At 33.7% G+C, this 144,179-nt stretch overlaps 3 protein-coding genes and 1 pseudogene across 10 annotated transcripts in view; 3 read left to right on the forward strand and 1 right to left on the reverse strand.

The window, feature by feature from the left end:
* Positions 1-26,659: 26,659 nt before the first annotated feature.
* LOC113779852 (CSC1-like protein At1g32090) lies at positions 26,660-38,580 on the forward strand. The gene is made up of 11 exons (XM_027325598.1): positions 26,660-27,237; positions 30,682-30,834; positions 31,803-31,938; positions 32,675-32,776; positions 32,981-33,100; positions 33,200-33,280; positions 33,445-33,785; positions 34,784-35,029; positions 36,096-36,420; positions 37,153-37,386; positions 38,052-38,580. Exons 1-11 carry the CDS (start codon positions 26,921-26,923, stop codon positions 38,391-38,393), a joined length of 2,397 nt encoding a protein of 798 aa, XP_027181399.1. The 5' UTR covers positions 26,660-26,920; the 3' UTR covers positions 38,394-38,580.
* Positions 38,581-49,703: 11,123 nt separating this feature from the next.
* Positions 49,704-58,399, forward strand: LOC113781663 (annotated as a pseudogene).
* Positions 58,400-71,684: 13,285 nt separating this feature from the next.
* On the reverse strand, positions 71,685-77,736 carry LOC113781647. 3 transcript variants are annotated; one of them, XM_027327604.1, is made up of 10 exons: positions 77,390-77,736; positions 77,061-77,239; positions 76,130-76,294; positions 75,944-76,002; positions 75,215-75,251; positions 75,049-75,120; positions 73,599-73,719; positions 73,469-73,521; positions 72,210-72,327; positions 71,685-72,109 (listed from the first exon to the last, which is right to left on the reverse strand). In XM_027327604.1, exons 1-7 carry the CDS (start codon positions 77,588-77,590, stop codon positions 73,668-73,670), a joined length of 765 nt encoding a protein of 254 aa, XP_027183405.1. In that variant the 5' UTR covers positions 77,591-77,736; the 3' UTR covers positions 71,685-72,109; positions 72,210-72,327; positions 73,469-73,521; positions 73,599-73,667. The 3 variants fall into 3 exon arrangements, with proteins under 3 accessions (XP_027183405.1, XP_027183406.1, XP_027183407.1); XM_027327605.1 differs by lacking the exon at positions 73,469-73,521; XM_027327606.1 differs by lacking the exons at positions 71,685-72,109; positions 72,210-72,327 and adding an exon at positions 72,334-72,489.
* A 61,130-nt stretch (positions 77,737-138,866) lies between these two features.
* The window catches only part of LOC113779252 (pentatricopeptide repeat-containing protein At4g18975, chloroplastic-like), a 6,404-nt gene continuing 1,091 nt past the window's right edge, over positions 138,867-144,179 (forward strand). The window contains exons 1-7 of one of the 6 annotated variants that reach the window (XM_027324788.1): positions 138,867-138,942; positions 141,378-141,451; positions 142,313-142,563; positions 142,640-142,741; positions 142,861-142,928; positions 143,097-143,202; positions 143,393-143,536. In XM_027324788.1, coding sequence (XP_027180589.1) covers positions 142,498-142,563; positions 142,640-142,741; positions 142,861-142,928; positions 143,097-143,202; positions 143,393-143,536 — 486 coding nt within the window. In that variant the 5' untranslated portion in view covers positions 138,867-138,942; positions 141,378-141,451; positions 142,313-142,497. Of the gene's footprint in view, positions 138,943-141,299; positions 141,452-142,312; positions 142,564-142,639; positions 142,742-142,860; positions 142,929-143,030; positions 143,203-143,392; positions 143,537-144,179 lie in introns of those variants that run through there. The other 5 variants (XM_027324789.1, XM_027324790.1, XM_027324791.1 and 2 more) reach the window with 5 other exon arrangements.

Here is a 144,179-nt window from a genome sequence, read left to right on the forward strand (position 1 = left end):
AAAAGATAAAGAGTTGGAGAAGAGATAACCCATGTCACTTGAGCTTCAACTCCTCCATCTTCATCCTAATCTAGTCAAGATACAAGAATGGATGATCTATACTACTCTACACTAAGCTAAACTAACACTTAGAAGATGAAGGAGCTATATTTCTGCACTCTCCAAGTTCTCCCGTATGTCTCTCCCTCTCATCTTCAATCTTGCAAGCTTTTGCTATATAATGATGAAAGTTGGTCAAGAAGTGAGGTTTACACCTCCCTTTTATAGCTGGAAATGTTTCTCACATGTCTAGCATCACATTTGAGTTGGTGGAGGTGAAATTGAGTTTTTCGCGTAAAGAGCAGCCTTCTCTGACCACAATCCGGCCAGTAATCCGGCCAAAAATCCGGCCAAGTTCCGGCCGGATTGCTACAATGACCTTTTGGTCACTTTCTGCTCAATTTCCAGCTCTGCTCTAATTTTGCATCAACTTCAACTGAACTTTTCTTGATGATAAAAGCTGATTTAGCTCTTGACAAAAACATGAAACTTGTATCCCTTTGAGTTAACTTTCCAATGCATCAAGAATCACCTCATTTGGATCTGTGTAGGCTGATAAATGACCAAAATACCCTTGCCTGCTCATTGCCATGTTTCAGCTTCGACCAAATGAAATTGGCTACTGTACTTTGGCTTTTTGACTTGGAAAACCTTCAAACTGGATTTAGATGCTTTCACCAAAATTGTAGATCTATCTCTTATCTTCAAATGGGTTTAAGAATCATCCCAATCCGATCATTGTAGATCAAGTTATAGCCAAAATACGAAAATGTGTCAAAACTGTCAAAATGCATAAAATCCAAGTAAAAAGTGATAAAAACCTCATTTAATCAGTTAAAAGCATTTTTCACCAATTATAACCAAAATGATTCATTTTCTTCCAATAATATAACCAAAGTGACTAAAAATAATATAAAATATCATACAATTATTACGTAAATTAGTCACTTATCAATATATATATATATGTATATATGAGTTTAAAAAACAAAAAACTATTCGTACACATGATCAATGAGGATGAAAAATTCATTTTGTGACATGTGTACGAATAGTTTTTTCTTAAATTATGAAAATCCATGTATATATCTATTTAATTTCACCTAAACAGTACAAATAGCAAGTAATATATCTCTATTTGATTTCAACTGAACAAGCTGATTGGGTGATACGGGGAAGGGAGTGTAAGTGAGAGATCTCATATTCGAATCCTCCCGTTTATACAAAAAAATAGAGATATATTACATATTATTCATACTGTTCAAGTGAAATCAAATAGATATATACACACACACACACACATGGGTTAAAAAAAAAAGTTAATCGTACACATGATTAATGAGGGATGAAAAAATTTATTTTATGAAATTTGATGGATAGAAAATTTTATTTTGTGAAATGTGACGGATGATAAAATTCATTTTGTAAAATATGAGGATTATGGATCGGATTATGTGAAATTTGATTTGATAATTTAGCCCCTAAAAAATGATCACGTGCAAGGCACGTGGTGGATTCTGATAAAAAACTAGTAGGAAACCTAGATATGTTCCAAATTTAACCAATATAAATTTGTAAGGGACGTAAAAATACATTTTTAAAAGTGAGGGATGAAAAAAATTATTTTACAAAATGTAAGGAACGTTTTAAACGATTTTTTTGAATTAAATGATAGGCACAAAGTAAATGACGGCTCAAATCTTTAATTTTATGAATTGTTATATTTGTATTTATTACTTAAACATATTAGTGATTTTCAGTTGTTTTGTGAACTCATAGTCATTCTTCTTTCATTCCTTATCGTCAATGCTCTTTTCATTTTTGGGTCTACTTAGAAAGCCGGTTTAGATTGCAAACTTTTGAAGTTTTTTATAGAAAATATATTGTAGTAATATGATGTAGACGAAATAAAAAAGATTATATCAAGGAAATATTCTACAAATTTATTCCAAAAAACTACGATTTGATTTTCTTTTCATTTTAACATTCGTATATGCTTATATTCATCATTCTTTTTTTGTGTGTGCGTGTGTATATTGGAGCTTTTCTTGTGCGTTTTGGCATCAAATCTCGGTAAATATTTTTGACCTCTTTTAAACGTTGTCTTTTTCCATGTTTTTTTTGGAAGAAAGTCTATTCAGTTTGTAAGAATTGGACTCAATATTGCGGAAACGTAGGACTCAAAATTGTGAAAGTGGTTACTTTAATTTTTTTTTTGGTTCAAGTTCGATAGTGTTGTGTAAATTGACTGGAAAATTATTGCAAGCAAATGAGCAATCTGTTTAAAACAAAAAAAAATTGCGGAATGAAATACATCAGTCTCTTTTTAGTAAACATGGTTTGGCTGAAAATTACATCTCCATTTTTGTGTGATCAGTCTGGTAGTATAGGCACACTTTCTTCTTTCCCTCCTATTGCCTTGTGCAAAAATAATAAATGGAAATGTTTTGCTCTAAGCTATGGTCAAACTACAGTTTCCAAGAAACTGGAATTTTGTTTCTACACTTAGTGATCTCTCTCTCTCTCTCTCTCTAAAGTGCACATAATAAGAGGCAGAAATTGGTGAAATTTGTCAAAATGAAAGCCTAAAGGCTTCCATGATGCTTTTACATGCTATATTTATCTAACTTATCACTTTGGATTGCCATTATCTGAAGTTTATATAGAAAAATATACTGTAACGATTTGATATATGTGGGGTAAAAAAATATTAAAAACACTGAAAATGTCAAAATTTTGTTGGGAGAGAAATAGCAATACAAACGAGTTTTTTCTAGTGAACATTTTTTAAAAAAATTTTCTGGTGAACTTGCCTGATGTCACCTGTTTTACGCATAGAATCACAGAAGAGACAATTTTCTGGCAGATTGTGTTGACAACAAAAAGTAAACTTGGAGCCTGTTCTTACGTTTGAGAATGAGGTATTGGTCAGTGGTCACCACTTGAATGAGTGAAAGCATTGGGTAATCAACATTTTGGCCAAGTGAAACAATGGAAAAAGAAAAACGTTAAACTTTCCTTGAATTTATTTGTATGTCTTTTTCCATGGTCAACTGTGTAACTTTTCCAAGGACAGAATTTAGTGCTTCTATTACAATTTTGATCAAATCACCACTTTATAATACTAATAGTTTACATTATTTGATAAAAAAATGTATTTTACCAAAAAATTTTGAGAGTTGCGCAACAAAACATTAGTTAATTGCATATGCTCTTGTGCCATCTTTAACCTTAAGGCAGCCCATGAGATATCTTGACATTCATAAGATCAGATCTTCTTTCATCAAAAAAGTCTTTCGCTGCAACAGAAGTGACTTCTACCATATGAAAGATAATTACACATTTACACTACTATTCAGTCATCAAATTCTTTACTTTTTTTTATTTTTGTCCATCTTTACTAATAACTTGTGCAGCTGATTGCTGAAATTTGGATAACACTGTGATTCATGACCAAATCTTCAATTAAACTCTATATTTGTACATGTGAGGTTTCTGTTTGTGGTTTATTGGTAAGGGTGGCAAATGGCAATGGGGCAGGGTCCCTTACCCCCGCCCCATTGTCAAATAACTCCCCCGCCCCCTACGCCGCCGCCGCCTCATTTTTTCCACGGTCCCCGAGAGAAAAGAAATCAACCTACAATATTTAACAATCTACTCATCCACAAGATAATTTTATTATTCATTCTATTTCAAAATATTCAATTAAGAAATGCTCAAGTACTCAACCTTAAACCATTCAACGAGTTGCAAATACTAATAACTAAAGAACATTAGCAACCTGTCAATACCATGAAAATGACATTAAAATATCCGACTGAGACGTAATAGGATCAATTAGGGTTGTATATTCTATTTTTCTGTTTATGTTTAGTCTGAATAGATAATATAGTACCATTAATTTAGTTACCTTATTAAATAATAGATTATTACTTATTAGTCATTAGAGATACAAAATTATGTTATTAATTATATTATTAAATATAAAGAATTGAATTATAACTAAATTATTATATTGTATATATATTGTGTGTGTATTATATATACATCTATAAATTTAAATAAATATATATGTATAATTTTTTTATATGCGGGGGACGGGCAGAGGATGGGACGTGTGTATGTTGCCCCACCTTTCATCCCGTTTTAAGGCGAGGGGAACTTTTCTCCCCCCGCCCCTCCCTATTTTCCACCCCATTTCCATTGCCAACCTTATTTATAGGCTTGAGCTTGAACTAAACTTGCCTTTTTATCCTAATAGACATGTTTTGATCCTTGAAATTTTTATCAAAATAAGCCAACTAGTTAATTTTTAGGATAAATTTTTTATACACTAACAGTATATACATTAGTAAATTTAGATACACGCTATATATGCAAAGTTTAATTTGTTTTTTACTATAAAGTTTAATATTCATAACAAAGATTTAGATACACGCATATATGCAAAATTTAATAGTCAAATTCAAATTAAAATAATGTTTCATATATCGTGTATACACTGACACTTAGGAAAGTTTAATTAATTTTAAAGGACGGGCTCTTTTGTGAGACATTCAGGGGCATAAAAGTAAATTGACAACAACGGCCAGCAACTCTACATGTTCCTTCGTTGGTGACCCTTCCGTTATAACATCCTTCTAAGTTGTAACTTCGTTGGTGACCCTTCGGTTATAACACCCTTGTAACTGAACAAATCTACAAAATTTAAGAATTCTATCAGTCCTTCGTTCTCTTCTGTTCATCTTCTTGGTTAGTCTCCCTAGGTCTTCTCTCTACTTTTGTATCTTTTGTTTTTTCCCTGCTACTTTGTGGTCTGGTTAAATCCATCACCCTGAAATGTTCTTTAAGTTATGGTAGTATACACTATCAAGCAAATCCAGAGCTGTTAAAATGGTCTTCATTGAAGTTGCCTTCTGAAACTTCATGATGAAGAACTGTTTGATGATGCTGCTTAGACAAAATTTATGTGAGTTGCATGTGTAGGTTTCTGTTTGTGCTTTATTGATGACCACCATCTGTTCTGTTTGTGATAGTGTATTACAAAAGGTTTACATTCAAACTTCAATGTTTGATAGAAACCAGCCAATGTTTAATCAAACTTCAATGTTTAATCAGATTCATGTTGATAGAAACCAGCCAATAGCGATCATGTTTTGAAAAGTGTCAAACTTGCCGATGGCAAAAGGCTTTCTTCGAGCAAAGTTGCGGATTAGGGCTAAACTCTAGGAATAGTGCATTTTCTCAATCAAAAGCTGTTGCAGTGGTTAGTAGTCATTGACTAATGTTCTATGGTAGAATGACAAAACTTATCATGAGATGTGCAATTAAAAATTTTGCATACATATGCACGAAAAATACTCCAAAATTTTGAATCAAAGCTTGAACTTAAATTTTCTGAAGAAATTTAAGGTTCTTTTTTTTTTTTTCTGACTCTTTCAGGGGCATGAAGTAAATTGCAACCTAGAGTCATCTATTCCGGTGGACCAAGTTTTATCGTTACACCATTCAGACTTTAATCTTTGCCGTTTTTCCTTCGCTAGTGACCCTTGGAGCTGGTGTACGACACTTGCTGGTGATGGTGATTCAACGATTCTATTGGTCCTGTGTTTTCTTCACTTCTTCCTGGTTGGTCTCTATCGCTGTTCACTCCACTTTTGCATATTCTTGCTTTTTTGGTTTTTTTTTTTCTGGTTATGGTTAGCTTTAATGTATTGTCAGTTTCCCAATCCATCACTCTAACAAATGGTTTAAGTTATAGCAGTAGATTTTAACACGAAACTCCAAAGTTGTTGAATAGTTCTTTTAGAAATCCGCTCCTGAAACTCATTAATGAGCAACAAGTATTTGATGATACTTCTCATGAATATATTTTGTCGCATTATCAAAACGCAGGCTTGGGTTGAATTTGTTCTTAACTAAGCCTTACTTGGACCAAATATAAGTATGTTTATTCCTGGTTTTTAAAGTGCAAAAGTTTGCAAACTTGTATTACTGGATCCATAGTGTGTTCGAAGAAGGGCTTCAACAGCCATCCGCATTTCCAGTTCAAAGTGGTAGAAGGAAATCAAACTTCAATATTTTCAGTTTTGAAATACGTCTATCATATAATTTTTAAATATATCATTAATTTGGTCCATCATTCTCCAAAATTAATGTGATAAACATATCTCATGGGCATCCTAGGTCGTGGCTTTTTAGTTGCACAACTAAAGGATGCACATTGGTCTAAGTTTCTTTGACCCAGAACTTCTAAGAGAAAGATTGATGTCATTTCCTAAATTAAAACTTTAGGCTTTTGTGTTTTTATTTTTTGGAATTTGATTTCAAAAATGTTTTTATCATTGTTGATTGTAGTGGCTTATTTTGCAGTGGTACTAAAAGGCTCTAAATGTATTAGCAGCAAAACATTTTATTAATTGAACTCTGGAAGTAGCCAGGCAGAGACATATTTTGTATTGTAATACTAGTGCTATCATTGCAAAATTTGCAAAGAATTATAGATGGTTATGCGTCTAATTATTTCTTTGTAGTGTTGCTGCATCCTAATATGCTAAGAATGACTTCTGCATTACAGGTACGCAGGCAATTATATTTCTGCATTTGCTTCCTGAGTTCAAGGAATTTTTATAAACTTGAAGGTATGTCCAAATTTTCATAAAATTTAAGTTGGCCAAGGAATTTTCATTAATATGGTTTTGACTGACAGAACTTGCTGATAATTAATCAAGGTATTTGCAATTAGTAAAGGATTTATTAATTTAGAATTCGAGTATAAACAGTGCCTAAGTAGATTGTGATTGCGCTACAAAACCTTGTGGTAAATTTTAGTCTCTGGTTTGCCCTATGTTACTTTTCTCGGATACAAAGTACCAAGAAAAAAATAAAAGAATAGTGATTTTATGGCAGGCAATAATAGTGACATTCTTGTGTTTAGGCCTTTTTTTTTCTTTTTTATTGTAAGTGGGAGGTTTCGAACCCGGAACACCTCACTTATACTTCTTTTTCTTGTACTACCCAACCTATTCTTCCCCCGTGTTGAGGCTGTTACATGTTTGCGAATGTATCTTGAACAATATAGTGTCAATTTCCAGTGGTATAAATGTGAGAAAGAAATCTTGTTCCATCACTAATGATCATTAAGGAAGAGTACGTAGCATGGTTTTAGGCCTAAAGAACTAACAAGCATTGCTTTGATTATGACGCCACAAAAGAATGAGAGGATGAACTGTTCCATGATTTCTCAATCTTGAAGGATTTCCTGATTCAACAATTCATTATTAAGTGCTCTAGGAATTGAAAACATTGAATTCATTTGCTGCAGTTCAAGGGTGAATGAGGTAATGATCACAAACACCATGAGGAATATTGAAGTTGGAATTCCAACATTACTGGAGACTAGAATTAACTTACTCGTCTATGCTTCGTCTACCGCTGTCTTTCTCAGGCCATGGCATATACGATTAAAACAGGAAGAATACTCGTTCTAACCCTTCAAAGTTTAGACCAAATCTTCATCTATACTACATTTAACCCTTCAAAGTTTAGACCAAATCTTGTTCTATCACTTCATCATCTATACTTCGTCTAAAAGAGAAAGAATACTTGTTCTAACCTTACAAAATTAACCTTTCAAAAGAATACTTGTTCTAACCCTTTTCTAATGATTCCAACTTCTCCTTTACCACCACTAAAAGAAGAAGAATCATCGGAAAAGGTGCAACGATGAGAAGAAGAATCATCATTGGAACAAAAGGAACAACCTAGCAAGAAGGGTTAGAACAAGAGTTTGAAGTTTAAGAAGACAAGAAAGAAACATAAACTCTCATACTGAACCACAATTTAATCAGGTTAAGAAAATGACCCGTTTTCAAAAGAAAAACATTTCTCTACCTCAATTTGAGAAGGATGGAGGAGGAAAGGAGGAACAATCAAAAGGTTTTCCACATTCTTTCCATATCTGATTTTAGAATCAAGTTTATCACGCTTATCAGAGTTACTTCAAAAGACTCGAAATTTATCTCAAAATGTCCATGAAAATAGAAGAAGATGATGAAAAGGATTTAGGAAGTAAGAGAAAGGCAAAAGTTAGTTTTTAATGAACCAAGGAAAGGAAAGGTAAACCTTCTTGGTGGAGTGATAAAAGATGTAATTAATTCATCTTCTACAATACATGATTAATTTTAAGCATAATAAAGGGATTGATGCTTGTCTAGTATGACTGTTTTTCATGAGTTTCATAGTTTCGAGATAAATATTTTAAAACTCAGATATACAAGAAGGTCTCGAAGTTGAGGAGGATAAAAATTCATGGATAAAAATATTTTTCAAGTATTTTTATCCTCAACCTCTAGACCTTCTCATATATATGAGTTTTAGAATATTTATCTCAAAACTTCCCTTCAACAAACTCACGAAAAGTAGGCATACTAGAGAAGCATCAATCCCTTTCTCATACTTAAAATGATCATGCATTGAAAAAGATGAATTACATTTTTTTATCACTTCACAGAGAAGGCTTGTCTTTCTTTGGTTCATCAGCATTAACTTTAGCATTCTTGTTACTTTCCAAATCTTTTTCATCATCTTCATCTATTTTGTGGACACTTTGAGGTAAATTTTGACTCATTTGAAGTAGGCTTGGTAAGAGTGATAAACTCAATTTTGAAATCCGATGTAGGAGAATGTGGAGAAACTTCTAATTGTTCATCTTTTCCTTCTCCATCATCCTCCTTTTTTTCAAATTGAGGTAGAGGGATGGTTTTCTTTTGAAAATAGGTCATTTTTTTTAACCTAATCAGATTTAACATTCACCAATGGATGAGAATGCTAAGATATAATATAGCTTGTCCTGCATCTTTATGCTTTGCATCTTCTCGAACGTCATCCAACAAATCTTCTTTGGCAATAGTCTCCTTTGCCTATTTATTTTCTTTCAGAAAAATAGCATAATTGAAGGGGTCTGCCAATTTCATTATTGCAATCTCATAGGCAATAAACTTCCTAACAACATGAACATAAAATTGTATTTACAAATATTAGGAGTTGGATGCAATAAATTAAACTTGCTAAGAAGACAGGCATTTATCGGATCAGTAATGGTGGGTCAATATTCCATTGTCTAACATTGCATAATTTTCAATGTAAAAACTCCACAACTTGTTGCATCTTCCCATCTTAAATTGTGCTTTACAAGAAAAAATGCCCAACGACAATTTTTACAAGAATTTATTCAAAATCTATCTCTACACCGAAATAGAGAAAGACACTGCAATGGAAATCTTACATTCTATCATATTAAAATAAGCTACAATTTCGCTTGTACGTATCATAGATAGCATTATACCCACAGAATGTGTTTTTTCATTATTCACAGTTCAACTATATAGACTTCTTTTTTATTTTTTTTACATGATCAATCATCGAAAACCAATGATTACGATAAATTATAGGGAAAAAAATCTCCAACATCCAATTGAACAAGTACGCAATTGCTAACAGTTATACAATAAATACACAAATATAATTTAAAATAATGGCTTCACTTCTAATATTATAAATGACAAAGTAATGAGAGTGATAAATTAAGTACATCTTTCCTGCATTATTCATGAGTTCCTATTGGATTGCTTAATGAAAAATATTAATTTTATAGTGTTAGGTTTTATAGATGGATAATTTGACACGTGATATACCTGCAATAAAGTGAATAACAAGCAAGAGTTAGATATAAATTTTGTGAGCCACAAGAAAATAAGGAAATATATTAGAACTTGCTAAGAGCATAGAATTGATGAAAGAAAATTGCTCATACTCTTTTTGGAGTAAATCAAGATACTATACCACAGTCTTAATGTAATGAAACAAATTAACAGATTCAGCAAAATGCTATTTAAAAAAATGAAGGAACTATTACTATTTAAAAGAATAAAAAACTTAACTGTGTTATCGAAATAGTTAAAATGAAGGAACTATTACTATTTATAAGAATGTAAGATGACCAGTGTAGTATGTTTATGTTTTTGGCATAGATATGAATTTTGGATGAAATTTTGAATAAGGATTGTCACTGGACGTTTTTCTTATAAATCACAAATTAAGACAGGAAGATTTGACAATTTTTGGAGCTTTCACATTGAAAATTATGCAATGTTAGGCAACCGGATGTCGATCCAACATTACTGAGCTTGTAAGTCACATATGCATGTTGTCTTTCTAGCAGGTTTAGTTTATTGCATCCAACTTCTAATATCTATATGTATAGTTTCATGTTCATGTTGTTAGGAAGTTTATTGCCTATGAGATTGCAATAGGGAAATTGGCAAACTCCTTCAATTATGCTGTTTTTTTGAAAGAAAATAAACTGTCCAAGGAGATTTGTAGGATGATGTTCAAAAAGATGTGAAACATATGGAGGCATGACAAGGTACATTATGGGTCTGTTTGGTTGGAAGTAAAATGTTTTCCTTGGGAAAATATTTTCCATGGAAGTAATTTTCCATGAAAATCATTTCCCTTTCATCATTTTCAGGTGTTTGGTTAGCTTATTGAAAATATTTTCTTACTTCATTTTTCTGGTGTTTGTTTAACTTTTGAAATATTTTCACTTTTATCTCTATCTTTACTTTCTACACATTATAACTACATACTTCTTCCCATGCAAAATAAGAAAATTTATCTCATTGTTTAACTTTAAAAATTCTTGGAGAAATGTATATATGAATAAAAAATATCTCCTTAAGCAATAAACAAATTGCTGGCCATTTAGTGTCAAATATCAATCACATGCAATGCTTATTGTGACATATATCTTGCACTCTCACTGCTGAAAGTTTTTCTAGAAAAGAATGTCCCTATTATACATAATTAATTACTAGCATAGGATGAGCAGGATGAGGTTTTTTTTTATTTTGAATATACTAGGGGAGGGTTGGTGTGGTACGGGGGAGGGAGTGTAAGGAAGAGTCTTGGGTTCGAATCCTCCTGTTTACACTAAAAAAAAAAAGAACATACTACAAGATGTTTTCAGTAAGTTTGGAACATACTACAAGCGGGATGCATGCATTTCGGAAAACAACTTCAGTAAGTTTGGAAAGGGAAGTTGTTTTCCATAAGATGAGTGAAAATATTTTTACATAGAATGTTTCAGTAACTTTTGTGAACACACGGGAAATTAGGAAATATTTTCCTGGAAAACATTTTCACCCAAACAAACGGACCCTATATCTCAACATTCTCACCCACTAGTGAATGTTAAATCTGATCAGGTTAAGAAAATGATCTATTTTCAAAAGGAAATCATCCTTCAACTCAATTTGAAGAAATGGAGGATGATGGAGGAGAAAAAAAGGACCAATAAGAAGGTTCTCCATATTCTCCTTCTACAGCTGATTTTGAAATCAAGTTTATCACATTTACCAAGCCTACTTCAAAAGCCTCAAAATTTACCTCAAATTGTCCACAAAAATAGAAGAAAATGTTGAAAAAGATTTAATAAGTAAGAGAAATGCTAGAGTTAGTGCTGATGAATCAAGGTAAACCTTCTCTGTAGAGTGATAGAAGATGAAATTCATTTTCTAGTATGGCTGCTTTTTATATGTTTGTTGATTGGAAGTTTCAAGATAAATATTCTAAAACTCAAATATTTGAGAAGGTCTAGAGGTTAAGGATAAAAATATTTCAATAATTTGGATGAATTTGAGTAGATAAGGGAGAATCCTAGTTTTTTCAAGACTTACAAGTTTGAAGCATTTAATATTTTAGAAAAAGTTTGGGGTGATCAAACTAGTGATGACTTGAATATTGGCGGTATTCATAAGAAGGTACTTCGTAAAACAAATAATGATTCAAATGTGAAAAATAGTAAAGTTATTAGTTTGTGGTGAAAGAAGATAAGAAAGCTAACAAGAAGAAATAAGGATACCATAAAAGAGTTGTTTTATGAAGTTCAAGGTATTTGAGTCCAAGTATTCATTTTTGAGTCAATCCTTTGATGTTGATATGAGAGGCACAATGACATTTCTAGGTGAAAGGTGAACACTAGTCATGTTCACCCTCAAACTTACCTTAAACATTATTGTACCTCTCAAATCATTTTTTGAATATCTTTTGTAGCATTGGTGAAAAACGGAATATACAATCCTTAGCCCTTTATTTTACTAGTATATGAGTTATCAAGTATTCTGGAGTATAAGATTTGCTATTCGATTAATGAAGTAAATGCAATTGAGTAACGTATTGATTCTACCATCTAGCTGATTGCATTACATCTCACCTGATGACTAACTAGTAATATTTTTCTGCCGTCTTACATTAGAGAAAATGATGGTATTCATTAGTCTGTCAAGGCTTCTAAATCTAATTAGTCATCTATGTTTACTATCAACAAAAATGAATCCATAAACAAAAATTGAGGCTTTATTTATTGGTTGACTTCATTTTGGTTTTATTAATTTTTATTGAAAGATCCTTCTCAAAATCTTGAATGTGTCAAGCTGCAACAGGAAACAAGAAAGACCAATTGATTAAGAATTTTCATCTAATAACGTCATGGGATTAAACGTGGTCTATAATCAATATATGCACACAAAAATTAATACCTTAAATTTCCTTTCAGTAAAATTAATACCTTTCATGGCAGGCTCTTTTTGGATGCTCAGTATTTCTTCCCGGTTATTTTATTGATTTTCAGAATCATCCCTAGAATGTACCCTCATTTCAGTTGACTTTTATCATGAGTGTCATTGTAGACCTCATTTTGCTCTTGTGGGAAGATCTGTTGTCTTTTGTAAGTCAAACAAAATTACTATTAGGACATTTGTCACTTGGCCACATGTGCATGAAGGGCGGCATGTTACGAACTGTGTTTTAAAACTCAGATCGACCGACCGATCGGATCGGGAACTAGCCAGGCATCCGGTTCGAGTTGTTCTAAAAAATCAGACAATTAAAATCTCGATTCAGTCAAAGTTTTTTTAAAAAAAAGGTCAAATGTTTTCAATATTATCTTTGACCCCTAAGTTGTTAAAAATCATTAATATATCTCAAATATTTCATACTTTATAAAATGTTGTCCTAAAATTTGAAATTATTTTTCAATTACGTCCATAATTTTAATTCTAAACTTGTTAATGTTCATTAAATAATATAAATTGCTACTTAATTGTTCTAATTTCTTTGTATTTTCTTGTTAAATATATTTAAAACATCAAATATATATGAATATACCTTTATTAATAATTATCATGCTCTTAGGTATTTTATCTACAATATTTTACTTTTTAAATAATTTTTATTTATGACATCATCCGGTTCAACCCCAATCGAACTCGGTCGAACCTATTGATCCCTGACCCCTGAGCTCCACCGAGTCAATGTCCAGTCCGACTTTAAAAACATAGGTTACGAACTCCTTATTTTATTAATTTAGCAAGTATCTTTGCTTGAAGCAATATCTAGTTTATCCACGATCTAATATTAAATTAAGGTATCGTATCTGATGGGTTCAATGAAATAATTATTTTGAACATCCAAGTAGTGTGTCACAAAATGATGATTAAATAATTTGACGAAGGAAAGGACACTTTTTTTTTTAAATTTGGTTACGTAGAAAGATGCATTTGAATGTGTCAATTTCCAACAAGTGAATCAAAATTTATGTTAACAATTGAGATGAATTGTTTTGGACAGTCAGAGAGTAAATGTGTTGCCTAAGTTTTGGTAATATCTTCTTCTAATGCCTCCCATGAGTGTGGCATCTTCTTCCTAAGATAGCGCTTGTATTCATGCCACAGCTAGCATTTTAATGTTAACAAATTTCTTTTAAAAGACAAATTTACCATTTTTTACTTTTTGTTTGAACTCAATTTTTTACTAGTAATGGGTACACATATATCTTAAAGAAAGTTGTTGTGCCAATACAATGTCATTTGCCCTAGATTAGTCTTAGTTTTTTATGTTTCTCAAATAACAACTACTTCTTGTACTGCATGGCGAACCGGATGAATACAAATAAAAATGATAAGAACAACCTTAATTTTTGTGGGAGTGTTTGTGTTTTCTTATGACAAGAACATAAGAAAGGATTGGAGACATGATTTTTAGATTAATAATCAAGCAGTTATGTTGAGATCACTCAAGTTCTATTTAACTGAAAGATAATTTTCATTTCTTTCTTCCCCAGCTATAGTGCATAGAAAAGCATGCATCAAAATAAAGTTCTTTCAAAAAGTTGACCTAAAATACTAAGAACAAGTTTTGTCCTTTTCTTTACATTTACTTCTTCAAAATCTAGCTTAGCAAAAACGAAGCCTTTCGTGTTGCCGATCCTTTTGGATAAAGGAAAGTGACATTTGGAATATGGGAAGAAACAGAGGCGGCTTCATACGTGGGAGTTTGCACTTCTAAGTTAATTTATAACCATTGATCTAATTATTGTAGTTCAAAATCTTAGGGGCTTGCTCCTGGTGTTCTTGCAACTGGAAAGACAGCGAGTGACCTAAGTTGAGTAAGAATTCGGAATAACAATAAAAATAAGTAAGATTGGTGTAGAAGCTCAAGAAAAACATGGAGGCATAGTATTGAGAACATGTTGAGGACTGGGATTTGATGAAATACTAACTTAAATGCTTTTGAAAGGGGTACAGTTTTACATTTCCATGGTCACTGTACTAATGAAAGGATAAGAAGTTCAGTGACATATGGCGCCTGGTTTAGTAACAAGGCAAGGGTTTGAAGTTCGTAAAAATTCTTCTGAAGTCGTCTCTTAATTGTTGGTAGGCAATTTGTAAAATTCATTCTATGATCTCGATCAGACCTGTTACCCGTCATGACTTTTGAATAGGGTAATCCGCTATCCTCCTAAACTTTTATTAACTGAAAAAAAAAATTAAATGAGATAACAAAGAACTTAAGTTGCTGTTCAAATGTAAAATTCAAGAATAATCTGTGCTCCTATAGTCTTGCTTATTCTTTAACTGAAAAAGTGCAGAGAATGAAATGGCTGAAGCTAAAAGAATCACAAATATTTGAATGACTTCAATTCAATGACGTTTGCCCTGCAAATTGGCACGCAAATAAAGTAATGACAGCCTATGCCTCTTATTAACAATCTCTTAATTGATTAAGACAATGACACATTTATCGATTATACGTAATTCGTGGGTCAATCGAAATGGGGTGTTCATATTTTGTCTTATTCTCATTCACTTTGCTTTAAATTTCCTCATTTATTTTTCTAGAGTATTCACTATTCTGTATTAGCAATTAACAGGTTTTAGTACCTCTAAACAAATACGAGTATCTCGGTAAACCGACGCAAATCAAGGATATTAAAAATGCTTTTATTCTAAAATAGTTAGAAAAGTTTATTAGTTTTCAATTAAATTTTTTATTTTTTTTTAAGCAGAGAAGGGTGAAATTTAAGATGTGGAATGAGGGGATGGGGATTAGAATTCAGAACCTCTAAATCTTGAAATTTCAAGTTTAACTATTAGATCAATTTCTCTTCGGCTAGTTTTCAACTAATTTAAATAACATAGATGCCAAATAATGATAGTACAAAGAATCAACTGAAGTCTTAGAATTAATAGCTTAGGGGACAACTTGCAAATCGATAGTAGTTCATATACTATTGCTTTATTATATGCACACAAGACTAATGTACAACTAGTATACCTATCTAAATTAATAGTCGATATATATATATATGTATATATGTCTGTATGTATGTATATATGTATGTATGCATCTTTTTTTTAGGTTCACCATGATATCAAGTTCATCTTGAAATAATTCACAACACCTCTGAATCGGGGCTTGAACCTGTACATAATCGGGGCTGTGTTGATGGCTCTTGAACCTGTACATAATCTGTCAACTTCACCTTCTATCATTTGAAAACAATTTCTTTGAGATTTTTGGCGTTCACCTGACTCCACAGAGCACCCAAGTAATTTATTTTGCTGCACTTGTCAGTTTTCTTTTTCTCTGCTGTTTTCTTCTTTGCTTTTCTTACCGTAGCATATGGGTTAGATTCCTGCCATTTCAGTCCTATGTTGAAACTTGCATTCTGGGTGACAAGATTTAGTTTTGATGCATGATCTCATGAGTTCGGACCTGGATCCTTGGTGACCATTTTCGTTAGTTGTCCCTAGGTTGGATGAAACATTCATAAGCTAACGAAGAAGATGCATGCAAGTTTCTGAAAATTTCACTTTGACCCCTAAATTTTTAGATAATTCTGTTGTGACCCAAAAACTTCTGCAAATAAATCATTTTTAACCCCTTTTAAGCTTTAATCTTCTTTTCTATGTTTTAAGTGTGTTATTAATTAATTAGTTCTGGATTTTGGGATGAAATTAAACTTTAACCTTTTTTTAGTTCACCTATTAGTTTGTTGGGTTTTGGTAAAATAAAGGGGAATTGGATTTGGTTATTTGTTTGGGTTATTTGGAATTGAGTTAGGTATTTTTTATTGGGTTTGTCTTGGGCTTGGAGGCCAAAACCCATACATTTTAGTTGGATTTTTACTTGGTCAAAAGCTAGGCTGACACGTCTCTTTTAACCTTGGGTTTTCGATGGGCTAGATGGCCTTTATTCAAGAAATCTGGTTACGAAATTTCAAATCACTCCCTGTACTTTTCATTGACTATACTAAAGCCCAAAATTTTAGTTTTCTTCAATTAAGTCTCTATTTTAATTTCAATTTGGTCCCTAAATTTCATTTTCTTTAATTTTGATCTCAAAATTTTGTAATAATTTATTTTAACCCCTAATCTTTTATAATTTTTTGCAATTAAGTCCCTACTTGTTGTAATTTCTTGAATATAGATTGTTTATCTTCTTTAATTATTAATTATGCTTCATTTAAATGCTCGAATTGATAGATTTCATGATTATTTCTATCTCTTCACATGTTATTCTTTTATTTGTTAATTAAATTGGTACCTTGATTATTTTGTTGATTTTGGAGCATAAATAGGGTAAATTCAACCCCAATTAGCTACTACTTCAAGGGAGGTATCTTCTTTTATTATTTAAAAATCTTTTATGTGCTCCTATGTGTTTTATGTGTAATTGCATATCTTAAGTGTTTTATTTATTTATTTATTTACTCGTTTTATTTTAAGTTTTATATATTTAATTTTGGTGATTGTGTTAGAGGCATTTAAATGTCAAATTATAATAGATAGGTGTTTAAGACATGTATTTAGCTAGACTATGTAATAGATAGATTTTAATTTTGCCAAAAACATAATCAATTAGATAAATGTAATAGTTATATTATTATTTTTAATTCCCCCTTTTAGATTGTAGTTTGGACCTCAAATGTAATAGTTAGATCCTTATGTGTGTTTATTTGCTTACGTGCTTGCATGTTTATGTGCTTATGTGTTTACTCGCTTTCTTAGAATCTTTGCATCTAGATATTATGCTTACGTGCAATGTGCTCTATGTGCTTACATGTTTACTTGCTTTAATTATATTTATATGATTTCTTATATTATAATAAATGCATGACGTCACCACATTAGTCTAATGCTAGTTGTGGCCCCCTTTTTTTCAATTTCTCGCTAGTCTAATGTTAGTGAGAACTTATAGATATGAGCTAATCCAATAGTAGACCCTTGGGAACGTCCACACGCTAGATTATGTTTGTGTGACAATATTTCACGCATATATTTTTTTACTTTTTAGGATCCTTACCATTTTGCATGATATTACTTCTATATGTATATCCCTTATCCCTATGTGCGAAACATAACATTTAGACTTGCATTCCATGTAAGAAAATTAGAAATATGTTAGATCATTTTCTTGATTAGATTAGGAGAGTGCCCCTCAAATATAGAAAATGGACGAGCGTGTCTTTTTAGTCTTAACACGCTCGTATCCTCTCTATAAGAAGGAAAATCGAGTCACGAATCTTAGTCCCCCGCACCCGTTATGTTGCATTCCTCTATTTTAGGTCACATATATTTATATATATATAATTTTTCTTTCCTTTGGGTCTCATTCTTACATATTTGTGACCTCTTCAAAGAGTCATCTTGGGCCGTCGCAATTAATGCGATTGACCCCAATTAAATTTCGAAAAGATATTCCGACCCCTTTGATATCCTCCTAGATAGGTTTTACAATAGGGATGGCAACGTGGCGGGGTTGGGGCGGGGGACCCCTCCCCCGTCCCCCGCCCCGTTGCCTATTAGTCCCCCCGTCCCCCGCCCCGTCCCCCGCCTCCTGCTCCCCCCGCCCCCGCCTCGCCTTGCCCCGCTTCCCCCGCGGGTGCCCCGCGGGGTTAATAAAATTTTATTATATAATTTTATTATAATTAAATTTTAATAAATAATCAAGTACTAAAATATCAACACATCACCAAATTATTATTCATTGTAATTTTACAATTGAAACTCATAAAAACAATCAAACATAAGTTATTTGAATACAATCCAATATGATGAAATAAATATAACTAAAATAGTCAAGTTTTCACTTTTAGTACAAATGCAATCACTAATTCATTATTGTGTTTGTGCTTTTTTTTGAGAAAAAAGTGTTATTCTATTAAGTGTAATTAGAAATTTAGTATAAATATATTAGTAAATTTAGTATAACTAATTAATAAATTCTATTAGTAGACATGTAGAATTATTCATATAATTGATAATATCAATTATATTACATAAACTAATATACATTATATAATACATCTAACTAATAATATCATTATCATAAGTTTATAACTAATTAACTTACATGTTATATATAATTATATATATACTTTTTTTTGTTTTGCGGGGGGCGGGGCGGGGGATGGGGCGGGGGTATACTCCCCCGCCCCCCGCCCCGTTTCTAAGCGGGGGGAAAAAATTCCCCCCCGCCCCCGCCCCAACCCCCGCCCCGAGAGCCCCCCGCGGCACCCGCCCCCATTGCCATCCCTAGTTTTACATCCATGTAAAAGCATCCCAATATGATAAGTCATAGGTTATATTAGGAAAATTTTTGACTAAATCTCGCAATTAGCCTTGGCTAGATTGAAAGAGTACCTTAAATTTTATCCTTGTCTTTCCTTTCTTTAACCGTGACTCCATAACCCTTTTCTCTTGTTTTTTTAAAAAGACCTAGAGTCGCCCAAAAAGGGTTTATTTATTTTATTTAAAAAATATTTTGGGTGAATTGGTACATCTAAACTCGATACCAAATGGCGACTCCTATTTTTTCTAAAAAAATCATTTTTAGACTATTATTTAGGGTCAAAATTGTTGCACTTTTTAAGTCCCATTTAGATCCATTTTCTTTATTCATTTTCTAAAATCAAAAACACATTTTACTCATCTATTAATAAAAACTCATTTTTTAAATAAAATAATAAGAAAATTAAAAAGTCATTTTTTAGTTAATTAAAATTCATTTTTCCACACTTGGATTATTTTTCTCTAAAAAATGGGCGCGACACTTTTTTTTTTTTGGGTGAGAAACTTAAGGAGAAATGAAAGGTTACCTCATTCTAAGAGCAGGGCAGGCTACCAAAGTATTGCTTACGGATTACCTACGAACAAGAGACGGATGGAAGTTGAAATCCGAGCTCTGGTTAGCAATAGTAATAGAATGCTTTTAGTTAATGACATTTTCCAGCAAGAATCAAGCCTGCATTAAGGAGCAGCCCACTTCAGAAAGCTACCAGATCATTTGATTCAAGCTAGGCAAAAGTTTCATGTATAAATCGTAGATACTTTGATGCTTCAATGCCAAAAATCCAGTCTTAAAAACTTTATGTAATTATAGTTCTTCATGCACCTTTCGTAGAAAGTGCACAATATTGATGATCATTAAGTGATGACACGATTTGAACTAATTCTCAATGGAAAACAATTGAAAGCCCAATCTAATAAGCAAAGGGACCTGTTAACAGGAAAAGTTTCTATTGAGTCCAAACTATTTAGCCTAGTAACAACTACAAGATAATGGTTACAGCCCAAGCTTCAATAGCTAGTGAGTCGCATGGGTCGATAGGCTGAAGCTCATGACCAAGACATATTGATTCAATTGTAACCAATTTTTTTGATGAAAGATCGTGCGTGCGAATCTATATTGATAATTTGTATGTATCCTGTTAAAGACATGCGATCTTGGGATTTGCTAGACTCGTGACATTGATCTGAGTTAAAATAACTCAAATTTTATCTGATTGAAAAGAAATAGTTAATTTGTTATTGACTTTATGAAAAAGAAAGACTTAAAATCTTTACTTCATTTAGCTCCAATCGAGCTTTAGACCTTAAGAGTGGCTTCATGGCTGTAAGCTGTTAAAAGGTTCAATCAGGCCGAAAGTGACTGCAATTTGATTCAGCCTTGGTCAAGATGGATTAAGGATTTTATTTCATGCTGTTAAGAATTGGCCCACAAACAAAAGACAGGGGGAATTGCTTCCAAAGTATCTAAATTTTTAAACATAAATTACTAATCCTTCAAGTTTTGTAAAATTATGGATCATTAGTTATTTAACAATTTGAACCAAAATTTCCAATAAAAATGGAGATAACTCTGTAAAAAAAAACCATAAAGAGATTGTCAAAAAGATACTAGTCGATATCTCGAAGAAAATTTTCGTCTTCAATGACATTTTGTAGAATAATAGCTCCCAGTAATTTTTGCTGCTCTAATTTGACAAAGCTAACAACCTATGCCTTACTTCTTATCATAAATTGCTAATTCATTTTATTTGTCTAGGATTAAAGTGTTGAAGATGTTGGAGTCCTCGCGGATAAATTGTGTAGGCTTAAATTGGAGCCTTTAAAACTTTGGGACCCGTAACCGCAGTTTGCCAATATACAAAGTAGCCAAACATGGAGAAAGAAGAAGAGAAGAAAAATGAAAGAGAGAATAAAGCGACAAGCATCATTATACTCTTATAATCCCCAAAAAGAGAGACATATAAACAAAACAAAAAAAAAAAACAGCAAAGCCCTAATGATTGAATCACGTTGTCACCAGTCACGGGAGAGAATCCAGTTATGAAATCACGAGGAAACTTTACAAATTGACATAAATTTTGTGCATGAACAATCTAATATACAATTGTGAAACATACAAACTTGTCAACATCTAACAACGTCTTCAACTTCTGAAGTTGTTTAGGGCATCAAAGTAAAGATTAGCAACGAGGCAAGGGATAATGTGATGGACGTGTATGTGGGCATAATTGAGAAAGACAGATGGATAGCTACTTGAAAATGATCGGGCAATGGATGGAATTGCCAAGGAATGGACCACTAATAGTCATAGATTGGTTCCTATCCTATTGTGATTTGTCTCCTTAAACATGTCTTCATTTCAAGAAAGTGTTATAGATATATATATATAGGGTTTGAATTTTATCCTACCAACTTTCGGCACATAGGAACACAAGGCTCTTATCATGAGCCAATTATGTTATTACAGTATCATAAGTCCGATTAATATAAAATTATCATAATTCCTGGTCATGTGTCTAGATTAACTGCAAAGAAGTAGATTTCAAATTTGTACATATTTTATTCCAAAATGAAATGAATTGACATATTTTTATTTCGATATTGTATATAAATTACACGTGGCATTGCTGCATTAAATCCTTACTTACATATAAATACGTAACTACTACATTGTATCCTACATTGTACATTTACGTACTTCATATGTGTGTGAGATCTATTTCTTCCACCGAAATACATCATGTGTCAGTACTAGGTTCAATTGCTTTTAGAAGAGTGCGAATCTTCTGCATTATCCCCTGACAGGTTGGTGGGATAAAAACCAAATCTAATAATATGTGTGTGTGTGTGACGGTTAGAAGGATAAAATCCAAACCTAACAATATGTATGTGTTGTGTGTGTCGGTGAACTTCCAAGTCCTCCAGTTTTAGCTTTCTACGCTAGGATAGAATTAGCTTCATAAGGAGCTAAAAGGAAGGATTGGATGATAGGATCAAGATTATAAGGGCACATTCACGACAAGAAAATTATCATTTCTCGGCAGTTTTGTATATCAATTTATGTGGGTTTTAGGGGCATTTAACCGTTGAATGGCATATCTAATGCCACTATAATCTAGTGACACTTGAAATCTGTTTAGTAAAAATACTATCAGAGTAAATTGTACTAACCATCCCTCTAGTTTCTGCTCAAGTTAGGGATCTTCTTCTTCTTTTTTGTTTTTTTCCATTTCAAAACAACATAGATGTCCCTTATTAATGTTTTCCATCCACCAACATTTATAATAATTTTTGGTTTATATTTTTGCCCTTTGCCTTTGTTATTCATGCCATTTATATTAGACAGGTAAAATCAAAACAAAAAATTTTAATTTTCTTGAGAAAGGTAGAAAAAGTTGAACTAATAAGAGAGTTTTACCCATGAAAATTGGAAACCTCCTATATTTGTCATTTTATTTTAAAGTTTTTATTCTCACTTATCAAAATAAATATATAATGCACGTGTATTTACTTATAAAATAAATTGTATTAAAATTCATGTGCATAATAGAACTAAGACATCAACTCATTCAGTAGTAAAGTTAGGGGGAAAATACTGTGGATTTGTTTATGAAAATGCACATGGTTGATTTAAAATAAAAGATAAAATTGCTGGATGGTCGGTCCACATTTTTTTTTTTTACTTTTTGAATAATAATTGCTTATATCATTACAAGAATAGTTTGAGATCTTGAAATAAGTTTATAATAAAAGTAATTAATTTCTCTCTCTTAATTAAGAGAAGGGATATTGTTATTGTTATCTAAGAAAAAGAAAAGGATCCATGTCCATGTTATTCCAAAATCAAGAGGAAAGGTCTATGACATTTACGACAATTAGAAGGGAAATTAATGTCATTTTCCCCAATTTTTGTAGTAAGCCTTTTGATTTTTGAAGATACTACAACATGATTTTTATTTGCCACACACAAGTGTCAGTTTGAGTTTCTATACCACTTCAAATGTCACTAAAAAAAATTAATAAATGTAAAAACAATAATTCAGACCCCTAATTGAAAAAAAAAATAAACTAACATTTTCACTTTATTGATAGAAAGTAAAGTAGTGTTGCTAATTTAAATATAGGGATGTGGAAGAAATTTCGGTTAGTTGAAACATTACAACACTTTTGCCTAAAATCATTGGCAACAAAATAACCCTTTTGAAATACCCATTAAAGTGACACTTGTCCATCTCATTATAGCAAGTATTTTCCTAAAAATTAAAAAAGTTAGGGCAATGATTTTTTTTTTTTGCTCAATTACATTCAAATAATTTGCAAGAATATGAGTGCGACGATCATAGTGATTGCGAACTTTATTTATGTCCTGGGTACAACTTCAAAACGTGAAAGATGATTACCAATTTTGGTTACTATGAATTTTAGAGAAAAAAAAAGGAAAAAGAGAGAGAAGTATATGTGTAAATGTTTTTACGATTCTAGTCACTCTTTGAATTAATTTTTTCTACACTTTCAATGTAAACTTTTTTTTTTTTTTTTTTAACTAGAAAGTGCGAATACATGATAAGAAATCTTCTTTAGAATTTTAAATTCTCACATAACATATGTGGCATGCCTCAAAATTCACTTTTTTTTTTTTTTAAAGAACCTAGAGTAATAGTGTAAAAAAAATTAATCCATACAATATTTCCTATTGAAAGAAATAATTCCCTACCTTTTCATTTTTCATAAGTAACAGAAAAAAGAGAGTAATTTCATTGTTTTTTTTAAATATCATACCCTAAGGTTAAATTCACAATTCGATAGTGACACAAATATTTTTCATTCTTAGATTGTAACAATTTGAATCATTTAGGATATAAACCATTACCATCATTAAGGGATACAATAATGGGAGGACCATGAAATTTTCCTCAAAACTCAAAAGAAAGCATAATACTACCATGTGTTATTCTATAGTTTAACTTAATGAAAAGTGGCCGCCTAAAAAGGAGAGAGTGGAATACAGAAGAATCAAGTCTGGCAACACACTACTATTATAAGTATATTTGATCCAAAGGATAACTTCAAAGAAAATGATTAGTTTTTTATACACTGATAATGTATACAATATTATTATTAGATACATGACAATTTATTTGAATTTAAATTTAAAATTTAAATAGTACTCATGTGTCATGGGGTTTGACCGAGTTTTTGTTTGACAGTTTTTTAGGACAACTCAGACTAAATGTTTACACGATTCCCATTTCAACCGGTTGAATCGATCAATCCGATCCGAGTTTCAAAACACAGTGGTTAGGAAAGGCCTTGGAGTTTCATCTCCTCTATTATCAGGTCTAGGATTCAAATCCTATACCTGACAATTGAGGATTGAAGAAGTGTGGGGAGGGATGGGTGAGTTAAAAAAAAAAAAAAAAAGAGCTGAATTAGGATAGACCAATCCAAAAAGCTTCTTTTTTTCCTGTTCAAGAATAGAATACTGGAAATGCATCGTTTAGCAAAAAGGGCGTGTAGGCACCCTGTCACAACTTTGGATTCTTGATTGATCATAAAATGCTTAAAGATCATGAAGCTCTTTTCGAAAACCAAACTGGGGAATAACAATGAAGTTTTGTAGCTTTAAACTAACAAAAGATAAAAAAGAGTCACTTTAAGCTAACAAAAGATAAAAACAGAGCCACATAAACCGAAACAGGTGTTGAAACTTCTCATTTCCCAGACCAGACAGTACGAAACTTTCATATAACAAAATGAGCACAATCTCCTTTCCTTTATTGATGGTTGTAAATTAATGTCCTCTCTTACATCATATGCAAGTGTTAAAAGGATCTCATATCCTTTAGTACTTCAAGCAAATATTTTTAATTGCTCTTACGAGTGAATTGCTTAAACAAAAAATAAAAGGTAATTTTACAATGTCAAATCTTACATTATATTATAAGAATGGGGTGTTTCAGTAATTTTGAAGAGTAAATTAATCATTTTATCTATGCATCCAAAGTGCATTTAGGAACCAATGATTGTCAGGTCAAAAAGTAAGGAGCTTGATATCCCTTAAGCTGAATCTTGAGTTTGAGCAGCGTAAACAAAGAAAACGACGTATAATGATCCATTCCCAAAAGGAGTTCGCGGTGCAACAGTGCCCATTTCGAATTAATCGGAGCCTAATAGGTTAAGATGGTTACTGTTACAAAATTTACATTATTCTTACTTGTTAGTGTATTATTTTCAGTTCTAAACTTCTTCATATTTCTATTTTGCATTAGTGCCTTATAGTTATAGTTATGTCTAGTCAATTTAATTTCTTAATATTAAAAAAAAATAAAAGTTCACCTATGAAAGAAAATTTGCAGATTACCACACCAGCTAAGATTACAAACTAAAAAGTTATCCAAATTATGGTTTATAAACACTTCACTCCTGTATTTCAAGGCGGATGTGCCTAATTTTGTAGTATGTTGAAATTAGAATCATGGTACTCTTTTTTTCTTTTTCCGATACAATATACTTACAATTTTTATTCTATACTATGGGGAAGGGGAGGGACCTGAAGAGGCCCAAGGAAAAACTAATAGGGACTGAATCGTGCATCCGTTTGAAACCACTTTTTTAAAGTGGCTGGCAATATATAGCGGTAGATGATGGCCTTGACCTCCCACTTCATCAAGCTTTACAAGCTTTGGTGGTGGCTACTGAGTCAAACTTAGTGGTTAAAATCATGGTACTCATTTTATTAGTTATTCCGCTTGTTTTATTTCACTATGAAATATTATTACCACAATCTTTCCTTTTACAATAAGAGTAATTTGACAAAAAATTCATAAAAATTAACGAAAAGAATTAGTATTTCTCCTCATAGGAGTAGTTTCTTCCAATAAGAAATTTAAGAATGAAGTATTTTCTTGGTATAGGAGAGTTATGGATCACCATTTTCTTAGGAAAAGTTCTTGTGCTGACTCATTTTACACACAAAATTAGATTTGGAAATTAGTACTCTCCAAAAAAAAAAAGAAAAAAAAAGAAACCTCATGACTATTAAGTATTTCTGCTACAAACAAAAAGGTTTGTGCTTTGTAATTTGTATTAAGAGTTCTTGAATAGAAAATGTAGAAAGAAATATTAATCAAGTAAATAACCCCATTATGCTGCCAATAAACCCAAAAAAGTTAAAGTTGCTACTTTTTTTTTCCAGCTTCTTTACTATATTATTATTTTTGGCAACAATTGTCATGGCGATCTTTTTGGCATGATTGAAGTACCAATAATAGACTATTGTCCGCCGAAAACTGAAATGTGCAAGGAAGAAAGGGAATAAAAAGACAAGCGAAGCCACTCCAACAAAAAAGTTAAAAACAAGAAGCCAACAAGAAAGCCAAAGCCAAAGCCAAAGCCAAGCAAGAATAACTGCAGAACAAAACATTCGCCAAAAAGCTCCCACAAATTTCATCTAGTTCTTTCTCAGTTAATTACCAGAACTGAAAGCAACCCCCTGAATATTAAACAAAACCCACCACCACCACCACAAAACGTTGGTAAAAATGTGGCAGTGAAGTGGCTTCTAGTCGAGTGAGCACGCATTCATCTGGATCAGTAGCTCACTGTAGGTCTATGTATCGACAAAAAAAAAATAATTAAACAATTACAAAAGGAAACCCAACTTTCCACATGAAAAAGTGAAGAAAACGGTGCCCATTACAGCAGCAACACAGCCCCATTAGGCCACTTTCCATAAAAACATTTAAATCCCGCTTGCAAGAAAATATACTTTCCTTCATCACTATTCAATTGGAAGATTTCCTTCAAATTCCACCTTTTATTCTTCACCTGTCTCTCTCTTGTGTGTGTGTGTTTTCACCCTTAGTGTGTTTTTTGTGTGTTGAGTTTTGTGAGAATTGTGATGAGCAATGGCAACTTTAGGGGATATAGCAGTGTCTGCAGCATTTAACATCGTTGGTGCTTTTGCATTCTTGTTGGCTTTTGCTTTGTTGAGACTTCAGCCAATCAATGACAGAATTTACTTTCCCAAATGGTACATTTCTGGGAAGAGGAGCAGTCCAATGCATGCTGGTGGGAGTTTTGTTGGGAAATTTGTGAATCTCAATTTCAAGACTTACTTCACTTTCCTTAACTGGATGCCTCAAGCTCTGAAGATGAGTGAGGCTGAGATTATTGACCATGCTGGTCTTGATTCTGCTGTTTTCTTGAGGATTTATCTTCTGGGGTACTCTCAAAAACTCTCCTTTTTCTGTAGTTTAAGATAATTTGACGGTTTTGCCTTCTGGGTGCCTCTTATTGTTCACAAATTTCAGTCTTTCTCTTGGATGCTGCAATAGTTTAACTGGTTAGTGCATGGAAAAGTTGAATATTGAACTCTTAAATTTGATTGTCTTGTTTTTGGTTTTTTGTCTAGTCATTGCGTTGTTTGTACCTTTTTTATGAGATCTTAACGCTAGGGGGCTACAAATTTATTGATTTGGCCACGTTTTAAGTTACTGACTAAAATTGCTGTTTTCTTGGCTTCTGGTTTAAGTTTTTTTATTTGGCTTTGGTGGCGAATAAATTTGGGCTTGTCAAGTTTAAAATACAAGAAAAGAAGAAAATTTTGATACTTGTTACTGTCTTGTGAAAGGTATTTATCAGGGGCAGTTAACACTGAGATGGTAGTATTTGAGAAACATTTTGACTTTTCAATCCTGACTAGTTCTCAGAAAAATAAAAAGTGTTCGGGGTTGGTAAATTCTGTCTTTGTCCAGATTCTTAGATTTTGGCGAGAAAGAATCGATTTTGTCCTATACTTTGTTTTGTTTTTCTTGGATTTTTTTTTAGTATTGTTTTGTTTTTCTTGGATTTTTTTTTTAGTATCATCTGATGGCTCTCTCTCTCTCTCTCTCTCTCTCGCGCTTTGGGCGTTTGCAATTTTTCTTTTTAGCAGTCTAGCTGTCGTTGCTCACTTCACCTTGGTTTCTCGAAGTAAATTACAGTTTTCCAAGGAGTGATTCCCATTTGTGGGCAGTTCTGCAAATGGCCTGGGTTATCAAAGTAGGTTAATGTTCTTGAATGGTCTCTAAGACTCCAGAAGTGGGCATTAGATGTAGAGTGCAGATAGAGCAATATTACATGGATCGGTAGAGGTATTGAAGATAATTTGCTTTCTGTTTTCAAATCAGCATACCATGCAACCACAGGGAATACAAGATGCCAGGGAACTCAGTAGTTTAGGCATATGACTACTTGTCTCATCAAAAGTACATTTAATAAGCAAATAATGGAAAGGCTGTTGAGAAATGCCTGGACTATGGACTAGATATATAGTTTAAATCCATAGACTACAATTTGCTGTAATGAAGATTATGCAGTTTTCCTTGAAAATCTCACACCCTTTGTTAGACATTAGAAGAATGAGTTATGCATGCCCCTTCACTTAGATTTCTGAGGATCTCACAATTAAGATTGAGGAAAGTGAAAGGACGACGTCGGATTTTCCATTTGTTTCTTTCAAAGAAAGCATACAACTGGATATTTTGGAGTTGGTAATCAAGTAAAACCAATTTCGGTTTTTATCAATCATTAGCAGATAAGTTGTGATTAATTGTTTCCTTAGCACAAAGTATTTTAATTCTTTGCCTATGATAATCTGGTTGATAAACTTTGATCAATTGGGGGAGGGCAGATATTTGGACAAGTCCAGGATGTCATATCTGCCTACAGCAATGTTAATTTCGCTGAAACACAGTTTCATTTCTCCAGGCAAAAATTTTTGTCAAAATATTCATTAATCACTCTGGAGAATTGTACCTTGCAATGCCGGCTCCATTCTGCCCAAGTTGGATTTTGATGAACTGGACAAATTCTTTCCAAGTGTTTGATCATATAACCGTCACCTAGAGTGCAGCCATTCTCCTCTGCCTATGGTAGCTAGCTTTAAAGACCTGAAAACATTAACCATCATTGTCTTGAAGAAGTTCTTGTCCTGTCTTGGTGAGCCTCTACTGTTTTTGCTTCTGAGACCATGATTTTGATTCTTTTCATGAAATGAGCTAAAATTATGGGTTTAATTTTAGGATTAATTTGATGCAAGAATTGTCTTTGTAGTTGTGAATTTTGTTGCCTATAGAAATACAAAGAAGGCAGTCTGAATTAAGGAACCACAAATAGCAGTTTTAGCATGCTAACTGGGTTAATGAAATAGATCTACAAAGTCAGTATGTGGTCTTATATGATCTTGCCTTAGCAGGATTCTTCTATCATATGGGTTTGATCACTGATCCTGCAGTGCTCCTTTCTCTGTTGTTATATAGGGATAATCCTTTAGTAGATAATGAGCACATGTGGAAATAGGTTATCTCCCTGCCTTATGCATCTAGTACAATTCCATAAGAGCTGTTTCCGTGTTGAGTAATATAAGAGGTACAAGTGACACAAGCCATGAGATTAGAGTTAGAATAATTGGGAAAAGGAAATGGCTGAAGGCCATGTTTTGAGAAATCTCAATTTACTTAATGCTTTATAGCTTCGGATTGACTTTACCATATTGAATATCTTTCTAATTGATAGTTATGGAAATCTTTTGAATCATAAAGTGAAAAAGAATCTGTCTTCAAAACGAGATTGAAGCTAAGTTTTTCACCATCTTCTGTCATTCTGGGTCTATTCTTAAGCTGGTAGTGTTACTGACTTTCAAACTTTTGGTTCATTACCTTTAGTATTACCATATTCTGTTATGGAGTGCAACTTTCATATTAGTGTGACCCACCATAATCATCTCGAATGATTCTATCTTTTCCAAACAAATTTTGCCTGGGATTTAGCTAAACTACCACATGTCAACTGTTCAATTGCCTTCCTTCCACAAGTCTGTTTTTGATTTATTGTTGTCTTTTTTAAGAGATTGCTGACTCTATTTAAAGCTTTGGCCTTGTGGTGCTCAGATTCTCTCAGCACAAAAAGCTGGATGGAAGAATACTACTTCATCACATTTCTGATCCCAAATAAAGGACAGTCTTACTTGATTGCCAAGGCTTCAGCTTGTGTAATTGACGAATTCCCAATCTCCCTTGACAATGTTATTCATCTCTAGGCAAACTGCTTGTGCCTATTCATACCATATTGCTTCCAAGGCTCCCATTGGTATCTGATTTGACCCATCCTACCGTAGGCAGTCTTTGATTAACTGGCTGCTCAGATATACTCTTATGCAATTTACTTCCTGGAATGCTGATTCATATCCTTTCACATATTACAAAAATTCGCTTAGGGTTTTCATTGGGCTTGGTAGAGAGATTTAAGATACTTTCATATCTCCTTTTCCTATGTGCCAACCAAAAGCAAAGTCGAGTTCAATCCACCTCTTAGCCCTCCTCCTCTTTGCCCCATAAGTCTTTTACCATTTTGTTTCTGCTATTTTTTCTTGTCCTCCTCTCTCAATATATCATGACTGGTACAAAGAAAATTGGTAACATCAGTTTGTGTTAGGCATGATGTGACTCTGTCCTTTTACTTTGAAGACAATGAAATTTGCGTGCTAAATTAAGCACCTTCTTAAGGAGTTTATTCCCCTTCCTTTTTCTTTCGTGTTAAAACTCTTATTATGAGTTAACAGATGTCTCTTTTGCATAATTTGACATTTGTTGAAGTTTAAGATAATAACCTTTGTTGTCTTTAACAGGTTAAAGATTTTTGTTCCAATGGCTGCTGTAGCACTCGTGGTTCTCATTCCAGTGAATGTATCGGATGGGACATTATATTCCCTCAACAAAGATTTGGTCATTAGCAACATTGATAAGCTTTCAATATCAAATGTTCGTTCCAAATCGATTAAGTAAGTATTTTCCTTTTTTTTCAGCTTTGCCACATCTGATATCCTCTTGTTAGACAATTAAGAAAATTATGGGCAGAAGACTTCAATAATTCATTGTTAGGCATCCCTTAGTTGCAGCTCAGTTTTATTAATCTGAATAACCTACCATCCAATTCAGATAGAATGTATCAAGGATTATTTTTCAGTTATTTTTAAGGCATGCTTCTTTTTTAAAATAATAAATCATACAAAGACATAGTAAGAAGTTTAGACATGTATTTAACTAGATAGTCCACACTGCATGGGAATTTTCAACCTTTTTTTGAAAAAATCCTGTTTTCTTTTCCGAAATAATTGCCAAAACTTCCATTTTCTGACAAACCACCCATTTATACTCTTAATTATAAAAAACACCAACTTTCCTTATAGCAAGAACTAAGAAGATCCTATCCAGCCTAATAAAAAAAATCTACGGGATAAACCCCAATTAACTGCTAATAGACAATTATTGTGGTGCCTCCGGACACCACTCCATCTCCTAGCAGCATGTTGTACATCCATTGCCACGGATTTCTACTTCTGAAGGAATCTGATAAAAGAAACTGTATTCACATTTTAAATTGTCAAAATTGGATGGATGTATAATTACTAAAGGAACGTAATTGTTGTTAGATTAATTTAACAAATCATACTGAGTAATAAGCTTCTTTCCTTGTATCATATAATGCTATAGAGGTTTCCCACCTGTGCAGAATTTAAGGAACTTAGGTGAAATGTTCGATTCTATTTTTTTTTCTTCTTTTGTTGACAGATTTTTATAGGAAAAGAGTGGCAAGAGCAAAGCTTCCTTACCCCATGTTTAAGTGATACCTCTATATATGTTTTTTGACTTTGGTTTAGGTTGGTGAATAGTAGCTGTGTGTGCATGGATATAAGAATTTATGTGGTATAATGTTAGTTATAACTCTTTTTCTGTGATCAAATCCCAGGTTTTTTTTCCACATATCGATGCAATACCTGTTCACATTTTGGACATGTTGCTTGCTGTACAAGGAATATAGCCGAGTAGCATCAATGAGGTTAAGATTTTTGGCTTCACAAGGTAGAAGGGCTGAGCAATTCACAGTGAGTTAAACTTCATTTCTTTGCCATTTCATGATCTTGACTTTGTATTTCTTTTCTTTTTCCAAGTCTTATCTACTTTCCTTTAGATGTGTGAAGCTGTTTACAAGAAAGTTAATGCACAATTAGAAATGAACAAGTACTTCAATCAGTGGACTGTAGCATATGACCAAAGGCTCCTTTAACCATGCAAATATTTTGGACTATTGGTTTGCAACATCTATTGGCACATTACTGTCACATGCTGTTAGAGATGTAATGTGCTTGTTACAATTCAATTGTAGGTGCATTATCACCCTTCTGGAGACTGGATGGGGTTTTCTTTGATACCCACTGTATTGACCCAAAATTGTACACTATTTTTAGCAACTTGTTGGGCCCTCAATTGCATGTGACAAAAGCATCATTCTTAGTTCAAACTGTTCCGATATCATGTGGTACAACCATTGAAAAATAACATACATACTGTTACTGAATCCTGTAGTAATGGACATACCTGTTTTAATAGCCCAAGAAAATATGTCACGTAGCCCTCCATTGTCTATTTTGGTTAACTAGGTGACTGGTTTTAGGAAGAGGAAGCATTTTCTGTATTACTTAGGAAGAGCACCTCTTTTCAAGTAAAATGACAGAAGTGATTATCTCAGATTTTCTAGTCTAACTTCCTCCTTGTATTTTGGTTTGCATAAATTTGATTTCATTTGTTTTGATGACATTCTTTTTGATGTACATATTTCAGGTTCTTGTTAGGAATATACCACATGTTTCTGGTCGCTCCACATCGGATAGTGTCGAGAATTTCTTCAGCAAAAACCACCCAGAACATTATCTGTGTCATCAGGTAATATGGTGTTTTAAATGCTTTCACGCTTTCAGAGAGATGCCTTATTTTTAAATGGTAATTCCATCAAATGCACTCCAACTATCTGCTTCTATTTGAAGTTTGCATATCATATGTTCAAGAGTATTATTTTGGTATTGAATGAATTGTACATTGTACCAATGCCTTGTTGTTCCATGTTATATACTGATTATCTTTCTTCAGGCTGTCTATAATGCTAACAAGTTTACAAGACTTGTCCGAAAGAGAAATAGACTTCAAAACTGGTTGGACTATAACCAGCTGAAATTTGAAAGAAACCCAGAAAAGAGACGGAGAAGAAAGGTAGATGCTTTACTGGGTTGAAATAAGACTAGTCAGATATCAATGGCACATGCTATACGGAATGTTTTGTTAATAGTTTCTTGTGTTCCTCCTAAGCAGAATGGTTTCCTTGGACTTTGGGGAGAAAAAATTGACTCCATTGACTTCTATAAGCATCAAATACAGGAGCTTGATAAAAAAGTAAGTTGTAGTTACCTTCAACCAAATCTTGTAAAACAATTATCATTATAACATTTTATTTGTCTTTTTCCTTTATATTACAGTAGCCACCTCCAAATGAAGTTAGTTGCTTACTTGTTTATAACATCATTTTTTGCAACCCTAATCTCGGTATCGCTTATTAGTTGACAATGGAGCGTCAGAAAGTTCTCAAGGATCCAAAAGCTATCATGCCTGCTGCCTTTGTATCATTCAATTCGAGATGGGGGGCAGCTGTTTGTGCACAGACACAACAAAGCAAGAACCCGACACTGTGGCTAACAAAATGGGCCCCTGAACCCCGCGATATATACTGGAAAAATCTTGCAATCCCCTATGTTTCTCTAATTATTCGTAGATTCATAATATCAGTAGCAGTCTTTGCTTTGATCTTCTTTTACATGATACCAATAGCATTTGTGCAATCCTTGGCGAACTTGGAGGGTTTGGAGAAGGTCGCTCCATTCCTTAGGCCAGTGACCGAACTGTAAGCACAGTTTACTCAATTTTCTCATTTTGTAACTTGTATGATCTTTTTTGGTAAAGCTGGTTTCACAATATGTAATCAATTGCGAATAAAAATGTGATTCATTGCACAGTAAATTGATTTTAGTTCATATGAATAATATGTATTTCAGTTTTAATCTACATCCTGATATCTCATCTTACATATGTCTCGCTCCATTTCCTTCTCTTTTATTTTTTTCCCAACAATATTTTCTGCTGGAATTGGTTTTTAACTATATTGTTCTGTTAAATATATTGCATTTCTAGTTGGAAAAGCATACCTTATACATTTGCAAAGTAAAAAGACAGAATTGGTAAGATGGAAAGGATGGAACTTACTGGATGTTATGATGGGTTAGTGGTTTAATCCTTGGCAGATCTTTTTTTGTTAAAAAAAAAAAAAAGAAAATTTAATGAGGGCAGAAATGAGAACCTAAAAAATGACACAAATTGTAGAACCAAAGCCCTTGTATTGCAATATGACTTTTATATCAACAACATTACATGTACCTTTAGATTTGTCATTTCTTTGCAGTTGTTCCTTTTATAGTTCATTCTTGATGGAAGTTGACATATCTTTCATAAAGGGATATATCATTTTGTATTCCTTCACACATTTTGTTGATTCTTGGGCACTTTTATCTCTAAAACTTGTCTCCAAATTTTTTGAAACATTCAATAATCCCGTTTAGAGGCAGCTTTCATTTCTAAAAGTAATTTACGGTATCCAAGAATATCACACAGAGCATTGGATGATGGAGTGCCTGGGCTAAGAAGTTGACCTTCTGTGCTGATTCATTGGTTGTCTTTTTTTCCCATGTATTATCAATTTCTTTTTATGGTACTAAAAACTTCTTTATTATTCTTAAAAAATCATATTTACTGTCACTTGCACTTAGACAATGCCCAACGATATTTTAGTCCTCTTGGTGTATGCGTCTTTATTTCAACAAATAAAGTTCTGGAAATGTTGTGCAGGAAATTTATCAAGTCTTTCCTTCAGGGTTTCCTTCCTGGTCTGGCACTTAAAATCTTTTTGTTTGCTCTTCCAACAATATTGATGATAATGTCAAAAGTTGAGGGATATGTAGCCAAATCAACATTAGAAAGGAAAGCAGCAGCCAAGTATTATTACTTTATGTTGGTCAATGTGTTCTTGGGGAGCATAATTGCAGGAACAGCTTTTCAGCAACTTCGTGCATTCCTTCACCAATCAGCTACACAGTAATCCTCTATCCATCCTGTGGCTTTCTTTTCTGATTCTTTATTTCTTTTTCAAGTATGAGGATCATGAATAATTAGTTTAGAGTTTCCTACATTATCAAATAGATTTTTTTTCCCAATGGGCAAACATGATATCTCACAACTAATGCTTATTATACCTTCTCCGATTATTCTTATTTGCACAACTAGATTGGTGTCATGCACAGAATCACTTGCTTTTAGGCTTGTTGCATTTGGTACTTTAACATCTTGATATTAATTTTATTTTGACATCCATTTCTGATGTTTGATTTGTTTTCATGAACCTTGGTATCAGTCCAGCTTATCGCCTACTTGACTCACCTTATTTGTTAATCTTATTCTGTTTGTTTCTTAAAAAGTATTAACGTCTATTGCTACAATCAGCTATGTCCTCTGAATATGGTTTTGGCATCGTCAATTTTGTGAGTCACAAAGCAAGAGAAACTTAGTTCTCATGTAAATAGAGCACATTCAGTGATTTTATCTTTTATGAACTTATAGAGTAGAAAATTTACTGGTTGCTTCGTCTCAAGTATGATTATCGTTCTACTCTCAACATAGTATAACTGTTCAAGGGGTCAATAATCTTCTGTTATGACTTCACAAAACTATTGCATACCCAAATTAGCCACTATGGCTTGTTGTAATATGTCCATGCATAGAATGCCCGAGTCATATTTTCCAGATGAATGTTTAAACAGTTAAGATCATGCATGAGTGTCAGTGAGATTTGACACATCTCTATCATAGCAATTGTGATTGAAGAATTTACTAGAAGTATATAGTATCTGTTTGCATCAGCAGCTTCTTGTCTTAATTCTACTTTTTATGGCTGGGGATTACTTCAGAAAGGAGCATGTTGCATGCAAAATTAGGATGAAAATTGGGAAACTTATGCTGTTGTGTGATACAATTACGATTGTGAGATTACCAACAGATTTCATATTTGTCGACCAGTCTTCCTAAAATTATATGGTCAATTTTCACTGAAATTTTTCCTTCTGTTTCAAATTTGGATTATGACACTGCTCGGGCCTTCTGACAGGATTCCAAGAACCATTGGTGTGTCAATACCGATGAAGGCTACCTTTTTCATCACCTACATAATGGTTGATGGTTGGGCTGGCATTGCTAGTGAGATTTTAAGGTTGAAGCCTTTAGTCATTTTTCACCTTAAAAACATGTTCATTGTCAAAACTGAAAGAGACAGAGTGAAGGCAATGGACCCCGGGAGTGTAGATTTTCCTGAGACACTTCCAAGTCTTCAACTATACTTCTTGCTCGGACTGGTGTATGCTGTGGTCACTCCAATACTTCTTCCTTTTATATTGGTATTCTTTGCCTTTGCGTACTTCGTCTACCGTCATCAGGTTAGCATGCATAATTGATATGGTCTGGTTATTTTCCGCTTTCTCATTTGCATCCATTTCCTCTGGAATGAAATCTCATTGAGCCTGGCTATGATGAATTAATTTATGCTGGAGACATAGGAAGAACAATAGTTGCTGAAAAGAGTTTTAGACTTTAAAGTGAATGGGGGCAATTTTAAATCACATTATGCCTGTTCAGATTTCAACTGATCGTTAAGCTGGACATGGATGAAACAAGGGCAATGCATACTGAATTTCAAATATGTGTTATCTTTTATATTCTGAACAATATAGAAAATTGCTAATCGAAATATGGTTTTAAAGTGAAGATTTTAAGATCTAATGTGAATTTAGGTTGTTTTCTCATTGGTTGTGATTGAGATAAAAATGCTTTCAAACTCCATTAGTTCATTGGTTGTGATTGACATAAAAATGCTTTCAAACTCTATTAGTTACAACATACTCTTTTCGTGTTGTAGTTGAATATCTGAAATTAGAACTCCTCTAGAGTTAAAGTATAGCTAAATGGCATCAGAATATTTTTGGCAGCAAATTTAGATTCTTATTCTTCTCTGCTACTTCAAACTCTATTAGTTACGACATACTCTTTTTGTGTTGTAGTTGAAATTCTGAATTTAGAACTCCTCTAGAATTAAAATCTATAGCTAAATGGCATCAGAATATTTTTAGCAGCAAATTTACATTCTTATTCTTCTCTGCTACATCACGCAGGTAATCAACGTGTACAACCAACAATATGAGAGTGCTGGTGCCTTTTGGCCACACGTTCATAGTCGTATCATTTGGAGCTTATTGATTTCTCAACTTCTTTTAATGGGTCTACTGAGCACCAAAAAGGCTGCAAACTCTACTCCTTTGATCATTGTGTTACCTATATTGACATTAGCCTTCCACAATTACTGTAAGAATCGGTTTGAACCTGCATTCAGAAAGTATCCACTGGAGGTGAGCTCCATGTCTGATGGTTTCTATAGTGCTTTGACTAGGACCTTTCATGTTGATGCCATATACCTGGTCTATGCTTTATAGTAGTATCTGTGATTGTCTTAACTTCATGTACATTTCTGGCGCTGCATGCAGAAATGTGGTAGTCAACTGATTGAAACTCCATTTCGTTCTTATTACTGGCTTTTTCACATTTTTTTTTATTTTAGAGTGGATAATTTTGTTCTGATTTCAACTTTCTGTTCTGTGCATTATCCTGCTTGTGGTGAGAACAAATCATCATAAATGACACTAATTCTTACTCTAATTTCTGAGATCTTGTTGGAACATGTGCCTTCTGTCATCAAACTCTTTCATGGTATTTTGCATCTGATGGAATTATTGTATCCTGAGTTTATTGTTGAAAGCCAAATTATGTGCAGAATATGATTATGGTTGTTTAGTGTTCCCCTGAGTCCCAAGACATAGCTCTCATTTTCTGCTGATCTATCACTGGCTTGATTAGCTTCACAAAACTTATGCTCCTTGGAAGCAGAAATCTGTTGCATGCGGTTTGTTGTCTTTTTTTGAGTTTGCTTAGGGGCAGAATTGTCGTGCATTTATTGTCTTGTTTTGAAAATGTTGGTTGCTTAATGTACTAATAAAAACATTATTTTAATCACCAGGAAGCGATGGATAAGGATTTAGAAGATCGCCCCTCTGAATCTGATGTCAATTTAAAATCTTTCTTGGCGGATGCTTACTTGCATCCTATATTCCGCTCTTTTGAAGAAGTTGAATTAGTGGAGGTTGGAGTTGACAAAAGCCAAGCTCATATTCCAAGTCCATCACGAAGCAGTTCTTCATCTTCACACCACGACATCCATCATCATGAAGATGAGCCATCTCATAGTGTTCATCACCATGAATATGAACCGCCTAGTAATGTGTATCACTACGAAGCTGAGGTATCGAGTAATGTTTACGAATATGACACAGAGTCGTACCGTAATGTATATCACTATTGAGACTAACTTTCTTGGTATGATTAGTTTAAGTTGCTTAGTTTAAGTTGCTTGCACAGCCTAACCACCATAGCAGCTAGTTTCAAAAGGTTAATACGAGCTAACCCAATGTAAACCGGATTCTGATGTTTTGTCCATTGTTCTGATTGGTGTGAGCTAAGAATTTGAGTGAGAAGCTATGCGATCTTTATGGTGCATTTTTTTTCTCTCTTCATTCCTTTGCCTGTTGATGTTGATGTCGATGTTTTTCATGCTGTTTGATATTTTTTCTTTTTGTTTTCCCTCAATTTCGATTTTAAAGAGTGGAATACACAAAATTTATTTGAAACTGTAGAGCTATATAAAAAGTTGAATCCCAAACCAAAAGAGTAATAGCACTGCAATATGCTTTAAGACTGTTTAAGGTTACTGATGCTCCTGTGTAACTATATAGATCATTATTGTGCTATATCCAGTTGCATATCAGAAAAATTCCTCCTTGCCAAGAACAAATTCTATTTACTTCTAGGCCCTTTCGGTTTTCTTCCTTGCATCAGTCAAAAGTAGGAAAGTCACAAAAGTCTGGTGGCTTCATGAATAGTGGGTTGTAGCTTTGGGACAAAAAATTAGTGGGAGGCTTGCTGCAGAAGTTGATCTGCTGCAACTTTGATCAGCCATTCTTGAAGGATTTGGATTTAAATTCAGACCTTTGAAAGGCTAACTGTCTACTACGTTGGAGGAGAGAAATTCAGGCCTGAGATTCAAAGTCTGTAGCCCCCAGCCTTATCTGCTGAGGAAATTTGACATGTTCTGGTCTAGTTAATGCATAATTAAGATAATTAAGTTATGAAGGGCAATAAATTTTTTGATTATGAGCTGCTGGCTGTTGAAGGCAAGTTAATTATTGCATTGTTCAAACCGTCAAAGTCACAACTCACAACTCACAACTCACAACTATTGAGACAAGCATTTGTAACCTAAGCATCCATGGTTCAGTTTTCCAACACTACAAACACAACCAGGTGCTTGATCGTAAGTGGAAAAATGATGAATCTTTTAAACGAGTCTACCTTCAAAAAGCACTCAAAATCAGGGTATTTCTAAACGATAGGTATAAACATGAGAATTCTTATAACCAACGAGGTGAATTATAATTATTTTTTAGTTTGCTTCTGTCGTTTAGGTCATATAAGGTTTTTCCCTTCTAAAACATATTATTGCTGGATTGAATTCTAATATTTCTCTGTCAAGATGAGAAAACTACTCTTCACTTTCCATGAGGAACTTTTCTGGTTCTTCGACAGTACAAAAAATTTAAAAAGGATATATAGTATATATGGAATTCTTAATCAAACCTATGTTATAAAAAACACGTCTAACATGGAGTGCAAGAGCGTTTTCTTGATTTCTTCTGACTCTCCCCAGGTCATTAAAGTAAATTTACACATCAAACTAGTGGGGCTATTTCCTTCCACCAATGGTTCAGCAACTCACCGTTACAAATTCCGCAGCGCTTAGTTTTGGAACACTTAACCTTGCAACAATTTCAAATTACACATTGACGTTCGGGTCCTCCAAGGTAGGGGTGCAAATAAATCGAACCAAGTCGGGTTTCAGTTTAATCGATTCGAGTCTTAATATAATTTTATAAAACTCGAATTTGAGATCGAGATCGACAAGTTCAAGATGTCAAGATCGAGCTTGAGCTCAAACTTGAGTTTAAAAAAGTAAAATATAATTATTTTATTTTTAAAAATGAATAAAATAATTTTTTTAATAAATTATAAAATATGAGGGATATATATGTAATTTTACTATTAAAATAAATAATAAAAAATAAAAAAATAAAAAATTGAGTTCGAACTGGTTCGTGAGCTACTGAGTTTAGTATTTTTGAACTCAAGTTTGAGTTCGAGTTGGTCAGTTTGAACTCGATTCAAGTAGTTCGTGATGGGTTCGCGAGTGGTTCGATTCGTTTGCAACCCTACTCCAAGGTGGCAACAATTTTGGCAAAAATCTAGTGGCAACGCTTTATGTTATTAGTTGAAAATTTTTACTCTAACCGACATAGGAATTTATATGATAGGCACAAAGTAAATGACGGCTCAAGTCCTTAATTTTATGGATTGTTATATTTGTATTTATCACTTATACATATTAGTGATTTTCAGTTGTTTTTGTGAACTCATAGTTATTCTACTTTCATTCCTTCTCATCAATGCTCTTTTCATTTTTTGGTCTACTTAGAGAGTCTGTTTAGATTGCAAACTTTTGGAGTTTTTATAAAAAATATATTGCAATTATATGATGTAAGCGAGATATCAAGGAAATATTCTACAAATTTGTTCCAAAAAACTACAATTTGATTTTCTTTTCATTTTAACGTTGGCATATGCTTATATTCATCATTCTTGTTTTGTGTGTGCGCGTGTATATTGGAGGTTCTCTTGTGTGTTTTGGCATCAAATCCCGGTAAATATTTCCGACCTCTCTTAAACGATGTCTTTGTTAATGTTTTTTTTGAAGAAAGTCTTTTGAGTTTGTAAGAATTGGACTCAATACTGTGGAAACGTAGGACTCAATTGTGAAAGTGGTTACTTTAATTTTCTTTTTTTTTTTTGGCTCTAGTTCGATAGTGTTATGTAAATTGACTGGAAAATTATTGCAAGCAAATGAGCAATCTGTTTAAAATAAAACCAAAACAAATTGCTGAATGAAATACATCAGTCTCTTTTGACAAAAAAAAAAAAAAAAGCATCAGTTTCTTTGGTAAACATGGTTAGGTTGAACATTACGTCTATTAACTATTTTTATGCTATCAGTCTGGTAGTATAGGAACACTTTCTTCTTTCCCTCCTATTGCCTTATGCACAAATGATAAATGGAAATGTTTTGCTCCAAGCTATGGTTCCAAGAAACAGGAATTTTGTTCTCTCTCTCTCTCTCTCTCTCTAAAGTGCACATAATAAGAGGCAGAAATTGGTGAAATTTGTCAAAATGAAAGACTAGAGGCTTCCATGATGCTTAAACATGCTATATTTATCTAACTTATTATTTTGGATTGCCATTTTCTGGAGTTTTTATAGAAAAATATATTGTAACGATTTAATACATATGAGATAAAAAAGTATTACGAAATGTGTTCACGGAAAGCGTAAAAATTTTTTTGGAGAGAAATAGCAATACAAACAAGGTTTTTCGGGTGAACATTTTTTAAAAAAAGTTATCTGGTGAACTTGCCTGATGTCACCTGTTTTAACCCCAGAATCATAGAAGAGACAATTTTCTGGCAGATTGTGTCGACAATATAAAGTAAACTTGAAGCCTGTTCTTGTTTTTGAGAATGAGGTTTTGGTCAGTGGTCAGCACTTGAATGAGTGAAAGAAGTGGGCAATCAACATTTTAGCCAAGTGAAACAATTGGAAAAAGAAAAACGTTAAAGTTTCCTTGAATTTATTTGTATGTCTTTTTCCATGGTCAATCCTGTAACTTTTCCAAGGACAGAAATTAGTGCTTCTATTACAATTTTGATCAAATCACCACTCGATAATAGTAGTTGTTTACATTATTTGATAAAAAATGCAGTTTACCAAAAAATTTTGAGAGTTGCACAACAAAACATTAGTAAATTGCATATGCTTTTGTGCCATCTTTAACATTAAGGCAACCCACGAGATATATTGACATTCATAAGATCAGATCTTCTTTCATCAAAGAAGTCTTTCGCTACGACGGAAGTAACTTCTACAATGTAAAAGATAATTACACTTCTATTCAGTAATCAAATTCTTTACTTTTTTATTTTTGTCCATCTTTACTAATAACTTGTGCAGCTGATTGCTGAAATTTGGATAACACTGTGATTCAATGACCAAGTCTTCAATTAAACTTTGTTATATTTGTACATGTGAGGTTTCTGGTTGTAGTTTATTGATAAGGGTGTGGCAATGGGGCGGCCTGCCACGTTGTCAAATAAATCCCCCATCTTCCGTCCCATCCGCCGCCTTGTTCTCCCCGCAGTCCCTCACGAGGAAAGAAGTCAACTTACCATATTTAACAATCTGTTTATTCACGAGACAATTTTATCATTCATTCAATATCAAAATATTCAATCAATACATGCTCAAGTACTCAACCTTAAACCATTCAATGAGTTGCAAATACTAATAACTAAAGAAGATTAGCAACCTGTCAATACCATAAAAATGATATTAAAACATCCGATTGAGATGTAACAGGACCAATTAGGGTTCTATATTCTATTTCTCTACTTACGTTTAGTCTGAATAGATAATACAGTACTATTAGTTTACTTACCTTATTAAATAATGATTATTACTTATTAGTCATTAGAAATACACAATTATGTTATTAATTATATTATTAAATATAAAGAATTGGATTATAACTAACTTATTATGTTGTGTATATAGATATAATACATCTATAAATTTAAATATATATATATATAATTTTGTTGAATGCGAGGGACGGAGCGGGGGATGGGATGGGTGTATGTTGCCCTTACCCGGTTTTAATGTGGGGGAAATTTTTTCCCCCGCCCTGCCCCATTTCTATCTCCACGAGCTCGTTGCCACCCTTATTTATTGGCTTGAGCTTGGACTAAATTTTCCTTTTTATCCTAATAGACATATTTTGATCCTTGAAAATTTTATCAAATAATCCAATTGATTAATTTTTAGGATAAATTTTTAATAACTAACAGCATATACATTAGCAGGTTTAGATACACGTTATATGTGCAAAGTTTAATATTCATAGCAGATTTAGATACAGGCTATATATGCAAAGTTTAATAGTCAAATTCAAATTAAAATAATGTTTTGTATATCGTGTGTACACTGACATCTTGAAAAGTTTAATTAGTTTCTAAAGGGGTTATTATCACTTTACCCTCTTAATGTTCAGTGCCACTATCAATTTCTCTCTTAACGTTATCTTTTAGTCACTTTACCTCTAAGATTAACGGTCAAACTTAATGGAGTTTGTTAATTAAAGTAAAAAGACAAGTTTAGCCCTTAAAGTTAATATCATTTTACCTCCATAAACTATAGTTTCATTATCAATTTACCCCCCATAGAGTTAATTTTTTAGGCAATTTATCCCACCATTAAACCAATTTAGCAAGTTAAAAAACTTTAGAAGAAAGTACCCTCCTCTTTGTATAATAAAAACAATAAAAAATTTATAGTGGCTCTTCTCCTCTTTAGTATCAAGAAAAAAAGTCAAAGTATTAATTTCTTTCTTCTTGACAATCTTATTAATATTAAAAAAATAGAAAGATCAGAAGGGGGAGGGAGAGGGGGGGAGAGAGATAGAAAGAGAGAGCTCAATTCTTTTTTTAGAAAATACAAATAAAAAAATTAAATACTTTTATTATTTTAAAATTATTTCACTTTACTGTTTACCACCAGATTTCAATTCTAATCCCAACAACCTTAAATTAATACAATAATGTTTGACTTTTTTTCTTTGCAAAATCTAATTTTCTATCTCTTTTTCTTTTCATAGTATTAATAAGTGTGAAAAAGAAATTTGAGAAAATTCTTTTATTTTTATATTTTTAATCTCTTGAAGTGAAAAAAAAAAAAGAATAATCATTTTAAATTTTTTATTTTTAATTATATATAAGGGTAAATATATTTAAAAAAATTTTACTATAGTAGTTAGAATAATGATGAAGTAAAATGCCAAGAAAATAATGTTAGGAATTAAATCGATTATATCACTATAATTTAAAGGAATAAAGTAACCATAACAGTATAGTAATGCCATAGAATAAAAGGGTATTTTTGTCCAAAATTTTTTAACATGTTGAATTGAATTATTTATAGGGGTGAAGTGACTAAAAGATAACGTTGGGGGGTAAACTGATCGTAGTGATATGGTTTAAGGGGGTAAAGTGATAATAACCCTTTCTAAAAGATGGGTTCTTTTGTGGAATATTCAGGGGCATAAAAGTAAATTGACAACAACAGCCAGCAACTACACATTCCTTCGTTGGTGACCCTTCGGTTATAACACCCTCGTAAGTCGTAACTGAACAAATCGACAACGTTTAAGAATTCTATCAGTCCGTCGTTCTCTTCAGTTCATCTTCTTGGTTAGTCTCCCTTGGTCTTCTCTCTACTTTTGTATCTTTTCTTTTTTCCCTGCTACTTTGTGGTCTGGTTAAATCCATCACCCAGAAATGTTCTTTAAGTTATGGCAGTATACATTATCACGCAAATCCAGAGCTGTTAAAATGGTCTTCATTGAAGTTGCCTTCTGAAACTTCATGATGAAGAACTGTTTGATGATGCTGCTTAGACAAAATTTGTGTCAGTTGCATCTGTAAGTTTCTGTTTGTGTTTTATTGATGACCACCATCTGTTCTGTTTGTGATAGTGTAGTACAAAAGGTTTACATCATTTTAGTTCTTTAGAATGAATGATCAATGAATTAATCAGATTCACGTTGATAGAAACCAGCCAATAGCGATCATGTTTTGAAAAGTGTCAAACTTGCCGATGGCGAAAGGCTTTCTTCGGGCAAAGTTGCGGGTTAGTACTAAACTTTAGGAATAGTGCATTTTCTCAATCAAAAGCTGTTGCAGTGGTCAGTAGTCATTGACTAATGTTCTATGGTAGAATGACCAAACTTATCATGAGATGTGCAATTAAAACTTTTCATTACATATGCACGAAAATTACTCCAAAATTTGAATCAAAGCTTGAACTTAAATTTTCTGAAGAAATATAAGGTCCTTTTTTTTTTCCTGAGTATTAAGTAAATTGCAACCTAGTGTCATCTATTCCAGTGGACCAAGTTTTATCGTTACACCATTCAGACTTTAATCTTTGCCGTTTTTCCTTCGCTAGTGACCCTTGGAGCTGGTGTACGACACTTGCTGGTGATGGCGGTTCAACGATTCTATCGGTCCTGTGTTTTCTTCGCATCTTCTTCTTCCTGGCTGGTCTCTATCACTGTTCACTCCACTTTTGCATATTCTTTTTCTTTGTTTTTTTTTTTGTAATGGTTAGCTTTAATGTATTGTCAGTCTCCCAATCCATCACTTAACAAAAGGTTTAAGTTACAGCAGTAGATTTTAACATGAAACTCCAAAGTTGTTGAATGGTTCTTTTAGAAATCCGCTCCTGAAACTCATTAATGACCAACAAGTATTTGATGATACTTATAAATATATTTCGTTGCATTATCTAAGCGCAGGCTTTGTTTAAGACTTCAAATGCTGGCCAACTTTAGCCCTTGGGTTGAATTTGTTCTTAACTAAGCCCTACTTGGACCAAATATAAGTATGTTTATCCCTGGTTTTTAAAGTGCAGAAGTATGCAAACTTGTATTAATGGTGATCCAGAGTGTGTTCGAAGAAGGGCTTCAACAGCCATCAGCATTTCCCGTTCAAAGTGGTAAAGGAAACCAAACGTCAATATTTTCAGTTTTTGAAATAAGTCTGTCATATCATTTTGAAATATATCATTAGTTTGGTCCATCATTCTCCAAAATTAATGTGATAAACATATCTCATGGGCATCCTAGGTCGTGGCTTTTTAGCTTCACGACTAAAGGATGCACATTGGTCAAAGTTTCTTTGACCCAGAACTTCTAAGAGAAAGATTGATGTCATTTCCTAAATTAAAACTTTAGGCTTTTGTGTTTTTATTTTTTGAAATTTGATTTCAAAAATGTTTTTATCATTGTTGATTGTAGTGGGTTATTTTGCAGTGGTACTAAAAGGTTCTAAATGTATTAGCAGCAAAACATTTTATTAATTGAACTCTGGAAGTAGCCAGTCAGAGACATATTTTGTATTGTAATACTAGTGCTATCATTGCAAAATATGTAAAGAATTATGGGTGGTTATGCGTCTAATCATCTCTTTGTAGTGTTGCTGCATCCTAATATGCTAAGAATGACTTCTACATTACAGGGAATCATACGCAGGCAATTACATTTCTGAATTTGCTTCCCGAGTTCAAGGATTTTTTATAAACTTGAAGGTATGTCCAAATTTTCGTCAAATTTAAGTTGGCCAATTTTATCATTAATATGATTTTGACTGATAGAACTTGCTGATAATTAATCAAGGTATTTGCAATTAGTAAAGGATTTACTAATTTAGAATTCCAGTATAAACAATGCCTAGATACCTTGCAGTAGATTGTTCTCTGGTGTGCCCTATGTTACTTTTCTCGGACACACAGTACCAAGAAAATAAAAGAATAGTGATTTTATCTAATTGGTTTATTTTATGGCAGGCAATAATAGTGACATTCTTGTGTTTAGGCCTTTTTTTTTTCGTTGTCTCAAGCCTGGGATTTCTCACTTATACTCCCTCTCCTTGTACTATCCAGCCCATCCCCCCATGTTTAGGCTGTTACATGTTTGCGAATGTATCTTGAACAATATAGTATAAATTTCTAGTGGTATAAATGTGAGAAAGAATCTTGTTCCATCACTAATGATCATTAAGGAAGAGTGTTACGGTTTAGGCCTGAAGAACTAACAAGCATTGCTTTGATTATGACACCACCGAAGAATGAGAGGATGAACTGTGCTATGATTTCTCTATCTTGAAGGATTTCCTGATTCAACAATTTGTTATTAAGTGCTCTAGGAATTGAAAACATTGAATTCATTTGCTACAGTTCAAGGGTGAATGAGGTAATGATCACAAACACCATGAGGAATATTGAAGTTGGAATTCCAACATTACTAGAGACTAGACTATAACTTGCTCGTCTATGCTTCATCTGCCACTGTCTTTCTCAGGCCATGGCATAGACGAGTAAAATAGGAAGAATACTTGTTCTAACCCTTCATCATCCATACTTCATCTATACTACATCTAACCCTTCAAAGTATAGACCAAATTTTGTTCTAACCCTTCATCGTCTATACTTCATCTAAAAGAGAAAGAATACTTGTTCTAACCTTACAAAATTAACCTCTCAAAAGAATGCTTGTTCTAACCCTTTTCTAATGATTCTAACTTCTCCTTTACCACCACTAAAAGAGGAAGAATCATCAGAAAAGGTGCAACGATGAGAAGAAGAATCATCATTGGAACAAAAGGAACAACCTGGCAAGAAGGGTTAGAACAAGAATTTGAAGTTTAAGAAGACAAGAAAGAAACATAAACTCTCATGCTGAACCACAATTTAATCAGGTTAAGAAAATGATCCATTTTCAAAAGGAAAACATTCCTCTACCTCAATTTGAAGAAAGGGAGGAGGATGGAGGAGGAAAGAAGGAACAATCAAAAGGTTCATCACATTCTACTTTCATATCTATTTTAGAATCAAGTTTGTCACGCTTACCAGACCTACTTCAAAGACTCGAAATTTATTTCAAAATGTCCATGAAAATAGAAGAAGATGATGAAAAGGATTTAAGAAGTAAGAGAAAGGCAAAAGTTAGTGCTAATGAACCAAGGAAAGGTAAAGTTTCTTTGTGGAGTGATAAAAGATGTAATTAATTCTTCTTCCATGCATGATAAATTTAAGTATAATAAAGGGATAGATGCTTGTCTAGTATGACTGCTTTTCATGAGTTTGTTGAAGGGAAGTTTTGAGATAAATATTCTAAAACTCAAATATATGAGAAGGTAAGGTTGAGGAGGATAAAAATTTGTTGATAAAAATATTATTGAAGTATTTTTGTCCTCAACCTCTAGAACTTCTCATATATCTGGGTTTTAGAATATTTATCTCGAAATTTTCCTTCAACAAACTCATGAAAAGCAGCCACACTAGAGAAACATTAATCCCTTTCTCATACTTAAAATTGATCATGCTTTGAAGAAGATGAATTACAAATTTTATCACTACTCTACAAAGAAGATTTATCTTTCTTCGGTTCATCAGCATTAACTTTAGCATTCTTGTTATTTCCCAAATCTTTTTCATCATCTTTATCTGTTTTGTGGACACTTTGATTTTAGATCCTATTAATAGATTTTATTGCCATTAAGTTATCAAATAATTATTGTGATATTCAATAACACTGGTTGTTTAGGGTAGACCGATGCCGTATGATATTAAACCTAATAATCAATGTTACTTGAAAAGTTGTATCTTGAAAGGAGGAGTTCAATAAGAAGTCAAACAGGCCAAATTAAGGTTTTTTTCTTTAAACCTTCTATATGAGTATGAATATGTAGGAAATGTCCACAAATAGCAAATAGTTGTTGTAAATTACAACATACAAGAGAAAAAGCCTGCTGGAAAAAGGAGGGTAGAAAAAGGAGGAGGAAGTATGTACTACTTATTAGGAATGCAATGCCACTACAACAAAAGCAGGATAGGGCCGATTGCTACAGTGATCATCATTTAAACTTTAAAGTCATAATTAATAAAAAAATTACAATAGTTAGATTACATCATGTATATCCTTTCAGTGTTATGTGTGACATTCCTAAAATTTTATTCTACATTTATATCATGTTAAAATATTTACATTATGAATAAATGAACTTACATTCAATTGAATTGAATAAAACCGGTCATAAACAGTTTACCTGTAAACTATTTTCAAGCCTGTGAAGCGTGTTTCAGTCAATGGCTGTAGCGAAGATGCTTTCCATCTATTTTCCATTTTCCATTTTATATAAAATTATAGGAGGTTATGTCAATATTTTAAAAACTTAAGAGGGTTATATTATATTATACAAAAGTATTGGGCAATTATGAGTAATTTACCCTTTATTAAATGATCATGTGGATGTGCCATCTCCTCAAGTAACGAAAATGCCAACAAGCATCTCATGGCTGATTATTTCATCGTATGGATGCTCCCACCCTTGCCCGTTGGTCAAACAATAAATAATGGGATAATTTTAAATACCTCTACTAAGATTCCTAATAATTTCGCTCATCTTCTCTTAACTTTCAAAATTTTAACATACCGCTCCTATTTGGATTTTTGTGCACCGTATCAGCCCAAAGCAGAAAAAGATACAATAAAACAACAAGTTCAAGAGAGAAAGACTATAATTTTGTACCAAGAAAGCCCTTTTGTATCTAGCAACAATTTGATTTAACAAATTTTTAATTGAATTAAAAGTTGGAGACCAAAAGCAAAAGTTTGAGACTTTTCAAGTTTCGGATTCTAATTTCATTTTAGGGAAAGAAATGATGTTATTGGTATATTTTCAGAAACCGTCCCTTTGGGTCTCACATATCTATATAAAGTCTTTCGTTCTTAAACTCCTCAAAACCATCCCATATAGGGTATCAAATCTCTATATAAAGTCTTGCGTTCTTAAACTCCTCAAAGCCAAGGGGGTTAAAAAAGAAGAAAAAACTAGAGGAAATGGCAAAGAGTAAGATTCTTGTAGTTGGGGGCACAGGGTGCATGGGTAAGTGGACTGTCAAGGCCAGCTTAGCTCAGCGGCATACAACCTATGTCCTCCAACGCCAAGAAATTGGCCTAGACATTGATAAAGTGCTGGTGTTATTGTCCTTTAAGGAGCAAGGAGCCCACCTCGTGGAGGCTTCATTTTCCGACCATCAAAGCCTTGTGGATGTGTTTGTCTGCGCCATGTCTGGATCGTTTTACCGAAGTCATAACATTTTGTTGCAGCTTAAGCTTGTTGAGGCTATCAAAGAAGCTGGTAATACCAAGGTACAATCAAATCAAGACACTGAAATCTTGTAAGTTAAATACTAGTTGTTAACTATATTGTAATCCAACTACACTACTTGTTTATTTTCTTTCCTTATCCCTAAAAATTTTAGACACATCCATCCCATATTTTGTTGAAGAATTTTCTAAACTCTCAACATAATAGGAAATAAATTAAAACTTTTATATGTCACTCCAAATCACAGTATGTTGATGACAACTATTCCTCTAAAAAGAAAAGTTCCCTCCGCCCCATTTATACTTGTCATCCTTAATTAAGGACAAATTTTTGTATAGTATATTGAGATTTGGTACTCAAGAATTATTCTATAGGAATTTGAAATTCTTAAGAAAATAAATCAAAAATATGTTAAAAAGTAAAGCTCCAATAGTTATCCTGTTGATCAGAGGTGAAAATAGTAATTTAGAATTCTTTGCATGGCCAGATTTTGAATGCAAAACGTGATCTATCAATTTTAATAGTTTTACTCCTGCAGTAATATGTCCATCAGAAGAGTAATGCTTTACTTTGTTATCTTAATTTTGTAGCATTTCTAGCCATCAGAGTTCGGCATGGATCGTGCTAGAATGGGAGACGCCCTTGAACCAGGAAGGATAACATTTGATGAGAAGATGATTGCAAGAAAGACAATTGAAGAAGCTAAAATCCCTTTTACCTATATCTGTGGTAGCTGTTTCGCTGGTTACTTTTTGGCAAGGGATTATAGCAAGGAATTGGAAAGGACAGCTTTTGAAAGCAAAAGGAATTGTCACACAGGGAAAGGGATCGGCAAGTGAAGTGGAAGCTCGGGCTGTGAGAAATGCTCTGCTGATGGCTACCCAAGCAGGTTGGACAAAAATTATAGTCCATACAGACTGCAAATCAGTGGTTGAGCAGATTACTAAACGCAAGGAGTACGACTACACGACTGCAACTATCTTAGAAGATGTGCAGGAACTTAGTCTAGCTTTTGAAAAATGTTCCTTTGTGTTTATATGATAGGGTATAATTTGTTAGTAATTTTATTATTAATTTTCCCTTTTATCCCTGATAAATATTGTGTTAATTGCTGATATTTACTCATATTTGGTATCTGGACTTAATTTCAGGAATGAAGCAGAAAACTACCAATAAAGAGGGACTTTATGAAAAATATGGAGACTTCTAAGGGTTTCAGTTCTTGGGCCATTAAATTGGTGGGGGACCACAAGTTAGTGAAAGGCATTTAGTCATTTGGGCTCTTCAAAGAAAGCAACGTAGAGAGACTTGGAACAAGAATTAATTTGGAGGTTTTGTCCACATGTGTGGGGGCCACCTAGATCTTTCTTTTGGTTCTTTAAAAGGGGACAACGTACAGAAGAAAAGGACGGCTTTAGTTTTAGTTTTTTAGTTTAGTTCTAGTTTTCTTTCTTTTGACTGGCCTCTGACACACGCCAGGTATTCGACAATATTCCCCAACGGGAAGATTTTCTCATGAGGCGTGGCTAAGTTTTTCTAGTCAAGGGGACAACTGACGATTTGGTTCGACAATTACTGTGAGATCGAATCTGTTTTAATTATTTTCTTCATTTTTTAGTATTTATATGTTCCTTGATTTTAATTGCTATGGCCTTGTGTATGATTGATTAGTGCGCAATAATTAATTATTCATATAGGCTATTTTTGCTAAATAGGGGTAATTGAATCCGTAATTGTTCGTTATCTCTACCTCAGTAGCAACTGGCGTAATTGGGTTTATGTCAGGGGAACATATGATCTAACTTAAACAAACCCTCGTAGCGTGTTTGTTGGTTAGGATTGGGCCTTTCTAATTGTTAATGCAATCTAGAAATTAAATCCTACGGTCGTACCTAGGGTTGTTTTTGGGTTAAAGAAATAGCTAACGGTCGTACCTTAGCTATCGAGAAATTAAGGAAGGGTTGGTTGTTTATCGCGTGCATGACAACTATAACTAATCTATTACTAAATGTTGAAATTATTTCTGTATCAATGATCAGTGCATGAACCATTTCTGAAGTATACCCTTGGCTAGAGTTTTCTCTTAATTATTTCTCTTAATCAATTATTTTCTGCTGTTAATTTATTTAGTTAGCATTCAATCCAAAACCCCCCACACTTTGGACTCTAAAAGAAACGGATTATCCCCAGTCCCTGTGGATTCAACCCTACTCACCGCTATATACAAAATCTGTATTTTTCTCGAGTAGGTATTTATTATTGCACAGGTTCGACACCCTGTCAATTTTTGGCGCCGTTGCCGGGGACTGGTGCCAGATTCATTTGTTTCTTTTTGAGTTTATCTTGTTTTCATTTTTTTAATTTATTTTTCTCTTATTTTTTTTATGGCTGCTAACATTCCATATTTTGATGATAGACTGGACTTCGTTCCTGAATGGGGTTATGAAACTCATGTTTTTCCTAATGATCAATGGGCTGTTGCAAATTGTGGAACTTATTTTGACTCAGGTTATTCAACTGACACATGCCCCGCATTTCAAGATAATCTAAGTGCTCCAATTGATACTTTTGGAGATTTTTCATCCCAATATCAAACGCAGTATGACCCTTATTTAAACGGATATGATCAAGAATGGTGGGATAATTTCAATTTTGATTATGCGACCGGGCCAATGGATTTTCAACAGCAAGAGTCTCAACAACCATCGTCCATGTCAGGTATGTCTCTTCAGGAATTGATTGAATTATTTACTAATACATACCAACTCCAACAGGAGACACAAATGAGGAATGAGATGATGAAGGATGCAATGAATTATCTGGCAGATCAACTATGTCTATTGACATCCAGAATAAATCGATTGACTTCTCAAAGGGAAGAATTGCCCTCGGAAACCATTGTTGATCTAGAAGAAAATGAGAGTGCAATTTGCTTGACTAGTGATGAGGAGATGCAAGAGTGTCAAAATGAGAAATCTACAGATGCAGTTGAAAAAGAAGCCGAAAAGGAAGAAATGGAACCCCAACCGCAACCCATTCAAGTGAATGAATCCAGTGAACAATCTCTAAATGCGGTGACATCTTCTCCACTCCTTAATCAATATTTTCCTGACTCCTATTCTTCAATTCCTGTTACTGAAATTGATTTTATTATACCAGAAAATTTGAAATTTCATGACAGGAATAAGTTAAGAGTGGCAATGGAAAAATATCTTGAACCGTCGAAGGCTCTTGATGGAGGAGTGGATGAAGAATTGCGATCAATGCTTGATTACTTGGCGCCATCAACTAGTCCATGGAAGACCGTAGCTCGTGTGCTCAAAAATTACTCCATCTATGAGGGTTACCAGGATCATATTGAAGATGAAGCATTGAAACAAGCCACAAGATTTTATCCTCCATGAACAAGATATAACAATGTCTAGCCAAAGACATTAAAGAAAGGCGCTTTTTGGGAGGCAACCCAATTGTTAATTTTATTGTTTTAGTGCTTAATTATTTAATTATGTCGTTTCTCACGTGGGTACTAGTCACTCTTGATGTTTTCTAACTCTAATCAGGATAGGTAATCTTGGCGTGCCCACGCGAGGAGGGCACGCGTTAAAGTGCGTAAGGTAACTCTCGAAGTCAGTGGATGCTCTCTAATCTTGGCGTGCCCACGCGGTGTTTGACGACCCAAAAAAACAAAGGAAATAATTTTTCACTTAAAAAAAAAAATTTCTTTCTTTCTTTCTTTCTTTTCTTTCCTCCTTCTTCCCCACTGCCCCTATTTCCTTTTTCCTTCTTTTCTTCTTTCGGCCGCCGGCCATTCCACCCAATTCGTGGACCTCCACCTCCAACAGCCGAGCGCCGCAGCTTCGCCATTGCCGCAAGCCCAGCACCACCGCTGTCCTCCGCCGCCACTGCTGTCGGCCATCTCCACTAGCGATCAACCTCCCACTTCACCCGCAGCTCCAGCCCAGGCGCTACGCCGCGCTGCATCGTGAGCACAAGCAGGAGACCTCCACCAGCCCCCTGCGCTCTCTCACCTCTCTCTCCGCTGCTGTTCACCACCAGCTCTGCACCGCCAGCTAACTCTCCTCTCGCCGTGAGTTCAGCTTTCACCGCCAACAGCTCCACCAGCTCGCGAACCTCCGCTGCCAGCACTGGAGCCGCCTGCGCTCTACCACCCCACCCACGCAGCTCCTCCTCCTCTTCACGGCCATCAACTGTCCAGCCGCGTCATCCCACCTGTCGATTTCTGACAGGTGGAGGTATTGTAATTTCTTCCCCAATTAGTTTGACTCCCTGCAACTTGTGGTTGGTTTCTTGATGGTTAAAGGAAGGTGATAATTTGGGCATTTTCTGGGCCAATTTTGGTTTGAATTGAGTTTAATTGCTGCTAGATTGTTGTCCGTTTGATTAATTTTTCCATGTGACTCACCAGTGGTACTGGTTGAGACTTTTGCATATCGTTGTTGCTTCTATTTGCAGATACTTCCTTATTTTTCAGTTTCGGTTCTTGTGGTTGAGTTGCTGCCGTTGAATTTAATTCTTCTCTGTGCGTATACCAGTGGTACTGGTTGTGGTAGTTTGCTTAATATTTATTCATTCTCTTTGGTTGGCTGCTTGATTGAAAGCTCAGAGCTTGTGATTAAGTTGTTATTGCCTAAATTCTAACCTGCTATTACTGGACTTGCTGAATTCTTGGGGACATTTGTTGGGATTTTGGGTGGATATGTGTCCAATTGCTGAAGTTTGTTGCTTTGTTTAATCAGTCGCATTGCTCCTAGTTTGCTTGAGTGAAATTGGTTGGACGTCCTTTGCCCGTGGAGTTTAACTGGTACATTGTTTGGAATGATTTTCTGGTACTGATTGACTTGTTGGGCTTAAATTGCTCAGGGCTTTAAATTGCTAATTTGGTGGGCCATTTATTATGCACTACCCTTTTGAATTGGAAGATACCTGTGCTTATTGGGTTGATTGTTGACTTCATTAGACGATGTTGGTTTCTACTGATCTGCATTTACTTGTTCCTCTATATGTTGGCAATTTTGTTTCTGTTGATTGGGTTACTTGTTAGCGGCGATAGTGAGATCAAGGTTCTCTTCTAGGTCCAGAACCTCTTGACCTTAGCCTACTCCAACCCAACTCAACCATTCTCCGCCTCACCCACTGCTGTGGCCCCGCCATGGTCTCCGTGATTTCAGGGAAGTACCGTTGCTCTTTTGCTTACTATTACTGTTTATTTATCGCATTGAGGGCAATGTGTGATTTAGGTGTGGGGGGGATCAGTTTGGGTGCTAGTATTTCCAGTTTTCGATTTTTAGGTGTTTTTCCTTTGTTTTAAGTTTGATATTCATCTCTTTTTCGTTTATTTTCTTTTCTTTTTTCTAGTGGTCAGTCTTCATATGCATACCAAGTTTTGATACCGGATTGTTGTCTCTAATTCTGCTATTGCCAAGTTTATTAATAAAAAGGTATCAAGTTGATGTGGTTGAGTTCAGGAATATCTCTTTGGTGAATATCAATAAATTGCTTAACTTTTCCTATTGTTGGTTAACTTTTCTAAGCATGGGGAATGATTGTTGGCATTTTTCATGTGAATTGGTCCATTTATTAATTTTAGTTCTCCATGTCTAGAAATTTGCGGCTGGCTGCTGTTATTCTTGTGTTGCTTTTAGATATCGTGCTACATGGTTGTAAATAAGAGTTGACTGTACTCCGCTAGTAGTTACTACTGAGTAACCGGGGATCTTTACCTAAAGTGTTGATCTTCGCGTCAAAAGGTAGTAGTTGCTATGAGCGCGTGGTCCCGTAGCAACTGGAGCTGAGTAACCGGGCTCCTCCATCTGTCAAATATTGGAGTTCGCGTCAAAAGGTTCTAAGGGCTATAGACTAAGTCTTTTGTTACTCAAAAGAAAAAAACAAAAATACAAAAAAAAATACAAAAAAAAAATAATAAAGTAAAGATTGTGTTAGTATGTGAATAAGTCAGCTTGCCGGTTTGTGATATTAATGTCGAGATTTTGGTTAATAGCTGGACCATTTACTGATAAATGTGAGCAACCATTCCTTTTTCTTAGATTAGTTTGCTTTAAATTGGAGGAGTTGGTGGTTAGGAGGCTAACCGAGGTGGTTTTTCTTGGATCTTGACCTGTGATGCTTGATATTTGTTTTTTCCTGGGTATCTTGGCAATACGGTAGTTAGAGCAATAGCTATTGTCGAGTTTTTGGTGTTCAATTGTTGTCCCCATGCTTGAGGGCAAGCATGATTCAGGTGTGGGGGGAATTGATAGGGTATAATTTGTTAGTAATTTTATTATTAATTTTCCCTTTTATCCCTGATAAATATTGTGTTAATTGCTGATATTTACTCATATTTGGTATCTGGACTTAATTTCAGGAATGAAGCAGAAAACTACCAAAAAGGAGGGACTTTATGAAAAATATGGAGACTTCTAAGGGTTTCAGTTCTTGGGCCCTTGAATTGGTGGGGGACCACAAGTTAGTGAAAGGCATTTAGTCATTTGGGCTCTTCAAAAAAAGCAACGTAGAGAGACTTGGAACAAGAAGTAATTTGGAGGTTTTGTCCACATGTGTGGGGGCCACCTAGATCTTTCTTTTGGTTCTTTAAAAGGGGACAACGTACAGAAGAAAAGGACGGCTTTAGTTTTAGTTTTTTAGTTTAGTTCTAGTTTTCTTTCTTTTGACTGGCCTCTGACACACGCCAGGTATTCGACAATATTCCCCAACGGGAAGATTTTCTCATGAGGCGTGGCTAAGTTTTTCTAGTCAAGGGGACAACTGACGATTTGGTTCGACAATTACTGTGAGATCGAATCTGTTTTAATTATTTTCTTCATTTATTGGTATTTATATGTTCCTTGATTTTAATTGCTATGGCCTTGTGTATGATTGATTAGTGCGCAATAATTAATTATTCATATAGGCTATTTTTGCTAAATAGGGGTAATTGAATCCGTAATTGTTCGTTATCTCTACCTCAGTAGCAACTGGCGTAATTGGGTTTATGTCAGGGGAACATATGATCTAACTTAAACAAACCCTCGTAGCGTGTTTGTTGGTTAGGATTGGGCCTTTCTAATTGTTAATGCAATCTAGAAATTAAATCCTACGGTCGTACCTAGGGTTGTTTTTGGGTTAAAGAAATAGCTAACGGTCGTACCTTAGCTATCGAGAAATTAAGGAAGGGTTGGTTGTTTATCGCGTGCATGACAACTATAACTAATCTATTACTAAATGTTGAAATTATTTCTGTATCAATGATCAGTGCATGAACCATTTCTGAAGTATACCCTTGGCTAGAGTTTTCTCTTAATTATTTCTCTTAATCAATTATTTTCTGCAGTTAATTTATTTAGTTAGCATTCAATCCAAAACCCCCACACTTTGGACTCTAAAAGAAACGGATTATCCCCAATCCCTGTGGATTCGACCCTACTCACCGTTATATACAAAATCTGTATTTTTCTCGAGTAGGTATTTATTATTGCACAGGTTCGGCACCTGTCATTATACCTAGAACTGAAAATCAAATCAGTCATCAATTAGCACAATATGCTGTGAAGCTTGTACATGATATTGAATGGGAAAATGATTTCCCAATATGGCTGACTGAATTAGCTAGGACAGAGATGAGGGTAGTATCCCCTTTTTGTAACTAATCCTTGTAAGGTCAAGTGTTAATATCTATAACATGATATCGTTTGTTGGAAAAGAAAAAAAAAACTTATCTCTTATGGGTACACTAGTTCCTCCAAGAGAAAAAGTCAACGTGTATGGGAATGGCAACATCAAAGGTGCCTACCACATTTTACACTGTTGTGAAATTTCTGTGTCTCTATGATTAATCATGGAATTCTTTGAAATTATAATCCACATGAAATCCTTATAAGTTTGGTTGTTGAATTTTGTGAAAAACCGGCGTTGCAGTGGCTTACATGGCTGAAGATGACATAGCTACTTACACAATAAAGGCGGTAGATGATCCAAGAACACTAATCTTTATCTCCGAGCACCCGATAATACTCTCACTCAAAAGCAATTGATTGGAAAGTGGGAAAAGCTTATAGGAAGAGAACTAGAAAAAATGTGGCATTTCTCCACAAGACTTCCTAGCTTCTGTGAAAAATGAAAATGTGCTCCTCCTCTAAGTTTTTCTTTTGACTTCTTTCTTGGTTACATTTCAGGGTTTCTTTGATTAATTTTCAAGTCTGGGATTTGTGTTATAGAGGTACGGATTATGCTGCCCAAGTTGTAGTTCGCCACGTCTATCACCTGTGTAGTTCGCCACGTCTATCACCTGTTCATTGAGGGCTGTTTGACGAAGTTTGAAGCTGGAAAAGATGGTCAAGAAGCTTCAGAGCTTTAACCAAAAGTTGCATACACCAGCATGGATTCATACTTGAAACGTTATGTTTAGATATGTTATTCCAGAATTTGTCTCTTGGGATATGAAGTAGAATTCAATAAAATTTTGTGCTTCAACAAGAGGAGTCTGTTATAATCTTTGATGTATTTAGAACCATGCAGAAGATCATTACTTTGGGTCAGACGGGTGCCTAATAAATACTTGTTAAAACATAATTTAGGTGTCAAATTTTTTGAAAGATAAAATTAATTAGAAAAGTGTATAAATATAAAAAAAGATAATAATTATTAGTATATGCATATGCATGACATGTTAGGTAGAATTTAGGTGCATCAACGACTATGCATTGAGCATCTGTTAGATTGGTGTAATTTGTTAACACGTCTTCTGGATATGGTAACTAATGTAACTTGTATTACATCAGTTAACAAGCACATGAGACTGTATCAAGGCTCTAAATTTGTATAAACTCATCAAAGCCAAAACTTGCCAGAAGTGGAGAACCAATGGTAAGAGTAGGATTCTTGTGGTGCAGGGCACAGGGTACTTAGGCAAGAGGATAGTCATGGCCAACTTAGCTCAGGAACATGCAGGGCTGCAAACAAGCTAACACAAGTCGAGTTTTGATCTAATCGAGTCGAATCTTTACTTAATTTTATCGAAGTAGAACTCGAATTCGAACTCAACGAGCTGACGATTTTGAATTTGGAACTCAAGCTAGATTTGGCTCGAGCTCAAAAAAATAAAAATAAAATAAAAATAATTATTTTATTTTTTAAAAAATAAATAAAATATATTTTTCTTAATAAATAATAATATATATATAATTTTACTATTAAAATTATATATATATATATATATATACATACTCGACCTTTAATGAGCTTAATATTCGACTCGACCAGCTCGAACTCGACTCGAGCGACTCGATTCGTTTACAACCCTTGCAACCTATGTCCTCTAATGACCAGAGGTTGCCTGGGAAATTGACAAAATTTAGATGTTATTATTGTCATTTAAGGAGCAAGAAGCCCTGAGAGTTGCAAACTTTTATGCTATTGTTAATATGAATATCGTGAAATAAACTAAGTAAAGCATATGAGAGTTTACAAATATCAACATTATCACACAATCGATTTATGTAATTAGCAATCAATTATAATAAGTTGTCTATTCTCTGTCAATAAGGTATTGGTTTAATGATTAAGGTTGAAATCCTTTGAATTTAAATGTTTTGGATTTAAATCTTCCTTCCTTCTACTTGCTTCCTAAATCTCGCCCTTCTCCTACTAAAAATTAAAAAAATAATTATCTACTCTTTAATTAGTTATTACTTTCACAATAATACCCACATATTCATTTTAGAAAAATGACTATGAATTCCACATACACATTAATTTCTTAGAGCTTGCTCTCAGTATATTGAAAGCAACAAACTGTATTTATTATGCCACAAGCTGTTTTAAGGTGTTTCTATTCGCTTTTGAATTTGGTTTCTAGTTTAATTACTTTTAAACTTGAAAAACCTAAATTAAGAAGTAGTTCTTCACGTGCTCTTAAAAAACAAAATTTTGGAAGCATTTAAAACCACAAGAAAAAGCCCTTAACTTAGTTTCTTAATTGGGCAATTAGGTGATGCATATGCACATATTTACTAATAAAAATACAAGCATATGTTTAATGTGCATGTCTTGTTTAACGTGTATGAACTAGCCTAGCATACTCCAAATTTTGCAAGCTTTTCTTGTCATCCGAGTACGGATTGCATCATAAGCATATGGATGATGCCCTTGAACTTGGAAATGTAACATTTGATGAGAAAATGATTGTTAGGAGGACAACTGAAGAAGTTAAAATCCCTTATACTTATGTTTGTGGTTGTGGCTTTGCTGGTTATTTTGTTGGTAATTTGTCTCAATTTGGTCCCTACTTCCTCCTAAGAAAAAAGTGCAAATATTTGGGGATGGAAACATAAAAGGTGAGTTTTTTCTTTTTCTTTTCTTTTAATGTTTGTCATGAATTAGACGTGACCATACTCTATGACCATTTTTAACAAAGGCTAAATTTTCAAATAGCGTATGCTTTTGTGGGTTGTAACTATATATGTTGAATCACACTTTTAGACTAACTAGTAATAGTTCACGTACTTTACACATGAATATATTAATTTAAATTTAATATCTATTAGATATATTTTTTTGGTGAAATTTGATTGTATACCTGATAATAGAATATTTTATATTTTCAATTTTTTGACTAATTGTTGTTGCAAAAACTAACTATATACGAACTCTTTGATCTATTGATTTTTTAATTTATTTTGAGCTTTTTGGAAATTATGGATTCAAGTTTGATAAACAATTCTTATTACGGTTATGTTTTACCAAAATTGTTTTATACTCACAATATTTTACCATTAAATCATAATATTATTTTTTAACATTGTACAAAAAATGTTATTAAATAGGAAATACATGTATACATGTTAAGTGAGAGCCTAGTAAATAGAATTCATAATTATTAGCAAAATCAAGGCTTAAATCATAAAATCAATTTCTGTATAAATATAAGAGTAAATAAATCGACTTGTTAGATTTTGTCATTCTAATTATTTTCACCACACTCACCCCTTCCTTTATCCCCTTTTTTTCAAAATATTAGAAGATTTTATAACTTTCACAAAACTATACAGTATCGGAGCAAAGGGCCCACTTTTTACAAAAGTTCATAATTGGTGATTTTAGTGCACCTATATGGTTTTAGTGATTCATTTCAAGTAATTTCATTGAAAAAATGAACTTGTAACTAATTTCATAACCATGAGAATAGGTATGGATTAGTTATGAGTGTAATTGATTCACTACGAAAGTAGGATTCATATGCATAAGGAAATTACACCATAGTTAGCTAAGATAGTAGCACTCAATAATCCAAAAATAGCACTTGCATGAGTAGTTAGGGATACCATAACCTAAGGAGTTTTTATTTGTTATTTTCTTGTATAAGTTCAGTAGGTTTTACTTGTTATAATTCATTGATAGCCTAAATAATAGAAAAGTTTTAATAGTGCCAGTAATTGTTCAATCTTTCTCGTGGAATTGACCCGATATATACCCTAAATTACTAGTTGACCTGTATACTTGCAGTGAAATGGGTATATTTCGAATTTTTTAACTTGTATGTATAACAAAAATCCATCAAGTTTTTGGCGCCGTTACTGGGAAAGATTTGGCAATATCGGTGTGAAGAAAAACTTTATTAGTTTAGACATTTTATTAGTTATAGTGTGAATGTTATTTTCTATTATTTTAGTGGTTTATGTGTGTATTTTTTTATCACCTATTCTTCTTACTAATTTTGTTTTTAAGTTATTTAAAAGCAATTTTAGGTAATGAGGAGGGTAGGTCAATTTGGAGGACAATGCTTGAGAAATAGAAGATTGGCAATATATGGTTACCAAGTGCAAAACTCCTTCAATAGAGGTAACAAAGAAATTATTGAAGGTATGTCTTTTGAAGATCGTTTGAAGTGCTTAAAGGCAAAATTTGATGCTATTATGTTATAAGTTCAAATGGACACAATTATGTATGAAATTGAGCAAAGGAGAAATGCTAATGTTTTTAACTCTTATCATGTGATTTGTGACTTGTGTGGACGTTATCATGCTACTAATACATGTATGCAAGCACAAAATGTGGATTACTATGATGAATTAGAACATTACAATCCTTGTTTTGATCAATATAGTGCTAATTGGAGCAATTCTTCTGCTTATGGTTGGGATAATGAATGTACTTCTAGTAATTCTTCATATTTTTACAATTACCAACTTGAATATGTCCAATATGATTCTAAACCATCTTGAAAGTTACCTATAGAAAAATTAGCTAATGTGACTTTCGACCGTTTTGATAGGATTGAGGAAAGAATAGATGGGTTAATTTTTCACTTTGGTAGAATACATGAGCAATTCTAATAATTTGCAAAATGATCCTAGCATGAATGGTGGGAATGTTGTACGTGAAAATGGATTGCATTTTAATAAAAATGATAAATCTCAATTGTGTTTCAATAAGCAAATATTCATTTCACATGATAATATCTTTGGAACTAATTTCAAATTTCAAGAGGTGAGTTTTAATGACTCATTTTTCACCCCTCTGGAGGAGTGCATTGAAGGTATAAGTTCTAAGGGTAATGCTGCCCAAGTTACTCTCATAACATTTTCTTTGGTAAGTTCTCAAGTGGTGCATATTCAAGATAATATCTATGAAACACTTGGAATAGGTAAGTCACTTCCATCCCTCATATCATTAGATCACGTGACTTTTGTCATTAAGTCACTTTTTAATGATTCACCACGTTCAAAAATGGTGGATTATTCGTTAACTAAACCTCCTTGAAAAATGATGTGAAATAGTCAAACTAATGACTATAAAGAACCACTTGTTGGAAGGCAACCCAGTAATTTCTTGTTTTTAGTAAGTTTAAATTGTTTAACTAGTGTTTTTGTGTGTTTTATAGGTGGCAATGGCAAGGGTTCATGCAAATTGTTTCAAGTGCAAAAGCGCTTATAAGGAAGCAAAAAGGGAGTTTTCTTGTTTATTTGATCCAATTTATGCATTTAAGTGTTTTATGCTAATGTTATACTGATGCATGATTTCATGATTCTAATTGCATTCAGTTGAGAAAAGCACATTTTTATGGTTTAAATTAAGTTTTTCTTGAAGAACATGAAAACATTTGAAAATTAGGTGAGTGTGAAATAGTAAACGGAAGGAAAAACTGCAGAAATCAAAAAATTCTGCAGTAAATCTGACCAAGTTTCGGCCGGATTCATGGCTGGATTGACAGGAGAGGCGAAACCGAAAAAAATTGGCTCACTGCCTCGAATCCGGCCGGTAATCCGGTCGGATATGCCTAAAAAAAAAATCCTTGGCCGGATTCTGGCCAGTTTCATGCACAAGAGGGGAATCCGCGCATGGATTCCCCATTTTCTTCTTCCTTTCTTCTTCAACCTTCACACACACTCATACCTAAAACATACATCACTAATAAAATCCATCTTTTTACTCTCAAATCTTCCAAATAAATACACCAAAACACTCCCATTTCCCTGGAGAGATAATTTCACAACTTAAACTTCTTCAAAAACAAGTCTAAATTTAGTTTTGAACTTGGCAAGAACAAGGGTCTCAAATTTTTGAACTCTCCAGTTGAGGCTTAATTGGAGTAAGATTTTTGGGGGTTTTTTCACTATTTGCATTCATAATCATCAACAAACAAGTTTGAAGTAACAAATCTTCACTAAATGTTGTCATTTGAATTTTGTCAATTTTCACTTTTTTCTAATTTTTGGGCAATTTCGAATTTTTTTCATTTTGTGAAGTTTGATGCTTTTTATTATACTTATTGAGCTTATTGATGATTATTGGTGATGTTTAACTCATGGGTTTGTGATTATTTGGTGAAATTTAGCAATTTTTAGCTAATATTGAGGATTATTTTGATTTGATAATTATTGGCTAAATTCTTGAGCTATATGGATTGTAGAAAATTGTATGAGATTAATGGATTGCTCTAGGATATTTACATGCTAAAGTTAGGCTTAATTGATTTTTTCTTTGATTTTTGGCATGTTTATTCTAGAAATTTTGGTGAAAAGGAGAATTAATGACCTTTTAAGTTTAAAATTCATGGTTAAGGTGTTATTAACACTTAATTATGCTTATTTAGGTCCTTTGGGAGTAAGTTGTGCATTTGTTTAATTGCTTCCTGTAATGGACTTTGTATGCTTAAATGTTTCAAATAAAATATAAAAGGAACACGTGTTGATTGATAATCAATTGTGATTGCTTACTTATGGTGTTAATTGCTAATTATGATGTAAGTAAGTTGTTAAATTTGTCTCTTTAAAGATAAAGGTAAATAAGTGTTCGTTATCTTTATCTAGCAATGTACCTATTAAATAAAGTTAATATTTAATAATTGAATTTAGGTACAATGGCTCGTACTAAGAAAATTGGGGTAAAATCTCCCCCTCCCAATAGGAGAGGAGAAACTTCGATGCCTAGACCACCACTTATGAAAAAAAACAAGTAGACGTCTTGTACTTGAAGACGAACTCTCATCCGAAGAAGAGCCTCAACCACAAGAAATTCAACAAGAGAGTAAGAGGAGCAAGTTCCTTATAATAGGTCGCGATTCACATCCGCCGAAAATGAAGCATAGTACAATGCAATGAGGGGAGCAAAGGTGTTGGTTGAGAAAGATGTAACTTCGGATGTTGAGAAAGTTTACTATCTCAAGGCCTCATTTGCCAAATTGGGATGGAAAAACTTCTTTAACATCCCAAACATCTATTATGAGAAGCTTGTCCGGGAATTCTACGCAAATGTGGAGAACAAGAAGGCTTTTCACTTCGACACAGAAGTGATTACTAGTAAAGTGCGAGGAAAAAGAGTTCAAATCCATAGAGCTGATTTGGAGAACTATCTTCAAGTTTTGGATGTGGGATATAAGGTTGATTTGAAGAAAGCTTTCAAACCCCGCGATTTGGACTCTTGGAACATGCTAGAGGCACTTGTACGCCTGGGAGTTGAGTACAAGACTACTCGGAAGACTGGGGAATATTCCGTATTGACTTCATCATTTCTAGAATCACAACGTCTTCTAATTTACATGTTTGCCTTCAACATTATTCTTAGGGCAAGTGGAACCAATGAAGCGCGCACAAGTGACATCTATTTCTTGGATAAAATGAAGCATGGCTTAGGCAACATCCAAGGCATTCCATTGGGAAACATTATCATCAACCACATGTGGGCTGTGGTTCGCAGTAACGACGTCAAACATGCTTTCCCATATGCTCGTTTCTTGACTTTGGAGTTTCAAAGGGCTGGAATTAATTTCTCTAATGCTATCCCTACAAGTCTCAAGAAGAAGGACATCTTTACATTGGATTTTTACAAGTTTATTTTGAAGAATAAAGACGTAGGTGGTCCTTCGACTCAAGGAGGTGCTCAAGGAGACATTCAGCACGAGTAGGAAGTTGAAATTGAATGAATTGAAGAAGTTCAAGAGGTTGAGACAACTACCCCACCGGTCTCAACTGAGTCATCTTCCTCACGTCATCCATCTTCACCTCAAGACACTCAGTTGTTTCTCAAGAAGATAATGGATAAGTTGTTTTGCGTCAAGGCTGAGGTGAAGAAAAGTCGACAAGAGAACAAACGGAACACCGAGCGTCTTCATCGCATTGAAGCCAAGCTTGGTATTGAAGCTCATCCGACTCCGCCCTCTTCACCTGACCAAGTGATTATTTGAGGGAGTGCTCATCACCACTTGAACCTGTCACTAGCTTTTCTTTTATTTTCCGTAGTACTTGTGATGTTTACTTTTTAGTGGTTTTTCTTATTTCTTTTGTGTGAACTAATCTACGTGATCTTTATCTCTGTTGTGGTTTTAATGATTTCAGATTTTTAAGGTTGAGAATTCATCACTTGGCCATGGATTTGGATAAGTGCAAGTTTATATGAGTAGTATTTTCCTTACTCTTTATTTTTCTTTTCTCACATTGAGGACAATGTGAAGTTTAAGTGTGGGGGAGGAAATATTTGAACTTGCATTCTAATGCCTTGTGATGATATTTTGTGGATTTAAATGCTTTAGAAATGTTGGAATGGTGTTTGAATTACTTGCCATGTGGATAATTTGTTTGAAAATGGGTTTGTTGGCAGGGAGTTTCATCCATTTATAAGGAGAAACTTTGTCAAAATTTTTCTAAAATCTTATCCAATATTTCATTAAGGCCCAAAATTCTTCAAATTTTTGCATTTTCATTCAAAAAGAGCTAATTTGTTCCAACTTTAAACGTCTAATTCTTCCATTTGTTGAAACGTTATATGTATTTTGGAAGGTTTAGCCCTCATTTGACTTGAAAATGATTATTATACAATTAGGATTTTTGCATTTGAGGAAGTATATCCGGTAAAGTGAGGAGAATTATTTCTATAATTTTACATGTTTAATAAAATTTCTCCTCTTTACTTAATTTTGCAAGTAAGTGATTGATATAGTCAATAAAGGTTATACTCCTCCTTTGATTATTCTTATATATTTTCTAAGAGGGAATATCTATTTATTGTCCTTTACTTTTGAAAAAAAATGAGAAAAGAAAAAGAAAAAAAGAGAATAAGAGTTTTTCTTCTACTCCAATGATTCTTGTACTAAGTAACCGGGGTTGGCATATACAAATGTCGATTTTCGCGTAAAAAGGTATTTGAATTAAGAGTATACATAGCAACTTGAATAAGTGAAATGGTGAGTAACCGGAAATATTCACCTAAAAGTGTCGAGTAAAAAAATCAAGTGTGAATAAGTCCCTCTTAGTTGTAAAATTTTGAGAAAAAGATAATTATAGTAGGAGAAAGGCTATAAAATGACTATGTGATTTGCTTATTTGTGAAATTAGGTTAAGATGAGAGATTAAGTTTAACTTGTTAAAATTAGGGCATAATTATCTTTCCTTTACTTGATATTATGAGTATTTAGTGTAATTTGAACAATTGTATAATGATTGTTTTCCAAGTCATAAGGAATTAAATTTAAAAAAGTGCATATATTGTTTCACCTCTTGAACCATTGTAATTAATTATGTGTGGATTGCTTGAGGACAAGCAATGGTTCAAGTGTCGGGGAATTTGATAAATGACTAATTTACGTAATAATTAAATGGCATTTTATATTATTTTTAGTCACTTTGGTTATATTATTGGAAGAAAATGAATTATTTTGGCCATAATTGGTGAAAAATGTTCTTAAGAGATTAAATGAGGTTTTATCACTTTTTACTTGTATTTTGTGCATTTTTGACAGTTTTGACACATTTTAGTATTTCGGCTATAACTTGAGCTACAGTGCTCGGATTGAAATGATTCTTGAACCAATTTGAAGATAAGAGATAAACCTACAATTCTGGTGAAGAATCGAAATGCAGTTTTAAGTTTTTCCAAGTCAAAAAGCCGAACTACAGTAGCTAATTTATATTGGTGGAAGCTGAAACAGGCCATTGAGTAGTCAAGGGTATTTCAGTCATTTCATAGCCTGCACAAATCCAAATGGGGTGATTCTTGATGTATTGGAAAGCTAACTCAAAGAACTATAAGTTTTATGTTTTGGTCAAGAGTTAAATCAGTTTCAAATCCTCAAAAGCCATCTGAGCATTATGGTTCCACACAAACCCCTCCTTCTCCAGCAATTGGGTCAAGGGCTTACAGATCAGTCCATATCCCTTAATGAACCTTCTATAGTATCCAGTTAAACCCAAAAATCCCCTCAATTCCTTGACTATAGTGGGGACAGGCCATGATTTTAAACTATCAACTTTGGCTGAATCCATGCTTACTCCAGTTTCAGAAATTACATGCCTCATGTACTCTATTGAATTTTGGGCAAAAAAGCATTTTGGTTTCTTACAGTACAGCTGGTTTTCAGCCAAAACTCTGAGCACTGTTTGCAGGTGTTGTGCATGTAACTCCAAGTTTGGGCTAAAAACCATTATATCATCAAAAAAAACTAAAACAAACTTCCTTAGGTATGGCTGGAATATCCTGTTCATCAAGGCTTGAAAGGTGGCAGGTGCATTGGTCATTCCAAAAGGCATTACTAGGAATTCAAAATGGTAATGATGTGTTTGGAAAGCAGTTTTTGGTGTGTCTACTGCCTTAACTCTCAGTTGGTTATAGCCAGCTCTAAGGTCTAGTTTGGACATGTACTTGGTACTATGTAGCTCATCTAGTAACTCATCTATATTTCATATTGGAAAACTATCTTTCACAGTTAAATCATTCAGTTCCTTGTAGTCAATGCATAATTTACAGGAATTGTCCTTCTTCTTAACTTATATCACAGGAGAGGCAAAGGGACTAGTGCTATGTATAATGATCCCATTTGAAAGCATTTCAGCAACCTATTTTTCAATTTCTGTCTTATGGGAGTGGGAGTACCTGTATGGTTTGAGTTTGAAAGGTTCAGCTCCTAGTTTTAGAACAATCTGGTTATCCAGCTCCCTCTCTGGGGTAATCTTTGTGGGGTAGCCAATACTTGGAAGTGTTGTTGCAGAACCTTCTCTATAGGCTCAGGAAGGCCTTCATTTGTATCCCTTTTAAGTTCTGCCTGCATGGCTGCACGGCTCCTTTGCTTTTCTTGTATGAAGGATCTGAGGTCTTTTCCTCTCACCAGTCCCATTGTAGGCTGTTGTACAAAGCCTTGAAGGTGAAGTAAATCTCTTCTACTGCTAAGAGCAATGTTGAGAGTATGGAAGTCGAAGGTAATATGGCTGAATTGACACATCCAGTCCACTCCCAGGATAATATCCCACCCTCCCAATTCCATTATCTTTAGGTCAAACTGAAATTGATACTTTTGGATCAGCCAGGTCACCTTGGGGCAGATTGCTCCACTTGTTATGTCTATCCCATCTGCTAAGGTCACAATGAAGGAATTAACTAAGTGATGTGACAGGTGTAGCAAGTTGACAACCTTATGGCAAATAAAGTTATCAGACTCCCTGTATCTACCAGAATCTTAACCGGCAGTCCCCCCAAGTTACCCATCAACACAATGGACTTCCTCTTTATAGCCCCAGACAAGGCATTTAGGGATACCTTAGCAAGTTCACCAACTCTACTTGTATGCACATCTTGCCCCACTTCTGCATCCTCAAAGTCAGTTTCTTCTTCCTCATCAGCACCTACACAGTTTAGGTTCCCTAATTTGCATTGATGGCCTATTCCAAACCTTTCTCCACATGTATAACACAGGTTATGTTTACGCTTGTACTGCATTTCCTCAGCTGAAATCTTACTGAATTCTCTACGTGTGGTGTCAATCTTCTTAGGGACTGGAGCAACTGCAAGTAGCTTGTTGAGTTCTGGTGATTCTGTCCACTCACAGAGTTCCTATACATCCCAAACTTTGGTTCTACTGCAATCCTGCCAGAAGGCTTAGATTGCTTCGACTGGATATCCAAGTAGCTCTCTTGCAGTTTAGCAACTTCCAAGGCTTTGGCTAGCGTCTGTAGTTTAAACATTTTTACCATAGGTTTGATCTTCTCTTTCAGACCACTAATAAAACTGGAAATAAAGTAAGATTCATCTAATTTTGGATTCCTAGTTAGCATTATGGTCTTCAACTCTTCGAACTTCTCCTCATACTCTTCTACTATTCCTCTACTATGTGAAGGGAACCTTTTCCAGAATACCTTTCACACAACAACTCACTAAATTCCTCCTAGGACATCCCAGGCTTTGCTAATTTCACTCCTTGGAACTAGTTATCGGCTTTCCCCTCTAAGAACAATTCAACCAATTCTACCTTATGATTCGCAGGTACTTGATGATTCAGAAAATACTTTTGACATTTTCTAAACCATTCCCTAGGGTTCCCAAAAGAAAACATAGGTAGCTCCGATCTTGGCAAATTAGGTACTAGCATTTTAATCTGGCCTCCTGTTGGTGACCTGCCGGCTCATTTGGAGTCATCAGTCTCAGATGTGGGTGCGGAGTTGGTAGGAGTGGTTATGGTGATACTTCGTCACCGTCCTGCTGTCCTTTGTCCTTCATCATTACCTTCAACAATGCAGATCCCCCACCAATGCCTCCAATCTGGAGTTATGGTGCTTCATTTCTTCATGAAATTTCTGCTGCAACTCGTTCTGTCCAGAGGCATGAATTGTTGCTATGGTTTCTGCAATCTCTTGTAGTCTATTCTGAAGTTGATTTTCCAGCAATCGATACGTAGTGTTTTCCGCCATTGCAATATCTCAGCAGTCAAGGATCGGCTGCTCTGATACCAAAATATCAGACTCTAAGATTTAGCTGCATAAGTTCTGGCCAGAATTCGAAGAAAGTGAGCAAGAATTGAGACAGAGAAGAAAGAAGAGAGGGAAGACAGTGAGAAATGAGAGAGAGAGAGAGAGAGAGAGAGAGAGAATAACAGAAAGAAGAGAGAAATAATATCCAATCTGGAAATTTACTCAACAACCTTCAGTTACAAAGAGGGACTATTTATGCAATTATTTCTAACGAACTGCAATTACTGGACAACTATCACTTAAGTCTAACGACGTAGTTTTCACCCTCTGCTAACCATATTCAAAACACACAATTCACAGAATAAAACGTCAACCTTCTTATTAGTAAGATTCCTGACACTGCTCTGCTAACCCGCTAAATATCCTTAGTCCGAGTTCGTTGTAGATGTGATCTAGCATCATTTTATATATTCTCATGTCAGAATCATCTTCCTCTGTGTTTAACATCTTAATGATATTCACTACATCTCCTTCAAGCACAATTGCTTCATCGGGAAATCTGGTAGATGCCAAGTTAATGCTTTTTATCATCACCATCATCTCTACAACCTTACAGTCCTTGGGTGTTGTACCTCAATGCTTTGATAGGAGAAATTTATACACATAGGAAGAGTTTTTTTACAGAGAAAAATTGTTATGGATAAAGAGTAGCTAGCAAATATTAGTTAAAACAAAAGAAACGAAAACAAGAATATATTACTTTCTATAGCTTAACGTTTTAAAGTTCATGTTAATGTCAACTGTATTATTAATTATTAGCTAAAAAAAGAAGTACTAGAAAAATGAAAAAAAAAATCCTCAAAATAAAGATTCTATTTTATCAATGCTTGTCAAAAACAATAATTGTTGTCCAGCACAGATGGATGTGAAGCAGCATTTTGACAAACATTACCTGTTTAGTACGTGTGAAACATTTTTAAAAAAAAAATAAAAGAGTCAATAAGGTAAGCGGGGGAAAAATGCCTTTCTGGCATCAATTTCGGATCAGATTGCTTTCTTCATTACCAACAAAAACCTTAGACCTTGTTGAGTAATTAAAATCTAGATTGAACAAGAAGCATTATGGATGACCCAATTCAAATATTTCAGTAAATAACCATACTTAGAAAGATGGAGTACAAATTTTTTTTTTCAAGTCAAGCCTGAATGATATGGGCTTGACTCTTCATTTCAATAGGTAACCATCTTTAGAAGTAAGCATTTGGCTCTCTAATACTCGCAAAAATATATATTCGCTCCCAATTGAGTCCTTGACTTTGATAAAGAAGTCCGTCTACCACCAAAATTCTTTCTTGTAATGATCGATTGCATACTACATTTTTAATTTATCAATTTGCATCACCCTTATTTGTTTGGCACCGTCCACGAGCTCATCATTTAAACAGAGTTTGCCTGTTCAAAATAGATATGAGTTGCTAGAATTGCTTTTACAGTTGAAGATTAACACACCATATGATCGACGAGAAGAAATAAAAGACGAGATCAGCCTCCACCACTCCAGAGGTGTTCGCATATTACTTTGGGGACATTGGGAAAGTTGGCATATGTACAATCAAAGCTTCACACAGCTGGTTGCCACATGCAGTAAGCTAAATTAAAGTAGGCAGCTTCATGTCCTTTCGCTGCAAAACATGAACCCGATGGGAACCACATCTAAGAAGTCCTAAGCAACAGAACAACAAATAAGAAACCCAGACCAAGAGAAACAAAGGACAAAATAAATTAAAATTCTCCTCGCTCCTTAATCTTTACAGAGTCAAAAGCTTCTGTTCTGCAAAGCACACCATGAAACTTCAGATATTCTTGGATTTACTAAATCATTCATGCTCCAGTACGTTCTGAAACTGAACCAACGGTATCACATCATCCACCGGTCTGCATTCAAACTGCGATAAAAACACAAAAAACCAAATAAACCTAGGAAACAGGCGAGCAAAAAACAATAACCGATTATTTTTCACAAACATGGAGAAGTAAAACAATCACCTTGATACTAGAGTTGTGAATTCCTTTCAGTTCTATACTCCTATCAAACATCTTTCTTTCAAAAGGCAGTTAATCACCGTTTCCTAGTCCAAATCAGAAGTCCTGAGAACCATTCTCCCTGTAATGCCACATCAATCAACAGATACCAAGCCTTGGGATTAGAGAATGTTTCAGCAGAAAGGGATCCTTGACTAAGTCAGGTAGGAGGATAGCAATATGTTGTACACAAATCAACATGCGCAATTTTGGTGTGCCAAAAGTAGCATACGCAATGAATGTCCTAGAAAAATCATCGAAAGTCAAAAGTCAAACCACACACACTGAAAACCACTCAAATATGTTGCATCTTATAAGCCAATGGGATGAAGGATTTGCCGCGATGATAACCCAAAGGGTCTCACATATATCAAGAATAATCGCTCAAAAAGAAGAAGAATGATATGTTAAAAAAAAAAACATATGCCAAAAGGAAAATACAGTTTGTCCTTACTAACATCATGTCAAGTAACCACAATGCACTTGAACAATCAATCAAAAAAGAATTAATACATGCAATAGAACTCATTTGTGAAAACACAGTATTCGACACCATCCTAGCAGTTTTTTATCTCAGCATGTCAAGTAACCACAATGCACTTGAAAAATCAATCAAAAAGAGAACTTATACATGCAACAGAACTCATTCGTGAAAACAGAGTATTCGATACCATCCTCGCAGTTTTTTATCTTACTGGGCAAAGAATCAGAAGAAGACCAGTTAGTAAGATCAAAATATAGAATGAACAAAAATGAGGTTGAAATTGTAACAGACAAACCCCATGATTTTGCTACAAAAATATTCCTAATGTTTGCATGTATTGGACCCTAGTAAATGCTCTGAAAAGAAAATCCTCGAGTAGAGCTTTAGGCACCAAAAAGATTCTTTACTAACCATTTCAATGCACTGGTTCAGAAGATTCCAAACAACGGCATCAAGTGCACATTTTGCAAAATTTACAGAGAAGATGGCAAGTAAACAAAGATTAAGGTAGTACTTTTTCTGGTAAAATGATGGCCAATGTTAAACACAATCAGTTACTGATCGAAGTCGAAATAACAAAACGAAACCAAAAAAGCAGAGAGGGTTGCAAGAGTTGCTTTCATCTTTTTCATTTTCTATTTTCTATACCCAAAAAAAAGGTTGGAGTTTTTTTTATTTGTTTTTTGGGGGAGAGGGGGGGCGCAGAAGTGGAGGCCTGGGGCATCCACTAGAAACTTACTGGATCATCCTCACAAAACACCGAACCCTAGAACTTGCAAAGTACAGAATCAGCTGCAACATGCATAAAACTTTGTTAATATAGAAAGATTGATGCAACCAAGGAAACGGTGGAATTCATGTTCCATTACCTTGGCCTTATTGAAAACCGCATTGCCAGTCTTAAGCAAGAATATCTGCAGAGGTGATAGGCCTAAATGTCATATCACTGATTCAACTTTTTTGTCATCCAGAGGCACTTCTTCAATTTGACTGCAAAACAAGGCACTATCATGTTAATAAGCTTTACAGTTTCTTCCATCTTAGAAACAAATACATGCAAAACAAACTGGATGTGAAGATTGCACCAAGGTTATAGACTAAGCATGCAGCTATAAAAATAAAACAAGAACCATGTGAATCTACCTATCCATCTTTACAACCAAAACCACTAGTTTTTTTATCTCGAATCATTGCCAGGACAGATATCAATACTTTGACCAAAGTCTGCCAAAACCAGTCTCTGCACCATTGGCCCCTAAAGCTAGATTGGATAGGTTTTTAAAGATGATTCAAAAGAATTAAACAGAAATTTCTCTCATAGAACTGAAGTGGACTGCAATAGCTAATACAGAAGAATAGCAGAAAAATAGATCCAATGACTAAAAGAACCAACCAGGTGAGCAGGGAAGAGCTTAAAGGGGAGTAAGGGAGATGGGCTTAAGAAAGAGAAAAACTGGAAACAAAAGCTAATAGCACTTTGTTTAAAAGAGAGAGGAAACAAAAGTATTTCTTTCACTATTAAAAATTGCATGTATAAGACAATATGGTCAGACCAATCAGAAAGGGGCAAAAAACTTCTGGTGAAGAGAATTCCCTAGGATAAAGTTTATCTGACTTGCTGATCATGAAACTTGTATCCATAGAATGAACAGCAGAAACCTGGGGTACTGATCCAATTCTAAAAAGGATCAAGTGAAACAGGAGAATTTCTTGAAGCATTAAAAAGCACTGACACTGCAAAGGCACCCCGAGAATGCAGCCACATTCAGTAAAATTGACTACAAATAGTCAGTGACAGGAGGACACAAGGAGAAAAGAAGACAGGATGCAATAGGTTGTTCCCTAGCAAACATGGAGGTGCTCTGGACAGTGAACTCGAAGAGACTCTTGATGGTTAAGAAAAATCGGTTTCAAAGATAATAGCATTGAACCGATTGTCTCTGATCTTTGTTAGTAACTGATATCTCATCCCAACCACAGTCTCTACTTCGAGATACTTAAAACTGTTTTCAGCATTCTATTTTTTTCCATGTAAACCTGCCACTTATGATATATAATCACTAGTAAAGCTATTTTTAAAGAAACAAAAAAAAAAAACTAGATGCAGGTATGTGCTCGCAAGTCTCATACATTGAACTTTGAAATAAAAAGATAAAACAAAGAACAAATGGACATTCTGATAGATTCACAGAATCATGACATTGAGGCTACAGGCATGACCTACTGTAGGAGATATGACTAATCTCCCATCACACAGAATCCAAAATCATATTGATGCATTATAACCTAACTGGAACAGGTAAAATATAAGTAACATACCTAGAGACAAAATAGGGTAAGGACCATTGCATGACCGCAATGTTTAAGCATATCCAGTAGAAGAACATTATCCTGCCAAAAAAACAAAAAAAAAAAAGGAGGGGGATCATGCATTTTCAACACCGATGATATACAACAACTGATAAGCAATAATTAATCATCTCACAGGATATGTAGAGGGTTCCACCGTATAGCTATCAACACTGCACAACCAAAAAATATTATGAGGTGAAAGACATTATCAGATTTCTGAGTAACTTAATTCAAACAGTTCGGCTTTCTTATTCCGGAACAGGACCACTTCTGAGCAACTGGATTATTGACTAAACACACGTGGCCAGAAGATCAAAGTAGAAAGACAAGAATAAACCCAAACGTTACCCAGAACATATATAAGGGGCAATCTCAATGCATGAATCACAAAAGTCGGTGATGTGCAAACTTCCTGCAATTCAGATTTGAATGGAAAAATGCATAAAGCCCAGCAGATCAACAGTATCCATGGAATTTCCTTTCTCACACTTCATGTTTGTTTTCCCCTCTCATTTCCTTATTTTTAACTCTGTCAATGTGCCCACGCACATAACGTCCTTAGTTCTCTACAGCTTGGTTTTTACTCTTTGATGTTATGCCTTCCTTTTGCTTCATCTGGGGATGGTAAGGAAGGGGATCAATTTTTGAAGGTTCATTTAGTAGCAACAGACTTACAAGTTTATTCCCTCAAGGACTGCATGCAGTAAATTTTTCTTAAAAAGCAAAGTGCTTGGAGAGGAGGAGCATTTCCTTTCTTGAATATCAGTCTTACATCATAAGGAATTGAAAAAATTAAGTATCCATATTTTTCAGAAGTTTGACAGAAGAAGGCGTAGTGTAAAACAATAAAAACCTTGCTTACCTAGCATGAGAACTACTGGTGCTAGGCGGACTGACAAAGAACCAATGTCTATCATGTGCCTGAAGAAGGATAATAAAGGGAGGAGAAAAGGCCAGTCCATGTCAATAACAACAATGAGTACCCAAGTGTTGGCCTGAAAAGAGAAATCAAGTAGAACTATGAGCATGGCATCAGAGGAAAACTCACCTCGCATGCGAGGTCAGGTAGTTCTTGTCTCTGAGTCTCTTGGCCACATCTGAATATGATGTAAAGCAGCCATACGTTTCAAAATTGTTTTCCTCCATGGATCGCGGCTTATAACTAGTGGACAATGATACAGTTGGCCAAATTCGTAATAGTGACAGGCATACCCTGGAAGTGTAGCAATTTGAACAGAGAGTTATTTTGCTCTTTCTTTTCTTCCATTTTGCGGGGATGGGGCGTGGGGAAAGGGGGAGGGGGATCTCAAGGCAACAAAGGAAATCAGCACACGGAGAAATCCGATACACGCTACAGAGAGGCACAAGTAACAGTGCTTTAGCTTCATACAACTGAAAGTACATGTTTAACTATTGGTAGCAAGCATGTTTATTTCAGATGATATCTTTTCATAAAAGAATTGGACCTTCAGCAAGAAGCTCACAAGCCTAATATGCTGTGCTACTAGAGCTAAACTAATGAAAAAACCAAGTCAAGAGTCTGCCATGAACAGGCAATCAATTTCAGAGGCAATCCACCAGAACCCTTTATTTGCTACATCAAAAACTTGCTAGACCAAAACTGGTTTCACCAGATGCATATAATTCACCAGCTCCTGAAGATGGAAGGAAACCAGCTTACCATGTCATTCACAATGGGTTAGTTGTGACACATAATTTCCCCCTAAACATACATCTGAGCCTACTTGTAGTCTAATTTTTCAACAGTTGCTATACAGAATTAATACATAACATACATAAACCGGAACCAGCTAGTTGCCACAGAACTTTCAACACAATTAATTCAAATTTCTTGGATGTGCCGGACGGTTCAGGGTTAGCAGCATCATGTTAAGTTCAAGCAGGTCATTTGCAAAGTCAAAATAGAAGCACCCCCAACATCAACCAAATATATACGCACATGAATGAGGGAAAAACACCTGTAGACAAATCCAATGGAAAACATAAACTCAAAGCCAACAACATAGGGATACAACTCGCAAACACCATAGCCATTAGCAACCAAGATCGGAGGAAGCTTGATGATCACCCCAAGGGCTCCCATCCATGTTAATAGACTCATGACCTTCCGCATGGGCCTGCAAATTCCATGCTGGCACTGAAAACCACCCAACCCCCCCCCCAACCAAACAAACAAGTAGTGAAAGGAAAAAAAAAACCCAAATTAAAATTCAGTAACAAAACCATTCTCCAAAGAAATTATGAAACAGAAATTTAGAACTCAATTAAAACAGCAACCGCCAACTACCATGAAAATAGCATCTCGGAAATTGTCCATGGAAATAAGCACGCACGAATATAAGATTATCAGCAGCAGCACCGCAACCAAGGTTGCCATGCCCGCCCCCGGCTGTAGTGGGGGAAAATCATTCCCGGCAGCTGTAATTTTGGTCATGTCCCCGAACCAATGGACAGGGCAATCCAAGGAACAGGAAGAAGAAACCGCCATAGATCCTCCGGCTATTGTCGTGTTAAAAAGCCCAAAAAAACACAAAGAAAAAGGAAAATGTAAACGCGAGAGAGTATTCTAGAATATACCCAATTCCAAATTTTCCAAATTTTCAGTCGATGCGAAGAGGGCGGAGGGAGGCGGTTAATTACTTTCTAGTGTTTAGGGCACCAAATGCGCGTGCAATATGAAGACACTTTATTACTTTTACCTCCTCCAACTGTACCATTACTATTAGTTTATTCCCTAAAGTTATCTTTTAGTCACTTCATCCTATAAGTAATTTAACTCAACATGTTAAGAAATTTTGAATAAAAATAACCTTTTATTTTATAGCATTACCATATTATTATTATCACTTTATCCCTTAAAATTATTATCGGAACCAATTTTTGAAATAAAATTATGAGTTATAAAAAATGAATTTTGATTATTTTTGAGTGAATTAAAAAAATGAGTTTTTGAAAAATAAAAGAAAAAAGGGCCTAAAATGTGACTTAAAAGTGCGACGATTTTGATCCAAAATAATAGTTTAGAAACGGTTTTTAAGAAAAAAATAGGGGTCATCACTTGATATTAAGTTAAGATATACCAAATCACCCCAAATATATTTTTAAATAAAAAATAAATAAAACCCTTTTTAAACTACTCCAGATTTTTGAAAAATAAGAGAAAAGAGTTTAGGAGTCACGATTAGGGGTGTTTCGCGAATCGAGCCGCTCGCGAGCCGATCGCGAGCCGCTCGCGAGCCGATCGCGAGCGGCTCGAATACGAGCTCGACTCGAGCTCGTCAATATCGAGCTCGAGTCGAGCTCGAACTAATTAAATCGATCTCGAGCTCGAGCTCGAGCTCAAAAACATTAAACTCGTTGGCTCGCGAGCTCAATTATATATTTTTTTATTTTTTATTTTTTATTTTAATAGTAAAATTACATATATATCCCTAATATTTTATTATTTATTAAAAAAATTATTATTTTATTCATTTTTTTTAAAAAAATTATTTTTTATTTTTAAAAAATAAAATAATAATAATTATTTTTTTTTATTTTTTAAGCTCGAGCTCGAGCTTGATATTTTGAGCTCGAGTTCGAGCTTCACAAAATTAACTCGAGCTCGGCTCGATTAGCCAAAGCTCGACTCGAGCTCGGCTCGTTTGCACCCCTAGTCACGATTGAAGAAAAGGAAGACAAAGATTTGACAGGATCAAACCTAAAGTACCCTTTCAATTTTTGCGAGATTTAGTTGCGAGATTTGACAGGCTAGTTGCGAGATTTAGTAGAAAATTATTTTAATTTAACCTATAAAACTTATTACATTTGGATGTTTTTACATGAACGCAAATCTAGACCTAATGAATTGGGACAAATCACATTAATTGTGATGCCCAAAAATGATTCTCAGAAGAGGTCACGAATATGCAAAAATGAGACTCGAAAAAAAGAAGAATTATAATATATAAATATATGTGACCTAGAAGAGAGAAATGCAATATAACGGGTACAGAGAACCTAGATTCGTAACTCAATTTTTCTTTTTATAGAGGAGATACGAGCATGTTAAAGCTAAAAAATCATATTCGTCCATTTCCCATATTTGAACGATAACTCTCCTAATCTAGTCAAGCAAATGAATTAATCTATATCTAATTTTCTAAATGGAATGCAAGTCTAAATGTCATGTTTTGCACACATAGGGATAAGAAATAATATATAGAGGAAATATCATACAAGATATGAAAATATCCTAAAATGAAAAATATGTATGAAATGTGATGAATTTCACCCCAAAAAGTGTGAATCTAGTGCGAAAACGGTCTAAAAGATCTAGTATTGGACTAACCCTTTTCTACAAGTCTTCACTTGCGTTGGACTAGTGAATAATCGGAGAGAATGGTCACAACTAGTTTTGGACTAGTATAGTGATGTCATGCATTTATTATAACCAAATAAATCATATAAAATATGATTAAAATAAATAAGCACATAATGCACATAGAATACATAATATATAGGCATAATTTTCCAGATTCAAAAAGCCTAATGAAAGAGAATAAATACGTAAGCATACAAGTAAATAAACGCAAATAAAAGCCAAATTATTACATTCGGGGTCTAACTACAATCTAAGGGGAAAATTTTAAAAAATAATAACTTAACTATTACATTTATCTAACTAAATATATTTTTAGCAAAAATTAAAACCTATCTATTATATAGGTTAGTTAAGTGAATTCTTGAACACCTATCTATTACAATTTGGCATTTTTATACCTCTCAAATATCATCAAAATTAAATAAAATAAATGAAACTTGTAGACACCAATTTTTTGTCAATTTTTAATGTTTTCTTGAATTTTTTCTATTTAATGAGTTATTTATTTTCTTACATTTTAATATGTATTTTTTCTCATTTTGCAGGTTTATTTTAAGAAAAGAAAATTATGAAAAAAATCAAAATAGAAAAATAAAATCAAATCATGACCAAATTTACATGTTTTCATCATTTTTCCCTACCAAAACGAATATTAACCCATTTTTACACTCAATTCCCATGCACCTTTTCTTTTCATTTGGTGAAAAGCCATCATTTGACAAAAAACGGATCACATACTGATATCTTGGCCTGGCTTCTTCCTTTTCTTCCGAGGCCACACAAAAAAAAGGAGGAGCTCTCCAATTTTTTACTCTCTCAATCCACCCTCTCGGCTCTATCTTTCCATTTTCTCAATTCACACAACACACTCTGAACACTAGCACAACTCTCTTCCTCTCTCTCGCGGTTGAAGCTACTCCTGTTGCTAGCAATCATCACTGCTACCATCAAGTTCCAGAACATTAAGAAAAACACAAGAGACAGCAACCGTTTGGATTGAAACTTGGGAATTTCATCAATAATTTTAGCAAGGGAATAATACTCTCTTTAAAGTATCTCCCTTCATTCTTTTTTATTTCTTTTTCCAGCTTTTTTTTAAATTAGTTATATTATAATCATATCATAGTTGTTAATTTGTTTCTTTCTCTTATTGGTTTGCTATCATTGTGTTGTTGGGTAAGACATAAACAAGATTAAAGAGAAAGGAAATAAATCTTGTGTATGCATGACAAGCATTTGAGAAAATGCTTACGTGAAAAGTCGAATTAAATGGGGTTGTTTTTTGTTTGTTTAAGGTTATGATTGGATCGTAGAAGTCACAAGTAATATTTTGGTATAAGATTTACAATTTTGGGGTAAGATTTGAGTGACTTTAGGGAAGCAAAACCGTGGCTGTAATCTGGAAATTTGACCACTTTTCTTTTTTTGTTGGTAAAAAATAACTTCGGAAATGAAATTTACGCGAAAAATCGAGTGAGGTGTGTATTTTGGTAAAATTTAGTGACTGAAAAATTTGCCAGTGATCGACGACGGTCGGTCCCGCGGTGGCGCAGGCGGCAGCCATTGCCACGAGCAGGAAGGTTGCAGAAGAAAAAACAAGAAAGCTTCAGGCAGGATGCATGATAATTTCTGAAAATTTCATTTTTGATTCCCCAACTTTTGCCTAATTCCACAATGATTCAAAAACTTCTGCAATTGAATCAATGTTACCCTTTTTTAAGTTAACTTATGAGATTTAGAGTATAATTAGACTTTAATCATTTTTAGTTGATATATTTTGTTGGGTTTTGCAAGAAAGTAGTTTTTTGGTTAATCTTATTTTGGTTGGATTTAGGGAATGAGTCATTGGTTTTTTTTGATTGAATTTTGATTGGATTTTGATTGGGCTTGAAAGCCAAAGCCCATGCATTTTTCAGTTGGGTTTGAGTGACAAAAACATAGGCTAGCCTGCTTGCTTTCTTCGAACTTTCAGCTGGGCTTGGAAGGTTTTGGCCAGAAGATAAGAGAAATGGCCCAATGGCCTTTTTATCAAACAATCTAGTGACGAATTTGTAGTCTGATCCCTGTATTTTTGTGTAATTTTATTTTGACTAAAAACTTTGGATTTCTTTTAATCAGGTCCTTAATTTAATTTCAATTTGTTCCCTAAATTTTATTTTTCTTTAATTTTGACCCCTAATCTTTGTAATAATTTTATTTGACCCCTAAAACTTTCTTAATCTTTGCAATTAGGTCTCTGATGGTTTTGATTTCTTAAATATAAATTATTTTCCTTCTTTAATTGGTATTATATTTCATTTAAGTACTTTGATTGGTAGATTTCATGATTATTTCTATTACTTTATAATTAAATTGGTGTCTTGATCATTTTGTTGATTTTGGGGCATAAGTAGGGCAAATTTCACTCCATTCAATCATAACTTCAAGGGAGGTAACCTCTTTTATTATTTTAAATTCTTTTTTGTGCTCCAATTTATTTGTAATTACATGTTTTGAGTGCCTCTTCTTTCAATTATTCATTTTGCTTATTTTAAGTTTCATTTATTTTATTTAATTTTTGCTAATCATTTGAGAGGCATTTCAGTTAGCCTATGTAATAGATAGGTTTTGATTTTACCAAAAATGTAATTAGTTAGATAAATGTAATAGTTAGGTTATTATTTTTAATTCTCACCTTAGATTGTATTTAGGACTCCAAAATATAATAGTTAGACTTTTATTTGCATTTATTTACTTATGTGCTTGCATGTTTGTGTGCTTATGTGTTTACTCGCTTTCATTGGGGTTTTGCATCTAGAAATTATGTTTATATGTTATGTGTTCTATGTGCATTATATGTTTATTTGCTTTAATTATGTTTTATATGATTTATTTGTTTATAATAAATGTATTATGTCACAACACTAGTCTAACGCTACTTGTGGTCCTTTTTTCAATTTTTCACTAGTCCAATACTAGTGAGAACTTATAGATATGGGCTAGCCTAATGCTAGATCCTTAGGGATCATCCATGCACTAAATCATGTTTATCTGACAATCACTACATTTCATGCATATTTTCTACTTTTTTAGGATCTTTATCATTTTGCATGATTTTTCCTCTATATGTATATCCCTTATCCCTATGTGCGTGATATGACATTTAGTCTTGTATTCTATTTAAGAAAAATTAGAAATAGATTAGTTCATTTGTTTGTCTATGTTAGGAGAATTATTCGTCAAACATGGGAAATGGGTGATTATAACTTTTTGATTTAAATATCATATTAATCTCTGTATAAGAAACTTATGTCACAAGATTTTGCCTCCCGCACCCATTATATTGCATCCCTTTTTCCTTGATCACTTATATTTATATATAATTTAATTTTCATTTTTTCTAGATTTCATTTTACATACTCGTGACCCCCTTTAAGGGATTATTTTGGTTTTCGCAATTAATGCAATTAATATCAATTAAACTCTTGAATGGACATTTTGTCCCTTTCAATATTTTTTATAGATTTAAATTTGCATCCATGTAGAAAATATCCTAATGTGATAAGTCCATAGGTTAAATCAGGAAAATTTTTAACTAAATCTAGCAATTAGCCTTGACTAGATTGAAAGGGTGCATTGGATTTTATCCTTGCCTTTCCTTTCTTCAACCGTGACTTCTGAATCCTTTTCTCTTATTTTTCAAAAATTTGGAGTCGTCTAAAAAGGATTTTATTTATTTTTATTTATTTAAAATATATTTTATGGATGATTTGGTACATCTTAACTCAGTACCAAGTGGTAACTTCTATTTTCCTAAAAAATCCTTTTTAGACTTTTATTTTGAGTCAAAATCGTCACACTCTTAAGTCCTATTTAGGCTGATTTTCTTTATTTATTTGCTAAAATCAAAAACTCATTTTTTACTCATATTTTAATAAAAACTCATATTTCCACACTTGGATTTATTTTTCTTTTTAAAAAAAATGGGGTGCGACAGCTAGCGACTCCACTTGGAATTTTAGAGAGTCCGAACATTTGACTTAGTCGATTCTTTTCTTTTTCTAATCCTTTTTGCATATCACATTGGGATGTTTTAGGCCACATTTCCTTTACCTTTTTCTTTTCTTTTTAGGATTATTACATCTCACATGTGTAACTATTTATCGATATCCGTATATGTGATGAATAATTTATTTGTTTACTTTCAATTATTCATGTTTATATACTTGAATTGCACTTGCATCTTGGGTGGGAGGAATATTACCTAAAAACTTTTAAGCGTATTTTAACTATAATGCCTCCCCTCAAAAGGAAGCACCTCATACGTGTATGCATTGCTTTTATCCTATTTTTAGTTTTTTTGTGGGCGTCATTCCACATTTCCTTGTAGGATTAGGATCGATTTTCTTAGGTAGACGGATGGTGTGTTCTACGCCGATAGCGATGCTGAAGGGATCACTCAAGCCATCGACCGAAGGTCTTGGGATTAATGACCCTTAACTTCTTGATCTGAAGGCTTGGGAGTCTGAAACCTTATTAAGTCTAGATGCATTAGTAAATCAAATCTCATGCATCTATATTAGAAATTATTTAGAATACAGTCAACCTTACCCAATTAGGAACACTAGACATGAGGGGAGGGATTCCACCTTTCTTTCTTTACTTCATATTTTTGAATCATTTATTGCTCTAACGTATAATGTGCCATTTGTTGAATTAACTTCTCCTTGTTTTCTTTTGCATCCACCAACTTTAGAAAATAAGAGTTCTGACATGGTACTCTTTTTAGAGCCCACTTTAATAGATAGATTTTGACACGTTTAAATTACAAGTTCTTGCATTTCAATATTGCATTTCATTCTTAAGCCTACACTAGTATTTAAAAGGGTTCCTTTAGGTCATATTTAATTCCTTTTATTGCATACTTACTTGCTTTAATAAACTGGCATCATGCATTAGCCGTAGAGGAAATACCATTTAGGGAATCTCACATTAGGAATAAGCCATCTTTTGTCTCGGATATATAATCTAAGCAGACTTGTACATTTATATTTTTACCATCCAAAGGGGTAGTGCACAAGGTAAGGTAGGATCCGGTTCCTTCCATGATGATAGCATTGAAGATGATGGAGTAACTTTTGTACATTAGAATATGAGCCTCTAATAATCATTTTTTGGGCCATTTTGTCAAGGCTGGTAAAAATTCCTTGTGTAAAGGATATTAAGTTGAAGAAATACACAAATAATTTCTCATTGTTGAGATGATAAATATATTAAGGTCAAACCTTGATTTTAAAAGGCTTATAGACTAATGCATCGCAACGAAGTTTTTGAAACTACAAATGGATTGGCAATCCAGTGAATTTTTTATTCACTTTTAGGACAATCCAGTCAATTTTCAAATAAACCATCGATTCCATCTAATCCATTTTACTAGTTTATTTACCTTTAGGGCAATCTAGTCAATTTTCAAATAAACCGTCAATTTTATCTAATCCATTTTACTAGTTTATTCACTTTTAGGACAACATAGTCAATTTTTTTGAACAAACCATCCACTCCATCCAATCTATTTGATTGATTCACTTTTAAGACAATCCAGTCAATTTTTGAATAAACTATTCACTCCATCCAATCTATTTGATCAATTCATTTTTTTAGATAATTCAGTCAATTTTGAATAATGTCGCGCTCCATTTTTCGTGATGAAAATAAAAATAAAGTGTGAGATTTATAAAACATGTGATTTTATTTTAAAACAAGTTAAAAGGTACCTAAAATGGGACTTTAAAAAATGCGACAATTTGGGTCCAAAAATTTAGTCTAAAATGGCTTTTTAGAAAAAATAGGAGTCACCACTTGGTATGGAGTTTTGGTGTACCAAGTCACCTCAAAAAAAATATTTTTGACAAAAATAAAATGAATCAAAACCCTTTTTGACAACTCCAGATCTTTGAAAACAAGAGAAAATGGGTTCGGGAGTCACGGTTGAAGAAAGAGAAGGCAAAGGTTCAATTGACTCAAACCTAAGGCACCCTTTCAACCTAATTTAAGCTAGTTGCGAGGTTTAGTCAAAATTTTCCTAATCTAACCCTTAGTTTTATCATATTTGGATGTTTCCATATTTGGATGCAAATCTAAATTTTAAAAAATATCAAAAGGGACAAAATGTTCATTCAAGGGTTTAATTGAATCAATTACATTAATTGCGAAGGCCAAAATGATTTCTTAAAAGTGTCACGAGCATGCAAATGATGAAATTAAAATAAAGAAAAGAAATTAAATTATATACATAGATATAAGTGATCAAAGAAAAAGGAATGCAACATAAAGGGTACGGGAGGCAAAAACTCGTGACATAATTTTCTTATACAGGGATTAATGGGATATTTAAACTAAAAAAGTTATAATCACCCATTTCTCATGTTTAAAAAATAATTATTCTAACATGAACAAGCAAATGAACTAGCTTAAATGAGATGCAATTCTAAATGACATGATTAGCACCTATAGAGGGTAGGGAATAATATAATAGGGAATATCATGCAAATAAGAAAAGATTCTAAAAATGAAAATATGCATGAAAATGTAGTGAATAGCACACAAAGATGAATCTAGCGTAAGACGACCTAAAGGGTCTAGCGTTGGACTAACCCATTTCTAAAAATCCTTACTAGCGTTGGATTACCAAGTAAGCGGAGGGAGAAGCCACAACTAGCATTGGACTAGTGTGGTGACGTCATGCATTAACAATTCATAGTGAAACAAATAAAGTATAAATTAAAACAAATAAACACATAAGAATGTAGCACATAACACGTAAACTTAATATCTAGATGCCAAAATCCTAAGAAAAGCGGATAAAACACATAACACATAAGCCACATAAACATGCAACCTATCTATTACATCGGGAAATTTAACTACAATCTAAAATGGGAAAGATATGATAAAATAAAATTAGTTATCCTATCTATTACATTTTTGAGGTATTTAAATGCCTCTCGAATAATTATAAAAATTAACTAAACAAATATAATATAAGAAAATTTAAATGAACATTTAAATCCAATAAATAAACCATATAAAAATATATAAACACATAGGAACACATAGGAGCACATAAGAGCACGTAATTGTCATTGAAATAATAAAAATAGGGGTACCTCCCGTTTAAAGTGGTGACTAAATGGAGTCAAATTATCCAATTTATACTCACAATGAACAAAGGAATCATGGCACCAATTTAATTGAAAAAAATAATAATAATAATACAAGTACTAAATTCACACTAATATATCAGACGTAAAGAAATTTAAGCAAATCTAAAAATTCCAAGTTAAGTATATTCAAAAGTAGCATAATTAGCTATTAAAGAAAAGAAACAATCATAATAAAGAGAGTCAAAATTCATTAGGGACTGAATTGCAAAAATTGAAAAATTTTTGGGGACAAAAATTATATTTTCCAAAGTTTAGAGGTCAAAATTAAATAAAAGATAAAATTCAGGGACCAAACTGAAATTACTATAAGGATCTACATGAAAGAAATTTAAAATGTTCTGAGCCGCAGTGAAACTACTCCAAAGATTAGGAGCTAAAGCACAAATATCGATTTCTGATATCCTTATGAAATGGGCCACCAGGCCATCATTTTATTTCTTTGGGCCGAGCACTACCTAAGCCCAACCGAAAGCCCAAGCCAAAACACACAAGCCAGCCCGTCTTCTATCACTCAAACCCAATTAAAAATAAAGCATGGGTCTGACCTTCTAACCCAATCGAAAATAAGAACAAGCCCACTAAAAAAAATAAAATTAACCCAAACCACTTTCCTTTTTCTTTTCTTTCCTTTCTTGTCTTTTTCTTCTTCTCTTTTCTTTCTGTCTTCTTCCTCCACTTCCAGCCGTTTCCTTCCCTTCTTCTTTAGCCATGGCGGCCGCCGGCCGCACCACCGCCGGACCGCCGGTTGCCGGCGACCTCTCCGATCTCCAAAATTTCTCAAAATACACCTCCCCATTCCAATTTTCACCTATATTCCATTTCCGGAGTTAGTTTTTACAAAAGATGACCCAAAAGTGGCCAAAATAGCAAAAGAGAGACCAGTTTTTATTTTTTTAAAACACTCAAATCTTTCATTAGAAATTATAAAAATTATACTACAACACTCCTTGTATTTTTTACAACCTAACTATCACGAAAGTAACAACAGATATGAAAAAAACCAAAACGGTCCAAAAAAAAAACAAAAATCCTTCAAAACTTTTAACACTCAAAACTCCAAAAAATTTTTGAATAACCACACCTTTTCAGACCTACACTAGCAAACGGTCGCCTATTTGACAAGAAAACATGTACAATGTTAAGCTTTTTAATTCATTTGTCATTTTAGCATTTTTTCAAACGGTTAATATGCATGCATGAGAAACATTTCCTTTTCCTTCATCTAGTTCATGCCATTTCCCAAATTTCAGCAATGCAACAACAACAATAAAAACCAGCAAACAAGAGAAATTAATGTACAACCACAGCAATAATAAAAAAACAGCAAAAGCAAGAGAAATTAGACATTGAAACATGGATTGTAATATGGTAGAAAGAAAACTAGAAAATACCTCAATGTAGGTGGTAGTTCCTTGACCAAAATGTTTGATACAATTTCCACACCTTGAGCGGATCTCCCTGGCTCCCAAAGTTTCTTTCGTCTATCCTTTTCTGTCCGTTGAGAGCTTAAGGAAGGCCAAAATGGGGAGCTTTGTTGTTGTGTGTTCTCTGGTGGGAGTCAAAGAGTGGGAGTCAAAGAAAGGGCCGAGAGATGTATATTGAGAGGGAGGAAAAGTGGAGTGTTTTGTGTGTGGTCTCTTGAGAGAGAGCCGAGAGCCGAGAGTTGTCTGGGAGCTAGAGTGCTTTTTTTTTTCTTGTTCTATCTAGAAGAGAGACCCGAGAGAGAGTAGTTGGAGCCAAAAAAAGGTGGAGCTTTTGTGTGTTGGATTTGTCAAAATGATGATTTCTTAGCTAATGAAAAGAAAGGTGCATGACAATTGAGTGTGGAATGGGTTAATAGTTGTTTTGGTAGGGAAAATGATGAAAATGTTTTTTGATTTCTTTATTTTTCTCTTTTGTTTTGTGTTTTTTTTCTTTTTCCAAAAATAAACCTACAAAAATGAGAAAATCACACATTAATATATATTAAAATAATAATAATAATAATAACTTATCAAATAGATAAAATTTCAGGAAAACATTAAAAATTGATAAAAATTTGGTGTCTACAAATAAATCGTCAATTCTATCCGATTTATTTGATCAATCTATTCACTTTTAAGGCAATCTAGTCAATTTGTGAATAAAACATCAATTCCATCCTATCTATTTCACCACTTTATTCTCTTTTAGGATTTGGATCTATGATTGACTGAAGAAACAAGTCAAGACATCGCAATCCTTTTAAAAGTAGGTTCTTTCACACTAAATTGATTTTTAATATTACTTTATATGTCAATCAAAGTAATCAACCCATTTGGACTTTGTCCTCATTTTGTTAGGACAAATTGTCTCTTGTCAATCCAATTAACCAAATTTTTTTTTCAAATTGCTTTTCACTCGAATCTTAATAAGTCGATCGGATCTATCAGGTATTGCATGGTTGATAGGTTGCAATTTTATCATTTATTTTATTATTAATTTTCCCTATTACCTGACCTGATGTGAATTAATTATTAGATTCTACTCACTTTTCGTAATTTACATATATTTCAGGGAGTAGAACGAAAATACCATAATAAGTGCCAATTTGACAGTTATCGGGAAAGAGTTCTAGTAGCAGGCATCTAGGGTATTTTTGGAACAAGGAGACACAAGTCCTTTTTGGTAATTTGTGGAAGATAGAATAAAAGGAGGAAAGGAACGAAGGGTTGAGGCTGCTTCTTCTTCCCCTTGAGGGGAGGCTGCCGCACAGGAGAGAGGAGAGCTGGCTTTATTCTTAATCTTTTCGTCCTGTAGCTAGCTTCATTTTTTGACTTTGCTTGGCCTTGAGTAGTCATTCTCACGTATGTGAGGGAAAAGCAGGCATCAGCCTTGACCTTCCCTTTGTAGCTTTTAGTTGTTTTTTTTTTCTTCTTCCGTCGCATGAGCCGACAAGCGGGGACAGTAAATTATACTCTGCAACTTTGCTGTGCTTTATTGCTTTGACCGAATTGAACTTGGGCATTTTCTCAATTGATGGCCACGGCTCTCTTTACAATTTCTGGTGGGTTTAGTTCATCAATTATGAACTAATTTTCCAATTCTAGTCAAGGAGCAACGAAGGCTCTGATTTGCCTGAGATCGATTTAATTTAATCTTTTTCTTTTATTTATTGGTATTCGCATATTCCTTGATTGCTATGCTTATAGTTATTTAATTAATTGATTGTCTTGGATTCGGATAATTAATTGATTTGGTAACCTATTGTCAATTAAGGCATTAAATCCGTAATTGTTTAATTGTCCTGAATAGTGACAACTGACACGATTAGATTCGTGGGGATACGCGGGCTAATCTGAAATAACCCTGATAGTGCGTTATTTGGTTAGAATAGGGCTCCTCTAATACGTAAGGCAATTGGGTAATTAAATCTTACGGGCGTACCTAGAATTATTTTCCAATTAGAGAAGTGATTAACGGGCGTACCTTGATCACCGACACAGTAAGGAGGCGTTGACTGCCATCGCTTGTTTGGCAGTTATAACCTATTTATTAGTGAATAATTGGAATTGCCTTTGTTTCAATGATCAACTAGGTGAACCATTGCTGAAATTATTTCTTGGCTAGATCCTTAATTATCACTCATTTGACTTTAGTAAATTATTTTTTTAATTTCTAGTTGGCTATTTTATTTTTTATTATTTTACTTTTAGTTGAATTGTTACCCCTGATATAAAAACACCCCCCTTTGTCACTGTGAATTTGAAAAGGAACAATTACTCCCAGTCCCTGTGGATTCGACCCTGCTTACCGCTATCTACAGAAATTACTTTTAGTTTGAGCAGGTTTTATTATTGCACAGGCTTCGACAACCTGTCAATGGTGCCTACTCCAGAGGATTGCATTTTTTATGCTAGGCCAACCCTTGGCATAAAAGGGCTCTCCCATAGGACATGCATACCAATTTTACAGTTTTGCTTACTAACTCTGGCTATTTTTTCTTTTATTTTTTTCCCTTCCCTACATTTATAAAAGATATTTCAATAAGGTAAAAAATAATTTTTTCTATATCTGATAACAATTTTGGTCTAATAAATTAAAAAATTTTATAAGTATTACTTGATTCTTGGATAGATCCTACAATCCATTTGAAAACGCTACTCTAGAGCATTTAAAAGATTCCATGATATAGTTGTTCATAATATATATATATATATATATATTGATTTGTTATTTCTAATATATTTTGACTTTTAAAAAAAAAAGAGTATGTATATATATATATATATGAAAGTGTATTCTTTAGAGATTTTTCTTTTCTCATATGCATTATATTTGAGTGAAATTTTTTTTTCAAACATTTTAATAATAAAGTTTTTATTTAAATAATTATTGTTTTGTATATATTCATTCTTTTTTTACTCATTAGGAGATTTCACGATGGATTTTAAGAAATAAGACTAAGTTGAGATTTTTTTGACCTCTTGCTTGAAAATTCATGAGTGTATGTTGAATTTTCTGAAATCTTTGCATACACTAGATTTGTGGTCTAAACTATTCAATAAGAGTAGTCGAAAACAAAAGGAATCACTCAAATTTGATAGTTTGTCATAAAATATCAACCCCGGCACTTTTCTCTCTCATTTTTACAATTCATATTTTTGTCCATTTTTATCGAACCTTCAAAATCAGTCACATTGGTTGACAAGCTTCAAAATGAAATAATCTTTACCATGAAAAATGTTCACTGTGTCTAATTAGATTTAATCCACATCTAAGTGAAAGCAAAATATACATTATTTCTTATTTGTTTTGAAAATTTGGAATGACACTTTAGACTTTCGTTTCTCTATCTATCTAGATTTTATTATTTGTTCTTCCATTTGAGCTTTTAAAAGTACAATTTCGTTTCAAATAAGAGCCTTAGTGATCATAATTTTATATGTCAAAAGGGAATGGATTCTCCCAACGGGCTATTCTTTACTTTGGTTGTCATAAGAAATAAAAATGATGCTTTGCCTATCGTTTCTACTATCTAAACACTGTTTATTCCTTACATCCTCATTTGAAGCTAACTTATGATTGCGCCCCATACTGGGGAAGGAGATTTGAGAATTTCAAAAAATGGCAAAGATGCTAAAAATTTTTGAAAGGGACATCAAATAAAAAAAAAGTGAAAGAAAAAAGAGGAAAAGCTACAAGTTGGGGGGAATTTGATTCTAAATCGAAAAGAAAGAGGGGCCATCTATACTCCAAAAATTAGGGAGTTTTCAATTCTATCATTGACATTTGATATCTCAGTTTTGGTAACAAAAAAGAAAAGAGAGAGAAACAAAGAAAAATGGAAAAAAAATGAAAAATGATGAAATGAAAATAAAAATGCAAAGACATCCAATGCTGAATTTTCTCTAGTGATTGATGATAAAAGTCAAAATGAGGTCCTGGGTTTTAAATCCAAAACTGGGACAATTTTTGGGAAGGAATGCGATCTACGTGCAATATCCTTGAAACTTTATTTCTTTAAATATCATCTTCAAGTCGCATTACACGCTTATAAAGTCCATCGCTGACTTATTTTTCATGACAATTTGAAATAAGGATCATGCCTTTAAGAAATCTACCAGTTACTCATGATCGTAAGGCCATAACTTGTTTTCATATATTTTGCTATCGCTTCTACCAATATGTTACAAGTTTATAAAGCTTATATGTTGATTGTGTTTTCTCAAGAAATAAGGGTGATAAACTATTTGCTTTCATCAAAATGTAATATTGAATGGATTAGATACAATTTGGGCATAAAAACAAAATAGATCCTGACCTATCATTTCTCTTAACCACCTCAAAATTAGAAATAATACCCGCTTATTCAACCCTAAAGAATGAGCTAATAAGAAAATTGATCACTTTCTTTAAACACGGATCCTAAAGTGAGGAAGGAATTTTTTGCAACTTGATCTGGTTTTGTGGGATTTATCATGGAATCTTCCGTATGAGTTTGGACATGACATTTAAATTCTTCATTTGAAAAATGTAGTTTCTATTCACATTGCATGTGATTATTTTGCAACTAAAATAGGTCCAAACTGGGGCAAATTTTTTATAATATATTTATGAGATTTCGCCAAATAGATTCAAATGAAGGCAAAATTTTATAATACATTTATAAGGTATGTCCAATGTCAAGTATATTTTTCAAAATTTGATAAGTCAACACTTGGCATGAATCTTAATTGTTACATAATTGCTCAAAAAAAAAGAAGAAAAGAAGAAGAATTTTCAAAAATTCAAGTGCTTTTAAAAAATCCACCTTGTGCAGATGTTTATGGTTAAGATCGAGGAAAAGATGCAAGTCAAAATCTTGCAAATTTAGAGGGTAATCACAAATACAAAAGGGGGTAGTAATACTACATTGCAAAGTAGAGAATCGGTTATTTATTCAGAAAGAGTACATATTTCAACATCCAACTTGAAAAAAAAAAGAGAAGAAAGAAAAAAAAAGTGAAAAAAAAGAGTTTTTCCTTCAATTTTGCAAATTTTTGTTATTGAACTTTGGGAGCATTTCACTTGAAGATTACATTTCTAAGTTGGGGCAACACCTTATGTATGGAAGTGATAATACCTGCCAAAATTGAGATCCCATCTTACGCATTGTGACAAAGGCTAAGGTAGAAGATATCAAATGGATCAAGAAGTACAATTAATTGCTGTCTCCAATGAATAAAAAAGAGGTTGAATGTTATTTGTCATGGACAATATTATTCAACAAAGGATGGTTCATTGGTTATGACAAGAAAGACAAATCTCACCTATTTGAAGTAAGGAATAAGGTTTTGAAGAGAATTCTTCGATTCAACAGGAGGTTAAAGGAAAGTTTGCTTCGACTTGGCAAGGACCATTTATTATTCAAAGAGTGCTATCCGCAGGAACGCCCATTCTCACAAAAATGGATGGACATGTTTTTCCTCAACCAATCAATTTAGATATGTGTAAGAAATTCTTTATCTGATTAGATACCATCTAGGATAGATTAATAACGGGCCTTCTTCTTTTCCCTTTGAACATCCTACCCCTAGTTTTCCCCTTTGAACCTCCAGAATAATTTAATCCTTCATTTGATAGTCTCTCTAAAGATCGCAAACCCCATACTAGGGTAAATTTTATCTTTTATTTGTTATATTAAAAAAGAAAAAAAAAAGAAAGGAGTCAAAAGCTAAACTGGAACATTTTTTCCAATTTTAATACCCTCATATTGGGGCAAATATTGATAGAATGCAGTCTTAGGTTTTTTGAAACCTCTTTTTGAAAATTTGTTTTCGAGCCTTAACATTTTTTCTATACCCCACCTGACCTCATTATAAAAGTCATAAAGTTCGATTTCCGCCTTAGTAGAATTTCTAATGAAAATAACTTAATCAAATGGCAAATAATGTCAATATACCTTCACCAATTTTGCAAGGGAAGGATTGTCGCACTGATGGCACCATTTCTTAAAATATATTTTTGAGTTGATAAAGACTGTCGACAAGATTTGTTCATTGGGTGAAAATCTGAAAGGGTGCCCTTTCAAAAAAAAAAAGAAGAAGAAAAGAAATAAAAAGAACAAACAAAAAAAATAGAAAATGAAAGCAAAATAAAAAGGAAAAGGGGGGTGACTTTAGTGAAAATTCGAAAGGTTAAGGTCATCAAGGTAAGGTTTTAGAGTACAAGAGAATCATGAACGAAAAGCAGGATGTCGAAACTTGAAATGTTGGTGACTATGTCCACTTGAATTTTTTCATACTGTTGTTTTTCTTGATTTCCAAATGGACGACATCAAAAGAGAACAAGAAGCAAGAGGGAAAAATAATAGAGGTGGTAGCAACACAAAAATGGGAAAAAAAGAACGAAACAAGAGTGAAAGGAAGAAAAAAATTGCAGAAAATTTTCTTGCAAAAAGAGCTAATTTTCAACCATATTTTGGCTCAAATATCTTCTCCATTTTAGCTTTGTTTAAGAACATTTTGATTTTTGCTAAATCTGCGAAGTGAGATGAGCGATTGTTGTTTCGAAACTTGGTGGAGAAAATGACTAGAAGTCCTTCGAATCCAGCTCCAAAGTCGCTGCTTTAACATACCTGGCTCAACCCGCAATCTCGGCAGGCTTAGATTTTATCCTACTGACCATTTTATTTTGTTGGGTTTGGGTTGTATCCCACCAATCTTGTAGTCTCAGGTTTTATCCCATCAATCTATCATTTAATTGGACTTGGGTCTTCTTCCATCAATCTATCATTTAATTGGGTTCGTGTCTTATCCTACCAATGTATCATTTAATTGGGTTCGGCTCTTATCTCACCAATCTGTTATTTCTTAACAATCAAACATAATTACTTGTTGGCAAGTTTCAACGTCCGTCGCGCATCCTTTTACCCCCCTTCTTGACAATCAAATTTAATTTTCTGTTGGTGAGTCTCAGCATCCGTCACACACCTTCTACCTTCTTCTTGAAGTGTAACCACATCCCTCCATACATCTTTTTCAAATTATGACAACCTATTTTTCTTGACAGTTTTGTTAATAATTGTGCTTTCTCACTTATTTTGTATTTCATATTTAAAATTTCTGAAAGCTCAAACTTTTTTGATTCTGTAAAGATCACAGATGGTTAATGCACTTGTTTCATTGTGGTTCATTTATATTCGAAGTACGTTTGATCTAATTCCCATGATAGGATATGTAGGCAATTCTATATGAGTTCGGTCACATTTTCTGCAACGTTATTGCATTATTTTGCTTAATAATTAGGGGTGGGCACAAGTCGGATATCTGCCCCTAACATGATTTGGCTGATCCAACCCTAATGTATCGGATCAGCCGTTTTGCAATCCTAACCCGCTCTTAATGTTTTTGGGTACTCAAAACCGAAAAAAAAGGAATGGGTCATAGAGTACCCGTCCCAAAAAAAGAATTATTTTTCAATAAAAAATTATTTTTCACTTAATATCAACATGTTTTTCAATAAAAACATGCTTTTCTAATTAATATTAGTAGAGACATTGTAATTAAAGTCCATACATTACCATTCTCACACATTTCATTAAACAATCAAATCGATCTCATAAATTTAGTACATATTAGAATTATAATATATAATGGACAAAATGAAATTTCATAATAATTTTGAGTACATCACCATTCTCACACATTTCATTCTTTTACAACACAATAAACACAAGAATAATAAGTATTTGGCAACTTTTTCAACTTTCTTAAGGATGTTATGGTACAAAACTGCATCCCAAATAAGTCGATTGTGAAATCAAGTTCGGAAAAGAATTGAATAGAACTAATTATTTTTGAAAAAAATTTAACCAAAATAACCTTAAAAAATCTTCCCCAACTTATTTACATCTTTAGAATAGACCTTATGGTATTAAAAGTGATGAAAAAAAATAAATTTCTTTCACTAAATAAAAGAGACAAATTTAAGAGACCTAATTGCAATAAAATAAATAAAATAAATAAATAAATGAAAGACACAAATATTTTAATTATCTAGCTAATAGAAAATTGAAACTCTAAACACAAATCTTTGATTGAATTGATACAAAATTTGCAGGAAAGATCGATGAAGGCTGAATAAAAATAAAAAGGATGAAAGGAATGGACAATTTTTATAACAGAGTTTCACAAAATTTTTTCATTTTGTCCATTTGGCTCATATTTCACCAAAAATATTCGATTTCTTCAAACAAGATGAGGAGAGATGGATCATATAGGATTAAAATACGAGGCTGTGAGCCACTTCACTTACATTTAGAATTAAAATTACAAAGTTATAAAATAATCCCTAATTTTTTAATATTTATAAAATATACCCTGCAGGTCGGGTACCCGCGGGTTTTTTTTATTTTTCTGATCCATATCCGTACCCAATTTTTGCGGGTACCCGATCCTCATCTGCCCCGCTAAGAAAAATTGGATCGGATATCCTATTTTTCGGATCGGATTGGATAGGCTTCATTGGATTTTTTGATCGGCGGATTTTTTTACCCACTCCTACCAATAATTATAATCAAGTGTTGGCCCATTATTTTAGCTCAGGTGCAGTTAGAAGAGACATCTAAATAATTTGGTGTCTACGTCTTTTTCTTGAGTTTCTTCGAAACACTAGACAAAGTGACAAAGAAGGACCAAATGTAGACACCAAAATTTTGTCAATGTTTAATGTTTTCTTAAATTTTTTTTATTTAATGAGTTATTTATTTTCATTTATTTTAATGTGTATTTTTCTCATTTTGCAGGTTTATTTTAAGAAAATAAAATTATGATAAAAAATCAAAATAAAAAATTGAAATCAAATCATAATCAAATTTACACATTTTCATCATTTTTTCCATACCAAAACCGATATTAACCCATTTTTACACTCAATTCCCATGCATCTTTTTTTTTCATTTGGTCAAAAGCCATCATTTGACAAAAAACAAATCCAATACTGATATCTTGGCCTGGCTTCTTCCTTTTCTTCCGATGCCACACAAAAAAAAAAAAGGAGCTCTCCAATTTTTTACTCTCTCAATCCACCATCTCGGCTCTATCTTTCCATTTTCTAAATTCACACAACACACTCTGAACACTAGCACAACTCTTTTCCTGTCTCTCGCGGTTGAAGCTACTCCCGTTGGTAGCAATCATCACTGCTACCATCAAGTTCTAGAACATTAAGAAAACACAAGAGGCAGCAACCGGTTGGATTGAAACTTGGGAATTGCATCAAAAATTTTAGCAAGGGACTAATGCTCTCATTGAAGTATCTCCCTTCATTTTTTTTAATTTGTTTTTCCAGCTTTTCTAATTAGTTATATTATAAGCATGTCATAGTTGTTAATTAGTTTCTTTCTCTTGTTGGTTTGTCATGTGAGGACCCATAAAACCTTTTTAATTTTATTTTACTTTATTTCATTTATCTCTATATCGTCTTATTTCATTCTATTTTAGTTCATTAAATTATTCCATGGTATTTGCATCGAAACAAAAAAATTCTTAATAGTTGTTGCACGTATCTAAGTTGTTTCATTTTTAATTATTGTTTGAGTATTTAAATTTCACGTACGCGTTTAAGCTTGACCACTAGACAGAGGTTACGAGCGATTAGTATTTTGTTCAGGGTATACTAGTGAGAGCAGAGAAACGAAGTCAATGACGTCGCATCGCGATGCTAGTTCGAGTTGATTTCGATGCGCCATAAATTGGCTTCACTTTATGTCATTTCTATTGTCTTTCAAACTCAAAAGTCAAGACACAAAACTTTCAAACAAATTTCCTTTCCTTTCTCCTACCTTGGCCGACTCTCTCTTTTCCTTTTCCTCTCAAGAAAAACTCTCAATTTCTTGGCAAAAATCCTTGCCAAAGCTTGCTCCATCTTTCTCCATCCTCTTGCCACGTTGGAGACCCATGATTCTTGAAGAAAATCCAAGCTTAAGAAGGCAGATTTTTGGTAGTTTTGGTGGCTTTTGGACTCTTAGTTTAGAGCTTCTTGCTTTGGAAGAGAGGCAATTATCATCTAACCATTTCTTGTTCCTTTAGAGTTGTTATCTTAGTAGAATCATAGTTTCATTTGCCAGAAATTTGATTGTCTTAATTGTTTGGAAGTTGGGCTCTTGGAACTCCCAACTTAGGAAGAATCCCTTGAGGAGGATTGTTAGGTAGTGGCCTTGAGGATTTCTTGTATGTTGGTTGTTGTTATGGTGTATTCTAGCTTGGTTTTTTTGTGAGAGTTTAGGAGGACAATTTGGAAAGAAAGAAGCAAGGTTGCTGTCCAAATTTTTGCTGGACCTTTTCCCCTATTTTAATTCTAAAAATTTGTAGTTAAATTGATGCAAAAATACTTGCTAATAAGAGAAGAACAAACCTGAAAAAATTTTCTGTTTTGGTGCTGGCTGAATGTGTGACTGTTTTGGCCCCCTCTTTGACAAAACTTTTGGTGTGATTTGGCCACAAAATTACTCAAGTAACTTTCTTAGATACTTGGCTTTAAATGTGAGAAAAATAGATATTGTTTGCTATTGGTTTGAATGTCAAGAAGAGACAAAAATTTCGTGTACAGATCTGAAAATTTTAGAGCAGGGCAGCCAACCAGTGTGAGCTAAACAGAATATAATTTTTCGTGTACGAGTTGAAATCAAGTGCCGTTTAGGCCATGTGAAACTGCACTCCAAGGGATTTCTACCGGTATAAAATACACATGTTAGTTCATTTTCTATGAGTCACAGTGAACCAGCAATTATGATTGTTTTCTCTTCCTATTTTAACTGCGACACAAGAATAACTGCAGATTGTAACTCGATTTCACTCCCCTTACGAAATGAATTTGAAGACAGTTTCTTCTAGTGATTTTTAGTACTTTGAATCTAGTTTTAAATGCCATAAACCATGCTAATTTTGAACTTGTGTAGCCTTAGTTGTGAACTAAATTAGAAATTACGTTGGGTGAGTTCCAAAGCTGGAATTTGAATTTGTGAAAGTTGAAGTTTGGATACTCACGCGTAAGTTAGTATGGATGGTTTTTTATGTTTATTCCTAACCTAGGTGACCAAAGCGACCTCGAGACTGAGCCATTTTTTGGAAGTGTTGATCACTTGTTTTACTTTTGGTAAGTATCAAGTGCATGCTTCATGTTGCTATGATTGAAATGATACTTGTACAAGTGCTATATGGTTCTTGTGATTTGTAAACTTGCCGAGACGAGAGTGTACTTTATCGCTCTCGTCCTTTCTCTCTTGAATACTCGCTACTTGTTATATGAATTTGTGTGACTTGCACTTGTACTCGAACATGCTTTTAACTCGTGAGTACTGAGCGGCAGCATGTACCACACCCTATTCGGATGGGAGGTGTCTCTCATCCCGGCTCAGTGTTATGATCGATTGTCGATTGGAGTCATACTTATGGAAACGTCCCAATCCATTGGCTAATCTCGTAACTCGAGTCAGCAAGGGTTTGTTCGATAAGCTTGGTAAACCATGGAGAATTTTATAGTTTGATCTTTTGAGATCTTGTTTGGCATACTCGAATAGTATTGCCACCTCATACTTATTTGGTTCCGAATCTGAGAGGGTGATATGATCGATGGAGGAAGTAAACGAAACTCTACGGACATGTTGTTACTTGAGTTGACGGAGGGCCAACCAAAGATGGCTTGAACCGGCAGAGCATGAGAATAGCTTGTAAGAGCTCCTGTATCCTTTCTATTTGTGTATTACTTCCTACTTGCTCACTTATATGAAATTCATGTTAAGTCGCTTTTAAGTGTGCTATTTGATTTAGCTTGTGCTACTTGCTTGCTTGCTTGTTTTTCTTGGCCTCACTGAGCATTAGCTCACCCTACGTTGTTATTCCTTAACAGATTTTGGGAGTGGAAGTTAGAAGCTCTAGACTGGTGGTTTTTGGTTGAAGTTAGTAAATCTCTCATATGACATTTGAGATAATTGAAGTGTAAACTTTACTATATTTGGGATTATGGATTTTAATAGTAAATAGTAGCCTTAGAAGAATTTGGCTTGTATATTCGAAGTGCTCCTTCAATCTTAAGTCTATAGTTGACTTGTAGATCTCTTTTGAGCAAGAATGAGTGCGTGAGTCATGATGAGAGTTAGACAGGCGTCTCGTTGATACTCTAGAGCTCGCCCTAGGGAGAGGTAGGGGCGTCACATGTTATTATTGTATTGTTGGGTAAGATATAAACTAGATTAAAGAGAAAGGAAAAAAATCTTGTGTATGCATGACAAGCATTTGAGAAAACGCTTATATGAAAAGTAAAATTAAATGGGGTTGTTTTTTGTTCATATAAGGTTATGGTTGGATTGTAACAGTCACAAGTAATATTTTGGTATAAAATTTACAATTTTGGGGTGAGATTTGAGTGCTTTTGGGGAAACAAAACCATGGTTGTAATCTGGAAATTTGACCACTTTTCTTTCTTTATTGGTAAAAAATAACTTCGGAAATAGAATCTACTCGAAAAATCAAGTGGCGGTGTGTATTTTAGTAAAATTTGTTGATCGAAAAATTTGCCAGCGATCGACGACCGACGGTCCCATGGTAGCGTCGTTGGCGGCAGCCATTGCCGCCAGCAGGAAGGTTGCAAAAGAGAGAACAAGAAAGCTTCGGGTAGGATGCATGATAATTTCTGAAAATTTCATTTTCGATTCCCCAACTTTTGCCTAATTCTGCAATGATCCAAAAATTTCTGCAATTGAATCAATGTTGCCCCTTTTTAAGTTTAATCCTCTTTTTCATATTTTGACATGTATTTTCAGTGAATAACTTATGGGATTTAGAGTATAATTGGACTTTAATCATTTTTAGTTGATGAAATATTTTGTTGGGTTTTGCAAGAAAGTAATTTTTGGGTTAGTGTTATTTTGGTTGGATTTAGATAATGGGTTGTTAGTTATTTCGACTGGATTTCGATTGGGCTTGAAAGCCAAAATCCATGCATTTTTCAGTTGGGTTTGAGTGATAAAGAGATGGGCTGGCCTGCTTGCTTTCTTCGAACTTTCAGTTGGGCTTGGATGGTTTTGGCCTGAAAAATAAGAGAAATGGCCCAATGGCCTTTTTATCAAACAATCTAGTGACGAATTTGCAGTTCGGTCAATTATTTTTGTGTAATTTTATCGTGGCTATAAGAACTTTGGATTTATTTCAACCAGGTCCTTAATTTAATTTTAATTTGGTCCCTAAACTTTATTTTTCTTTAATTTTGACCCCTAATCTTTATAATAATTTAATCTAGCCTTTAAAACTTTCTTAATATTTGCAATTAGGTTCTTAATAGTTTTGATTTCTTAAATATAAATTACTTTTCTTTTTTAATTGTTAATTATATTTCATATAAGTACTTTGATTGGTAGATTTCATGATTATTTCCATTTTTTTATAATTAAATTAGTGTCTTGATCAATTTGTTGATTTTAGAGTATAAGTAGGGTAAATTTCACCCCATTCAACCATAAATTCAAGGGAGGTAATCTCTTTTATTATTTTAAATTCTTTTTTGTTCTCCAATGTATATTTATGTGTAATTGCATGTTTTGAGTGCTTTTTCTTTCAATTATTCATTTTGCTAATTTTAAGTTTCATTATTTTATTTAATTTTTGGTAATCATTTGAGAGGCATTTCAATATCAAGTTATAATAGATAGATGTTCAAGACATGTATTTAACTAGCCTATGTAATAGATAGGTTTTGATTTTGCCAAAAATGTAATTAGTTAGATAAATATAATAGTTAGGTTATTATTTTTAATTCCCCCCCCTAAGAGTTTAGTTAGGGTTCCAAAATATAATAGCTAGGCATTTATTTGCGTTTATTTGCTTATGTGCTTGTATGTTTGTATTTCATGCATATTTTTTACTTTTTTAGGATCTTTATCATTTTGCATGATATTTTCTCTTTATGTATATCCCTTATCCCTATCTTGTTGATCTTGTTCTCTTTACAAAACAAATGGATGATCTAATATCTCTCCAAGAAATATTTTCAGTTATGAAGTTATGTGATTCCATGAACAAGTGCTATTGAAAGAAGACAAAGGTTGCTGAAAGCTGTCGGACACTCAAAAAGACTGCATCGGACGTCCGGCAACCATTGAGTATCTTCGGACGCAGAAAATCAGCCTATCGGACGTCATAAGGAATTGAAGAAAAATTCCCAATTTTACATCATACCTTCGGACGCAGAAAACCAGCCTAACGGACGTCCGAAAGAATTGAAGAAAATCTCTTAAACTCTCTGCCTGCTGTCGGACGCATAAAACAAGGCTATCGGACGTCCGACACTGCCAACGGATAGTTGACTGTTCAACTACTTTCTATCCGTTGGAAGCATTAATGAGGCACTTTCTTGGCTCTATATAAATAGTGGTTGGTCAGGTATTTCAAACAACTTTAGCACACTGAAGATACAAAAGATCTAGAGAGATTTTAGTGAGAAAATACTCTTCAAAGAAGATTTGTAGTCTTAGTGGTGTGAGGTTCATTGTAAGCTTTTCATTTGTGAGTGAATCTTTCATGAGTGTAACTCTGTGAGGTTTGTCCTGAGGGATAGTAAAACGTCCTGCCTTGACCGAGTGGAGTTCAGGGCAAGGAGGAGGTGAGCCTTCCTTTGTACACAAGAGTGATTGTAATTCATCAACTTGAAGTAGCTTGTTTGAATTTATCTACAAACTCAAGAGGAGTTGGGTAGTTAATTGGTTTACAATTCTTTCCTTTTTATTTACTTATTGTTACGTTTATGATCTTTAAAATTGTTTATCTCTTCTACTCACAAGCACTTGTGCTTTCTTATCAATTGCTCCATTGTGTGATCGCCTAGAAAAGAGGTTGTTTTCGGGCCTTACAATTGGTATCAGAGCTTGGTCTCCTAGAGATTAAGCTCAAGCGGCTTGGAGTTAAGATGACAACCAATCATGCCATGTTTGTTGAGGGACAATCGGTCACTAGGCCTCCCATGTTTACTGGTTCAAATTATATGAGTTGGAAAGAAAGAATGATTATCTTTTTGCAATCTATTGATATCGAATTGTGGTTTATTATTAGTGAAGGTTCATATGATGCCTCTCTTATAGATGAAAATACTCATGCATCTAGACCGAAAACAAGAAGTGAACTGACTGCTGTGGATAGAGCTCATCTCACCTTAAATGCAAAAGCCATGAATGTGTTATATTGTGCATTAGACTCAAATGAATCTATTAGAGTCAAGGGTTGCAAGTCAGCTAAAGAAATTTGGGACAAACTGAAAGAAATTCATGAAGGTAGTGAGAATATTAGAGAACAAAAGAAGTCCATTCTAGTTACAAAGTATGAATCTTTCAAGATGGAACCTCATGAAAATGTTGATCAAATGTATTGTAGATTCAATGATCTCATTAAAGATTTAGAGGTGCTGGAAAAAGAATATTCTCTTGGTGAGAAAAATAGAAAAATCCTAAATGCCTTGTCCAATGATTGGGAAAATAAAGTGACTGCTATTGAGGAGTCTAGAGATTTGAATACTATACCTATTGAATCTCTTATTAATTCTCTTACCTCTTATGAGTTGAAACTTAAGACTAAGGTGCAAGAGGAAGAAGATGCAAAAGTGCGAAAGAATATTGCTCTAAAAGCCTCACAAGATGAAGATGATTCTGCCTCCCTAGATGAAGAAGATGTGGAAGGTGATGACAATGATATCGCTCTCATCACAAGAAGTTTCAAACAAATACTCAACAAGAGGAGATTCAGAAAAGGTGGACCTAGCAATTCATTCCCAAATCAGTTCAACAACTCGAGAAACAAAGGGAAGCTAGAGTTCAACAAAAAGCAAACTGATCAGTGCTTTGAATGCGGCCAACCTGGACACTATGCAAGTGACTGTCCAGTGATGAAGAAGAAAGAAGGAAGAAAACCAAGAATAAACAAATTTCAATTCACATGGAATGAATGCAATTCCGATGGTGAAATTGAAGAGGAAGATCAATCTGCTCAATTGGCTTTCATGGCCATTGGAGATGATGAGGTAACATCTTCTAACTCTCAATCTGATTGTGATGATGAAACTGAAGATGATCTTGAACATTTCATTATAAAATTGCATGATAGTTTGAAAGAATCTTATGCTAGAAACAAGGAGTTAAAACAGAAAATTAATTTTTTGCTTCGAGATAATGCAAATCTTTTTCAACAAAATAAAAAGTTGATTGCTGAAAATGATTACTTCAAAAAGAGTGAGACTGCTTTACATTTTGAACTTGATAGAAAAGCAAAGTTTTGTGATTTGTTCAAAAAGGAACAAGGTGATTTGAAAAGAAGAATGGATGGTTTAAATGAGTTGCTTAAACACAAGAAACAAATCTGTTTTCAAAAGAATAGGTTGAATTCTAATTCAAATGAGTTTGCTATCCATAGGAGAAGACAAGTAAGATTTATTAAATCTGTTCATGTAAATAACTCTTTGGTTATGTGTAATTTTTGTTGTCAAAAAGGTCACATGAATAGTGATTGTTATGTGAGAAAGAATATGAGAAGATGCATGAAATGTATGTGGATAGTTAGACATGATACTAATTTTAACAAGTAGGAGGTTTTGTCTAATCATTGCAGTGATTCTTGTTCATAATATTTTTTCTTTTGATACTTTGATCTGAGTTTTCGCTGATATCTTTGAATACTACTGAATCTATATGATGTCAAAAAGAGAGATAAAAGAATAATGCTGATCTCATGATGATTTGCTGTGATTGCTGTCATTTCTCTATTTTTTCTTGGAATATTGAATTCTCTGTTATTGTTGCTGGATTATAGTAGTTGATTTTTACTCTTATGATGACAAAAGGGGGGAGAAATGGATGCAATGTGTAAGGGAGAGTTATTCTGAGATTATGAGTTTGGCTCTTATAAGTTTTGGATGCGATGATTGAGGGGGAGCTTATACTTATTTTTGTTTCTTTCCATCCATTGTTTTGTCATCATCAAAAAGGGGGAGAATGTTGATCTTGATCCCTATCTTTTGATGTTTACAAAACAAATGGATGATCTAATATATCTCCAAGAAATATTTTCAGTTATGAAGTTATGTGATTCCATGAACAAGTGCTATTGAAAGAAGACAAAGGTTGCTGAAAGCTGTCGGAAGCTCAAAAAGACTGCATCGGACGTCCGACAACCATTGAGTATCTTCAGACGCAGAAAATCAGCCTCTGTTTGCCTCCTGAAGCTTCATAGAGCTTTGCCTCTATTTCGTTGCTTTGCCTCGTTATAAATAGGGCTATCGCTCATCACTTTTTATTCTTTATCCTTCGTTGTCTAATTAATTCATTGAGTGCAATTTATTTGTTGTTATCCTGTGGCTTATATTTCTACAAAGTGGTATCAGAGCTCTAGGCTTTGATCCTGGGGCTTGTTCGCAAAATTGGGGCTTGGAGTTTGTTCGCGAAATTAAAGTATGGATTCACATTATCTGCACAATTGTCACGTTTTTATCTTTGACAGTAAAAACGATTTTGAGGTTTGGTGGTCGATGATGAAGAATTTTTTCCAGAATATTGGAGTTTGAAATATAGTCGAAATAGGATATACAGAACCGGGAGTAAGTATGAAATTATCAAGCGATGCAGTTAAAGAATTAGAGAGAAATAGACAGTTGGATTGCAAGGCAATGTATTATCTCAATACTCAAGTCCAGTTGCATGTTGTCAAAAAATTTATGCATGCAAAGTCGGCAAAAGAGGCTTGAACAATTTTAGTGAACTCAAATCGATGTGCTGCTAACGTGAGAAAAATTAGATTACAGGAACTTAGGAGACAATTTGAGTTGGCCCAGATGAAATCCAATGAGTCAGTTAAAGATTTCATTGGTACAATTAAAGAAATTGTGAATGATATGGAGTCCAATGGTGAGAATTTGGAAGAGTTTAGAGTTGTTGAAAAAGTTCTGAGATCTCTAACTGCCAAATTTCACACCAAGAAAATGGTCCTTGAAGCCACAAAGGACCTTGACAATTTGTCACTTGTTAAATTGGAAGGTGAATTGCTAACATATGAGATGTCCCTGAATCAGCAGCCATCAGATATAGTAGAGGAGGTATTACAAGCCAAGGTGGATTACCAAAAGGAAGAGAGGAGGTGAATCGTATGGACACAAATCAAAAGGGCTAGAACTTCAGTGATAGAGGACGTGGAGACAGAGGTAACTTTCATGGTCGTGGAAGAGGTAATTATTCTTATCAATCCAGAAATAATTCTAATAGGAATCAGAAAAACAGTCAACAGGAAAGTCAAAGAAATAATTTTCCAAGACGTGATAGATCTAATATCCAATGTTATAATTGTGGTAAAATTGGTCATTATCAGAATGAATATTAGTCCAACAAAGAGGTGCATGCTAAAGTAGCTGAAAATAGTAGTGATAGAGAGAAGACCTTGTTGTTTTCTAGTTCTACAACTGAAGAGTCTATGAAGAATGATTGGTTTATTGATTCTGGTTGTAGTAATCATGTGTGATAAAAAAGAGATGTTTCTGATCTGGATGAATCCTTTCTTGCATCTGTGAGATTTGGAAACAATGAAAAAGTGCCTGTTCTTGAAAAAGGAAAAATCAAAATTATCTTACAAGATGGGTCTTCGAATTATATTTCTGATGTTTTCTATGTGCCAAGTTTATATCATAATTTGTTGAGTTTGGGACAACTGTCTGAGAAAGGTTATGATCTGCATTTTAAATATGGTGATGGTATCATAAGTGATTAGAAATTGGGATTAATTGCCAAGGTAAAAATGAACCGTAGTCGTTTGTAGCCTCTTTTTCTTAACTGTGGTGATTTACCTTGCTTTAATTCCATGACTTGTGATGATTCTTGGTTATAGCATATGCGTCTTGGACATTTCAATTTTGGGAGTTTGAATTTCTTACAAGAAAGAAATTAGTTATTGGGTTGCCTTCTGTTGAGTTTCCTGATAAGAAATGTAAGTCTTGTATTTTGGGAAAGAAGCACAAGGATCCTTTCCAAAAGGCAAGGCTTGGAGGGCCAATCGACCGCTTGAATTGATTCATTTAGATTTGTGCTCAGTTGAAATTCCTTCCAATGGTGGTAGTAACTATTTTATTACCTTCATTGATGATTTCAGTAGGAAGACATGGGTGTATTTTTTAAGAAATAAATCTGATGCATGTGATGTGTTTAAAAAGTTCAAATATTATGTAGAGAAGCAGAGTGGCTACTTTATTAAAATTTTGAGAACTGACAGAGGCACTGAATATCTTTCTTGTGATGATTATTTAGTGGAAAGTGGTATAAAACATTAAATGACAGCCAGATATACACCTCAGCAAAATGGTATGGCAAAAAGGAAGAATAGGACTGTGATGGACATGGTAAGGTCTATGATGCACTTCAAAGGTATTCCTAAATCCCTTTGGGCAGAAGCAGTATCTTGTGCCATTTATGTTTTGAACAGGTGTTCTACTAGATGTAATTTTGGAAAGACTCCACAAGAAGTGCAGACTGGTATGAAACCGGATATTTTTCACTTTAAGGCATTTGGTTGTCTTGCGTATGCGCATGCGCATGTTCCAGATCATTTGAGAAAGAAATTGGATGATAAGGCAGAGAAGTGTATTTTTATTGGATATAGTCATGAGATTAAGGGGTATAAGTTATTTAATCCAAACACAGGAAAGGTGATTGTCAGCAAAGATGTAACTTTTGATGAACATGGAGTCTGGGATTGGTCCAGAAAAAATCTTGAGACATTGCCAAATTATCCATCCATTTCTCCTATTATGAGACCAAGTGCTAGTAAACAAGTTGTGGAGCAAGTTGTGCACTCTTATGGTGATCCCTCAACTTCTACTATTCAAGTTGAGACATCCAGCTGACCGCAGAGAGAACGTCGCATGCCAGCCCGATTTGATGATTATGTTGTTGGCACAGATGATGATTTAACTAATGAAGCAATTGCAAATTTTGCTCTTTTTGCAGATTGTGATCCTGTCTCATTTAAAGAAGTTGTCAAAGATGATCGTTGGGTTTGTGCAACGGATGAAAAAATTCATGCCATTGAGAAAAATGATACATGGGAGTTGACTACTATCCTACCTGAAAAGAAGCCAATTAGAGTGAAATGGGTATATAAGACCAAGTATAAACTAACAGGAAAGGTCGATCGTTTCAAAGCAAAATTGGTTGTCAAAGGCTATAAGCAAAAGACAGGTATTGATTATTTTGAAAATTTTGCACTAGTCACCAGACTTGATACTGTTTGTATGATTGTTTTACTTGCTGCAAATAATTGTTGGAAAATTCATCAAATGGATGTGAAATCTGCATTTTTAAATGATTTTCTTGAGGAAGAGGTATATGTTGAGCAGCCTGCTAGTTACATTAGAAAATATAAAGAAAACAAAGTGTATAGATTGAAAAAGGTATTGTATGTGTTGAAACAAGGTCCTAGGGCTTGGTATACTCGCATTAATACTTATTTTATTGAGAATGGTTTTCTGAGATGTCCATATGAGCATACTCTGTACATCAAATTCAACCCTGAAGGAGATGTCCTTATTGTATGCTTGTATGTGGATGACTTGATATTTAGAGGCAACAATCCCAAATTAATTTCTGAATTCAGGGAGGCCATGATTAGTCAATTTGAGATAACAGATTTGGGATGGATGTCTTATTTTCTTGGTATTGAGGTTCATTAGTTGGATGGTGGAATTTTTATCTCACAAAGGAAGGATGCAAGGGATATTCTGAAGAAGTTTAAGATGGATGTTGCTAAACCAAAGATGGTATTGGTGATTTTGTTGATGCTACTTATTTTAAGAGGTTGGTGGGGAGTCTCAGGTATTTAAGTTCTACAAGGCCTGACATCACTTATGGAGTTGGTTTGATTAGGAGATTCGTGGAATCTCCATGCCAGTCTCACTTGCAAGCTGCTAAGAGAATTTTAAGATACATTCAAGGTACGCAATCTGACGGTATATTTTATTCATCTTCACATGATAACAACCTTGTTGGATATATTGATAGTGATTGGGCTGGTGACACAATATAAAGGAGAAGCACTCTGGTTATGCATTTTACTTGGGATCTGGTGTATTTTCTTGGTCCTCAAAGAAACAACAAGCGGTTGCTTTGTTCACAGCAGAAGCAGAGTACATGGCAGCTACAACTAGTGCTACTCAAGCACTTTGGTTACGGAGAATGCTTGGATTCTTACAACACAAGCAAGATGGTCCTACCACAATATTTTGTAATAGCATATCTGCTATTGAATTGACAAAAAAACTAGTTTTTTTATGGGCGCAACAAACATATTGTCATCAAGTATCATTTTATTCGTGAGTTGGTTCAAGAGCAAGAAATTGTCATTGCCTATTGCAGAAGTGAAGATCAAGTAGCTGATATTTTGACAATGCCACTCAAGTTGGAGACGTTCATGAAATTGAAGAAAATACTCGGTATGGTGAAATTTGAAAATCTTGATTTAAGGGAGGCTATGTAGTAGTTAAGTCAAGATTATTAATTGTTAGTTTCTTAATTGTAGTTGGTTAGAATTAATATAGCCTAAGTCTACGTTTGGTTAGTTGAGTTCCAATCTAATTAGGATGGTTGTCCAATTCCAAAGTGATCTCTGATTCATTAGACGGTGCGGATGAAATCTTTGAGCAATATGGAGACTTAGTGCCCTATATATACATGGAGTTAGTTTGCACTCTGTGCGGCATAAAGAGGATCCGAGAGACATATAAAATAAAGCATTAGTTTGCCTCCCGAAGCTTCATAGAGCTTTGCCTCTGTTTCGTTGCTTTGCCTCGTTATAAATAGGGCTATCGCTCATCACTTTATCCTTCGCTGCCTAATTAATTCATTGAGTGAAATTTATTTGTTGTTATCCTGTGGCTTATATTTCTACACATAAGATGTCCAAGTGCTGACGAGTAGATGATTTCGACCCAAAAATTGGAAGGCCTGGAGACGTTATTTTGAGGAGTTTTATGAACAAAAGTTATACCTTTACGGACATAAAGGATGGAGAAACAGAAAGGAAGCGTAGATGATCAAAAACAAGATCGGATTTTGGCCAGGAAGGAGGCCTCTTCGCCAACCCTGGCTCAGTTTTTTCAAAAAAATTTCTGCATTTTTTCTCCCTTTTTCTCTCCTTAACTACTCTTCCGCCGCCTCCCTTTCGTTTCTTCATTCCCTTTTATAGAGAAATCCAACCTTCAAACCCTCATCTCAAGGGTTATTATGAAAGCTAGTTTTGTTGGAGATTTTGGAGCCATTGATGTCTTTGCATTCTAGATTTTTCTTGATAGATTCCAGCTAAGATGAGTTGACATTGTATTGAGGGGCTTGGAGGGAAAGAAAATTGCAAAAACAGATAAGTGGAAATGGCTGCAAATGGAGCTACAAATCTGTATCAGTTTTGCTCTTCTTCTTCGTACCCAGCGCACGTGCCGCGCATGCACACGTGGGCTCTATTTTTTTATTACAAAATTGCATTTTTCATTTCTACTTTTCCTTTCCTTTCCTTTCTTTTTTTGCTTTTCTTTCTAATTTTCTAAAAATGAATTGAAATGATTTTTCTCCAGAAATAGAAATGAAACAAAATTTCATATTAAAATAATTAGAATTTAAATTAAAAATGAACAAAAATAGGAATAAAATGAAAAAAGAAATGATAAAATTTTGGTGTCTACAGCTTGCCCTTTTTTGTTTGAATTTTGAAACAACTTGAGACAAAGACGTAGACACCAAATCACTTACATGTCTGGTTCGGTTGTAATCGAAATAGCTAACAAAGTCGAAAAACTTAAACCTAGAAAATAAAAGGAATAGTAGGATAAAATTCAAACCCATCAAAATAACAGTTGGTGAGTTAAAATCCAAATCCAACAAAATAATGGTTGATAGGATAAAATCCAAATCCGATAAAATAAACAATCGATGGGATAAAATCCAAACCCGATATGATTGGTGGGATAAAATTTAAATCCGAAAAAATAAATGATCAGTGGGGTAAAATCAAAACCCAACAAAATAAACGATCGGTGAGATAAAATTCAAATCCGATACGGTTAGTGGGATAAAATTCAAATTTAATAAAATAAATGATCGGTGAGATAAAATCCAAATCCGATAAAATAGACGATCAGTGGGATAAAATTCAAATCCGATACAGTTGGTGGGATAAAATTCAAACCCAACAAAATAAATGATCAGCGGGATAAAATTCAAACCTGACAAAATAAACGATCGATGGGATAAAATTCAAATCTGACAAAATAGACGATCGATGAGATAAAATCCAAGTCTGATACGATTGGTGGGATAAAATCAAATTCGATACAGTTGGTGAGATAAAATCCAAACCCAACAAAATAAATGATCGGTGAGATAAAATCCAAACCTGACAAAATAAACGATCGATGGGGTAAAATTCAAATTTGTATTTTTAATTCGGCCATTTGATTTTCTCACTCAGTCCATATTCATTGGAAAGGAAAAAATTCTCCATATTCACATTTTTTGTCCACTAGAAAATTCTTATTAGCGCCCAATTATTTATCAATGTTCCCTTATTTAATATTTATTTACCAGTCAGTTAGGTAACAATATCCTTATTCAATCTTACTACCTACGATATTGTTTTGAGATTGTAATTGAAATTAAAATTTTTAAGTATTTTTTTATTCACACAAATAAAAAAAATCAAGGAGTCATGATGTAAAGTACGAATGTGTACAACGTAATTATAAATATTTTTTAAAATAATAATTACTTATCAATTTTTTTCCTAAATACTTGTCTACAATGTCAATTGAGCAAGAATATCCCTACTCAATCTTTCTATCTATTATTGCATTTCAACCATTTTTTTATTGTGAGATTGTAACTGAAATTAAAAGTCTAAGTATTTTTATTTATTTTCACAAATTAAAAAATCAAGGGGATTACATTAATAATCAAGGGGAGTACATTAACAAACATAGATATACCAACAATATATTTATGATGTAAAGCACAAGTGTTTCTGATGTAATTAAAATTTTTTAAAACAATAACTTATCTAAACAATTCAATTTAGTTACCAAATTAGACCTTGTTTGGATTGTCATTTTTTTTAATTTTTTTAATTTTTTCACAAATTTATTTCTTGATTATTTTTATTCTACACATATTAAATTGTTGTCATACATTTTTCTACACAAAATTAAAAAATAATTTGAAAAAGCTATTTTATTAAAGGATTTTTTTAACGGTTGTCCTAACACATTTAATATTCACCTAATTTATTATATATATACATATACTACCAATTATTACTATCTTTGCATTTATATATTTTTTATATACAAAGAAATAAGTTTGATGTATCTTAGGTTTAGGGTGTTTTTAGTTTTTCATTTAATAAGTTAAGTAGATATCTACACAAAATAATCGTGTCCGTTGCTTATGGTTTAGTGGTAAGAGCTTCTTATGACAAACACAAGGCTTGGTGTTCGACTCTTGGTGGCTGCAATTTGGAAATTCATTTTGGAAAGTTTCAAAAACCGCCGGTTCACTGTCTAAGCGGGTTTTTCTGGTTCGTCCGAGTCATCCGGTTTCTAGCGGTTTTTTATTACTCTCCGGGTTTAACTCTGGACCGGACCGTTGGCCTGTCCGGTTCGCTGTCCAACCGGTTGAATCGGCCGGTCCGATCCGGTTCTGAAAACATTGGTGGTTAGTAGTCATTGACTAATGTTCTATGGTAGAATGACAACACTTATCATGAGATGTGCAATTAAAAGTTTTCTGAAGAAAAATACTCATTGCAAAGAAATCATTGCACGAAAAATACTCCAAAATTTGAATCAAAGCTTGAACTTAAATTTTCTGAAGAAATTTAAGGTTCTTTATTTTTTCTGACTCTTTCAGGGGCATTAAGTAAATTGCAACCTTGAGTCATCTATTCCGGTGGACCAAGTTTTATCGTTACCCCATTCAGACTTTAATCTTTGTCGTTTTTCCTTCTCTAGCGACCCTTGGAGCTGGTGTACGACACTTTCTGGTGATGGTGGTTCAACGATTCTATTGGTCCTGTGTTTTCTTCACATCTTCTTCTTCCTGGTTGGTCTCTATCACTGTTCACTCCACTTTTGCATATTCTTGTTTTTTTTTTTTTTGGGTATGGTTAGCTTTAATGTATTTCAGTCTCCCAATCCATCACTCTAACAAATGGTTTAAGTTATAGCAGTAGATTTTAACATGAAACTCCAAAGTTGTTGAATAGTTCTTTTAGAAATCCGCTCCTGAAACTCATTAATGAGCAACAAGTATTTGATGATACTTCTCATAAATATATTTTGTCGCATTATCAAAGCGCAGGCTTTGTTTAAGACTTCAAATGCTAGCCAACTTTAGCCCTTGGGTTGAATTTGTTCTTAACTATGCTTTACTTGGACCAAATATAAGTATGTTTATTCCTGGTTTTTAAAGTGCAAAAGTATGCAAACTTGTATTACTGGTGATTAGGGGCGGGCAAAAAAACCCGCCGATCCGAAAATCCGATGAACCCGATCTGATCCAATCCAAAAAATAGGATGTCCGATTCGATTTTTTTTAGCGAGGCAGATGAGCGTTGGGTACCCACAAAAAACGAGTACGGATACGGATCAAAAAAATAAAAACCCGCGGGTACCCGACCCACAGGGTATATTTTATGAATATTAAAAAATTATGAATCATTTTATAACTTTGTAATTTTTAATTCTAAGTGCAAGTGAAGTGGCTCACAGCCTCATATTCTAATCCTATATGATCCACCCCTTCTCATCTTGTTTGAAAAAAGCGAATATTCTCGGTGAAACATGAACCAAATGAATAAAATGAAAAAAAATTGTGAAACTTTGTTATAAAAATTGTTCATCCTTTTTATCCTTTTTTTTTTATTCTACTTCCATCGATCTTTCCTAAAAATTTTGCATCAATTCAATCAAAGATTTGTGTTTGGAGTTTCAATTTTCTGTTAGCTAGATAATTAAAACATTTGTGTCTTTCATTTATTTATTTATTTGATTTATTTTATTGCAATTATGTCTCTTAAATTTGTCTCTTTTATTTAGTGTAAGAAATTTATTTTTCTTTTTCATCACCTTTAATACCATAAGGTCTATTCCAAAGATGTAAAGAAGTTGGGAAAGATTTTTTAAGGTTATTTTGGTTATATTTTTTCCAAAAATAATTAGTTCTATTCAATTCTTTTCCAAATTTGATTTCACAATCGACTTATTTGGGATGTAGTCTTGTACCATAACATCTTTAAGGAAGTTGGGGAAGTTGCCAAATACTTATTATCCTTGTGTTTGTTATGTTGTAGAAGGATGAAATGTGTGAGAATGGTGATATACTCAAAATTATTATGAAATTTCGTTTTATCCATTAGATATTATAATTCTAATATGTACTAAATTTATGAGATCGATTTGATTGTTGGACGGAAATGTGTGAGAATGGTGACGTATGGACTTTAATTACAATATCTCTACCAATATTAATTGAAAAAGATATTTTTTTATTGAAAACATGTTGATATTAAATGAAAAATAATTTTTTTTATTGAAAAATAATTTTTTTAGGGACGGGTACCCTATTACCCGCCCCGTTTTTTGGGGTTAAGACATTAATAGCGGGTTAGGGTCGCAAAATGGCTGATCCGATATATTAGGGTCGGATCAGCCAAATCATGTTAGGAGCGGATATCCGACCCGTGCCCACCCCTACTGGTGATCCAGAGTGTATTCGAAGAAGGGCTTCAACAGCCATCAGCATTTCCCGTTCAAAGTGGTAAAGGAAACCAAACGTCAATATTTTCAGTTTTTGAAAAAAGTCTTATCATATCATTTTGAAACATATCATTAGTTTGGTCCATCATTCTCCAAAATTAATGTCATAAACATATCTCATGGGCATCCTAGGTCGTGGCTTTTTAGTTGCACAACTAAAGGATGCACATTGGTCTAAGTTGCTTTGACCCAGAACTTCTAAGAGAAAGATTGATGTCATTTCCTACATTAAAACTTTAGGCTTTTGTGTTTTTATTTTTTGGAATTTGATTTCAAAAATGTTTTTATCATTGTTGATTGTAGTGGCTTATTTTGCAGTGGTACTAGAAGGTTCTAAATCTATTAGCAGCAAAACATTTCTTTAATTGAACTCTGGAAGTAGCCAGGCAGCGACATATTTTGTATTGTAATCCTAGTGCTATCATTGCAAAATTTGCAAAGAATTATAGATGGTTATGCGTCTAATTATTTCTTTGTAGTGTTGCTGCATCCTAATATGCTAAGAATGACTTCTGCATTACAGGTACGCAGGCAATTATATTTCTTCATTTGCTTCCTGAGTTCAAGGAATTAGGAATTTTTATAAACTTGAAGGTATGTCCAAATTTTCAGCCAATATAAGTTGGCCAATATTATCATTAATATGGTTTTGACTGATAGAACTTGCTAATAATTAATCAAGGCATTTGCAATTAGTAAAGGATTTACTAATTTAGAATTCCAGTATAAACAATGCCTAGATACCTTGCAGTGGATTGTGATTGCGCAACAAAACCTCGTGGTAAATTTTAGTCTCTGGTGTGCCCTATGTTACTTTTCTCGGACACACAGTACCAAGAAAAATAAAAGAACAGTGATTTTATCTAATTGGTCATTTCTTGTGTTTAGGCCTTTTTCTTTTCTTTTTCGTTGTAAGTGAGAGGTTTCAAACCCAGGATTTCTCACTTATACTCCCTCTCTTTGTATTATCCAACCCATCCCTCTCCCATATTTAGGCTGTTACATGTTTGCGAATGTAACTTGAACAATATAGTGTCAATTCCCAGTGGTATAAATGTGAGAAAGAAATCTTGTTCCATCACTAATGATCCTTAAGGAAGAGTGGTATGGTTTCAGGCCTAAAGAACTAACAAACATTGCTTTGATTATGACACCACAGAAGAATGAGAGTATGGACTGTGCTATGATTTCTCTATCTTGAAGGATTTCTTGATTCAACAATTTGTTATTAAGTGCTCTAGGAATTGAAAACATTGAATTCATTTGCTACAGTTCAAGGGTGAATGAGGTAATGATCACAAACACCATGAGGAATATTGAAGTTGGAATTCCAACATTACTGGAGACTAGAATTAACTTACTCGTCTATGCTTCGTCTACCGCTGTCTTTCTCAGGCCATGGCATATACGATTAAAACAGGAAGAATACTCGTTCTAACCCTTCAAAGTTTAGACCAAATCTTCATCTATACTACATTTAACCCTTCAAAGTTTAGACCAAATCTTGTTCTATCACTTCATCATCTATACTTCGTCTAAAAGAGAAAGAATACTTGTTCTAACCTTACAAAATTAACCTTTCAAAAGAATACTTGTTCTAACCCTTTTCTAATGATTCCAACTTCTCCTTTACCACCACTAAAAGAAGAAGAATCATCGGAAAAGGTGCAACGATGAGAAGAAGAATCATCATTGGAACAAAAGGAACAACCTAGCAAGAAGGGTTAGAACAAGAGTTTGAAGTTTAAGAAGACAAGAAAGAAACATAAACTCTCATACTGAACCACAATTTAATCAGGTTAAGAAAATGACCCGTTTTCAAAAGAAAAACATTTCTCTACCTCAATTTGAGAAGGATGGAGGAGGAAAGGAGGAACAATCAAAAGGTTTTCCACATTCTTTCCATATCTGATTTTAGAATCAAGTTTATCACGCTTATCAGAGTTACTTCAAAAGACTCGAAATTTATCTCAAAATGTCCATGAAAATAGAAGAAGATGATGAAAAGGATTTAGGAAGTAAGAGAAAGGCAAAAGTTAGTTTTTAATGAACCAAGGAAAGGAAAGGTAAACCTTCTTGGTGGAGTGATAAAAGATGTAATTAATTCATCTTCTACAATACATGATTAATTTTAAGCATAATAAAGGGATTGATGCTTGTCTAGTATGACTGTTTTTCATGAGTTTCATAGTTTCGAGATAAATATTTTAAAACTCAGATATACAAGAAGGTCTCGAAGTTGAGGAGGATAAAAATTCATGGATAAAAATATTTTTCAAGTATTTTTATCCTCAACCTCTAGACCTTCTCATATATATGAGTTTTAGAATATTTATCTCAAAACTTCCCTTCAACAAACTCACGAAAAGTAGGCATACTAGAGAAGCATCAATCCCTTTCTCATACTTAAAATGATCATGCATTGAAAAAGATGAATTACATTTTTTTATCACTTCACAGAGAAGGCTTGTCTTTCTTTGGTTCATCAGCATTAACTTTAGCATTCTTGTTACTTTCCAAATCTTTTTCATCATCTTCATCTATTTTGTGGACACTTTGAGGTAAATTTTGACTCATTTGAAGTAGGCTTGGTAAGAGTGATAAACTCAATTTTGAAATCCGATGTAGGAGAATGTGGAGAAACTTCTAATTGTTCATCTTTTCCTTCTCCATCATCCTCCTTTTTTTCAAATTGAGGTAGAGGGATGGTTTTCTTTTGAAAATAGGTCATTTTTTTTAACCTAATCAGATTTAACATTCACCAATGGATGAGAATGCTAAGATATAATATAGCTTGTCCTGCATCTTTATGCTTTGCATCTTCTCGAACGTCATCCAACAAATCTTCTTTGGCAATAGTCTCCTTTGCCTATTTATTTTCTTTCAGAAAAATAGCATAATTGAAGGGGTCTGCCAATTTCATTATTGCAATCTCATAGGCAATAAACTTCCTAACAACATGAACATAAAATTGTATTTACAAATATTAGGAGTTGGATGCAATAAATTAAACTTGCTAAGAAGACAGGCATTTATCGGATCAGTAATGGTGGGTCAATATTCCATTGTCTAACATTGCATAATTTTCAATGTAAAAACTCCACAACTTGTTGCATCTTCCCATCTTAAATTGTGCTTTACAAGAAAAAATGCCCAACGACAATTTTTACAAGAATTTATTCAAAATCTATCTCTACACCGAAATAGAGAAAGACACTGCAATGGAAATCTTACATTCTATCATATTAAAATAAGCTACAATTTCGCTTGTACGTATCATAGATAGCATTATACCCACAGAATGTGTTTTTTCATTATTCACAGTTCAACTATATAGACTTCTTTTTTATTTTTTTTACATGATCAATCATCGAAAACCAATGATTACGATAAATTATAGGGAAAAAAATCTCCAACATCCAATTGAACAAGTACGCAATTGCTAACAGTTATACAATAAATACACAAATATAATTTAAAATAATGGCTTCACTTCTAATATTATAAATGACAAAGTAATGAGAGTGATAAATTAAGTACATCTTTCCTGCATTATTCATGAGTTCCTATTGGATTGCTTAATGAAAAATATTAATTTTATAGTGTTAGGTTTTATAGATGGATAATTTGACACGTGATATACCTGCAATAAAGTGAATAACAAGCAAGAGTTAGATATAAATTTTGTGAGCCACAAGAAAATAAGGAAATATATTAGAACTTGCTAAGAGCATAGAATTGATGAAAGAAAATTGCTCATACTCTTTTTGGAGTAAATCAAGATACTATACCACAGTCTTAATGTAATGAAACAAATTAACAGATTCAGCAAAATGCTATTTAAAAAAATGAAGGAACTATTACTATTTAAAAGAATAAAAAACTTAATTGTGTTATCGAAATAGTTAAAATGAAGGAACTATTACTATTTATAAGAATGTAAGATGACCAGTGTAGTATGTTTATGTTTTTGGCATAGATATGAATTTTGGATGAAATTTTGAATAAGGATTGTCACTGGACGTTTTTCTTATAAATCACAAATTAAGACAGGAAGATTTGACAATTTTTGGAGCTTTCACATTGAAAATTATGCAATGTTAGGCAACTGGATGTCGATCCAACATTACTGAGCTTGTAAGTCACATATGCATGTTGTCTTTCTAGCAGGTTTAGTTTATTGCATCCAACTTCTAATATCTATATGTATAGTTTCATGTTCATGTTGTTAGGAAGTTTATTGCCTAGGAGATTGCAATAGGGAAATTGGCAAACTCCTTCAATTATGCTGTTTTTTTGAAAGAAAATAAACTGTCCAAGGAGATTTGTAGGATGATGTTCAAAAAGATGTGAAACATATGGAGGCATGACAAGGTACATTATATCTCAACATTCTCACCCACTAGTGAATGTTAAATCTGATCAGGTTAAGAAAATGATCTATTTTCAAAAGGAAATCATCCTTCAACTCAATTTGAAGAAATGGAGGATGATGGAGGAGAAAAAAAGGACCAATAAGAAGGTTCTCCATATTCTCCTTCTACAGCTGATTTTGAAATCAAGTTTATCACATTTACCAAGCCTACTTCAAAAGCCTCAAAATTTACCTCAAATTGTCCACAAAAATAGAAGAAAATGTTGAAAAAGATTTAATAAGTAAGAGAAATGCTAGAGTTAGTGCTGATGAATCAAGGTAAACCTTCTCTGTAGAGTGATAGAAGATGAAATTCATTTTCTAGTATGGCTGCTTTTTATATGTTTGTTGATTGGAAGTTTCAAGATAAATATTCTAAAACTCAAATATTTGAGAAGGTCTAGAGGTTAAGGATAAAAATATTTCAATAATTTGGATGAATTTGAGTAGATAAGGGAGAATCCTAGTTTTTTCAAGACTTACAAGTTTGAAGCATTTAATATTTTAGAAAAAGTTTGGGGTGATCAAACTAGTGATGACTTGAATATTGGCGGTATTCATAAGAAGGTACTTCGTAAAACAAATAATGATTCAAATGTGAAAAATAGTAAAGTTATTAGTTTGTGGTGAAAGAAGATAAGAAAGCTAACAAGAAGAAATAAGGATACCATAAAAGAGTTGTTTTATAAAGTTCAAGGTATTTGAGTCCAAGTATTCATTTTTGAGTCAATCCTTTGATGTTGATATGAGAGGCACAATGACATTTGTAGGTGAAAGGTGAACACTAGTCATGTTCACCCTCAAACTTACCTTAAACATTATTGTACCTCTCAAATCATTTTTTGAATATCTTTTGTAGCATTGGTGAAAAACGGAATATACTAGTATTTGAGTTATCAAGTATTCTGGAGTATAAGATTTGCTATTCGATTAATGAAGTAAATGCAATTGAGTAACGTATTGATTCTACCATCTAGCTGATTGCAGTACATCTCACCTGATGACTAACTAGTAATATTTTTCTGCCGTCTTACATTAGAAAAAATGATGGCATTCATTATTCTGTCAAGGCTTCTAAATCTAATTAGTCATCTATGTTTACTATCAACAAAAATGAAGCCATAAACAAAAATTCAGGCTTTATTTATTGATTGACTTCATTTTGGTTTTATTATTTTTTCTTGAAAGATCCTTCTCAAAATCTTGAATGTGTCAAGCTGCAACAGGAAACAAGAAAGACCAATTGATTAAGCATTTTCATCTGATAACGTCATGGGATTAAATGTGGTCTGTAATCAATATATACAAAAAAAAAAAAAAATAATGCCTTAAATTTCCTTTCAGTGCCTGTCATGGCAGATTCTTTTTTGGATGCTCAGTATTTCTTCCTGGTTATTTTATTAATTTTCAGAATTAATGTGGTGAATCATCCCAAGAATGTACAGTCATTTCAGTTGACTTTTGTTATGAATGTCATTGTAGACCTCATTTTGCTCTTGTGGGAAGATCTGTTGTCTTTTGTAAGTCAAACAAAATTACTATTAGGACATTTGTCACTTGGCCACATGTGCATGAAGGGCGGCATGTTACGAAATGTGTTTTAAAACTCGGATTGGACCGACCGACTGGATCGGGAACTGGCCAGGCATTCGGTTCGAGTTGTTCTAAAAAATCGGACAATTAAAAACTCGGTCAAATCTAGTCAAAAGTCGGATTTGACCGAGAAAAAATCGGAAGAACCGATTCAGTCAAAGCTTTTTTTAAAAAAAGGTCAAATGTTTTCAATATTATCTTCGACCCCTAAGTTGTTAAAAATCATTAATATATCTCAAATATTTCATATTTTATAAAATGTTGTCCTAAAATTTGAAATTATTTTTCAATTACGTCCATAATTTTAATTCTAAACTTGTTAATGTTCATTAAATAATATAAATTGCTACTTGATTGTTCTAATTTCTTTGTATTTTCTTGTTAAATATATTTAAAACATCAAATATATATGAATATACCTTTATTAATAATTATCATGCTCTTAGGTATTTTATCTACAATATTTTAATTTTTAAATAATTTTTATTTATGACATCATCCGGTTCAACCCCGATCGAACTCGGTCGAACCTATTGATCCCTGACCCCTGAGCTCCACCGAGTCAATGTCCAGTCCGACTTTAAAAACATAGGTTACGAACTCCTTATTTTATTAATTTAGCAAGTATCTTTGCTTGAAGCAATATCTAGTTTATCCACGATCTAATATTAAATTAAGGTATCGTGTCTGATGGGTTCAATGAAATAATTATTTTGAACATCCAAGTAGTGTGTCACAAAATGATGATTAAATAATTTGACGAAGGAAAGGACACTTTTTTTTTAAAATTTGGTTACGTAGAAAGATGCATTTGAATGTGTCAATTTCCAACAAGTGAATCAAAATTTATGTTAACAATTGAGATGAATTGTTTTGGACAGTCAGAGAGTAAATGTGTTGCCTAAGTTTTGGTAATATCTTCTTCTAATGCCTCACATGAGTGTGGCATCTTCTTCCTAAGATAGCGCTTGTATTTATGCCACAGCTAGCATTTTAATGTAAAGAAATTTCTTTTAAAAGACAAATTTACCATTTTTTACTTTTTGTTTGAACTCAATTTTTTTCTATTAATGGATACACATATATCTTAAAGAAAGTTGTTGTGTCAATACAATGTCATTTGCCCTAGATTAGTCTTAGTTTTTTATGTTTGTCAAATAACAACTACTTCTTGTACTGCATGGCGAACCGGATGAATACAAATAAAAATGATAAGAACAAACTTAATTTTTGTGGCAGTGTTTGTGCTTTCTTATGACAAGAACATAAGAAAGGATTGGAGACATGATTTTTAGATTAATAATCAAGCAGTTACGTTGAGATCACTCAAGTATTTAACTGAAAGATAATTTTCATTTCTTTCTTCCCCACCTATAGTGCATAGAAAAGTATGCATCAAAATAAAGTTCTTTCAAAAATTTGACCTAAAATACTAAGAACAAGTTTTGTCCTTTTCTTTACATTTACTTCTTCAAAATCTAGCTTAGCAAATACGAAGCCTTTCGTGTTGCCGATCCTTTTGGATAAAGGAAATTGACATTTGGAATATGGGAAGAAACAAGGGCGGCTTCATACGTGGGAGTTTGCACTTGTAAGTTAATTTATAACCATTGATCTAATTATTGCAGTTCAAAATCTTAGTCGCTTGCTCCTGGTGTTCTTGCAACTGGAAAGACATAGAGTGACCTAGGTTGAGTAAGAATTTGGAATGACAATAAAAATAAGTAAGATTGTTGTAGAAGCTCAAGAAAAACATGAAGGCATAGTATTGAGAACATGTTGAGGAATGGGATTTGATGAAATACTAACTTAAATGCTTTTGAAAGGAGTACAGTTTTACATTTCCATGGTCACTGTACTAATGAAAGGATAAGAAGTTCAGTGACATATGGCGCCTGGTTTAGTAACAAGGCAAGGTTTGCAAAGTTCGTAAAAATTCTTCTGAAGTCGTCTCTTAATTGTTGGTAGGCAATTTGTAAAATTCATTCTATGATCTCGATCAGACCTGTTACCCGTCATGACTTTTGAATAGGGTAATCCGCTATCCTCCTAAACTTTTATTAACTGAAAAAAAAAATTAAATGAGATAACAAAGAACTTAAGTTGCTGTTCAAATGTAAAATTCAAGAATAATCTGTGCTGCTATAGTCTTGCTTATTCTTTAACTGAAAAATTGCAGAGAATGAAATGGCTGAAGCTAAAAGAATCACAAATATTTGAATGACTTCAATTGAATGACGTTTGCCCTGCAAATTGGCACGCAAATAAAGTAATGACAGCTTATGCCTCTTATTAACAATCTCTTAATTGATTAAGACAATGACACACTTAATTCGTGGGTCAATCGAAATGGGGTGTTCATATTTTGTCTTATTCTCATTCACTTTGCTTTTAATTTCCTCATTTCTTTTTCTAGAGTATTCAATATTCTGTATTAGCAATTAACAGGTTTTAGTACCTCTAAACAAATACGAGTATCGTGGTAAACCGACGCAAATCAAGGATATTAAAAATGCTTTTATTCTAAAATACTTAGAAAAGTTTATTAGTTTTCAATTAAATTTTTTATTTTTTTTTAAGCAGAGAAGGAGTGAAATTTAAGATGTGAAATGAGGGGATGGGGATTAGAATTCAGAATCTCTAAATCTTGAAATTTCAAGTTTAACCATTAGATCAATTTCTCTTCGGCTAGTTTTCAACTAATTTAAATACCATAGATGCCAAATAATGATAGTACAAAGAATCAACTGATGTCTTAGAATTAATAGCTTAGGGGACAACTTGCAAATCGATAGTAGTTCATATACTATTGCTTTATTATATGCACACAAGACTAATGTACAACTAGTATACCTATCTAAATTAATAGTATATATATATATATATGTATGTATACATGTATGTATGGATGTATGTATGTATGCATCTTTTTTTTAGGTTCAACATGATATCAAGTTCATCTTGAAATTATTCACAACACCTCTGAATCGGGGCTTGAACCGGTACGTAATCGGGGCTGTGTTGGTGGCTCTTGAACGTGTACATAATCTGTCAACTTCATCTTCTATCATTTGAAAACAATTTCTTTGAAATTTTTCGCGTTGACCTGACTCCACAGAGCACCCAAGTAATTTATTTTGCTGCACTTGTCAATTTTCTTTTTCTCTGCTGTTTTCTTCTTTGCTTTTCTTACTGTAGCATATGGGTTAGATTCCTGCCATTTCAGTCCTATGTTGAAACTTGCATTTTGGGTGACAAGATTTAGTTTGGATGTCTGAGGCTGCATGATCTCATGAGTTCGGACCTGGATCCTTGGTGACCATTTTCGTTAGTTGTCCCTAGGTTGGATGAAGCTTTCATAAACTAACGAAAAAGTTGCATGCAAGTTTCTGAAAATTTCACTTTAACCCCTAAATTTTTAGATAATTCTGTTGTGACCCAGAAACCTCTGCAAATAAATCATTTTTACCCCCTTTTAAGCTTTAATCTTCTTTTCTATGTTTTAAGTGTGCTTTTTACTTAATTAATTCTGAATTTTGGGATGAAATTAAACTTTAACATTTTTTTAGTTCACCTATTAGTTTGTTGGGTTTTGGTAAAATAAAGGGGAATTGGATTTGGTTATTTGTTTGGATTTTTTGGAATTGAGTTAGGAATTTTTTATTGGGTTTGTCTTGTGCTTGGAGGCCAAAGCCCATATATTTTAGTTGGATTTTTACTTGGTCAAAAGCTGGGCTGACCCATCTCTTTAAATATCTTTTATGTGCTTCTATGTGTTTTATGCGTAATTACATATCTTAAGTATTTTATTTATTTACTCGTTTTATTTTAAGTTTTATATATTTAATTTTGGTGATTGTTTGAGAGGCATTTAAATGTCAAATTATAATAGATAGGTGTTTAAGACATGTATTTAGCTAGATTATGTAATAGATAGGTTTTAACTTTGCTAAAAACATAATCAGTTAGATAAATGTAATAGTTAGATTATTATTTTTAATTCCCCCTTTTAGATTGTAGTTTGGACTCCAAATGTAATAGTTAGATCCTTATGTGTGTTTATTTGCTTGCGTGCTTGCATGTTTATGTGCTCATGTGTTTACTCACTTTCTTAGAATCTTTGCATTTAGATATTATGCTTACGTGTAATGTGCTCTATGTGCTTATATATTTACTTGTTTTAATTATATTTATATGATTTATTATATATTATAATAAATACATGACGTCACCACATTAGTCTAATGCTAGTTGTGGCCCCCTTTTTTTTCTATTTCTCGCTAGTCCAATGCTAGTGAGAACTTATAGATATGGGTTAGTCCAATACTAGACCCTTGGGAACGTCGCTAGATTATGTTTGCATGACAATATTTCACGCATATATTTTTTTACTTTTTAGAATCCTTACCATTTTGCATGATATTTCTTCTATATGTATATCCCTTATCCCTATGTGCGAAACATAACATTTAGACTTGCATTCCATGTAAGAAAATTATAAATATGTTAGATCATTTGCTTGATTAGATTAGGAGAGTACCCCTCAAATATAGAAAATGGGCGAGTGTGGCTTTTTAGCGTTAACATGCTCGTATCCCCTCTATAAGAAGGAAAATCGAGTCACGAATCTTAGTCCCCCGCACCCGTTATGTTGCATTCCTCTATTTTAGGTCACACATATTTATATATTATAATTTTTCTTTCCTTTGGGTCTCATTCTTGCATATTTGTGACCTTTTCAAAAAGTCATTCTTGGGCATCGTAATTAATGCGATTGACCCCAATTAAACTTTGAAAAGATATTCCGACCCCTCGATATCCTCCTAGATTTAGGTTTTGCATCCATGTAGAAGCATCCCAATATGATAAGTCCACAGGTTATATTAGGAAATTTTTTGATTAAATCTCGCAACTAACCTTGGTTAGGTTGAAAGGGTGCCTTAGATTTTATCCTTACCTTCCCTTTCTTCAACCGTGACTCCTGAACCCTTTTCTCTTTTTTTTTTTTTAAAAAAAAAGACCTGGAGTCACCCAAAAAGGGTTTATTTATTTTATTTAAAAAAATATTTTGGGTGAATTGGTACATCTAAATTCGATACCAAGTGACGACTCCTATTTTTTCTAAAAAAATCCTTTTTGGACTATTATTTTGGGTCAAAATCGTCGCACTTTTTAAGTCCCATTTAGACTCATTTTCTTTATTCATTTTCTAAAATCAAAAACACATTTTTACTCATCTATTAATAAAAACACATTTTTTAAATATAATGAAAAAAAAATCAAAAACTCATTTTTTAGTTAATTAAAGTTCATTTTTCCACACTTGGATTATTTTTCTTTAGAAAATGGGGCGCGACACTTTTTTGTTTTTGGTGAGAAACTTTAGGAGAAATGAAAGGTTACCTCATTCTAAGATCAGGGCAGGCTACCAAAGTATTGCTTACAGATTACCTACGAACAAGAGACGGATGGAAGTTGAAATCCAAGCTCTGGTTAGCAATAGTAATAGAATGCCTTTAGTTAATGACTTTTTCCAGCAAGAATCAAGCCTGCATGAAGGAGCAGCCCACATCAGAAAGCTACCAGATCATTTGACTCAAGCTAGGCAAAAGTTTCATGTATAAATCATAGATACTTTGATGCTTCAAAGCCAAAAATCCAGTCTTAAAAACTTTATGTAATTATAGTTCTTCATGCACCTTTCCCAGAAAGTGCACAATATTGATGATCATTAAGTGATGACACGATTTGAACTAATTCTCAATGGAAAACAATTGAAAGCCCAATCTAATAAGGAAAGGGACCTATTAACAGGAAAAGTTTCTATTGAGTCCAAACTATTTAGCCTAGTAACAACTCCAAGATAATGGTTACAGCCCAAGCCTCAATAGCTAGTGAGTGCCATAGGTCGATAGGCTGAAACTGACGACCAACACATATTGATTCAATTGTAACCAATTTTTTTGACGAAAGATCGTGCGTGCGAATCTATATTGATAATTTGTATGTATCCAGTTAAAGACCTGCGGTCTTGGAATTTGCTTGACTCGTGACATTGATGGAGTTAAAATAACTCAAATTTTATATAATATGTTATTGACTTTATGAAAAAGAAAGACTGAAAATCTTTGCTACATTTAGCTCCAATCGAGCTTTAGACCTTAAGAGTGGAATGACATTCATGGCTGTAAGCTGTTAAAAGGTTCAATCAGGCCGAAAGTGACTGCAATTTGATTCAGCCTTGGTCAAGATGGATTAAGGATTTTATTTCATGCTTTTAAGAAATGGCCCACAAACAAAAGACAGGGGGAATTGCTTCCAAAGTTTCTAAATTTTCAAAAAGACCTCAGCCTCACTTTAAACATCCCGTTTGTCAAGCGAGTTTTTTAGGTGTTTATCTAAAATTTTACTGCAATTTACTATAGAAGTTTTTTAAAAAAATTTTGAAGTGTGCTTTTTTGTGAATATTTTGAAGTGTATAGTTTAAAAACTTTAAAATTTTTTTTGAAATTACTGTAACTAAAGTTTTTAAAAAACTTGTAGCAAACAAACTTGACAAAAAAACTTGTCTGCCAAACAAGGCCTTAAATTATTAATCCTTCAAGTTTTGTAAAATTATGGATTATTAGTTATTTAACAAATTGAACCAAAATTTCCAATAAAAGTGGAGATAACTTTGGAAAAAATCATAAAGAAATTGTCAAAAAGATACTAGTCGATATCTCGAAGAAAATTTTCGTCTTCAATGACATGTTGTAGAATAATAGCTCCCAGTAATTTTTGCTGCTCTAATTTGACAAAGCTAACAACCTATGCCTTACTTCTTATCATAAATTTGTTATTTCATTTTATTTGTCTAGGATTAAAATGTTGAAGATTTTGGAGTCCTCGTGGATAAATTGTAAAGGCTTAAATTAGAGCCTTTAAAACTTTGGGACCCGTAACAGCAGTTTGCCAATATACAAAGTAGTCAATGATTGAATAAAGGAACAACATCATTATAATCCCCAAAAAGAAAGACATATATATAAAAAAAAAAGAAAACAGCAAAACCCTAATGATTGAATCACGCTGTCACCAGTCACGGGAGAGAATCCAGTTATGAAATCACGAGGAAACTTTACAAATTGACATAAATTTTGTGCATGAACAATCTAATATACAATTGTGAAACATACAAACTTGTCAACATCTATCAACGTCTTTAACTTCTAAAGTTGTTTAGGGAGATTAGCAATGAGGCAAGGGATAATGTGATGGACGTGTATGTGGGCATAATTGAGAAAGACAGATGGATAGCTACTTGAAAATGATCGGGCAATGGATGGAATTGCCAAGGAATGGACCCCTAATAGTCATAGATTGGTTCGTATCCTATTGTGATTTGTCTCCTTAAACATGTCTTCATTTCAAGAAAGTGTTATATATATATATATTGGATTTAGATTTTATCCCACTCGGCACTGGGAACACAAGGCTCTTATCATGAGTCAATTATGTAATTACAGTATCATAAGTCCGATTAATATAAAATTAGAGTGTAATTCCTAGTCATGTGTCTAGATTAACCGCAAAGAAATAGATTTCAAATTTGTACATATTTTATTCCAAAATGAAATGAATTGACATATTTTTATTTCGATATTGTATATAAATTATACGTGGCATTGATGCATTAAATCTTTACTTACATATAAATACGTAACTACTACACTGTATCCTACATTGTACATTTACGTACTTCATATGTGTGTGAGATCTACTTCTTCTACCGAAACACATCACGTGTCAGTACTAGGTTCAATTGCTTTTAGAAGAGCACAAATCTTCTGCATTATCCCCTGATAGGTTGGTGGGATAAAAATCAAACCCAATAATATGTGTGTGTGTGACGGTTAGAAGGATAAAATTCAAACCTAACAATATGTATGTGTTGTGTGTGTCGGTGAACTTCCAAGTCCTCCAGTTTTAGCTTTCTACGCTAGGATAGAATTAGCTTCACAAGGAGCTAAAAGGAAGGATCGGATGATAGGATCAAGATTATAAGGGCACATTCAGGACAAGAAAATTATCATTTCTCGGGCAGTTTTGTATATCAATTTATGTGGGTTTTAGGGGCATTTAACCGTTGAATGGCATATCTAATGCCACTATAATCTAGTGACACTTGAAAACTGTTTAGTAAAAATACTATCAGAGTAAATTGTACTAACCATCCCTCTAGTTTCTGCTCAAGTTAGGGATCTTCTTCTTCTTTTTTGTTTTTTTCCATTTCAAAACAACATAGATCTCCCTTATTAATGTTTTCCATCCACCAACATTTATAATAATTTTTGGTTTATATTTTTGCCCTTTGCCTTTGTTATTCATGGCATTTATATTAGACAAGTAAAATCAAAACAAAAATTTTTAATTTTCTTGAAAATGGAAGAAAAAGTTGAACTAATAAGAGAGTTTTATCCATGAAAATTGGAAACCTCCTATATTTGTCATTTTATTTTAAAGTTTTTATTCTCACTTATCAAAATAAATAGATAATGCACGTGTATTTACTTATAAAATAAATTGTATTAAAATACATGTGCATAATAGAACTAAGACATCAACTTATTCAGTAGTAAAGTTAGGGGGAAAATACTCTGGATTTGTTTATGAAAATGCATGTGGTTGATTTAAAATAAAAGATAAAATTGCTGGAGGATTGGTCCCCTTTTTTTTTTTTTTTACTTTTTGAATAATAATTGCTTGCTTATATCATTGCAAGAATAGTTTGAGATCTTGAAATAAGTTTATAATAAAAGTAATTAATTTCTCTCTCTTAATTAAGAGAAGGGAAATTGTTATTGTTATCTAAGAAAAAGAAGGGGATCGATTTCCATGTTATTCTAAAATCAAGAGGAAAGGTCTCTGACATTTACGACAATTAGAAGGGAAATTAATGTCATTTTCCCCAATTTTTGTAGTAAGCCTTTTGATTTTTTGAAGATACTACTACGTGATTTTTATTTTGGCACACACAAGTGTCAGTTTGAGTTTCTATACCACTTCAAATGTCACTAAAAAAATTAATAAATGTAAAAACAATAATTTAGACCCCTAATTGAAAAAAAAAAAGTAAACTAGCATTTTCACTTTATTGATAGAAAGTAAAGTAGTGTTGCTAATTTAAATATAGGGATGTGGAAGAAATTTCGGTTAGTTGAAACATTACAACTCTTTTGCCTAAAATCATTGGCAACAAAATAACCCTTTTGAAATACCCATTAAAGTGGCACTTGTCCATCTCATTATAGCAAGTATTTTCCTAAAAATTAAAAAAAAGTTAGGGCAATGATTTTTTTTTTACTCAATTACAATCAAATAATTTGCAAGAATATGAGTGCGACCATCATAGTGATTGCGAACTTATTTATTCCTGGGTACAACTTCAAAACGTAAAGATGGTTACCAATTTGGTACTATGAATTTAAAGAAAAAAACAAAAAGAAAAAAGAGAGAGAGAAGTATATGCGTAAATGTTTTTACGATTCTAGTCACTCTTTGAATTAATTTTTTCTACACTTTCAATGTAAAATTTCTTTTTTTTTTTAACTAGCAAGTGCGAATACATGATAAGAAATCTTCTTTAGAATTTTAAATTCTCATATAACATATGTGGCATGCCTCAAAATTAACTCATTTTTTTTTTAAAAAAAAGAACCTAGAGTAATAGCGTAAAAAAAATTAATCCACACAATATTTCCTATTGGAAGAAATAATTCCCTACCTTTTCATTTTTCATAAGTAACCAAAAAAAAAATAGAGCAATTTCATAGTTTTTTTTAATATCATACCCTAAGGTTAAATTCACAGTTCGATAGTGACATAAATATTTTTAATTCTTAGATTGTAACAATTTGAATCATTTAAGGTATAAACCATTACCATCATTAAGGGATACAATAATGGGAGGACCATGAAATTTTCCTCAAAACTCAAAAGAAAGCATAATACTACCATGTGTTATTCTATAGTTTAACTTAATGAAAAATGGCCTGCCTAAAAAGGAGAGAGTGGAATACAGAAGAAAATGATTAGTTTTTTATACACTGATAATGTATGATAATTTATTTAAATTTAAATTTAAAATTTAAATTGTACTCATGTGTCATGTGTCATGCATCACTCAATCGTGAATATGTATACATTATCAATGTATAAAAAATTTATCCATACAAAAAAACTGAACATGTTCAGGACTTCTTCATAACAACTATCGTTACAATTTTGAAAGCTTAAGGTTGAGCTAAAAATAAAAATCAATCATTTTCTTCTCATTGTCATGCTCTATTGAAGTACAAACAGTAAACAGACAAGTATATATTGCCGACAGCATAATCATTTTCTCTGTTATTCCTCCGGTAATTTGGCCGAGTCACATGCATTGCTCCCCAATGTTGAATAAACAAAGCCATTGATCACCGACCAAATCCGCAAGAGTGTAGTGAATTTTTTTGGCCTTGAACAAAGTGTTTATTCTCTCTTGACTCTTATTAGTGCTTTTGCCACCTTAAATGTGTGTTTATTTCAAAAAAAAAAGTATAATTATGTTTTTTCTTACATTAAGTTATTACATATGATGCTAAACATGTATGTGTTTATTTGAAGAATCTATAATTAAAACCTTTTTCCTTTTTTGTGGAATTTCTTGTACTTAAAATTATGGCAGAGAAAAACAGAGGATGTGAATAGTTTGAAAACTTATTTTGAAGTGTATTTTTGCTATAATATAAAGTGACACATTTTGTTTATACCTAAAGAAGTTTTCTCCTTTTATGTATAGTAAGATCATTAATTTTGATGGATTAAGATTTCTCTTTGCAGCCCACCATTTTGGGTTGTCCAAGGCTCCTGCAGGCTATAAATGATGTTACTCAGTGAAGATTTAGGAAAACTGATGAGCTCAATCTTGAAAAATATAGCAGGAAGAAAATGATGATGGTTATACATATCAAGTAATTGCATAGAGCAATCTAATGGTTTTCTATTGTTGTGAGGGATTATCACACCGGTTTGAATATAAAGAAAAGAAAAAAGAAACTCTGAGATTACTAGTTTCATTTTTTCACTAACAAACTTTTGCTTCTTTAATTCACCTAAAATACAGAAATTTTTTCAGGTAACATGAAACAAGACCAGAAGGATGCAATGTGTATTAACAGTAAATGGAAAGACAACAGCCATTGGTACATACTTAAAAATGCATTCGGATAAAATTAGTATTTATAATTATTCGAAGGGCGCTTCCTAACGTTAATTTGAGAAAGAGATCAATAGCAAAATTTATGCAAAAAGAAAGTCAAAGTTTTCAACGGTCAGCCAATGTTTTGAAATTCGAACCGGCCATCGACTCTATTAAGGTCATGGATCAGAGGTTAATGGGTTTGATCCCAACTAAGAATTGGATGATGTCATCATGATGTCATAAATATATTTAATTTTAAAAATTAATATATTATGTAAATTTTCTAAAAACATATTAATACTAAGAAAGGTAGGTTCAATGTATATTTGATGTTTCTAAAATACTTTACAATAAAATAAGGTAGTATAATTAAGTATTAATTTATGCAATTTACAATTTAATGCATATTCAACAAGTTTAGAACCAAATTGGAGGGCTTATTTGAAAAGTAATACAAGAATTTGGGACTGTAGCTATAAGTTATAAAATGTTTCTAGGTGTAATCATAGTTTTCTAATGCTCTATGGGTCAAATCATAAAATTCATAAAATGTTTCTAGGTGAATTTTTTACTTTCTTTTTTTAATATTTTATCCCTTTTTGAGAGAGATTTATGGTAGGATATGTAAAGAGATTTGAGAATAGGTAAAAGAAAGAATCAAAAAAGGAAAACAAAAAAGGTAAAAGAGGAAAAGATGAAAAAAAACCCAATTTCAAGCGGTTCTTCCGGTTTCTGGTCAAACTCGATTTTTTATCAGGTTTAACCAAGTTTTTGTTTGACGGTTTTTAGGACAACTTGAACCAAATGCTTACTCGATTTTCAGTTCAATCGGTTGAACAGCCCAATTCGATCCGAGTTTCAAAACACGGCGGTGAAGAAGACTTTTAGAGTTTTTTCTATTATCAAATCCAAGATTCGAATCCTATATCTAACAATTGAGGGCAGAAGAAGTGTGAGGACGGGTGGGTGGGTTAATAATGATAATAAAAAAAAGAGCAGAATAGACCAATCCAAAAAGCTTCTTTTTTTCCTGTTCAAGAATAGAATATTGGAAATGCATTGTTTAGCAAAAGGGGCGTGTAGGCACCCTGTCACAACTTTGGAGTCTTGATTGATCGTAAAATGCTTAAAGATAATGAAGCTCTTTTCGAAAATCAAATTGGGGAATAACAATGAAGTTTTATAGCTTTAAACTAATAAAAGATAAAAAAAAAAGTCACTTTAAGCTAACAAAAGATAAAAACAGAGCCACAGAAACCGAAACAGGTGTTGAAACTTCTCATTTCCCAGACCAGACAGCATGAAACTTTCATATAACAAAATGAGCACAATCTCCTTTCCTTTATTGATGGTTGTAAATTAAGTACTTCAAGCAAATATTTGTAATTGCTCTTACGAGTGAATTGCTTAAACAAAATAAAAGGTAATTTTACAATGTCAAATCTTACATTATATTATAAGAATGGGGTGTTTCAGTAATTTTGAAGAGTAAATTAATCATTTTATCTATGCATCCAAAGTGCATTTAAGAACCAATGATTGTCAGGTCAAAAAGTAAGGAGCTTGATATCCCTTAAGCAAGGTTTGTAAAATCGGGATCCTACGTAGGATCGATTTTAGTTTCACAGGATCGGATCGTAGGATCGGATCGTAGAATCGTAAGATCCTACCAAAAGCTCTTAATTGCAATTAAAGGTTGCAATTCTTTGATAAATTACAAATATACCACAAATATTTTCATTTATTTGCAAAATGGAGCTTCGTATTTCACAAATTTACAAAAAATTGTAGGATCGTACGATCCTACGATCCTACGATCCTATACGATCCTGAACGATCCTGCACGATCCTACACGATCCTGCTACGATTCTATGCGATCCTGCAAAAAATTAATATGATTTGCGACTCTGCATACGATCCGGATCGATTTTGGTTATCCGGATCGTAGGATCGTAGGATCGTACGATCCTACGATCCGGATCGCGATTTTGACAACTATGGTCACAAGGAACTGATACCTTCGTCGTTCGTATTATAGGATTCGTAACATTTTTGGATAATTTGCAGTTGTAAAAAGGGTTAAATGCAGAAAACCCCATGAACTTTTATAGCCGTTGCACAATACACCCCGAAATATGTTTATAGGCACTTTACACCCAAGTTCCACTGAAAAGTAACGAATCTTTACACACCGTTTATTTTATCACACAAATGACAACTTTATCCTCAGATAATAATTGAACGGACAAAAGCACCCTTTGTTAGTGTTGCTCATTAACTAGTTGGAAAGAGGGCAATTCTGCTCCGCAAATCGAGATCTCTGCATAATTCATACCATACATGCGCGCCAACTTTCCACAATAACACTGAAAAATCTTTTTGAAGTGGGCAGCACTAAGTTTATCCCTCTCATCAGGTCCATACAACCATCGTGCAATTGGCAAAGCAGAATTTTGTTTCTTCAAACTTCTTCCATCCTCACTATAGCTGCTTGATGGAGATTCACAAAAAGAAGGTCAAGAATCATAAATCCTTTTGACTAACTCTGGCGCAACTTTTTGCCCATTGATAGGCTCAACTCCATCACTTTTGTCAACTGTATCAACTTCTTTCCCTTCAAAAACTCAGAGGCTGCTTCCTCATCAGATGATCTTGCTCCCTTGTCACATATATTAGAACTTCTGGTACGTAACTGTTTCCTATACTTGGCTCTTATTGTAGAAAGGATGTTCTCCCTACACCACCCGTAATGACAAAATAATTATACGAAATTCATTCTTTAGGTGAACTGTCCACGAAATAGGTTAACAATGACAATTCAACGAATTTCAGTGAAGTTCTGGCGGAGAACCATAAATACTAACATGAATTACACTGACATTCTTTTCATCAATGTGTTATTAAGGACTTACTTCTACTGAACATGGAAAAATATTTTCCTTCTACATTTTAAAGGGAAACCTCAAACTAGTAAGTGGCATAAGCAAAAGCTTCAGCAAGGAATAGTAGACTGTCTACTTACTAAAAACAGACCTCAAAAGAATTCAGGATTCCATTAAATTCTGATAAATGCAAATCAACTTAGGCAGCAGTAAATTCATTCTTTATACCAATAATTTCAGCAGGAAGGAGATGAGAATATTTGCGGACATCGCATTCCCTTCCGGCATCAAAGCTCCTGAAAATCTCCCAAATAAAATAAATGCCACTAAATTGTAAGAGCAAAAACATCGTGAAACAAAGAACTCCATAATTTTGAACAGGCAGCAGTAAATGAAAGAGATATTGCAATCTGGTTACAATATTTCTCCTTGTTTCCTGCAAATTCTCTACTAAACTATCTGTAATAATATCAACAGAGCCACGCAAGAAGGGTTCATACAGATATATCAATATCCTAGGTGCTTAAACTTAAAACCGAGTTGCGCTCATGAATCAAATGCACCACGCTCTTTAAATTCATATTGTCTGATATTCTAAAGCATCAGATTGGAAACTAACTAGAAAACTGAAGTGTCTCCTGTAGACAGCTACAAATGTAAGACGTTGAAATGAGTGGTAAAGACACAATACAAAAACTCGCCTTTGTGATGGTAAAATGCTGAACACGCGGATGTTTTCTGGAAGATATGAGTTGACATAATTAGCAAGAGCAATTCCGCTGGGGTCATCCTTCTAAGCCTTTTCAGGGATTTCCATTTTAAAAGATATCATCGTAGCCAGCGAATGAACCTGAAATGTATATTATCTTGAGAGACCAACAACCAGCCAGGAACAGGTCATGTAATGCAAAATATCAGCATAAATTGGAGTTTGAGAAACATACTCCTTTATCAGTTCTGCTACTTCTTGCCCAAGCAATTTTCTGCAAGTCTCCAAAGTTACTATCACGAATTCCGCCAGCTTTATGAATTGCCTTCTCCAGTTCACCTTCAATAGCTGCATTACGGAATTGTAATGCTTTAGCCCAATTCCATCCATGCTAGCTATGCTGATGAGATATGTAATATGGACGAGTCAACAATACGCTATACCATTAGAATGGTAGAGGTTGTCCCCAAAAGTTGTTTTCCCACCTTTTTGTGAAGGTCAAGATAATCAAAAGTCTCTTAAGGTTCTTAAACCGCAGCGAATGCAATTATAAAAGTTTCACAGCAAGCAAAAGCCTGCACTCCTCCATATAAAACAAAATCCAACCAAATGATCGGGAAATATGTCGATTTGAAAAAAAATAATAAGAACAAAATGACCATTTTTGCCAATAAACTCACCAAAAATTTTTGGTTTTAAGCTCAAAGTCTAATTGGCTCAACCAAAGACATTAAAGAAGCAGAATTGGTCAAGCAAGACTAACGATCAAGAAAACAAATGAAGCACCCAGCCACGAATGACGATGCCATAAAAACTCAATCCAAAAGGGAAATGGGAAAAAAAAAAAAAAGAAACTTACTGGGTAATGCATGTTCATCCCTTTGCATTTGCAGACCTGCCCACCAACAATCACTATTTAATGAGCAACACTAACAAATCACACCAAATTTGAGCGGGCAATTCTGTCACTATTTATCACACCAACAATCACTAATTATATTCGTTGGAAAGAGGGCAATTCTGTCAGCAAATTCAACGGATAGAAAGTGCAAGCCACGCGCTTTGTTTCACCGTGAAATATGTGAACGGTCGTTTTCTTAGGGTGCAAAGTACCTATAAACATATTTCGGGGTGTATTGTGCAACGGCTATGAAAGCTCACGGGGGTTTTCTGCATTTAACCCTTGTAAAAATATGCATGATAATGGAATAGGAATTTGGTGAAAATTTTAAGTAAATTAAATATATATAAATTTGACTGCCTATATTGAATCACACCATTGGGAAAGTAATCAGTGAACTCTGATTTTGAGCATGGTGAATAAGTTGGACAAGTTTTCAGTTATGGTTATGTAGAATTTGAAGATTTTTACATACTAATTTTGTTAGATTATAATACAGTCCATATTTGCCATCATGTCATCAAGTTAAATTCACTGTGAGATGGTGAAATAATTGTTTTTAATTCTTAGATCTTAATAATTTCAATGATTTAATATATAAGCTGCTATTTCCATTAAAAGATACAAGTTCAAGGAATAATACTCTAAAGGAACCATAAAATCCTCCTATAATACAAGGTGCATGTATAGGTGAAAACTAGTGACCTGAGTTGAGTTCATCGCTAGATAAGCTCACCTGCAAAACAAAAAGTGGCTGAGACTATGTTGCCAGTTTCACTCCAATGCATAAGTCAGAAGTTGTCGGGAGTTATATTGAGTGGTTTGGATTACCTATCTTTCCAAGTGAGTAAAGTGCTGATATTTATACTAGAAAAGATAGGTAGTAGAATGATAAGATCTACTGTTAGTCTAATCTCGTAAAATAAGATATGACAGTGATATTAGTTGTAGGACTGAATCATAGAATGATTGATTGTCACATCAATCATATCAATCACCAATCACATCATAGTGACGAGCCGAAACTTTTGATACCTCAGGTAAATAAGCCATCCCTAGATTAATTCTCGGTGAGGGGCGATTAGGCCAAGGTATCCTCTGGTCCAGGCTAACCGAGATGTTTTCTTAGTTAAGGTGACTGAGGTATTCATAGTAGACATGAGAACTTTTAAAAACTTGGACATGAAAAAGAAAAACATACAAGAATATCCGGGGCCATAGAATTTTTCTGTGATATAAGGTGGACTTGGAAAAATGCTTGCAAAAACATGGATATGGAAAAGAACCAAAAGAAAAACATACAATACTATATCAAAGTACCATGGATATGGTGATTACATAAATGACAAAAACATAAATTTTATCCAGTACCAAAAAAGAGAGTAAGAGACGAAACAATTACAGGATACTAATTAGACAATCAATAAATTTTATGAATAAAAAAGTTTTAATTGGCTTCAAATTATTCATTTTAGCAAGAACCCTTCTAGCCAAGCAAGCAGATTTTTGACCCAAGTGCGTTTAGTCATTTTCCATTCTTTTGGATGTAGTATAAACTTACGCCTCATGATATACTATTCCAATCATGGAAAATGGTTATATTTTCATGCGACTTAACCCTTTTTTTTTTTTGAGAATTCAAATTATTTTATATATCTATAATTAGTTTACCTTTTCCTCGAAAAAAGGTCCTTATCTAAGCTAACTAGGGATCCCACAATCATTTGACCAATGTTCTTATCAATTAAGTTGGATCTTGAGAACCGTTGTCTCAAATTTGACAAGGGCTTTATATCAAATTATTTTTTTTTTCAATGTAAAAACTTATGATTGTTTGGGTAACAAAAGTAGAATGTACGATAACACTAATTTAATATCAAAAGTTTTTTTTCTGGTAAAAAATTTATAACAAATTTTTTTCGAGATGCCAATTGAGTTTTTTGCAATCTTAGGGACACGCCCATCTGCGTCCATTCTTCCGTACACAATAAAATAGAAAAGAGTAAAAAATAATTAGCTACAATATTAATCCAGAGATTAATTGAAAGAGGTAACTTGATAAGAAAAATTAAAATTGGGGGTGGAAAACAAATTAAGGTAAACCTTCAAGGACTTCGACGACAACCTTAAATCCTAACGCCATAATTAAAATCGTAAAACCCTTCGCAGAACCCTCTATTCTTATAGACCAGCAAGAAGAGCAGACCTGTCAGGCCGATTTGAGGATCTTCCTTCCGGTAAAATTCATTCTCAACCCTTGTTGTTGTTTCATAGCCTTTCGGGCTTTTCTTTTTCTTTTATTTTTCTGTTTCCTCGGAATTTTGAATGTAATTGATTTGGGCCCTGAAAGCTGAATTTCATTTCCCTTGATTATGATCTATTTTGTATAGTTCTTTTAGTTGTTTGGCTTTTTTTTTTTTGGGTTCATTAGTTTTTTTTCTATGATCATCTTGATTTTGGATATTTTGATAATTTCGATTGTGATATTCTTACATGACATAAAAATATTACATTGTGATATTGAAGTAAAATGATTAATGTTTTCGCCATTTATCAAACAAATTAAGAGCATAAGATTGTGTTGGGAGGTAAAAATATGAATTAATAGATTGATGAGCTTGGAGCTCCATCATTTTCTTTCATTCAGAATTACTAAGCATGATCAAGGTGGTTGTATCTAATGTGAGAGAGCAGGGGAATTGCTCCATTCTTGAATCAAGGTGTTTGTGGTGCGAGAAGGGAGGCCATCTGTGACGAGTATTTTGCTGCATTAAGTAGAGAAGCTTAAAAGTTAATTTGGAAGTTGAATGGTTGATGGTAAGTTAAAGAAAATCTTACTGGAGGAATTTGCTTGTATTTCTGCAGAAGTGTATTGTGGGGTCATAAGTGGCTACTTTTGTGGTTGCAGTTTACAAACTTTGTCATTTTTTGTTGTAGGATGATACCCGTAATACTCATGGTGTAAATTTTGTTCCAGTTTTTATCAAAAGGTACCGTTGTAAGCTTGAGATCTATAGGTGGAGAAGGTTTTTGTGATACTGGATGTATTTGCTCGGACTTTTGTGGAAGTCCCATTTGGGAGTCGTAAGTGGCTAACTTTTGTCACTGTAGTTTACTAACTTTGTGATTGGTAACTGTAGGATAATAAGAGCAGTGCCTATGCATTTTTTGTTTCCAGCTTTTTGTTCAATAGGTACTGATCTTATAGTTGTAACAGTAAAATTTGATGTCTTGGATGCCAGTAGTAAAAAATGGTTTAGTATAGCATTTTGTTTGTTGCACAAAATCTGTGCAGTATAGATCAGTTTCCGTTCCTCTTAAATGCCTGGAAGTTTTTTTTTTCTGGAGCATGCCTGGAAGCATTTTGAAGTTTTGTGTTTTCAAAAATGCTGCCGTTAATTCATTTAGTTATTTTTATTGAGCCTTTGATGTAGCTAGCTATTTATACTAGTTGTATGCATTGATTGGCAACCATATAAAGAGCTACTGTGCCTTGGTTAAATCAGCGGTGAAGCCACCCTAACAAACTTGTCTTGTGGGATGGAGAAAACCTCAAATTGGATAGGTGAAGAGAAATGTTGATGGGGCCTCTTCATACAACCCTGGAAATGCCGGAATGGGTGGAGTGATTAGGGATGAACAAGACTGTTATTTATCAGGCTTTATGGCTAATCTGGATAAAAAAGCAATGTGGTGGCAGAATTTTGGGGGATGAACTACGGACACTCCATGGCATGGAATATGGGATACAAAAAGATTACTCTGGCGTTGGACTCACAAGTTGGGATACAATTGGTAGGTGAATCAATCACCTACCATTGGACTCACTTTATACAATTGGTAGGTGAATCAATCAGACACTGGATAAACCAAGTGTGGGAGTGTAAGATGGAGCATTGCAGGAGAGAAACGAACATGGCTGCTGATTGGTTAGCAAAGCAAAGTCTTAATAGTCAGCTAGGTTTACAAGTATGTCCGGAACCTTCTACTCATCTTAAGCAAATCCTGTTAGCTGATGCAATTTGGGTGGCATACCCACATCACGCAGGGGACCTATAGTCCTCCACTGGAGCACCAAAAAAAAAAAAGGGAGAAGAGCTATTGTGAATAATTGAACTGCATCATCTTGACTTAAGCAGAAAGGGAAAAATGTTCGATCTCCTGTCTTGAATCAAAAACTACTGAAGATGCTCTCTTTGGCTGCTTGTCCTCCTGTCCCTCTTCTTCGTCCATCTCCTCTAATTTTCATCTTGTTATGCAAATTGTGAATCTTCTCCTTTGTCTCCTTTTACTTTTCTGTTCTACCTTTCTGAGATATGCTGCTGCATGAGCTGGGAATCAGTTCTAAATCTCTGCAGTTGGTTATAAGTTTTCTGACATTAATTGTTGCGTTTAGTGTCCAAATAATGGTGAGTTTTCTGAATTTTATGGCCAAAATGCTGGAAATGGTTGTTCTGAAATTGTTGAATGACTTCGTAGTTATGTGACTATTTGTGACGGAACTTTATGTGCTGCTGGAACATTTACCAGTACTATACTTTAGATTCTGGTTATTGCCAAAGGTAATGACAAAGATGGGGCAGACACATGGGTGGTGGATAGGGGGAACACGTGGACATGGATAGGGGGGACGCTAAAAACAGAGTATTGATTTTTTCTTCAATTCCTGCAGTCTTTCCAGATAAACCTCCAATTGAAGCTCAAAAACTACAGGCTTTCAGCTTCTAGTAGGACTACTTGTTTGGCGTAAGTTGCAGTTCAATACTCTGCTCTTCGATCGTTCAATTTCTATGTACATTTTCATATATATTGTTGATTCTCAAAATTTTGTGCTATTATTTGCTTATAATGATGAAAATTTGGTGTTTTAAAGATGTGGGTTTTTCTATTTCTGCTGTGCGGATGAGGGGTATTGGGTGGGTTGGGTTGGTGGGAGATGGTTTAGGTATCATATATGTTGATGAATAACCATTTCCTAGGAAAATGTTTTGCTTTGATTTTCACTTCAATAGTTTATTTGTTGATTAACTAGTAATGGGCAATTCTTGGGTTTTTCTTTTTTTTTTTCCCTTTTTCGAGAATGCAAAACTTAAGATGAGAAAGTAAAAGTTGGGGTTGGCTTCCATGCATTTGTTTAGATATATATCCTGGAAACTATTGGATAATTTTTTTAACATCATTACTTAAGGAAAGTTTGTAGCTTTTAGATTTTTTGTTTTGGTTTTAATTGATTAAGAACAGTGAGCAGTTGAATAGCTATAAGAGATGGATATAAGTTCTTTGTCTTACCATATCATGATTGGTTTTAAAGATATATGACTATCTGTGTGAATGTTGGTTTACATTCCTCGCTACATAAATGAGGTTGTCGCAATACTATGGACATAGGGGGGTGTGAAATGGTTTGTTGCTAATGGTTTTATTGCATCAAGATATGAACTTGAATCAAGGCCTGTGGTCTAAGTGTAGTCAGTTTGCTTGCAGATTGTCTGTTGTTTGAGCTGTTTGTTGTTCATCAAGATATACGTCTACTATTTGTTGCATACTTCCTTTTCGAGCCATTCTTCCTGAATTCTGAGTCTTTAACAAACAATTGAGCAATTTCAGGTTTAGTACTAAGCTTTCCTTGAAGTATTGCCCACGCCCATTTGTGTTATAGATTCTGTTGAATAGGACTTCTTCTCAATGAGGGCATCTTGTTGAGACTAGAAGAATCAAGGTTCCTCCCGGAGTGGCTCGTTTATGGTGTTTTTTCCTGCCATGAAATTGCTGGAAATTGGAAAAGCAGAATTATGAAGAGTCCCGTTTCTTGTACGATTCAAGTTCCTGTTCAGTTACCCTTACATAGGCCCAAGGAGGTTAGCTTTGAGCTTTGGGTTTCCTGCTTGATACTTTATTGTTCTATTTGCTGATATGAAAAACTTTTTTCCCCAGATGTGGAGCACCAGAGTGAATCCTCTCTTACATTTCAAATTCGTGAATTGTAGTTTCTTTTCTATGCAGGAGGTCTCAAGTGTAATTACCTGTGCTGAAAAGGTAAGCTAGATAGATTATGTTTATTGCTTATTTCATGAATGAACAAATGTAAGGGATATTTCTACTCAGTGCATATTAAATATTCAAGCTTCTATGTCTATGTCCTTTGTGGAGTGTAGGCAAGAAGAACCGTTGTCAATGACACAAATTCTCCTGAAGATGTATGTGAATATGGATCATTTGACAGGTAGCCGTATTGTTCCAATCAAATTAATTACTTTGTATGGTTCTCTTTCATTGGTCCTTCTATGTTCAACACTTTGTTTTTTTCCTTCTGCTTGGATGTCAGTTCAGGCTTATGCTGCGGCTCATCTATATGAATGGAAGTTAAATCTCATTGTAACTTCATTAGCAGGAAATCCACAAAAATGGTCAGAAAGATGGGGAAGAAAGAACACCACTTGTGGCAGAAAAGAGATTCTGCTAGGTCTGGCCAGAAAGCACTAAATCTTGTTCGAAATGTATGTGTGGTTTTCTTTTGTTTGTTCTTAAATAGGTTATATCTTTCACTTTTTGAAGAGTTAAGTTCTTTGTATTGAAGGATGAGGACCTATTGTTTTGTTCTAATGAAAAATTTTCCCTATAAATACAGTGGTGTTCTGTGATTATTTGGCTTTGATTTCTATCTTAAGACAAAACTCAACTTGGCAGATTTCTGGACTTCCAAATGAAAAAGAGGCTGTGTATGGTGCACTGGATAAATGGATAGCTTGGGAGGCAGAGTTTCCTTTGATTGCTGCAGCTAAGGCGCTAAGAATCTTAAGGAAAAAGGGTCAATGGGTTAGAGTAATACAAGTACGGTGCTTGTAAAGTTTTTGGATATCTTTTGCTGCTGAACTTGCATGGTTGTGAGTGCTGACCTTGCTTTATGCAGCTCTGGTATTGAATGACATTTGCTTGCTAAGTCTAGGAAATCTCTCTCTCTCTCTCTCACTCACTCACACACATACACACACATATGCAAGCATATGGCCATGGGCACAAACAAATATGTAGAGAGCTTGTCTTTGTCTTAACTCAAATGCAGACAATGAGAACGACTGCTATTAGTATTTTTTTCTTGGGATATTTTCAACATAAAGTTAATCTATACGTGGATTTTAGTCGAATTATGCTTAAGAATGAAATAGTAAGGTCATCATTTGCTTTCCAAGATCTCTTTACTTCAATTGCATGTCCAAGAAACTTTCTTTTCAATATCATGGTATTAGCAATCATGTTTCCTTTTTCATCTGGAAATAGACATTGAAATGATGATGGAACTTTTTAGATGTCACTAAATTTAAGTATCGGGTGTTCCATATATGTATGATATGTATTATAAGTTTGTTTACAGAAATAATGAATTGCAGAGTTAAACACTTTGAGTGCTGGATTAGCTTTCTTGGTCTTTAGCTCTTGATGGGACTGAAACATGTTACATTTATAATGCGTTGAA

This window comes from Coffea eugenioides, chromosome 8, assembly GCF_003713205.1.
Source record: "Coffea eugenioides isolate CCC68of chromosome 8, Ceug_1.0, whole genome shotgun sequence".
Lineage (NCBI taxonomy): Eukaryota > Viridiplantae > Streptophyta > Magnoliopsida > Gentianales > Rubiaceae > Coffea > Coffea eugenioides.

What these genes read in the sequence shown, in the direction of transcription:
- LOC113781647 (XM_027327605.1), bottom strand. Translation starts at nt 77,590, where the DNA reads ATGGCGGTTTCTTCTTCCTGTTCCTTGGATTGCCCTGTCCATTGGTTC. An exon ending in TCCGAGATGCTATTTTCATG is followed by an intron (nt 77,240 to 77,389) that starts GTAGTTGGCGGT and finishes GGTGGTTTTCAG; the next exon opens with TGCCAGCATGGAATTTGCAG. An exon ending in TACCTGACCTCGCATGCGAG is followed by an intron (nt 76,003 to 76,129) that starts GTGAGTTTTCCT and finishes ATCCTTCTTCAG; the next exon opens with GCACATGATAGACATTGGTT.
- LOC113779852 (XM_027325598.1), top strand. Translation starts at nt 26,921, where the DNA reads ATGGCAACTTTAGGGGATATAGCAGTGTCTGCAGCATTTAACATCGTT. An exon ending in TTGAGGATTTATCTTCTGGG is followed by an intron (nt 27,238 to 30,681) that starts GTACTCTCAAAA and finishes TGTCTTTAACAG; the next exon opens with GTTAAAGATTTTTGTTCCAA. An exon ending in GTTCGTTCCAAATCGATTAA is followed by an intron (nt 30,835 to 31,802) that starts GTAAGTATTTTC and finishes ATCAAATCCCAG; the next exon opens with GTTTTTTTTCCACATATCGA.